Source organism: Equus caballus, chromosome 16 (genome assembly GCF_041296265.1).
Source record: "Equus caballus isolate H_3958 breed thoroughbred chromosome 16, TB-T2T, whole genome shotgun sequence".
In the NCBI taxonomy this organism is placed as follows: Eukaryota; Metazoa; Chordata; class Mammalia; order Perissodactyla; family Equidae; genus Equus; species Equus caballus.
In genome coordinates, this window is record NC_091699.1 from 28,871,658 (window position 1) to 29,015,836 (window position 144,179).

General features: G+C 42.4%; 1 protein-coding gene across 3 annotated transcripts; it reads left to right on the forward strand.

The window, feature by feature from the left end:
• The first annotated feature begins 3,515 nt into the window (after positions 1 to 3,515).
• SHQ1 (SHQ1, H/ACA ribonucleoprotein assembly factor) lies at positions 3,516 to 112,345 on the forward strand. 3 transcript variants are annotated; one of them, XM_070238608.1, is made up of 12 exons: positions 3,516 to 3,660; positions 9,771 to 10,153; positions 21,342 to 21,406; positions 22,830 to 22,952; positions 23,680 to 23,840; positions 31,808 to 31,920; positions 38,831 to 38,958; positions 48,668 to 48,822; positions 50,638 to 50,691; positions 52,815 to 52,938; positions 69,499 to 69,619; positions 111,522 to 112,345. In XM_070238608.1, the coding sequence occupies exons 2-12, from the start codon at positions 10,011 to 10,013 to the stop codon at positions 112,105 to 112,107; spliced, it is 1,773 nt and encodes a 590-aa protein (XP_070094709.1). In that variant the 5' UTR covers positions 3,516 to 3,660; positions 9,771 to 10,010; the 3' UTR covers positions 112,108 to 112,345. The 3 variants fall into 3 exon arrangements, with proteins under 3 accessions (XP_070094709.1, XP_001493794.1, XP_070094710.1); XM_001493744.5 differs by having other exon boundaries at positions 3,534 to 3,660; positions 9,820 to 10,153; XM_070238609.1 differs by lacking the exon at positions 3,516 to 3,660 and having other exon boundaries at positions 9,879 to 10,712.
• The last annotated feature ends 31,834 nt before the right edge of the window (positions 112,346 to 144,179 follow it).

A 144,179-nucleotide genomic window follows, 5' to 3' on the forward strand; every position in this document is an offset into this window, starting at 1 on the left:
ATGGTGCCTGGGCTGGGATGGCAGCTAGGGCTGACCGCACGGCCTCTCCACATGGCTAGGCTGGGCTTCCCCACAGGCTGGTTGTGTCAGGGTGCTTGGATTTCTTACACCGTGGCTGGTTTCCCTCCGAGCACCCGTTCCAAAAGTCGGAGTGGTAGAGGCAAGGACTTTTAGGACGAGGCCTTCAGAAGTCACATGGTGTCACCTCTGCTGCATTCTGTTGCCTCCACAGGGCCAACCCAGGTTCACTGTGAGAAGGGACCACAGAAGGGTGTGATTATTGGGAGTAGTGGCTCACTGTGTGTGGAGGGAGGCATCTTTAGAAACTGGCTATCACAACTGTTAATCCTTCTGTGTTTTATTTTCATAACTAAAGTCTAAATTATTTGAAGTGAGGAATAATTTCTTTCACCTTTTAGTGTCTCCACTCTCTCATTCTCTCTTCCCGGAGCAAAAAGAACAGAAACACCTTTTTTTTTTTTTTTTTTTTTTGGTGAGGAAGATTGTCACTGAGCTAACATCTGTGCCAATCTTCCTCTATTTTGTGTGTGGGATGTTGCCACAGCATGGCTTGATGAGCGCTATGTAGGTCTATGCCCAGGATCTGAACCCACCAGCCCTGAGCCACTGAAGTGGAGAGCATGAACTTAACCACTACACCACTGGGCTGGCCCCCAGAAACATGTGTTTTATGGACACTGGACTAAAGACAGGATAAGCCCAATCCTGGCTGTGTCACTTACAAGCCATGGGACTTGAAAAACCACTCAACCTCTCTAAGTCCAAGTTTCTTTATCTCTAAATTAGAGGTGGTGGTGGTGGTAATATAAGAGGTTTTTCCTCATAGAGCTGATATGGGAATGAAATAATGACATTGTTTTCACATCACTTGGAAAAATGGCCAGTATATAGTAAGCAACCAATAAATACCAGCTATGATTGTTGATTAAATTTATACCATTATCTTATGGTAATTTTTTCTGGGCAGTGTTGCCCAGAGGAAAAGGGAAAAACCCAAGCATTATTTTCCAGAATGAAAAAAAATTCTACAGATCACGATAATGGAGGCAACCAGCTCCACAGTGCCCATTCAGGCTCTGTTGCACAGGCTGGAGACTTCTGATGCCATGAAGACCTAAGTTTACATTTTCTTGTTTCTTCACGTCTTATCTAAAGAGAGAAACATCTAATTGGCTATGAATTATGCTTTTTTTTTTTAAAAAAATCACAATTAAAAGGCAGTTAAATACTGAAATGACCACGAAAAACAAGTGTAAATAGATAAAACCCACAAGGAAAAAAATTAATATGAAACAAAGAAAATGTTGATGTAGGAAAAGAGTATAAGTAAACTGAAGGATGAATGAACTCTTAATAGAGGATACGCAAAAAACCAGAGTCCAGAATGGAGCAAAGCAAAAGGAGAAGATTGGAAGAAGGATCCAAAGCTATGTCTTGGTTATGTACAACTGACAATAACATGCAGTAATTACTACCTGCATTTTAAACACTTGGGTATCTCGTTGAAAGAATTTATCCTTGGGGCTGCCCCATGACCGAGTTGTTGAGTTCTCGCACTCTGCTTCGGTAGCCCGGGGTTTTGCCGGTTCAGATCCCAGGCATGGACATGGCACCGCTCATCAAGCCACACTGAAGCAGCATCCCACATGCCACAACTAGAAGGACCCACAACTAATATATGCAGCTACGTACTGGGGTGCTTTGGGGAGAAGAAGGGAAAATTTAAAAAAAAAGAGAATTTATCCTTGTTTAGGGAAAAAGTGACTAATGTGAACTCTTCTGGGGAAACAGTATAAAACAATCTAGTCATGCTATTTTATAGAGAAGTGCCTGTAATGAGTGCACAATACATATAATCAACAGAAATTGTTTCAAATTGCAGGGGACCTATTTTTCTCCTACTTGTAGCTCATAGTTTTGTTGAGTGTTTTTTTTTCCCCCACAAGAATTGTTTTCTTTTTGGTGGCTGCAATAATCAAAAGGCATTCAGGAAGATAGAGAGCCCTGGCAATGGGTTACGGGTTTTAAAAATACAGGCAAAATCATTGCTTTAAGACCCCTTGGTAAAGAAATGCCCAGAAATGACACTGCAGAGAAATCAAGAAGGAGGTTGTAGGGTTAATTTTGGGAACTGCAATATTGAGAAGAAGATGAACATTCCAATCTATTTGGAAAGGTAGAGTGATGGCATTTTAGATTGGGGCTCCTAGAAACAGACTCTAAGAAGGACAATTGAGTGCAGATGGTTTTGGGGGCATGCTCTTGGGAGATAGACTTGTAAGAAAAGGAAGTGGAACTGGACAGTGGCCCACAATGCAATCGCAACCAAGATATATGCCAGTTCTACAGGTTGCTCTGGAGCTGGGGCGGCTTTCAGAGTTATCCCATTTTGAGGCAGAGAGCCAGACTTTGCATCCTGCAGTAGCCTTCTGGAGGGGGCAACTTTGGACAAGGCACTTTTCTGTGGTCACGGGCAATGCCCTGTGAGGGACACCACTGTGAGCCATCAGCAGTCTATATTCCCAGCATCCAAGGGTGGTCCAGGTCTTCTGATTGTTTTCTAGTCATCCACAGAATCTCTTCTTTATTGAAATATTACACACAGTAAGGGCACAAATCTTAAATATACAGCTCTAGGAATTTTTACATATGTATATACGGATGTAATTCCCACCCAAATCAAGATATAGACTAAATTTTCAGCACCCAGCAGGCTTTTTCACGCCCCCTCTCAGTCGATAACTATGCCCACGAAGGTAATCGCTATGCTCACATCTATGACCATAGATTAGTTTGCCTTCATATAAATGGAAACATCTAGCATGGACTCTTGGATCTGGCTGTTTTGACTTAACATGCCTATGCGATTCATGCATGTTGTGTACAGCATTAGTTCATTCTTTCTCATTGCTGTGTAGCAATATTGAGTGAATATACTGCAATTTGTCTCTTGTACTCTTGATGGGCACTTGAATTGTATCCAGTTTGGGCTATTATGAATAATGCCTCTATGAACATTCTTGTACATGTCTCTGGATGGAAGGTTACCACTCATTTTCTGTTATATATCAGAGACAGGAATTGCAGGCTGTTAGGGCATACATATGTTTAGCTTTAGTAGATACTGCCAAAAAGTTATTTAAGGTGGTGGTACCCATTTACAATCCCATCATATTCTTTGATGACAAAAGAGGTGCATCTAAGTGACTGCTGCACAAGAGACTAAAGACATGTTCGCCCTGAGTCAAGGAAAAGATTAGTCAGGTTAAAAGAAACTAGATGTGACACTAAAAGTGACATAAAAACTTAAATCATATATTTTCCATAGATATTGTAGACACTGAAGTAATTTTGCAAGAGCATAAAGAATGTTAAGGGATTCCTCAAGATGTGGCTATAGGTCAGGTGCCCGGGACCTATGCTTCTGTTCCTTAGAAACAGAGACTGAGACAAGGATTTGGACCCACGTGATTTATTGAGAGGGCATCTCAGGAGAAATCTGTAAGGGAGGAAGTGAAGGAGGCAGAAACAGGAAGAGCTGAGCAAGGATGTGGGTTCGGGGAAAATCGAGCCTTGGCCTGATCCTATAAGGAACTCTGGAGCATAAGCCACACTGGAGTCGTCTGTCCCTTTAAGGAGGTATGTACCTGCTGTCAGTCCTCATGGTTGCGGGCCTGGTGGGGTGTGATGGTGTGGTAATTGCTTCCTGGAATCTCCCATCAGTCTAGAGCAGTTGTTCTCAACTGTGGGCAGTCTCGTCCCCTAGGAGACATTTGGCAAGGTCTGGAGATATTTGTGGTTGTCACCACAGCAGAGCTGGAACTGGCTCTGAGAAATTACAGGGCAGAAATGCTGCTACACATCTTACAATGCACTGAATAGCCCCCCGCAACAAAGAATTATCTCGCCCCAAATACCTGAGGTGGAGAAACCCTGGGCAAGTGCAATTCTTTAGAGAAGGGGTCAGGGGCAAGCCATTAACAGCACTTGCTGTTAGTGACTGATGGGTTCCCTGGTTCCCTAAAGGGTATCTGGGCAGGGCATCAAAACAGAACCTTCTGGGGGCCGGCCCCGTGGCCGAGTAGTTAAGTTCACAGGCCCCGATGGGCGGCCTAGGGTTTCACCAGTTCAGATCCTGGGTGCAGACATGGCACTGCTTGAGGCGTCCCACATAGCACAACGAGAAGGACCTACAACTATGTACTGGGGGGCTTCGGGGAGAAGAAGAAGGAAAAAATAAAGAAGATCAGCAACACATGTTAGCTCAGGTGCCAAACTTTAAAAAAATCCCAAAAAGCCCCAGAACCTTCTGCAGATGTCTTTTAGATACATGACGTTAAACAATGAAGGGAGCTCAGCATGCTGGTTGGTGAGCATTCCCATGTTATCTGCATTTCATCTCCTGGGATGGGACTAGCATTTTGAAATATATGTTGCTAAGCCCTTAGCCACACACTGCACAAAAGTGTTTTCAAAAAACTTACTGGAGTCAACTGTAGCCAGTTCAGATTTTCTTCAGACATTTACTGAGCTTGTATAAAATTGGAATTGGACTGAAGCCTACCTAAAGTACCCATTACTGTGATCTGTTATTGCCAACGCTGCGCTCTTGAACAACTGTAACTTGAATGGGCTGAAGGTTTGGGGCAAGGATCAATAACACTTGTGCTTAACTGTAAAAGGGTTTAAAAAACACCAGTGTCAGACTCGCCGTCTGCTCTGTCTATATCCTGCTGTCACAAAACTGTCCCTTAAACTTTTTTTACAATCCAGTATTTATCTGTGAGTTATCCATGAATTCATCCAAGCCCTCTTAGAAGCAGTTTATAACGTGGAATTGCAAAACTCAGGATATCTAGTCCCGTCGTATTGACTATTGTTATATGAAAGGATAATATTTTTCAAACTTCAAAATGTATCTAGTTTCTATTCTAAATTTCGTATCTTTTTTTTTTTTAAGGATTTCTTCCTTCCTTCCTTTCTTTTTTTGAGGAAGATTAGCCTTGAGCTAACATCTGCTGCCAATCCTCCTCTTTTTGCTGAGGAAGACTGGCCCTGAGCTAACATCGGTGCCCATCTTCTTCTACTTTATATGTGGGACACCTACACAGCATGGTGTGCCAAGTGGTGCCATGTCCGCACCTGGGATCCGAACTGGCAGACCCTGGGCCACCGAAGCGGAACGTGCACACTTAACTGCTGCACCACTGGGCCGGTCCCTAACTTTTGTATTTTTATTCTTGTTTTGTGATCTATGTTTATTATTCTGCTATTGGTTTCATTTTTTTCCTCTCTCAAAGGGAATCATAACCTTATTTCATTTTATTTTATTTACTTTTATTTTGAGGAAGATTAGCTCTGAGCTAACATCTGCTGCCAATCTTCCTCTGTTTGCTGAGGAAGACTGGCCCTGAGCTCACATCCGTGCCCACCTTCCTCTGCTTTATACGTGGGATGCCTACCACAGCATGGCTTGCCAAGCAGCGCCATGTCCGCACCGGGATCCGAACCAGCGAACCCTGGGCCACCGAAGCGGAATGTGCGCACTTAACTGCTGCGCCCTGGGCTGGCCCCCTATTTATTTCTTAAGAGATACAATACTAACACTGAGAAATAAGAAGGGTACAATTATGTTACAATATTCTTGACAAAAAAGTAGTCAATGGAAATATTATAATACTATGTTAGGTGGAAAAAAGTGAAAATATAGAGTATGATGCCACTTTTGTTTAAAAATCTTTCTATACTTTTATGAATAGAATAAAACTCTGAAAAGATGTATACCAAAATAGTAACAATTGTTAAGGTGTAGTCTGCAAGTTCTGTGTAAGATCCCACCACTTCCCCAAAATGGCTCAGAGAATGAACTAGAGTTATAAACAGCTTATTCAGGAAGCTATTTCCAACTGAGGTTAAAATTCTATTCTCTGAGTTAACATTGTCTTACTCACCTATACGCATGCCACCTTCTGGAAACAAGGAGCATTTCACCATTTAAAGACTAACAATAGAACTTTGTGATAAGGCTGAAATTGGAATTGTTTATAGAAAACATTTTTTAAATTTAACATTTAATTTTGAAACTTGTGGATCACAATCAAATTTGTTAGACCAAAAGAGGGCTGATTTAATATCAGAGATGGCAAGTCATATACTTGTCCTCAATAAATTGGCCATGGAAAAAACTATTTTTAAAATAGTGAAAAGCTATCCAAAAGTAAGCCTTAAGGAAATGGAAAAACAAATAAAAGAAATCCAACAACTTAGAATGCTCAAAAAATGATGAACAATTTCATTCCTGTTTGTTTTCCCTCTAAAGCAGAGTTAACATGAAATGCTGAAATAATGTATTTATTTTAAAGCAATGTCTATATCTAGAAACATGAACTCAACTGGATCTATGAATCACTATTGATATGTCTAAAAAAGTACCCAAGAAAAATAATAAGGCTGCAGATTGACATTTACAGTGTGATAATGTACCCATGCATACCAAAACATAAAGTAACAGGGTACCTAGAAATGTATGTAGAAACATAAAAAGGCCTGCAAGGGTAGCTAGACGGATCACCTTTGGGGAAGCAGAAGAGAGGACCAACGTTGGACAGTAGTCAAGGGAACTTTATCTTGACTATTTTTTTTTTTTTTGAGGAAGATTAGCCCTGAGCTAATATTCGCCACCAATCCTTGTTTTTTGCTGAGGAAGATTGGCCCTGAGCTAACATCCGTGCCCATCTTCCTCTGTTTTATATGTGGGATGACTGCCACAGAATGGCTTGAAAAGCAGTGTGTAGGTCTGCACCCGGGATCTGAACCAGCGAACCCTGGGCTGGTGAAGCAGAGCATGCGAATTTAACTGCTATGCCACTGGGTTGGCCCCTTGACTATTTTTTTTTTTTGAGGAATTTTAGCCCTGAGCTAACTGCTGCCAATCCTCCTCTTTTTGCTGAGGAAGCCCGGCCCTGAGCTAACATCCGTGCCCATCTTCCTCTACTTTATATGTGGGATGCCTATCACAGCATGGCGTGCCAAGCGGTGTCATGTCGGCACCTGGGATCCGAACGGGCTAACCCAGGCAGCCAAAGCAGAACTTGCGAACTTAACTGCTGTGCCACGGGGCCGGCCCCGTTGACTATTTTTTAAAAAAGAGAATGAACTTAAAACTTGTGTAATTTACCACAAATTAGAAAGGCAAAAGTATTTTTATAGAAATTTACTTTTGTAGAAATACAAAAGTAAAATGAACTATAGCTTGCAAATAAAACAACAACAAAGACCTGCTATATAGTTGCAATTATCAGTGTCTTGTGATACAGCAGATGCAATGTATATTTCTTATAAACAATAGTGGCAAGGAACCCTATAGTCTGTTTATCTGTGTTGTAATCCTATGTGTGTGTGTGTTTGCCAAACACAGAATAAAATATCTAGGAAGTGCACAGCCCTGCTTTGTAAACTGCTTTCTTTCTTTTTTTTTGAGGAAGATTAGCCCTGAGCTAACTGCTGCCAATCCTCCTCTTTTTGCTGAGGAAGGCTGGCCCTGAACTAACATCCATGCCCACATTCCTCCACTTTATATGTAGGATGCCTGCCACAGCATGGCTTGACAAGCGGTGCATAGGTTCCCACCTGGGATCCAAACCAGTGAACCCGGGCTGCTGATCGGAACGTGCAAACTTAACCACTGTGCCACCGGGCCAGCCCCTGTAAACTGCTTTCAATTAGAGTCTCCTCGTGGATAGCCCAGCTTCAGCCTCAGTTAATTCTCTCGCATTAATAATTTAAAAATATTAATGCTTGTGACCTACAGGAATGAGGTCCCATGGTAGATGTAAAGACTCTTTCTAGAGAAGCTAATTTGGAATGATCCAGCCAAAGGCCTATCTCCAGGGACTTTTTGAGGCTTAACTAATTCCAAGTTTGCATCAATTCCTTTTCAACATAGAGTGCCTGCTATTTGTAAGGCTCAGTGTGGTCTAAAGCAGGGAGGCTTGACCTTAGAAGGTGAAACAAGTTGGGTAGGTGGCAATATTAGGAGTCAGCTCTGTAGTATTTGAGGGGCTGTGCCCAGGAATCAGTCTCATTTGGGTTTCAATTCCCATTGCACCATTCACTAGCTGTGTAATCCTGTGCAAACCATGGGGATATATAATGCCTACTTTATAGAGCTGTCAGGAGGGGAAAAGGAGATCATTATAAAGGATTTGGTGCAGTGCTGGCACATAATAAGTACTCAGTTAATCCCTCTGCTACCCAAGGACTGGATGAATGTGTAAAGAATACTCTTCATGGAGTCGGCCAGTGGCACAGCAGTGAAGTTCGCACGTTCCGCTTCAGTGGCCCAGGGTTCGTCGGTTCAGATCCCAGGTGCGGACATGGCACTGATTGGCAACTCATGCTGTGGTAGGCATCCCACATAGAAAGTAGAGGAAGATGGGCATGGATGTTAGCTCAGGGCCAGTCTTCCTCAGCCAAAAAGAGGAGGATTGGCAGCAGATGTTGGCTCAGGGCTAATCTTCCTCAAAAAAAAAAAAAGTACTCTTCAAATTGTTTTACACATAACCTCTTAATTTGTCTTTATCAAAACTCTTAGGTTTAAGCAGAGTGGTTTTTACTTTGACATTTTTATTTTATTTGCTCCTGTTCGTATGTTTTTCTGAGTCCTAATTAATTTTCAAGACTCATAAAAAATTGGAGGTTGAAAAGGTTTTTGAGGTTATCTGGTTCACTGTCCCAGGAGATGATTTTCACCCCCTTTCCGGTGAGATTTTAAAACCAGGAAGTAAATACTATTTCTTGGGCTATTCTAGTTACTGGTGAAATAACAGGAAGTAAAGTGAGAGGGAAGGAAGGCCAAGGGAATATGTATGGGATGAGGGAGACTGGTGAGAGACGCAGTGGGAAAGTATGAGGAGCACACACTAAGGAGGGGAAATGCAAGGAAGAGAAGGAAAAGAGACAAAAAAAAAAAAAAGAAAGAAAGAAAGAAAGAAAAAGGACCTTGAACAAGTGCAAGAAGAGTGAGAAAAGGGAAAGAGGGGAAAGTAGAGAGGGACCCCAATTGGTCACTGGAGGCACCAACAGGAGTTTGAGTCACACGTTCTGGGTTCTGATAATTGTAAAATGCACGAGTATAGGACATATTGCTTAAGCCCTCCGACTCACGTTCTTTGGAGTTTATAGTGCAGATTAAATGAGATTAGCGGGATGGACGCTCTGTAAACAAGAGAACTCTATTCAAATAATTAGGAAGGGGAGAGAAAGTGGCAGAAAAACAGAGGGAGGGGGATGAAGAGGGGGAGTGGGGGGAAAGGGATGGGAGAGAAATCGGGGGAGAAAGGCAGAGAGGGAGAAAGGGAAATTGTTGAAAATGCAGGCGAGAACTAAGGAAACCGCAGCAACGATGCTCCTGTGGCTTCTGTGGCGACTGCTCCAGCACATCTAGCGTTGACAACTTGCCAGATACGTTGTTAGAGCTTTACATGCATAATTTCATGTTTTCCGCTCAACATCTCTACGGGGCTAGGCTCTAGTATTATTCTCACTTTATAGAAGAGATATCTGAAGCATAGAGAGGTTTTGTAACTTTCCCAAGGCAGCTGAGAAGTGGCCAAGAAGGGATCAAACGCAGGTCTATCTGCAAAGCCAATGCTTGTTAAAACCATCTCTAAGAACCTTGAAAGAGGCTTGGTGGGTCTAAGCTGGGCTCTTGTCCGGGTGCTTCCAAATTATGCCCTCTTCAATTTCAGCGCACCAAGCCTTACTCGCCACGCCCTTTCTCCATCTCGCCACTAACAGCGTCCCGTCTCCTTGGAGATCGGCGTGGGGCGGGACTTCCTCTCTCACGCAGGAGCAATTCCGTCTTGAGCCGGAAGCGCCGAGACTAACAGTGCGGCTACCAGCGCGTGGGGAGCTCTTGGAGGGTTTGAGTGGCGGGTCTGCCGCGGCAGTGAGAGTGACAGACCTGGGCACCTGAGTCTGGCGCGGCGATGCTGACCCCGGCGTTCGACCTCAGCCAGGACCCCGACTTCCTGACTGTCGCCATCCGCGTGCCCTACGCCCGGGTCTCCGAGTTCGACGTCTACTTCGAGGGGGTCGACTTCAAGTTCTACGCCAAACCGTACTTTCTCAGGCGAGTTCCCGGTGTCTAGCCGAGGGAAGAACGTCTTTTGGGGATTCATTCATTCATTCATTAGATACCTGCTTATCGAGGGAGGATGACAAAGCGAGGGGCATGTCTAGATTTCACGACTGCCTTTTCCCAAGATCTTTCGGTGCTGAGGAAGTGCCCTCTCCCAGGCGTGCGCTCCAGATGCTGCACAAGTTCATTCCCTTCTTAAATCCCCACGTTAAAGAGATTTCGGAGCCTCTTGCAAACCATGTCATCTTCCTTTTTTGTTCTTTCTTTTCCTTGCCTCGGGACAGCGCGCGCTACCCGGTCCATTTGACTTTTCTCAGTCCACGTTCTGTTTATCGACCTGTTGGCTGACCGCTACCCGGTGAAATTCTCGCCTTCCTTGCCCGCTTGACACCAAAGTAGCCTCGTTCTCCTACCTCCTCGTCGTCTGCTACTTCTCTGTTTGATTTTGCCCCTTAATTGTGGTTGTCGTCCCCCACGTCTCAGTGAGGGGCCTTCAGCACTTGTCTGCCTGCGTTTTCTCCCTGCAGAACCTTAAGAACAGTGGTAACAGGTAACAGTTACTTCTCACCTTCCAGGTGGGGAGCAAACAATGCATTAAGTGCTTTATGTGCATTATCTCATTTAATCTTGACAGTGATCCTTGGAGGTAGGCATTATCATTAGCCCCACAATTCGTCCTAAACATTGTCAGTCCCTTGGCCCCTCCCCTTTCCTAAGAGGGAAAATCCATTCTCCTAATCTTTCCCATTCAAATGTAGCTCCAGCCTACCTTTCCTGCCTGGTATTTTCCTGATACAAACCTTCCTCTTAAGTCAAGCTGATTCCTTCACTGGGCCTGAACTAGTTTCGCTCATATTTCTATTAGGACTAACTTAATTCACCTACTTGAATATACTGCACTTCGCTGTTTCCTTACTCATTTATTCGTTTGATTTGTTTATCAAGGTAATGGTATACACCAGGCTCTGTTGTTGTTACTGGGGCTGTAATGGTGCCTCATGTAGTTTACATTTTAGTGGGGAGAGAAAAATAATAAACAAATACACATATAACTACAAATTGTGGTAAGTGCTCTAAAAGGAAATAAAGTCTGCTGATAGAGAATAAGAGAGCCTGTGTTAATCTAAAATGGCCAGGGAAAGCCTTTCTGAAGAGGTCATATTTAAGTCAAGACATGAAGAATGGGAAGATGATGATGGTGGGAGCAAACACTGACTTTTTACTCCAGCTTAGTGCTTCATGTGGATTATCTCATTTGATTTTAGCAAATCCTACAAAGTATGTTCTGTTATTTACTCATGTTACAGATAATGGATCAGAGGCTCAGAGAAAACTTGTTAAATGAGACAGCATTGTAAGATAAAATAAATACAATAAAATTAAAATTTCAAAGTAAAAACCACTGTGCATAAGTCTGGGAGTGTTGATGAAGGCAGAATCCGAGGTTATGTGTGAAAGAATTTAAAGAGTTCTCTTCACTCAGGTTCATCCATTCCTTGGGTAGCAGAGGCTTGGGAGCTGGGCACACCTGGGTCTCTGCACACTTACAGTTCTGTGACTTTGGGCAAGTTGTTCAGTCTCAGTTTCCTAGTCTGTAAAGTGGGACTAATATTAGTGATTTTAAAGAGTTGATGTGAGGATTGAGATGATGCATGCGTAGTCCTTATTACCATGCCTGGTAATTAACCATGTGTTCAATAAACAGTAGGTGTTAATATTTGTTAAGGGCCTGCTGTTCCCGTTGTCTGTTGCTGCAAAAACAATCAAACTTAATGGTGTAAACTCACAATCATTGAACTCCCTATCCTGGTTTCTACATGTCAGGAGTTTGGAAAGGGCTTGGCTGGGCTTGACGTCTTTCATTCAGTTGTGATCACGTGATGGCTGGACCTGGAACAACAAGGGCCTAAGCAGCTGGGGCTGGTGGGGTGAGAGGCGGAGGGCACCTCTCTTTGTGTAGTTTCAGGACCTCCCTGTGTGGTCTTTGTGTGGTCTAGTTTTGATTCCTTTGGGGAGTCGGACCACTAACGGGGTAGCTTGAAGATTTCAAGAGGGAGTATTCCCAGTGAGCAAGGCAGAATCCATGTCACCTGTATGTGACCTAACCTCAGAAATCACAGTGTCACTTCTGCTTTATTGTGTTGGTTAAAACAGTTCAGTTCTTAATTCAGTTTTAAGCGGAGGGGACATAGACCCCACTGTTGGGAGGAGTCATGTGAGATGGGTCATGTTTGAAAATGCAGTTTGCTTCAGTACATCAAAGACTGATAAAGCCTCGCCCCTCCTTGAGCAACTGAGAGTCCAGCAGGGGAGCAACAAATATGACTTCACTGTTGCACAGTAAGAATTGAGCTCTGTACTTATAAAGAGTTTAGGAGAAGGGAGTTGATACAACAGCTTACATCTTCTGAGTGCTTACCAATACTGTACCAGCCACTGAGCTCTTTGTATTATCATTTCCTTCTCACAGTAACCCTGGGATAGATCCTGTTATTTTTCCCTTTTTACAGATGAGGAATCTGAGCCTTGAAGTTAATTAACTTGTACAAGGAAAGTTACAAAGCTGGTAAATGGCAGAGCCATGTAATCAGTTCAGATCCTGATAGTAAAGTTAGTGTTTGTAACCATTATAATAAGCTTGATTTATCCATAAACTGACTCTTTATACTGGGCCCAGAAGGGATCTTGGTTTGGAAAATGCATTGTAGTTCCAGGAAACATTGGGATCCAAGGTGACTAGGGTGTGAAGCCCTGGGCCTTTTGGGGTCTGCCAAATTTATCATTGTTATTATTATTATTACTGTTAGAGTAGGAAGCAAGGGAGAGGGGATTATGAGAGGAAATGAGACTCATGAGGCTCAGATTGTAAGTCTGGAACGGAATGGTGCTGGCCTGATGTGCCACACTGATGAATTTAAATTATCTAGTCGGTGTCGGGCAGCCATAGAAGCTTTTTCAAATGGAAAAGTGGTAGACTTCAGTTTTAGAAAGTTCTTTTGGGGCCTCAGTGGAAGGCTGACCGAACCCAGGGTAAAGCTGGAAACAGGGAAATCAGTTCATTTCCTTTAGGCTGAAAGAGGGGAAATCCCCATATAGTAATAATGAGATTTGAGAAAAACACTTTTGCTTTCTACTATTTTTTAAGTATTAATTTGTCCAATATAAACAATTGGTTTTGTTTTTTTATTGTTTTCCAGTTTTTGTTTGTTTGTTTCTTTTTTTTTTGGAAGCCAATTAGTCTACCTTTATTGAGCTCCTGCTGCATCAGGCATCAGGTCTATGAATGACCCTCATTCGTTAGGAAGGGGAAAGTACTATAACACGTGATAACTAATAGTTGCTGTGGCTTTTCTTTTTAAGTCTCTGTTTTATTGGTGACTGGGGGTATTCAAACAGAAAGATGAGTCATCTCTGATTTCTTTCTTCTTAGCTGGGGAAGAAATCTACTTGTTTAGTTTATAAAGTGCTAAAGAAATGCTCAGGGATTTCCATTTAAAATGGTTGATAGAGGAGTTTCTTCCAAGATGGCGCCGTGAGTAGTCCTCTTTGTCTCTCGCCCTTCGAGTCTACAATTATTTGGACACTTATCGCTTGACAAAGGATATCCAGACAGCATCTCAGGACGTCTGAGACACCCACGCGACTATACATCGGAAGGCGGACGGACTTTCCTCCGGGAGGATGTGGAAATAGGTGAAAACTCTCCGACCCCGACGGGCAGCCTAGTACCCGCAAGCGGCTTTCTTCCAACGGACGCCCCCAGAGGATCCACACACATCTAGGGCAGGAGCGAGAACACAACAGAGGAGCGACGGTGGAAACAGGTGACCAGAACCCTACTTAAACCCCCCGCAATTACTCCTAAACGCAGAGGGAAACTTTGGAGTTGCACACCTGAGCCCGCGGGGAGAGTCTCTCCCCGCCATTGGCGGGGAGACCCGGCCTGGTGCTCGGGGCGCCCGGAGGGTCCCAGAGAGAGACACGGTGGGCACGGAGATCTCCCAGCTGCCGTTGCCCGCCCCGTGGGACTAGGGATTGCCGGAGATCTCGGAGAGGACCGGGGCGGGGGATCTTTCAAAGGCGGGTCCGGCGACCCGGTGGGGAAGCGCCGGAGCTCCGCCAGGCAGCAGACAAAACTCTCTGTCTGCCGGTAGCAGAGGGGCCACGCTGAGCATTCAGAGCTCCCGGCAGAGGCCCGGACAGAAGCCCAGAGGGCGGGGCGACCCCCAGCTGCCGTTGCCCGCCCCGTGGGACTAGGGATTGCCGGAGATCTCGGAGAGGACCGGGGCGGGGGAATTTTCAAAGGCCGGATCGGCGACCCGGAGGGGAAGTGCCGGAGCTCCCCCAGGCAGCAGACAAAACTCTCTGTCTGTCGGTAGCAGAGGGGCCACGCTGAGCACTCAGGGCTCCCGGCAGAAGCCCGGACAGAAGCCCAGAGGGCGGGGCGACCCCCAGCTGCCGTTGCCCGCCCCGTGGGACTAGGGATTGCCGGAGATCTCGGAGAGGACCGGGGCGGGGGAACTTTCAAAGGCGGGTCCGGCGATCCGGTGGAGAAGCGCCGGAGCTCCGCCCGGGCAGCAGACAAAACTCTCTGTCTGCCGGTAGCAGAGGGGCCACGCTGAGCATTCAGAGCTCCCGGCAGAGGCCCGGAGAGAAGCCCAGAGGGCGGGGCGACCCCCAGCTGCCGTTGCCCGCCCCGTGGGACTAGGGATTGCCGGAGATCTCGGAGAGGACCGGGGAGGGGGATCTTTCAAAGGCGGGTCCGGCGACCCGGTGGGGAAGCGCCGGAGCTCCGCCAGGCAGCAGACAAAACTCTCTGTCTGCCGGTAGCAGAGGGGCCACGCTGAGCATTCAGAGCTCCCGGCAGAGGCCCGGACAGAAGCCCAGAGGGCGGGGCGACCCCCAGCTGCCGTTGCCCGCCCCGTGGGACTAGGGATTGCCGGAGATCTCGGAGAGGACCGGGGCGGGGGAATTTTCAAAGGCCGGATCGGCGACCCGGAGGGGAAGTGCCGGAGCTCCCCCAGGCAGCAGACAAATCTCTCTGTCTGTCGGTAGCAGAGGGGCCACGCTGAGCACTCAGGGCTCCCGGCAGAAGCCCGGACAGAAGCCCAGAGGGCGGGGCGACCCCCAGCTGCCGTTGCCCGCCCCGTGGGACTAGGGATTGCCGGAGATCTCGGAGAGGACCGGGGCGGGGGAACTTTCAAAGGCGGATCCGGCGATCCGGTGGAGAAGCGCCGGAGCTCCGCCCGGGCAGCAGACAAAACTCTCTGTCTGCCGGTAGCAGAGGGGCCACGCTGAGCATTCAGAGCTCCCGGCAGAGGCCCGGAGAGAAGCCCAGAGGGCGGGGCGACCCCCAGCTGCCGTTGCCCACCAGGTGAGGCTAGGGATTGCCGGAGATCTCGGAGAGGACTGGGGCTGGAGAGAGTTCCAGAGACCCAGCTTAGTAGCCTAGGGGGAAACCCTACAGGCTCACAGAAGCCTTAGGGAAAGCCTCTGCACAGCACCAGTAGAAGGCACCCAGCCGCCAGCCACAAGGCTGGAAGACCCCAGGGCAAAAGCAGCATAGCTAGGTGTACTAACCACAGACTGTAGAAGATGCCAATAGCTCTCCTGCGACCCATAGAGGACAAGTGAGATTTGGTGGGTGCCGACAGCAACCGAGCGACAAATAAAAGTGATCCCACCCCTGGCCGCTGGAAAAGCCCATAACACCGTTGCAGACCCCAGGGAGAGAGCGCATCTAGGTGGGCAACAACAGTAGGCACCTGCAGTCTGAAGCCCCCCGTGACGGCCCCCACGGCAGAGGAGGGAATCCAAAGGGCCACTGTGGCTACGAAGAGGGGCCCAGGCCCAGTTAGCAACTACGGACAGGGTTCCTGGTTGGTGAAGTATAAACAGCTGCTCCCCCCACCGCAGCAGCTGAAACAAGTGAAAGGAGCAACTAAACTCTATCTCCATGCGGAGGCACAAATCAACATCATCAAGCAATATGAAAAAATACATCAAATCTCCAGAACAGAAAGAAAGTAACAAATACACAGAAAACAATCCCAAAGAAAATGAGATATATAACCTAAATGATGATGACTTCAAAACAGCCATCATTAAAATACTCACTGAGTTAAGAGAGAATTCTGACCGACAACTCAACGAGTTCAGGAGCTATGTCACAAAAGAGTTTGATACGATAAAGAAGAACCAAACAGAAATACTGGAAATGAAGAACACAATAGAGGAGATTAAGAAAAATCTAGATGCTCTGAACAGTAGGGCCGATAATATGGAGGAAAGAATTAGCAATTTGGAAGATGGCAATATAGAATTGTTGCAGGCAGAGGAGGAGAGAGAAGCAAGACTTAAAAGAAATGAAGAAACTCTCCGAGAATTATCAGACACAATTAGGAGATGCAACGTAAGGATTATAGGTATACCAGAGGGAGAAGAGAAGGAGAAAGGGGCAGAAAGCCTATTCAAAGAAATAATGGCTGAGAACTTCCCAAATCTGGTGAGGGAGATGGATCTTCAGGTGACAGAAGCCAATAGATCTCCAAACTTTATCAATGCAAGAAGACCAACTCCACGGCATATAGTAGTGAAGCTAGCAAAAGTCAACGACAAGGAGAAAATATTAAGGACAGCCAGGCAAAAGAAACTAACCTACAAAGGAACCCCCATCAGGCTATCAGCAGATTTCTCAGCAGAAACTTTACAGGCTAGAAGAGAGTGGAATGATATATTCAATAATCTGAAGGACAAAAACCTACAGCCGAGAATTCTCTACCCAGCGAAAATATCCTTCAAATACGATGGAGAAATAAAAACTTTCCCAGATAAACAAAAATTAAGGGAGTTCATTGCCACAAAACCTCCTCTTCAGGAAATCCTCAGGAAAACCCTCATTCCTGAAAAATCCAAAAAAGGAAAGGGACTACAAAACCAAGAGCAGAGGAGATAAGTAGAAGGACAACAACAGAGAGTAGCAGCTCTACATCAGAACAGATTAAACCATGGAACGAGAAACAAAGGAAACTGAAGAAAACCGGAAAACAAGACACAAAATGGTAGTGGTAGGCCACCACGTCTCAATAATCACTCTAAATGTAAACGGATTGAACTCCCCAATCAAAAGACACAGAGTGGCAGGATGGATCAAAGAACAAGATCCAACAATATGCTGCCTCCAGGAAACACACCTCAGCCCCAAAGACAAACACAGACTCAGAGTGAAGGGATGGAGAACAATACTCCAAGCTAATAATGAACAAAAGAAAGCAGGTGTCGCTATACTAATATCAGACAAGGTAGATTTCAAAGCAAAACAGATAAAGAAAGACAAAGAGGGACAGTATATAATGATAAAAGGGACTCTCCACCAAGAAGACATAACACTTATAAATATATACGCACCCAACACAGGAGCACCAAAATTTGTAAAGCAACTCTTAATAGAACTAAAAGAAGACATCAACAACAATACAATAATAGTAGGGGACCTCAACACACCATTAACACCAATGGACAGAACATCCAGACAGAAAATCAACAAGGAAATAATAGAATTAAATGAAAAATTAGACCAGATGGACTTAATAGATATATATAGAACACTTCATCCAAAAACAGCAGGTTACACATTCTTCTCAAGTGCACATGGAACATTCTCAAGGATTGACCATATTTTGGGAACCAAAGCAAACATCAATAAATACAAGAGAGTTGAAATAATATCAAGCATCTTTTCTGATCATAACGCTATTAAACTAGAAATCAACTACAAGAAAAAAGCAGAGAAAGGTGCAAAAATGTGGAGACTAAACAACACGCTTCTCAACAAACAATGGATCATTGAAGAAATTAAAGAAGAAATCAAATATTATCTGGAGACAAATGAAAATGAGAACACGACATACCAAATCATTTGGGATGCAGCAAAAGCAGTCCTAAGAGGGAAATTCATCGCAATACAGGCTCACCTCACTAAACAAGAAAAAGCTCACGTAAGCAACCTCAAACGACACCTAACAGAACTAGAAAAAGAAGAACAAACAAGGCCCAGAGTCAGTAGAAGGAGGGAAATAATAAAAATAAGAGCAGAAATAAACGATATTGAAACAAAAAAGACAATAGAAAGGATCAATGAAACAAAGAGTTGGTTCTTCGAAAGAATTAACAAAATTGACAAACCCCTAGCCAGACTCACCAAGAAAAGAAGAGAGAAATCGCAAATTAATAAAATCAGGAATGACAGAGGAGAAATCACAACAGATACCAATGAAATACAAGAGATCATAAGAGAATACTATGAAAAACTATATGCCAACAAATTGAACAACCTGGAAGAAATGGACAAATTCCTAGACTCCTACAATCTCCCCAAACTGAATCAGGAAGAAATGGAGAATCTGAATAGACCAATCACAAGTAAGGAAATAGAAACGGTAATCAAAAACCTCCCCAAAAACAAGAGTCCAGGACCAGACGGCTTCTCTGGAGAATTCTACCAAACATTCAAAGAAGACTTAATACCTATTCTCCTCAAACTGTTCCAGAAAATTGAGAAAGATGGAGAACTCCCTAACACATTCTATGAAGCCAACATCACTCTGATCCCCAAACCTGACAAGGACAACACAAAGAAGGAGAACTACAGGCCGATATCACTGATGAACATAGATGCAAAAATCCTCAACAAAATTTTGGCAAACCGATTACAGCAATACATCAAAAAGATTATACACCATGATCAAGTGGGATTTATACCAGGGACACAGGGATGGTTCAACATCCGCAAGTCAATCAACGTGATACACTACATTAACAAAATGAAAACCAAAAACCACATGATCATCTCAATAGATGCAGAGAAAGCATTCGACAAGATCCAACACCCATTTATGATAAAAACCCTCAGTAAAATGGGTATAGAAGGAAAGTACCTTAACATAATAAAGGCCATATATGATAGACCCACAGCCAACATCATACTCAATGGACAAAAGCTGAAAGCCATCCCTCTGAGGACAGGAACAAGACAAGGGTGCCCACTTTCACCACTCCTATTCAACATAGTTCTGGAGGTGCTGGCCAGAGCAATTCGGCAGGAAAAAGAAATAAAAGGAATCCAAATAGGTAACGAAGAAGTAAAACTCTCGTTGTTTGCAGACGACATGATCTTATACATAGAAAACCCCAAAGAATCCACAGAAAAACTATTAGAAATAATCAACAACTACAGCAAAGTAGCAGGGTATAAAATTAACGTGCATAAATCAGTAGCATTTCTATACACTAACAATAAACTAACAGAAAAAGAACTCAAGAACTCTATCCCATTCACAATAGCAACGAAAAGAATAAAATACCTTGGGATAAACTTAACCAAGGAAGTGAAGGATCTATACAATGAAAACTACAAGACTCTCTTGAAAGAAATAGGCGATGACATAAAGAGATGGAAAGACATCCCTTGCACATGGATCGGAAGAATAAACATAGTTAAAATGTCCATACTACCTAAAGCAATCTACAGATTCAATGCTATCCCAATCAGAATCCCAAGAACATTCTTCACAGAAATTGAACAAACAATCCTAAAATTCATATGGGGCAACAAAAGACCGCGAATTGCTAAAGCAATCCTGAGCAAGAAAAACAAAGCCGGCGGAATCACAATCCCCGATTTCAAAACATACTACAAAGCTACAGTGATCAAAACAGCATGGTACTGGTACAAAAACAGGTCCACAGATCAATGGAACAGAATTGAAAGCCCAGAGATAAAACCACACATCTATGGACAGCTAATCTTCGACAAAGGAGCAGAGGGCCTACAATGGAGAAAAGAAAGTCTCTTCAACAAATGGTGCTGGGAAAACTGGACAGCCACATGCAAAAGATTGAAAATTGACCATTCTTTTTCTCCACACACCAAAATAAACTCAAAATGGATCAAAGACCTAAAGATTAGGCCTGAGACAATAAGTCTTTTGGAAGAGAATATAGGCAGTACACTCTTTGACATCAGTTTCAAAAGAATCTTTTCGGACACTGTAACTCCTCAGTTGAGGGAAACAATAGAAAGAATAAACAAATGGGACTTCATCAGACTAAAGAGCTTCTTCAAGGCAAGGGAAAACAGGATTGAAACAAAAAAACAGCTCACTAATTGGGAAAAAATATTTACAAGCCACTTATCCGACAAAGGGTTAATCTCCATAATATACAAAGAACTCACACTGCTTAACAACAAAAAAACAAACAACCCGATCAAAAAATGGGCAGAGGACATGAACAGACATTTCTCAAAAGAAGATATAAATATGGCCAATAGACACATGAAAAGATGTTCATCATCGCTAATCATCAGGGAAATGCAAATCAAAACTACACTAAGATATCACCTTACCCCCGTTAGATTGGCAAAAACATCCAAAACCAAGAACGACAAATGTTGGAGGGGTTGTGGAGAAAGAGGAACCCTCATACACTGTTGGTGGGAATGCAAACTGGTACAGCCACTATGGAAAACAGTATGGAGATTTCTCAAAAAGTTAAAAATAGAAATACCCTATGACCCAGCCATCCCATTACTGGGTATCTATCCTAAGAACCTGATATCAGATATCTCAAGAGTCCGTTGCACCCCTATGTTCATTGCAGCATTATTTACAATAGCCAAGACGTGGAACCAGCCTACATGCCCAGAAACTAATGATTGGATAAAGAAGATGTGGTATATATACACAATGGAATACTACTCAGCCATAAAAAAAGACGAAATTGGCCCATTCACAACAATGTGGATGGACCTCGAGGGTATTATGTTAAGCGAAATAAGTCAGTCAGAGAAAGACGAACTCTATATGACTCCACTCATAGGTGGAAATTAGTATATTGAGAAGGAGATCTGATTGGTGGTTACCAGGGAAAAGGGGGGGTGGGGGGAGGGTACGGAGGGGGAAGTGGTGTACCCACAACATGACTAACAAAAATGTACAACTGAAATCTCACAAGGTTGTAATCTATCATAACATTAATAAAAAAATAAAATAAAAAAAAAAAAAAAAAAAAAAAAAATAAAATGGTTGATAGATTTCAATGGTAAATGTTGACCTCCTTGATAATTACTTATGCTCCTTTGTAATTAAGGACTTCATGAGACCTTATATTAAATCTGCAGATTAACCCTTCCTGGAAGAATTGTAGAAAATGGAAGTGAGCAGGGGTCCTATGATGCTGATAAAGGTATTGCCTTTGGGATTTTTGTTAGTTTTTTCTTTGGATTCTTCCTGTTGGACTAACTACAGAAACATCCTTCAGGATGCCACGGTGACCTGTAGATGTTTTGCTAGTGCAATCTGTCTCTGTCAGTCTTTATTGTTTCTTAATGTCCACTGCCTGTTATTGATAGATTTAGTAACCATTACAGTTTCTAAAAATTCTTTAAAATGTTTCACAGTATTCTTCAGAGTAAAGTTAAATTAGTTAAATACCATGGTTCTATTTTCTAGTAGTTTTGTTTCCTGCTTCCCCTACATTTAGTAAGTGTTTAAAAGTAAAAAAAAATGTGTAAGACGATAAAAGATGTGGATGATTTTAGCTGTGAATCAAATCTTTCTTGTACAGTTTTCATACTTAAAATTTAATAACATGTAGGTGAGAGAGAAACTGTCCATAGGTGACATTTGAAGGCTGGTTGAATTTTCTTCTCATGATTAATAAGCCCTTCATTTCAGCTACCCATGAAACCATTTATTTCCCCTTCATAGAAGCCACTGGGTTTCCCTTTGTCACTGGATCTGGAATAAGAATACTTTGTGCACTTTTGTGTAATTTATTCAGTGAATATTTATTGATCTTAGTGAACTAGCGTAAGGGAGGAAAAATGGGATGAAAGAGTTAAATGACAGAGTTTTAACCTATAACACAATATATTTAATGTGATAATGAAGTGTAATGAAACTGCCTTCCTAGATAGTAAATCTTCTTTTAATTGCAGATAAGTTGCATGTTGAAACAAAGTTATTAAACTTTAAAAGTACACGGGGGTTTAGGAAGGTTGTATATATGGAGATAGTTGGCTTGAGATGTATTTTATGTATTAGAATACAGTTCAGTACACTAAAGTGTTCTAAAACGTGAGAGGAGTAAGTAATGTACTAAGTTCATAGGAGAGCCTGGATGAAGTGGGTAAACCCACTGAAGGAAAGAAATACAGAGGTGGAATTTGAGTCCGCCTGAGACTTTACAATATATCTCTTGAGATATCAAAGAATTTTATTAAGCTGTAATTGCTTTAATTAAGACTTGGTGTATTTTTGAAGCTACTGCTATTCTCCATTGGATTAGATATCCTGATTTTCCCCCACCTAGTCCAAAAATAAATTTTATAAGTAGCTACTGGTTAACTAAGTTATGACCTTCTCAGGCCATTGAGTTTTAGAAATTTTGACTTGGACTTTTAATAGGATCAATAGGTGCAGGTGATACTGCGTAAGACTAAAGCATTCTGCAGTTTTAACGGATTAATTTCTTAGAGAGGTGACAGCTGAATCAGTGGAGCTCTAGGAAATAGAATTATATTTTACCAAAATATATATATTTCTTAGATATATTTGTGAAGTCTTCGAATATTTTCATCTAAGCATAAAATAAATTTATCTTTAAGGTATTTTTACCATTCGATTGCCCAAAGAAACTCCTGGCCAGCATTTTGAGGGGCTGAACATGTTAACTGCTCTTCTGGCGCCAAGAAAATCCAGGACTGCAAAACCACTTGTGGAAGAAATAGGTATGTGTCTTAGAATTGGGAGGAAATAAAGATGGAATATCTGGATTGCTGTGTGTTTCTAGGGGAAAGGACATAAAGCAAATAGGAGAAAATACTTCAGATGACAAGATAAGGAGGTCATGTAAAAACATGTGAAAATAGCTTATTTGGTGACATGTAATTTAAAGACATAAAGAACTCTATTGAACCAGTGGGTCAGTCTCTTTTTTGGACCAACTGAAACAGCATCTCTGTTTTTGGCAAAATATTGGCCTCTTGAGCTAACATCAGACATGTACAGTTCAATAAGTTACATAAAGTGACCGCCACCTAGGTCAAGAAGTGGAGCATTTCCAGTACCCTGCGGTGCTGCTCTGTCTCCTCCTGCTTACTTCTCCCCTCCTCCTCTCCAGGGTAACACTTCCCTCAGTTTTGCCTCTTTTCGAACTGTATATATAATTCGTACAGTTGTGTTCTTTTTTGTCTGGCTTCTTTCACCTAACATTTTTGTGAGATTTATCCATATATAGCTGAGGTCCGTTTGCTTTCATTGCACTTATTTATACATCCTACTATTGACGGACCTTTGGGTTGGTTCCATTTTTGGCTATTAAGACTAGCAGGGCTGTGCATATTCTTATGGCTGTCTTTGGTGCACGTGAGCAGGCGTTTTTCCCTATACTTTTTCTTCCCCAGGTTGTACCTAGGAAATCCAATATTTCAGCAAATTAATATTTAACACATTTAGGTGCTTCTGAGGTTCCTGAGGAGGGAGTAGAAGATGACGAGGATGAGTTTGACTGGGAAATTGAGCAGGTCCCCTATGAAGAGGCGTCCGAAAGAGCTTTGAACCCACAGTGCCACTATGGATTTGGGAATTTGCGGTCAGGAGTGTTTCAGCGGTTACAGGTATGCTCTCTCGAAAAGACCGTGCTATAGGGTGCTACCGTCTGGATGCCTTAACTTCAGTTCTGCTCATACTTGGAGGTTTTTGTGAAGACGGTAGCCGGTGACGTATTTGGAGCACAAAGCGCAGCCCCTTGCATGGAGCCGTTACACAGATGTTCGCTCTGTTCCATGGTGTTGGCTGTTCTGCCCGCTCTTACTGTGCTTATGGTTGTAAGATGTCTTGTCACTTTCTTTTTTTCTCCACTTTGTTCAGTATTCTAGACATGAGGTTTCAATAGTACAAAATGGAGCCTCTTTCTCCTCTTACTTCCTGGAAAGCTTTATGTTTTATACTTCTGAAAAATGAAAGTCATGTACTTATGGCGTGATGTCTCTTCTGTTTTCTATCTATTAATGAGACAGAATGTTCCCGATGAGAATGAGTTTGTGTCTTTTGACCAAGTTGTTTTTTTCTTGGTGTACAGTAGGCACTTTTCTCTCTTTTCTCTTCCTCAGGGTTGAATGTAACCTCTTGTTAAAACGCGTTCATTTGTCCATTAGGCTAAAAAGGAATGACATCACTCTTTCTCAAACAATGTAAGAAATTCTACTTTATTTTAGGCTATATAGGGAGATTGAAATGAATGAAATGGAGAAGAGAGATTTTGGGTTATTTTGTACTTACGTTGTTTTATAGGAAATGCATCCCTGGAATGTTAAATGATGAAAGGGTTTGTGAACCACTAACTTGAGGTCTTAATGTTTTTTTTTAAATGAAACAGCAATGAGTGGTTTTTATTTTTGCTTCATTCCCGTCTGGGTAGAGGACGTTAAACCCATTCAGAATGTGGTTTATTATAGTAAGACATACTGGAATCTTCTAAGGAAAGGTAAAGGACCTAAGTTTTAGTCCTACTCTACCTCTGTTTGGATTTGGGATGCAAGGCCAATTATTTGACCACAAACCAGTTTTGTCTCCTTTTTGTAAAATAGGGATAAATTTGCTCACCTTCTTTATAAGGCCATCAAGAAAATTTAAGGAGATGCTACGTTATGAAAACTCTTTGAAAAAGAATAAGATGCTAGAAAGACCTCTGCCCTTAAATATGTAGAATGCCCTCGAGACTCCTTAAAGGGAGGAAAATTGGGATTTACTTAAGAGCACATAACGCTGATGAGATCCTTCCTTCAAACCTTATATGCTTCTCCGCTGAATTGTGGTCTCCGCGTGTTCTCTCTCCCTGCCCACATTCTCTGCTCATCTCTGAGGCGGTGAGAACAGAGTCAGTTTTGTCTACAGCAGAAGCTACAGTGAATGGAGCTCAGTAGTTTGGCCGAGAGCAGGTTGTGGTCAGTCTGTTTTGGGTTTGCCCGTCTCAAGCACTACATGAATGGTAGTAAGTACAGATTGTACATTCAGGGTGAAAGTGCCTCCTCAGGCCGGGGAACTTGGTTTCTTGGTTCCTGCTGCTGTTGAGGGAAGGTCCTTTCAAGGGGTTTCTGCCCGGTGTGAGAAGACGCAGGAATGCCATAACATGAGCCCGGGCCAAGTCCCTGTTAGGTCGGGAGTTCTTGTATCTATTGAAAATGTTCACTAAGTAAGTAACTTAGGTTGATTTAGGAAAGAGGTTATATTCTTTATATCTTTTCCAGTGTCTTAAGGAGTGTATCCAATCTCTAGATACGTATTACGCAGCTTAAAGAAGAAAACATTACCAGCATAGTTGGAGCCCTGTGTGTCCCTTCCTGAGGGCATCCCTCTATTTTCCCCTCGGAAATGAACCACTGAATTGAATATTTATTATGTATTTCTGAGCATTTAGCTTGATGCTAAAATCTAAAATCATTAAATTGTTCTTCAAATTTTGATTGAGTGAACATTGCTATTCTAAACAATTTGAATGCCTATTTTCCTCAATGTAGGAAAAAAAAGCTGTGCAAGTGAGGAAACTCTAAGGGGTAATGTCAATAGTAATACAATAGTAGTACAGGTTTATTAACCCATGTGTGCACTATTGGGATCACAGAGTTCTGAAACTAACAGCTTTTTAATGTTTAGCTTGGTGGCAAAGCTGATCTGATGTGAGTCTTTTAGTAGTTATTTTTTTTTTTATCCCACTTAGTGTGCATTTTCAGAAATTTTGCTGAAATAGTTACATATTTCAATATGGGGTGCTGCCCCAGACTTCTCATATGGGGTTAAATAAAATATGGTAGGTATGTGTACCATAGTACTTTTCTAAACTCTTCAAAGAGTCTGAATCCTGAAGCTCTCCCCTCTGCAGGGTATTTGGGTAACAGAATGGACCTCTAGTTTCTGGGCAGCAACTGCTAACAGCTATTGAGTGTGTCCCTGTGCCAGGCGCTGTGCTGGGCTCTTGTGTGTATCGGCTCCATATTAACCATTCCATCATGACATCATTGCTGGTAGATGTGCACATTTTACCAGTGGACAAACCAATGGACGTATATAGTCTTTAAAGATTATTGTGTTTTCTTACATGAATTAAATTTGAGGACTGTGGTGTCATTCGTGACAATTAGGAAATACCAGAACTTTCAAAAATCATATGTGAACCAAGGATGCCAAGAACTAAAGGACACTCTCTTTGGAGTATTAAGGTAGATGTGTTTTATGAGAGAGTGCCACAAAAATCTTACGTAATGCTATTACTTGCAGAGTTCTCTTGCATTTATAACTGCGCTATTTGTGACATTCATACGACGTGCTTAGAAACTGAGTGATCCTGTAGGATTAACAATATGACCCTTTTTCTACTAGTAAATCAGCCAAAAGAAACTGAAACGATTACTGCATAAATAAGAGCTTTAAGAAACTTCACCATTTTCTCAAATAATGTTTTCTCACAAGTTTAGAGTTTCTCTAGTTCTGCCTTTGGATGAGAAAATAGTCATAAAGTTTTGTTGACTACTCATATTTTACTAGTATTTTTACGGTCTCTTTTTTTCCCTCTTAAATGAAAAATAGCTTTATTTTCCCTTATGATAAAAGCAAAATATATTCGTTATAAAAATATAATATAACAAAGAAAGGAAAACATCATCCATAGTTCTAGTATCCAGATATCTTCTCTTAATTGAATGATTTAACCATTTGTGGGGGGGGGGGGGGGCACTAGTCATTCATTTTTTCCCCCTTCCAAGCATTTACATAGGGTTTGCTTGTGAACTTCTGTACTTTATAATGAGAAGAAAATAAACATATTTTTTGTTGAAACAAATTCCCTTTCAATATCCCACACCCTATACACACACACACACACACACACACACACACGCACGCATGCACACACACACCCACCCATATCCCTTCTTTTTTTCCTTTCTGAAATTGCTGCCAGCCACCAGGGCACCTTTGGAAAACTGCCCTGGCTGCTCAAAGTCAGGGCTTCACAACAAGCTTCTGGCAGCGGCGGCTGCCAGCAGCAACAATCCTAGAGGCTGTGGGCGCCAACCCAGCAAGCTCCCGGGACCACTGCTGCCAGCAGCCGCAGGCCTCTGGCTTGCTGGCCTCTCCTTCCCTCAGCTGCACTGGGGACCTGAGGCTGTTGTTTCCAGGAGACCTGCTGGCCAGATGTGCACACAGTTCTTCGTTTTCCTTGGCTAGTCTCTGCCTTAACACTGCCGAAATGTACATAAGCCTGATTTCAATCCTACAGGACCTTTTCTTGGCAATGCCCATCTTTAAATAGCTCTGATAACAGCGGCCTCGTAATGCTCTTTTTTAAAAAAGAGAATCGCTTTTTTCCTGCTGTAGTGTAACATTTCTCATCCTCTTTTCTTCCTCCCCTTTGGTTGAATGATGCCTTAGACAAATTTCTCTACTTTGCTTTTTAGTTTGTTCCAGTTTCTCTTGAGGGTTCAGTTTGAACAGGGCCACTGTGTGTGATTGTGCTGAGGGCGAGCCTGTGTGGGGCTTGTACTGCTTTGCACAGTCACGTTCTGCGGGGTACAGACGCATAGCTGTATGTGGAGGCCTGAGTCTGGAGGCAAGGGGGCAGAGGAGAAGGGAGGATGACTGCCTTCCGACCATTTAGTTCTCGTTCCCATGAACGTGTCTTTGTGTTTATTGCTGGAGCTTCAGCACCCAGAACAGTGTCTAGCCCAGAGCAGGCCCTCAGGCACTACTCGCTGAATGAATGATTTAATACTGAACATGGGCACAGTGCTGGGGGTACAGTAAGGAAGAAGATGGTCTAGACCCCTGCCCTCATGGAATGTTCTAGTGGAGAGAGAGACAGTCATCATGTAAACCACAAACAAATAAGATAATTTCAGATAGTGACAAGTGAAGGAAAAGGATGGGGCGCTGTGAGAGACTGAGGGGTCCTCCTTTGGCTGGGATGCCCAGAGAAGGCCACTTTGAGGACGTGACATTTGCACCAAGTCCTGAAAGATGAGAAGGGTACTGTACATGAAAAGGCTCAGGCACAGTGGTTAAGTGCGCATGTTCCACTTCGGCGGTCCGGGGTTCGCCGGTTCAGATCCCAGATGCAGACCTACACACCCCTTATCAAGCCATGCTGTGGCAGGCGTCCCACATATAAAGTACAGGGAGATGGTCACGGATGTTAGCTCCGGGCCAGTCTTGCTCAGCAAAAAGAGGAGGATTGGCAGCAGATGTTAGCTCAGGACTGATCTTCCTCAAAAAAAAAAAAAAAGAAAAATTTAAAAGAAAAAGAAAAGGCTCAGAGTTCCAGAGGTCTTGTGTGTGGCTCGGGTGTATTTGAGCCAGAAGGGGCAGGTAGGAGGTGAGGTTGAAGCAGGAAATGGGCTAGATGATACAGAGCTTTGAGCTGTGCAAGAGTCTGGGTTTCTTCTCAGTGTGGTTAGTGTTTTGAAATGCCTGTGGTTGCTTCAGTCCATTATCCTCTGAAATGTAGAATTATCTACCATGATTCACTGATTATATGACTTTATATCTGGTCCACATGAAATAATGAAGTGGGGCATTTTAATCCCTGTTGTTGTTTTTTTTCCCCAGTTTTTTTTTTTTCTTATTGCTGCCAGCAAGTGAGGAAACTGAAGGGGAGGGATGATATGTATGCTCAGTAGGAAGTCAGCCTTTGAGGAACAGGGAACAGCAGTGGAATAGGGACAGAGAGAAAGGAAACCAACGTTATTGAATGTGTCAAGCCCTGTACTTGATGCCTTTACTTGTATTATTTCATTTAATCTTCACAACAGCCTGTAGTCGACGGAATGATGTGCCCCCGCAAGATGTCCACAGGCTAATCCCTGGAACATGTGAATATGTTACATTACATGGCAAAAGGGACTTGGCAGATGTGATGAAAGATCTCGTGCAGGGGCCATTATCCTGGCTTATCCAGATGGGCCCTGTCTAATCACCAGATCCTTATAAGAGGGAGGAAAGAGTGTCAAAGAGGAAAGGAGAAAGCCGTGCGATGATGGAGGCCCATGGGGGAGAGGCTTCGTGATGGGGCGGTGGGCCAAGGAGTGAGGACAGCCGGCTTCTAGGATAGAAAAGGCAAAGAAACAGAATCTCCCCAGAACCTCCGGAAAGGGACCAGCCCTGCCTTCACCTTCGTTTTAGCCTGGTGAGACTGGCGTTGGACTTCTGACCTCCAGAGCTGTAAGAGAATAAATTTGTGTTGCGTGAAGCCACTGTTTATAGTAATTTATTATGGCAGCAAGAGAACTAATACCCAGCCCTATGATGGCATTGTCACTTGTTTTACAGTCAGGAGGCTGAGGGTGGTCAGAGAGGTTGTTCAGGTAGACTGGAGCTGGCTTTTAAGTTCAGGCTTGTCTAACTCCAAAGTCACGTTTTTTCTACTTCATCAGCGTGCTTTCAGAAGTGTGTGTGTGAGAGAGAGAAAGAGGGGGCGGGCAGGGAACTCCTTGGAGCTAGGAGGAGGAAAGAGGGTGTGTGCCTCAGGGTGCTGGGGAGAGGGACGTGGGGTCCAGGGGCAGGACACGGCTCTCCAGGCATCCATCTAGCTGAGGTCAGTCCTGCAGCTCCAGTACAGCTCCTCTCCTCCAGGGTCTGCATCAATGGCCTTGCTCAGCTCTGCGGCTGGAGCAGCTCATTTGAGGCAGGTGAGGAAGTGGGGAAGCGAGGAAGAGCCCAGGTTGCACTGCTGGGGAAAGAGATGCTTCTGGTGGAGTGAGCTGGAAGTCTGAAAGTATTTTCCCATGGAAACATTGCTGAGCGCTTGTTAAACTCTTTGTATGGAGAGTGTTCTATTTCAAGTTTATTGTCAAGTGGATAAACTTGTGGGTTGCCCCGAGAATCTAATTACTATTTATAATAGTATTTCTATAAGAAAATACATCTATGTCTCCCAAAAGTAAATTGTAAAAGAACTTTTGGAATGCAAAGTTTTATAAGTTTGGGGGCAGCCAGTCATCTGATTTTTGCCCAGAATGTTTGTACTTACAAGTATTAAGATGTTCTGGATATGACTTCCAGAAAGTTCCCTGGGCCCTTTCATTGTTTTAGAATGTGCTTAGATTCAATGTTGTTGATATTATTTGACCTAAACGGATTGTGGTAGGGGTGAAAGAATTTTTTCTTTTAATGCAGCAATTTTGATTGTGTGGGGAGGCTGTGTCGTCATCTCTTCCTGGCTAGTTCAGCCTCGCTCATTGCCTTGTAATGATTTTGCATTACAGCTGTCGACTTTAGGCCTGATTACTAGGCACTAACCTGTCTTTCCATTTACAAATTTTTAACAGTTTATGTCCACAACTCTCTGCCAAGTTCTTTCCCATGATTTCTTTTCAGCTAATATTCTTTAAGCTTCTTCCAGTTTCCATACTTCTCGCTTGGGGTTGGTAGTAGGAGTAGGGGGGAGGGGTTGAAGAAAGTGAAAAAGATATAGTTCTGGGAATATTTTGCACTGTAAAAGATTTCTTTGCTTCATAATTCCAATCAAGAGAAAAAAGACCATGTGGTATCCTAGGCAGTTTCCCTAAGATATCTGTTTTTTTGCAGGATTTGGCTTGGGAAACGTGCTACATAACAGTGTATATATATATCTAGGTGAAGATGATTATAGTGAAGTTGAATATTAATTAGGATTAGATTTTCAAATTTTCAAATGGAAAGGCATATACATCACAGTTGCCTTAAAAATTCAAAGATCTGCTCATAAAGTAGAATGTCCACAGTTTTGTGCATAAGTGTTGTATGGTCATCCTTATTTGAGACCAGCTGAGCGAGACCATAGGATGAAACAAAAGCACTGTGTGGATTTCTGATAGTCAAACCATTCACCTGTAAAAAATGATTAAAGAAGACAATTTAGGTGATACAAACAAACTTTATTTAACACTTGATGAAGTGGACAGTCTCCATTTGGAGAACTGCAGAATGGGGCAGAAGGCGGAAGCTTTTATAGGATGAGGAATAAAGAAAAACGAAGAGACAACTGGAAAATATCTGGCTGGGGCCGCTTAGTCAACCTTGTTTGGAGTGAGAAGGAACAAGGAAGTAAATGTGGAGCCCAGAGTTGACATTTGGGGCTTGGGGGTTGGCTGACTGGATAGCCTGCATTCCGGTCAAGCAGAGCATTCACAGCGAGACGGAAGTTATCTAAGTGTTGGCAGGAGCAGCTCCATCTTGGGTCCTGAAGTTTATTCCAACATGCCTTTAATAACTTTCAAATCTCTAGCAGTAGATAGGGAGTGAGTAGAGAATTATGTTTCTGTTTGCTTGCAGGGGTTTATTCTGGTTTTTTTTTATGTTAAACTTTTTATAGGCTTAGTATATGTTAATCAGTGTGTTGTAAGGATTAAATGGGAGAATTTATGTGAAAGGTTCCTGCAGGGCCTGGCAAGTAGTAGTTGTTTAACAAACACTTGCAGGCTCTGAATCTAAGTGTCACAGGTGGCACCATGGCTTACTGATCAACCAGATTCTTCCTGTGTGTCGGCATTTTGTGCAAAATTAGGTTTTTCAGTTCTAAAACAATTATTCTTTCTTTTCTGGGTGTCCTTAGGATGAACTGAGTGATGTTATTGATATTAAGGATCCAGATTTCACTCCTGCCACTGAACGAAGGCGGAAACGCCTGGCTGCTGAGCTGGCCAAATTTGATCCTGACCATTATCTGTGAGTACTGAGTTTTTTGAGGATTACATAGCTTACTTGACATTTATTTAAAATTTTTTGAGTGTCTTTTTAACTATGCTAGGCCTGTGCTTTGTGGATTCTAGAAATCGGTGATGGCTCAAGACCTTAATTGACATTTGACTGAACCTACAACTGTTACACCTCTGTGATCTTTGTCAGATGTTGCTTCTTAGCAGTTCACTACAGCAAGAGTACTCTTCTAATACACTTCTTTGAGTTTTTCTCTCCAGGCATAAAAATAGAACGCTGAATGCCTGAGAATATTTACAGTTCTTTTAAGTAGACTTGTTATGATTAAGGGTCTTGAAGAATTTGAATCTGCATATAACTGCATTTCTTGGCTGATCCACAGATTTCCTAATACTTTCATCCACCAGCGCCTGTAATCAAGGATCTATTTCAAATTAACAAATAATTATTCTTTGTGGTCGGGTATAAATAAAATCTAATTTTAAGTTTTGCTCTATTTCCCACCTGCATTAATGTGTCTTTAGCCATAAAGCATCTCTAGTAGGCTTATATTTGCCTAGGGAACTTATCTAATTAAGGATAGGTAAATAATCACTAGAGGGGAGATTGTGATGTGTCTCATTGGCCAGGATAACAGTACTTCTTCCAAGGAAGTGATTGTCATCTGGCCTGTGTGGGCTCCCCTAGGATGTGTGTCGATGTTGATGGAGACCTCAATTATTATTCTTCCCAAGCTCTGGGCCAACAATTTCCAAACTGTTATATATGCAGCTATAATCATCATATTCCCTTATATTTGTATAGTGCTTTCAGCTTATCAAGTGCTCTCATGTGATTATGTAATTCACTTTTCACAACAGCTGACGAAAAGAGGTTAAGGGACTTGCCCAAGGTCACACCACTACTAAGTGGCTTGGCCAGGGCTTGAGAAGAGTCTTTCCATTTGTCATTTTGTATTTCCTTTTCATGTCGACTATTTCAGTTGAACTGCTGTTGCTCTTTTGATTAACATTCTATCTCCTGTGACACAGTGGGAGACTAATTGGAATGGCAGAAATATATCTTGTGATGTGCAGATGCATTGAGTGATGTGTAGTGATAAATGGTCGGACTGTTCTGCATCCTAAGGGAAACGGGGTAAGAGCAGGGTGTGTTATGTTTGCGGGACAGCTGAGAGATTCAGCTCCGTTTACTTTGCCCTTTCTAATTACCTTTCTCTCTCCAATTATGGTTTTAAAGGTCCACTGAAGAGTAATTTGAAGAAACCTATTTAAAATCATGCTGAATATTTAAAGTGGAAATTTCACTGTCAGCAAATTTCTTGGGCAAGCATGAAAACAGAATGAACTTTACAAGACTGAAATTTCAAGAGGGAGGGAGCTTAATTAGAAGAACTGTCCTATCTCTTCTCTTCTAAAACTAGAAGAATAACTATATGGCCTGAGAGAATTAGGAAATTGGAATTTCTAGTTAGCAGTGTGGTATTATAAGCAGCCCTTATTTTCCTCCAGCTTCTGTGTTGCTTATCCGGAAGCTCATTTTCTTTAATAGTATGCATGAAATGTTCTTTCCATTTCTCAAGGAAGAGGTCCTCGTCCATGAGTGGTTTAAATTTAGTCATGGGCAAGTTGGAGAGTGGGAGCCATGAGGTACAGGTTCTTTGTGACTTTTCTGGCAGCAATAAGACTGGCTAACTGCAATTTTTGTGTTATTTATTACTCATTATTCATACTAGCCGTCTGACTCATGCAAATGTGTTAATATTAAATGAAGTGCAAGTAAAATACTTTTAAATTTTTATTAAAATTTTTTTAGCTCAGTGCTTTTTTTGTTGTTCTTAATGGTTAATACAGTGGAAGAAAAGATTTACTTTAAATTCTTATCTACCATGCAGATAATACATTGCGTGTGTTATAATTTATATATGTAAATGTAATAGATGTGTAATACATAATATGTATTACATTAGTGTAATATATGACATTTTCGAGTTGTTTGACTTGTCCTTACAAGTCACAATGTCTTCTCATTTTGTCAGATGTTTTGGGAGCTTAAGGAAAACAAATTTTAATTTCACTCTAAACTTTTGTTTTTTTTTAAAGATTGCACCTGAGCTAACAAACTGTTGCCAATCTTTTTTTTTTTTCCCTGCTTTTTCTCTCCCACTCCTCCCAGTACATAGTTGTATATTTCAGTTGGGGGTGCTTCTAGTTGTGGCACATGGGATGCTGCCTCAGCGTGGCCTGTTGAGTGGTGTCATGTCCATGCCCAGGATCCAAATGGGCGAAACCCTGGGCCACCGCAGCAGAGCATGCGAACTTAACCACTCGGCCATGGGGCTGGCCCCTTAATTTCACTCCAGAACTGAACACAGTGAGGTAAATTGATTGTATAGAAAAATTTATACTTTTCAAAGGCACATATAAATGACTTTGGGTTATTATTGTTTTAAAAGTCCTTTGTTGTAAAATCTGGGTGCCAGTGTGTGATCTCCCTCCCACCCCACCCCCTGCCCAAATTTTGTAACTCATCAGAATGCTGGGCATATAGATGACCCATAAACATTTATTTTTTTTGGTTATCCATTCCTTGCCATTTATAATTCTTTTTGGGCGTTATTTTTACAGTAAAGTATGTTGAAGGCGTCTTGAAACATTCTTTAATAGTCTTTCCTCTTTTGCTTATTACAGCCAAGTGTTCATATTTCTCTTGCCGAGAGTGGTTTTTTGCCCTTCCCAGGCAAATTGTTTTATAATTGTTGGCATATTTTTTACTTCAACAATTCATAAAATCTTACCTATTTCCTTCTTTGGAAAATAAAAGAATTTAGTCAACAGTCAAAATATCTGACAGATAAGAAAAGGGACAAAAATGATCATAAAGCATTTGGGTGCCATTTTAAATGGAATTTACAGGGCTAGGAATTTATTAAAGAAGATGGTATACTGACCAGGCACTTGGATTTGTTGAGATCTCAAAACCACAGGTAGTAATTACGAGGCTGAGAAGAGGGTCACCTGCTTCCAGGGGGCTCTCTGCTCACAGTGGCGAGCTTGGGGCGAAGCAGTAGCATAACATTTCACTGATTCCTTCTTTCATGTCTGCACTTGCTTGTTCGAGAAATACCTGTTTGAATGACCTCCATGCCAGGCAGTGTTGCAGGCAGCAAGGAGAGTGTGGTCAGGCCACCCAGGGAGCTGCACTCCTGGGGCTTGCCTTCTAGCGGGGAAGTAGACAGTATTTCGACTGTGATAAGTGCTGAGAAGAAAAGCCAGGCTTAGGGTTTAGAGAGCGACTAGGCATCTCACTGCCTCCTCTATTTCAACATGTTCAAAATGGAACTCATCATTTTACCTGTAAAGTCTTCCTGAATTTTCTACTTGGTGCAGTGCCCCATGTTTCACCCCCATCATCCAGGTTAGAAACCTGGGATTCCTCTTTGCCTTCTTTCCTATCCCACACTTTCAGTCAATCCTGAAGTTGTGCCTATGCTCTTTGCGGTTTCCTTCACTCCGGTCAGTTCCCGGTCCTTGTCTGTGTCTGGCTCATTGCAGCGGTCTCCTAACTGGGCGTCTCTCACTCCAGCCTGGACTTCTGCAGATCCATCAGCTGTAAGACCACCAGTATGACGACTTATGTGCCGAACGTGAAAATCTGCTTAACCCCTTCCTGGGTTCTTTGCTTAAAGTATAAGCTCTTAACGCCTTAGCATGATACAGAAAGTTCTCTGTGATCTGGACCCTGCCTGCCTCTGGAACATCTCTTTTCCCACTCCCTGCCCAAGTTTTATTGCAGCAGTAATGACTGCATTTCCCCACCTTCCCACACCGCTTCTCACACACTTTTACTCAGGGTATCCTTTGCTGGCCCTTTTCTCCCCTGTCCCACCTTGCCTGAAGAACTTTTACTTATCCTTTAGGCCTGGGCTCAGTTGTCACCCGCTGGCACCCTCCCTTCCAGACTGGTGGAGAAAGTGCTCCTGGGGTAGCTCATCTTGTTTTTGCCACATTGTTTTATGACATTCTGTGTTTGTCTCTGTGGTTCCCATTAAATTGTGGGTCGTGAAGGGCAGGGAGTGAGTCCTACCGATCTTTCTCTCCCTGATGCTGCATGTAGAGGGCACCCAGTGGATGCTTGTTGAATTAATGGCATTTAAAAACTTGACAGTAATTCATTCCGAAAGTAGAACATCAGTCAACCTCAGATCCTGTTTACAAAACTCTTAAATCACGGACAGTGTAAAGAATAACCCATAACAGTTTAGATTTACTGGGACTGTATTAGTGATTTTACTCAAAATAATCACTTAAACATTTTGACTTTTTTTGGGGGGGCCTGGAGGTGGTAGAGACATCGTTTGACAAAGGCATTTTTTTCTCATCATTTTTCTCCTTGGGGAAAAACCCAGCATCTTTTCAGATGAGCTCTTTATCTTCTACCCTTGACTTAAATGTCCTCAGTGCTCCAGTTCCAACACCCTTTTCTCTCACTCGGCGAGTTCTCGCTGGGTGATTCTGTCCTCTTCTTTGGCCTTAGTAACTGTTTAAATGCTCATGACTCCCATGTGTCTCTCTTGAGCCTCAGATTTGTATACCTAACAGCCTATTGAACAGGTCCCTGTATGTCCTACAGGACACCTCAAACTCAGTGTGTTCCAAGCAGAAGTCATTACCTTTTCGCTCAGGTCTGTTAGCGTCCCATGTTCCTGTCTCAACAAGGAGTACACTTGTCCACTGAATTCTTGAGGCCAGAATCCTGAGCATCAGCCTTGACTCCTGGCTCCCTCAAGCCTTCCATCCCGAGAATTCCACCTTCTGACTATAGGTCAGACCGGTGCACTTTGCTCCACGTCTACTGCCACTAACCTCTTCTCGGCCATCGTTATTTCCGTTCCTGCGGGCTTGTTCCTTTAAGCCATTTTGCAAACGGCAGTGAGAGTGATGTTCTAAAACACACTGATGTCAGTCCTCTCTGTAAAAGCTTTTAAGTGTTAGTTGTTCTTAGGGATAAAAATCTACAAGATTTTTTAACATGGCTTACAGGCTTGTCACCACAACATATTATTTTCAGCTGTTTTCAACTTGTTTTTTTAAACGTGACTTCTTTTTTCCTAGTCTTTGCTAACTTTTCTTTCAGCCCAGAATACTCTCTCCCACCCCTCTTAATCTAGTTAATTGTTAATTATCACTTAGCTGTTGGCTTAGATATTCCCTCCAGGGACCTCGCCTGTCATCGCATTTTGTGCAGACTCTTGTACTGTTATGTCATAGCACTTACACTGTATTGTAATTGTTTGAGTCTCCCATGAGACTCTGAGGGCCAGGCCTGCCTGTGTCTTGTCAGCAGCGTAACCCCAGTGCCCAACATAGAGCTTGGAACCTGGCACAAAGTCAGTCCTTTTTGTTGGCTTATTTAGCATTTTAGCCATTTACTCTTATTCCTTAACCTTTTTGAAATTCATTTCCTGTAAAAAGTTCACATCCTGATTTGTGGGTGAAAGTCTGTAGTAGAGCCTCAATTCCAAAGAGTTTTGCTTCACTTTCAAGAGAGAGAATTAGCTAATAAGAGACTCTTGGCGGGATTAGTTTATAAAACATCTTCTTTATCCTAGTCTTATATGCCTTGTGCACTAGACAAAAATTGATATTGAGAATTACTATTTCAAGATAATTGCTATTCTGTTTTGTCCAATATGTACTTTATTTCCTCAAGTATAAAAATAGAATGTTTATATTGGTTAATAGCTTGGATTCCAGAGTAAGATTTAAGTGAGTCCAAATCTTGACCATACTTCTTACTGGTTCTCTGACCTTGGCCATCATTTACAACTTTTCCAACCTTCAGTTTCCACCCCATTCCACTCCCGTGTAAAGTGGGAGTGTAAATAGTAGCCCCTGCCCATGGAGATGGTGTGCGGATTCAAGGAAATAATGGACAAAAAGCATTTAGTGTTGTGCTTGGCACATACAAAGCATCACTAAGTTATCAGTGATACTTCTAATTTTAAGAAGACTTGAGTATCTCTGTTGAAAGAAAGAAGTATTTGAGGTCATAAAACTATCAGCTAGAAAATCCAACTTATCAAAACAACCAGTTCCTTGAGTTTCTAATTAACTGAAATATGAATGAATTTGTCATCATGAGTTATACGTTTTGTCATTCTTTTCCCAAGAATAGCGATTTCCAACTTTGAGCGCAAGATAGCATACTTTCTGAATGTGTCCTCTAATTTCTGAATGAGTGTCCTCCAGAGTATACTTTGAGTGTAACAGTTACTTTTCAAGTTAAAACTGAGAAAGTAAAGTACAGGAAAATTAGTTTTCTGTTCTCGACAAAGGTTGCTTTTATCTTTTTTCAGTAGTTTTAAATGAAGGAACTATTAAGATTAGCATAGCTAAATAAAATGCATCTTGGAAGAAGATGAGTGCATATGCTCAAAAGTGATGGATGTGTGTGTGGAGCTTCTTTGTGGATATGCAATATCCTGAATTTCCTATTTGTGTGTTTATTTTTCTTTCCTAGAGTTAAAAGATTCTTTCCTTTATTGTAACCTTACCAAAATCTGTGGTACTTAGAAACCTAGCACAAGTGCTAGGCTTAGTCTGTGTGTGTCCAGATTTGCTTCATCCCTCACCACTGCAGCACAAGGAGGGGACTTTGCGGTGGGACGGGTCTTCTCCGTACCTTCTGTCTAAAGAGGTCGGAAACGTCACATCCCTTTTGTCAGATGCTCACTTTTTGTTTTATGGGGATTAGTAACCACAAAAAAAGTAAATATAGTGCTCAGTCTTTCCTTGAAACGTGCTTTGAATTAACAATCTATAGTTCTAGTGCAAGTGTGATGAGTTAAGATTTTAAAAAATGAAAACCAGCGCAATTCTATGTAACAAGCCCATTCAACATTTTTTTTTTTTTCCAGTGCTGACTTTTTTGAAGATGAGGCAGTTGAACAGATTTTGAAGTATAATCCTTGGTGGACTGATATCTATTCAAAAATGACAGCCTCTTTGGGAAAGAGTCAGGAGCAAGAAAATCATGCTGCGTTAGGTAAGAACCTCAAAATTAGGCTCATTTGTTTACCACCTTCCCTGTTATTAAGCACACAATTGTAATTGACTAGTAGAGTGCAGATCTTATTCTGGTTTGCTGATTTTCGAAATGGGGCCTTCACCCTGGACTGGAAAATGCTGCTCAATAATTAGACTTATTTTTCTTGGATAATTCTTTTGAAGTATGTTTTTCTTTTGAATCATTGGGGTCCTTTTAAAATTTTTATTTAAGTAAATTTAGGGACATTAACACACAGGACATTTTTAGTTGTTGAATAATCTGTTTGAGGGATCTGAATATTCCTCTGTGGTCAGGGCATTTGAGTATTAGTAATGGTGGGAAAAAAGACCCAGTTTTCATTCCCTTTGTTGAATGAATTTGATATGCCTGCCCTAATTTTTTCACAAGTGCTTTTAAGTGGGAATAGTTATCCTCATTATCTGTACCTTACAGAGAGCAGGTGGACCAATTTTTACCAATGAAAGCCGAGCTGGGGGGTTTTACGAGCCACAGGAGATGGCTGTATCATGTTTAACATTAGGCCAAATGTTATCCACAGAGTCCTTTCTTTAGATGGTCGTTTTATTACCACCTTCTCTAAGTTGGAGGTTGTTATAGTAAGTCTGTAAATTAGAGTTATAACAGTTTCAGATAGATCAAAAATAGAAGGCCCATGTTTTCTGTCACATTGATTTGGCTTTTATTTATATATTAAAAATAAAATTTTAGTGTTAAAATGAAAGCGTATATCTGCACATACACCTACATACATTAAACGGAATGTAGGACCTCCCAAAGTCCTCTTCCTGAAAGTAATCACTGTTAACAATTTTGGGGTATTTTTTTTTTTTCTGCTGAGGAAGATTCACTCTGAGCTAACATCTGTTGCCAGTCTTTCTCTTTTTTTGTTTGAGGAAGACTAGTCCTCAGCTAACATCTGTGTCCATCTTCCTCCACTTTGTATGTGGGTTGCCACCGCAGCATGGCTGACAAGTGGTGTGGGTCCATGCCCGAGATCTGAACCTGTGAACCCAGGCTGCCAAAGTGGAGCACACTGAACTTAACCACTACACCGCGGGGCTGGCCCCCAATTTTGGAGTATTTTTAATGCATATACTCACATCTAAATATTTGCTTTAAGAAATTTATACACATAGACTCATAAATACACTCTCTTCTTACCTTGCTTTCTCTTGATTGTAGTATATGTTGTACATCTTCCATATCAGCACTTGCGGTTCTATGTGAATGCCAGCTTAGTATTCTCTTGTCTATTTGTATCATGATTGATGAATGTTTTGGCTGTTCACTACTGATGGACATTTGGGTTGTTTATAGTTTTCTGCAGTGGCCTTCTCTGATCACTCACTCTCAAGTAGCTGTAAGTCTCTATTGCATCACAGTGTTTTGATTCTCTGCATAGCAATGCAATAGCTTGTTATTTGCTCTCTTTCCAGTATCTAGCATAGTGCCTGTTATATAATAGGTACTCAATAAATATTTATAGAATAAATATTGCAGTAAATATATATATATATTTTTAAAGATTGGCACCTGAGCTAACATCTGTTGCCAATCTTTTTTTGTTTTTAATTGGTTTTTCTCCCCAAATCACCCCAGTACATAGTTGTATATTTTAGTTGTGGGTCCTTCTAGTTGTGGCATGTGGGACACCACCTCAACATGACCTGATGAGTGGTGCCATGTCCGCTCGCAGGATCCGAACCGGCGAAACCCTGGGCCGCCGAAGCAGCACGCAAACTTAACCACTCGGCCATGGGGCCGGCCCCTGCAGTAAATATTTTTGTAGTTAGGTTTTGTTAGAGTTTTGGTGGTTTCTACCAGATTCAAAAATTGCTACTGTAATCTTTTTGAATTGACTGTACTTGCACAACAGAAACTTGTTTATAAATAGTGACTCTTGTTACATTGTTTTCAACAAATCCTTGGGTTTGTGTTTGTATTTGATTTAAGTTTAAGGGTCTTTCAGAGACTTCCCGCATTATTCAGACAAATTTTCAGGTATAGGATGGTTAATACAATTTAGACAGTCGTCTGTATATGCCATGTACTTCTGCTGAGAAGGCTTGCTCAGACTTCACTCGTCAAGGCTGTCTACTGGATGGAATCTGTTTCCCCAGGTTTAGTGCAGTGTTTTAGTGAGGTGGTGTGGGAGGAAATTGGTGGTTGCGTAGTTGAGTTTTCTGTCCACAAGGGTGAGCTAGTTGCCCTAAAAATCAGGAGAAGGCGTTACCTTTGATTTAAATTCTAGCTTGCTCTAGTTTGATCAGTTGTAGCTTGTTCTAGGTCCTGTTTTCTGTGGGAGCCATGATTTGAGTTAGTAATCTATGTATAATTTTAACAGAAGATTAACTAGTTCTTCCCTTTAACCACTGGCATTCCTGACCCTTCGCCTTCATCTGGTCCGTGGCATATATCCAGACTGGCGCTTCAGGAACAATCATAGTCTACGGAGCTAGTATGGTGACTCATTCTAAAAATCATCTCTAAAAATAGCAAGGACGTATGATCTAAGGTAGCAGAACTTGAGTTCCGTATTGTGCAGAAAGTCTCTCTTCTAAATGCGCCAAGTGTAGGGTTAAGTATAGGAGATAAGGTAAATGTGGGGCTCGGGGTTTAACACCTTCCTCCCCTGCAGGCTAGCTGTGTGATCTTCCACCTTCTCTGGGTTGCCGTGGAAATCCTATACCTACCTCGAAGAGTTGTCATGAGGATTGAATGAGATGATGTCCTTAAAATCCTTAGCATATTGTTAACGTTGGGAATTATTGTTATAGAGTGAAATTAGTGGCTGGAGAGCCAGGAATTGAATGGCTTCTCTGTGAAGTTACAATTTTTGTACATTTACAAGGCTTTAAGGGGAAGTTCTCTGTTAATGAAATGTTTCATTTTCTTTTTGTTCAAATATGTGAGACACTCAGCATTGGAGGAATAAGTTGAAGTGTGTGGGCCCAGGATAAAATATGAGAGAAAAGAATCAACCTTAAAGATCTCGGCCTACTCAAGGAGCGTGCTGCCGCTGTGGTTTTCCCTCTTCCTCTCTGTTTTTTGCCTCCCATGCCTTCTTCCTCCCTGTGTCATGGGAGGGGGGTGTTGCCTCTTTAATGCTCCCTCATCAGGCACTGCCAGGCAGATGTGACAGTGCAGGTGAGGGGGCACCTTTGGTTCATCCTTCTCATAAAATATTAAGCTGGATTGTTCTCAGTTCCAGATAAGCTTAAGTGGCAAACTTTGCTCTCTGTCTTTGTCTTGGTTATGATTCTTGTTATTTTCATCGTAGCCCTGAGTTACAACACGGAGACTTTTATGAACATCTTCAGTTTTGTAGTGATCCGGATCCTCCTCCCCAAGGGCTTGTAAATGGAAATGTTAAATGCTGTGCTCCCACTGAGCTCTGGTTTCGTGAGGATGGACTTGCCACATTTCCCATGTTGTCTTTCAGTGGTTAATCTCAGCCCAGGAATCTTGGCACATGATTGCTTGTTATGACACCACATAACATTTGTAGTCAGTGAACTTCCTCGCAGGGACATCCTGTTTGGCATCAGTGAGCTCTTCAGTGTCTGTAGAGCTCACTGTCAGTGTCAGCTTTGAAGGTTGTAGCACCGCAGGGCTACCCATTTAGGCCGAGGGTCTGAATGCAGCACATTTTCTTCTGGTTTCCTTGATCTGTTTCCAGAAAGTGTAGTGGACAGATTTGTATTCCTCTGAGAGGAGACAGATCATGGATGATTTAGTTGTTGACCCACAGAAGACGAGGACGTTTGGGAGCGGGATGTAGACAGAAGGGAAGACTTAAAAGTGAGAAAACCAGAAAATCTTCTAAGTGAAGTGCAGAGGTCGCTTTCCCTTTTGATGGGAGCCCCTTTGCAGGCCTTAAACTTATTAATGGGGTTTTTCATGTTGGGAGGTGGTCGTGGGCCATTTGCTTTGATGCTAGGGCACCAGTTTCTTCCCCAAACCAATCGAGCTTTCAGCTGGCTTTTGTCTGACTGCAGATTATTTATAGAAGTATAATTAACCAAAATGTTGTGAACTGTATAGCAAAGCTGCTTTGTAGTATAGCTAAGTCATACAAACGCTTGACAAATGTTACTCGTGGTGGCAATCATCCAAGTATTGTTGGCACTGCGTCTGTAGTTATTTCCAGTGCTGCCGCTCAGGCAGACCTGATTGTGCGCAAACCTCCCCAGTTCCCCTTGGCGTGATATGATTTATAGCTCTAATAAAAAAGGCCTTTGGGAGCTCAGACTTTTGTTTTCTCTAGTGATTTCCTGGTTTGTTGTTATTGTTATTTATCATCTCTGGTTTCTTTGCTGGAATTTCTGAACTTAAAGACGTCTGTGTATTATTAATGAACTGCTTAGGCAAAATGGAAATGTAAAAACACTCAGAAAAAGGCGGTGGTGTTTTAAGGAAAGGCTAGGGGCACCTAGCATCTAAGAATTCAGAGGAGTGTCTTCAAGTAGGCTTTTTCTATGCGCACAGTTGTGGAAAGTGACCTCTGCTATGTGGAAGCACACACTGTGGTAGTGTAACGTCAGAACCGACAGCTCCCAGGTCAGCCGTTACAAATCATCAAACAGATACAGGTGCGATTACTTAAGAATGAAGGCATAAACATGTAGATGCGTTGATGTGTTGCTAAACGGTTGTGAGCACGCTTACCTGGTGATTCAGAATTATGTGAAAGCAGGGGTCTTTATTAGTCATCTAGGACGTAAACGTTTTTCTCTAGTGAGATAATATCATCGTGAACACCTGGCCTTTTCCTGTTAGCTAAATTAATGAATGTCTCAAAAACTATACCTGAGGGAATACTATCTCAAACCTTCTTGCTAAATACTAGGGGTCTTAAAATACTTTTTCAGGAATACTTTCTTCATACAGTGAGTACGTTCCTTCTTAGTTTCCTTAGATCAGATCACTTTATGTGGACTGAGAGCTCCTGTTTAAAGTAAGGGATCTTCATATGAGCCCTTTAATGAAACAGTCAACAGCTAGTTTGTCTGTCTTATTTTGTTTTTAAATGTCAGTCTTTAAAGAGTGCTTCACCTGATGTCTGTCTGCCCGCATTGTTTAAAAATATACACTTTTTTTACATTGCTGGCTGACAAATTAAGTAAATGCATTCTCATAGTTATTTGTTGTTTATGTAAGCAATGCTTGTGCACATACATTTCTTTTTTCTTATATATTTTAAACATAGAAATTTCTAACAGGGTTGAAAAAAATTATATAAATTATTTCACAATCTGATTTTTGTTTGCTAAGTGTATTTTAATGAGTAAAGGAGTATTTCTTCTAGTAATTTCAAATGAGTGTGTGTTTAAGATTTTTTTTTCCCTAGAGGATAGCTGGTAAAACTGCTGGAAGAAAGGCTTAAAACAAAAAGAAGCCATATTAAACTTAAAGCTCCTAAGAGAGGACAAACATGAGTTTGAAAAACTACAGTCATGCATCACTTAATGATGGGGATACGTTCTGAGAAATATGTCGTTAGGCGATTGCGTCCTTGTGTGAATAATATGAAGTGTACTTACACAACCCTAGATGCTATAGCCTACTGCACACCCAGGCTGTATGGTACTCATCTTCTGGGACCACTGTTGTATGTGCCGTCTTTTGTTGACCAAAATGTTGTTTTGCGGTATTTGACTGTATATGTGAAAAGAGGCCATCGTCTGTGAGTAATCACAACCTCTTCCTTCTGGCTTTTGTCCAGTCGTGATGAGCAGAAGGGCAGTCTTGTTGAGCAGAAACAGAAAGGGACTGGGTAGCTAGCTATCAAGAAGATGTCTGGAAATATTAATAAGGCAGTTTAATAATTTTTGGTCTCCGAAGGGTGTCAGAGACAGCCAAGTGTCTTTTCTTAGCCCCTCTTCCCTAAGAGGCTTCCTGAGTTAGAGCTGGGCACATAACCACTAGCTAAGGACTACATTTCTTTTCCTTCCTTGTCGTTGAGTGCGGTCATGTGACTGAGTCCTGGCTGATGGGAAGTCAGCGAAAGTGCTGTGTGCACTTTCTGGATCAAGTCTTTAGAAAGAAGGTGCTTGCCATCCTCTTCTTATTCTGCTTTCCCATTGGTTAGAAAATGGTAAAAACCTGGAACAGCTGTCTTGGACCAGTAGATGGAAGTTATATGATAGAGAGGCTGATGCCCCCTTAGTCCTGGATCATTCACTCAGGTTGGTAGCGTGAGAGAAAAACTTTCGTCATATTTAGCCTACTGAATTTTGGGGTCTCTTTGTTAACAGCAGTTTAGCCTGTCTTTACCTAAATATAATGGACAATTCTAAAACCTGGAGAAAAAGACTTTAAAGTTATTTCGACATTACTTTGATATGAAGCACCAGAACGAGAAGCTGGATGCTCCTCTTTACTGGGTTTAAAACCTTTTTAAGTGAATTTGAAAGTGATTGTGTGATAGGGCATAGAAGGGAAATTAAGGATGACTGTGCAAGGTAAGAGATTGACAACACTTTTATTTAGAGGTGACGGTGTATCTAGATGTTCAAGTTTTTTTTTTTTTTTTTAAAGATTTTATTTTTTCCTTTTTCTCCCCAAAGCCCCCCGGTACACAGTTGTATATTCTTTGTTGTGGGTCCTTCTAGTTGTGGCATGTGGGACACCGCCTCAGTGTGGTTTGATGAGCAATGTCATGTCCGCGCCCAGGATTCGAACCAACGAAACACTGGGCTGCCTGCAGCGGAGCGCGCGAACTTAACTGCTCGGCCACGGGGCCAGCCCCCTAGATGTTCAAGTTTTTAAATAATTGCTCTGAGACAAGTGGTAGGCCATGTTTTACTTAATAACTAGGAGCTGAGCACATCTATGTTATTAGTTGTTATGTTACCCTTTCTGTAAATCTTGCTGTAAGACAAGATGTATTTTACTTCGTATGTAGAGTAAGAAGGAACTGATAATGCTCATGTTTTGTTAATGTGAGAAGATAGATACTTTGTGATAGCTTGCCTAAATTGTAGGCATCAAAGGAAACTTAAAAGTAACCACAATCTCATCCTTACTTGCCTTATCAATGTAGACATAATTTTTTTTAATCATTAGCATTTATTAAGTATTTTAGTTTACTTTTTTAAAACTTTTTATTATTTTATTGAGGTCACATCGGTTTATAACACTGTGTAAATTTCAGGTGTACATCATCATATTTCGGCTTCTGTATAGACTGCATCCTGTTCACCACCAAAAGTCTAGTTTCCATCCGCCACTGTACAAATGAACCCCTTTACCTCTTAGTTTGCTTTTTTCCAGTCTGGGTAGCCAATATTTGATAAGGTGGGTGAAATGTAAAAAGAAATAGCTTTTTCTCTTCTATCAAGAAGCATTTAAGAATGGAAATGGGAAAAGAAATTTTGCAAGCGACAAAAACTGAAAAGCCTTTGAAGTAATTTTTAGCAAGAAAAGTAATAGATCTATTTGACAAAGTTGGTGGTTCAATCCAGTGGGAAAGAGGGATTACTGAACAAACTGTGCTGGCACAATTAACTCTTCATGTGGAATTAACTGAAATCTTAAAACGTGAAAAAGTAACTTCCAGATGGAATAAAGACTTAAATTTTAAAAAGGAAACTACCTCTTAAAGCAAAGCTGAGAGACTTCATGTACACCTCGGGGGTTGGGGAAACCTTTTGAAGGCTGTAAGTCTAGAATCTGTTAAAAAAAGTTAAAAAGAGATGGACGTATTTGGCTACACAAAAAATAATTTAATGGCCAAAGATTCCATAAACGAAGTCAATAGATATGCTGTAGATTTGGAGACGTGACTAGGGTTCATGTCTATGATAGACGGTGAGTTCTCAATTTGACAAGACAAGCCATCCAGTGGAAAAAATTGGGTAAAACACATTCAAATGCATAATTCACAGGAGAGCAAAGCCAAATTGCCAATCGACCTATGAAATAATGCTCAGAGTTTGGCAGTTAGAGAAACACTATCTGAAGTCACAATAGTATGTCAGTGTATTAGTTTTCTCTTGCTGCATAACAAGTTGCCACCAATTAGAAATGGACTTCTGGTTTGCCTCCGTTTTCCATGGGTCAGGAGTCAGGCATGGCTTAGTTGAATCCTCTGCTCAGGGTCTTGGCAAGGCTGTAGACAAATATGACCATCTTTTTTTTTTTTTTTTCTTTTAGTAGATGTTGGCAGCTATGTTCTCAGGGTCCTCTTCCAAGCTCACGTGATGCTTGGCAGAATTCCGTTCCTGTGGCTGTAGAACTGAGTCCCCAGAGGCTTGCTGTGGGCTGGGGGCCACTCTCAGATCTCAGAGGCCCCCAGAGTTCCCTGCAACACAGCCGTCTCATGGCATGGCATCTTCTTTATTCAAAAACCAGCAGGCCAGTCTCTGGCTCCAGTCTGCTAATAGTGAAGCATAATCATGACAGTGACTGTCCCATCACCTTTGTCACATTCTTCTGGATAGAAGCAAGTCAGGTTCTGCCCACACTCACATGATGTGACTCAGTGGGGTCATTTAGGATTCTTCCTACCATACTCACTTGATATCCATTAAACTGGAAACTGTTAAAGAAAGCTATTACATTTATTGCAGGAAGGGTGCGAGAGAGATGTGTAGGAAAGGGAGCTTCTATCCATGACTGTTGGAAAGGAGAGTTACAGCCTTTAAATAAAGTATCTTTTAAGAATAGATCTACTTTTTGACCCAGTAAATGTGCTTGTGGGAATCTATTTTATGGAAACAGAAGATCCAGTATCCCAGGACATATGACAGCGACGTTTATTTCAGTGTTATTAGCTGTGGCAGAAAACTGGAAGCAAAGTGTATGCCCATCAGTAGGGGGAGTGATTGGATAGAGCATGGCACACCATGGAATATTCTGCTCCTTTACAAAAATTAGCTAGTGCCAACGGATGTGGAGAGATTTGCCAGAATATTGTTGAGTGAGACAGGCTAGGTGGAGAAAAATGATGTAATTCTTTGCGGGTGAAAAGGTGTAAGCTCCCTTGTCTATATGTTTGCGTGTCTGTACGTGTTTACATGGTTGTAGAGAAAAACATGAAAGATATATATACTAGATCGTTAATGTGGGGGAGACTATTACTGAAGATGGAGAGACGGTGCCAAGGAAAAGAAGAAAAGGAAAAATAGACTGTTGAAAAGAAACATCTTCTCCCCACAAGTCTAATATGTGTGATATAGTCACATTTGTCTATTTATGTAAAACTTTGTTTCTATGTGTAAGGAATAATAAATACTGTACCTTTAAAATTGATTAACATATGAGAATATTTCCATTTCTTTGTATATACTTTCAAAATGGATAATGAATATAGAGTGTTTTATTTAGCTGTTATATGTTTTCTGTTGTCAAAATGTGTTATCTTAATTTTAAAGTCAATAACTCTGGCATTAGATCCGTTGAATACAGAACAGTGTCGCAAACAAATGGGGAGGGGGGTGTGGAAATAAGGCATAGATATTGTCTAGACATTTCTCCTTTATTTAGTCCTACTGGGGTTTGAGCAAATGCATAGCCCTCAATAAAACTGTGAAGCCTAGCTAAAAATTTGTTTCTATATCCAGAGTTAAATAACTTTTATTTCAGTTTCTGTAATTAAAGTTCTAATTTTGAGAAATCTTCCACGTTGAGGGTTTTAGAAAACTGAACGGAACATCTAATTTTTGAATGCATTTTCTTCCAGTGTCTTTTTCTGAGGAAGAGAAATATCAGCTGCGAAAGTTTGTCAATAAATCTTACCTGCTGGACAAGAGAGCCCATCGTCAAGTGTACTACAGTTTGATTGATATCCTGCTGGCGTATTGCTACGAAACTCGCGTCACGGAAGGAGAGAAGAATGTGAGTGCTCATGTGTCTGTGCCCGTTGGCCTTGACAACTGTACTAAGTAGACTGTATTGAGGCATCAGCCTCCAGTTGTGATGAGTGATTTAGGGGATGCTCTGGGCAGAGGAGCACTGTGTGTTGGTGGTGGGTACCAGCATGAAAGCATAATGCTCACTTGGTCTTTTTGTCTTCTCTCTTGGCATTCGTCTCTACCAAATAGCAGAGCGGGGAAATAAAGCTTTGGAGTAGAGGAAAGGATATCCTAACTCTCGTCTCTTTCAGGAGATGAATTGACCAAATAAGAACTATTGCCACGTGACGCTTGGCATTGGCAAGGGGTGAACTGTACCGTACCCATTTATATTCTTTCTCTGAGCTGTCAATTAGGAGATGCAAGACATAGTATTTCACAAAAAAAGGAATCTTAGCATTTATCTGCAGGTATCCCCCAATTTATATAGTATGTGTACTTCTGAAAAATTGTATATAAATCTGATTTTTAAAAACTGGAAGCATATCTTTTTTGCTGCATAATGAAATTGTATTGTAAAAGTCCTTTTGTAAAGTACATTATTTCTTAAACGATTTTTTTTAATAATGTAGACTCTATTCTATCTTCTTAAACCACATTTGATTTTGTAAATGAAGAACTAAACTTCTTTCTCACCTACATCACTGATCATATGTAGAGAAAAGGCTGGAAAACCAAAAGAAAATTTTTCCAGTTACTGTGCCCCTGCAAGCTGTTTATAATTGTCCTTGCTCAGGGGGTTGTTTTTGAGCTGAGCATGTGCTTTCCTTTTTTTAAATTACACAAATAATTCATAGCATTGTAAAAGAAAATACACACATGAAGAAAATAATTAAAATTTCCTATAATCTCAATCATCAGAAGTAGCCACCGTTACAAGGTGATGTATGCCTTCTAGTCTTCTTTCGTTGTGCACATGTATGTATGTATGTGTATTTACATTGGTCCTAATGTATGCTAGTATTTAATCTGCTTTTCTCACTCATCATCATAGCATTAGCATAGTATTAGGATTAGAATTTGATATGTGCCAAGTTTTTTGTTGTTATGATTCTGAAAATTTCAAAGGTGACTCTTGAGATTTGCATTTGCCTCTGAAATGAATATTAATGAATGTATCAAGGGCATAATATAACTGGAAATCATTTGTGTTTCCACTCATCTTTTAAGGATAATATAATTGGGGAAAATGTTTTCTTTGACAACAAAGTGCTTTATATTATTGCTTGAGAAGATGAGTGAGAGTGTTTAGTTATGCTTGATAAAATTTACCGTTTTTGATTCCTGCATTCACATATTTGAAGTCATGAAGTCTTGCAACTTCAAGACCTTCTCTAGAATGTACTTATTTTCACAAGCATTCTCTGAAAGGCCAAATTCTTGAGCAGCTTTTTAAGTGCCAGAGACAGCATTTCAACATTATCTTTGAGTCCTTTGGTAGATTATTTATAGAATGTTTGGAAGCCTTGTAACTTAGTTGAGAAGGACAGAAATTGAGCAAGCATTGCTTTGCTTTAATTTTTAGTTTCAAAGTCCCTGCTTATTTGCTCTTGTGCTCTGGTATTCTTATCGGTGGAAAAGCTTTACTTTCTAAAATCCCAAAGAAAGGAGACAGAAACCTGCCTTTGATAGCCTCTGCACCAGTGAAGCAGTGATTTTTCTACAGTCATAGACACTTCTTAGTTCTTATATATGTCATACTGCTCAGATACTAGGTGAATAAATGCATATATTTGCTTTGTTTTTGAATGACTTTGCCTCTAATGTGACAGTACACTTTTCTCCAAAACAAATAAAGGTTGAATCTGCATGGAATATCAGAAAACTGAGTCCCACACTGTGCTGGTTTGAGGTATGATTTTCAGTTGCAATTGTTTAGATTTTGTTTGTTTGTTCAGAAAGTTATTTTTCTGTTGTCATTAGTTTATTTTGGGTAATTCAAGCAATTCCTTGGCTTTTTAGAAGTGGAAGCTTTATCATACAAGGTTTTCCCCCCATCTTTTTAATAAAATTCTGATTCCATTTGTTACTCTTACTCTCATCATGGTATACTAATGAAGCCAGGGAGAGTATTTTGGAAGTTGGACAAGTGAGAACACGCTTTGGAGAAAGAATGGGGACATGGTTTGTTGGGGGAGGATGTGGGGTGGAGTTTGAGGCATGTTTGTAAGTTGGCATATATTGAGGTCCAGAGCTCAAAGGTGGGGAGCAAATGTAGGTGATACTACCTACCACTGGCTGCCACACACTCACCACCAGGGACTGTGGTAAGCGTTTTATAGGTATTCTCTCAACTGTTCCCTTCAGTAAGTCCGTGAGATAAGTATTATTGGTATTTTACAGATGAGGAAACTTAGATAGCTTAAATAATTTATCCTAGGTCCTACAATGAGTATGGTTAGACAACTCTTCTATTTTAGTAATGATTGTTTTTATATATTTTCTAGAAAATAGTTGTGTAGGTCTTACCAAAATTATCCAAGAATGGTATCTGCAAATTTCCTAGTTTCAAACAAGCTCTTATGTATCAAAACAGTAATTAAAAGTAGAAGCTTTAAAAAAAGTGTTGATTTAAACGACTGATAATTGCATCATCAATTAAGGCAGCTAGTTTTTTTTTTAGTCTGAATCCTAAATACAGTACATTTTAAGTTGTAAAAGTAAGATTGTTTTATGGCATCACTTTTTCCAATAATAGATTAGATGTTAACAGGAAGTGAAACACAAGTTTATCAGAGAATCTTGCTGCTCCAAGAATGGTCCATGAACCAACAGCTTGACCAGCATCCTTGGCTGGGAGCTTGTTAGAAAGATAGAACCTCAGTCCAGACCCACTGAATCAGAATCTGTAGCAAGATGTCCAGGGATTCGTATGCATATTAAAGATGGAAAAGCACTTCTCTCTAGACTTCATTTGGGGTCTACATAGTGCCACGATCAGCATGTAATGGAGAAACTGGTTTTTGTAATAATTGCGTTAGGTACTAATGTTGAAAACAAAGTACTTGGTGACTAGATAATTTCGTAGTTCAGTTGTTAAAATCAACATGAATAAACTCACCTATTTATGGTTTTATTTTCAAGTTTTTGTTGTTTTTGAGATATCTTAGAATGACCAGCCTTATTAATAGGTATGTCAAATTTTTATGAGTATTTAGTTTTTGTAAAAGTTCCTAGTTCTTTTTAGCTATACACTATTTTTGTCAGATAGTCAATATTCTTAGAGCTCTCATTCATTAAGGATTAATATACATGGAAATGATGCTGCTCCTTTAGTTTTAATTTTATATTTTAGGTTTTATATGTGGGTTACTGTTTTTTATCAAAACCCAATTAAACAATTCTGTAGAAAATCGCCTTTGTCTGGTGTTTTGAGTAAGTATTAAATTGGCAATGCTATCAGTTTGCAGTGCTATTCAAGATAAAACACTTGTTTTCCAGAAATCATTAGTTTTCTCTTTGATAAGTGAAAGCAAATTACTGAATACCATATATCACTCTTTCCCAAAGCAAAAGAAAAAAAAAAAAAGGAAGAGGGAGACTGGAAACACGCTTCACTAAAGAGTTCTACATCTTTCATCGACACTGTCTTGAATGGTCCCCAAAGACGAACACATGAAACGTATATCATTTAGAAATGTCTTTCATGTGCATCTGTATTTTGTTAGTGCCATGTGTTTTAGATTCATATTTGTGATTCTTAAAAGAGTTTTTAAACTTTCCTGCTACATATGTGATTTTTAAGGAGCATCTCTGATATGTTGATAAAGTATGAGAAATTACAAATATGATGATTAAATATTTTATTGTAAGGTGGACAAAAAGAGCCTCATTTCATGCTTTGATATTTCTCTTCTACTTGGCGTCATGATGATCCAAACTTAGAGTTGTTAATTGGTAACAGTTTCATATTTAGTTGTGTGCTTGTGTTTGTGTAATATGGAAATCATTACTTATTTAAATGCTCCTTCACAGACTTGGACTAATGTTCATGAAGTCCTGGTGTCTTTTGGAAGAAGGGTTTTGTGCTATCCACTTTATCGCCATTTCAAGCTGGTGATGAAGGCCCACAGAGACACTGTAAAGATACTGCAACTAGGTAAGATATTGTTGTGCCTACAGATTTAAGAGTGAAAAGTTAGAAGTTTTGAGTCTGTGAGGATGTAATCATGATTTCTGCTTTTTTTCTGACCATAAATAAGTAATGGAAATCATCCAATCCAACCACTTTTCCTCCCAGGTATATAGAGTCACAGTCCCTCTCTAGAGCTGCGTAATCGTGCAGAGAGGTGTGCTGCTCTTTTCTGAGAGGAGTGGGGAGGCTACATGGAGAAGGTACACACCGTATTCCAAACCGTTTTGTATGATTGTAGATTGCATCATTCAGTATTTCTTGGATGCCTGTAAATTTCTAGGCACCATTCTAGGATTGTGGGTATAATAATAAATAAGATAAATTCCCTGCTCCTGTGAAGTTTGCAGTTTTGCCAAGGTGATAGATGATAAATAGGTAAGCACTTCCAAGATCGAGCCAAAGCGCTCTGCTGGGGCAAGTACAGAGATCACTGGGGGCGTGAAGCCTTGGCTCGGGCGGTCAGGACAGGCTTTCCAAAGAAAAGCGCAGCTGCTCTCAGGACCTTTGACTGTTGCTGAATCCAACCTGAAAAGACAAATATTTGCTGGTTTTAAGGATGTGGAAAATTCTAAGCTCTGAAACAAATTCCAAAGTTCCTCTAACAGCATCATTGGATTAAGTATATAATTTCCAAGGTAATGACTTTGAAGGGGGCAACGTCCATTTGTATGTATCAGTTCTGGGACATTTATTTAAAAGTCACTTTCCATACTTTATGGTCATTTCTTATAGTCATCTGTGGAGAGCCTTGTCATCCTTTTGTCCTTAGATGAAAGTGTTTCTGGGGACTTAGTTTTCAGACTTCTGGATAAGAATGGGAAAGAAAGGAAGTTCTACTTCCCTTTACATCCAGGTGACTTCATTGGCTTAAAGGGAAGAATCACGTCTCTAGTGTTCTCTCCCTCCTAGAGGTGTACTAGGTTTCTCTTTGACTTCTTTATAACCTATAGTCCTCTTACCCTGGGGGAAAAAGTCCTGTTTGAAGTAGATTCTTTTGAAGTAGACAGTAATTGTAAAAATGAATCATAGTTAAATGAAAGATACTTTTTTATACATCCAGTTGGTTGAGACCAGCTGTATTTTCTATTGAAGGATTGTTGATTATAGGATAGCAGAGCTACTACCTTTAAGGAATCTGTCTTCTTTAATTTAGCAGTGGGAAACAAGCTCCTTTATTTGTTTGCATGTTATTTCTTCTTTCCATCCAAGATATTTCTTGCATTGCAAAAATTACCTTGAAAAATCAATGTGTTATAAATGACTGATAGTTGAACTTGAGTCACATGTCACAATTAATTTCTTGTTTAAGTCAGGCTAGATTATCTGTGCATTATTCATAGATTTAAACAGTGAGAATGCAGTTTGCGATTATGCTGCTACATCATGGCTTCCAGATGGAAAAGTGGCCAAACCCCCATGTGCGAGTGCACGCACATACACAGTATTACTTGTTACTGTTTATTCTGGGAAGTAATCTAGTTCTCTAGATTTTTATTTGAAAAGTAATCAGTTCTGTGATTGCATAACCAAAAATAAATTTGATTGTCTGGACTGACACTGTAATCAATTACTCAAACAGTTTTAGGAGGTCAGAATTGAAACTTAGACTTAACTTTTCCTCATTATCAATCTGACAAATGTAGTGTTATCAGCTGTGTCGTGATAGCAACAGAAAACCTGAGGTAACACACTGGAGACCTCTCTGCTGAAAACCAATCGGAACCCTCTTTGACCACACACAGTGTGTTCTTTGGCCAATTTGGTTTTTGGCTAGTTAGTGCTGAGCAGAGAGCTGGAGTGTCTAGAGTTCACGCCATAAGCTGTGGGCATGACGAGCTCTGGATGGGGATTGTAACCTGTGTGTGTAAGGTGGATGGCACAGGGGTGCCATTATTGCCATGGAAGAGTCTGAATTGTTTGGACACCCCATAATTTAAGTGGGAATAGCTCTGGTTTGGCATTTAATGTTTTCCAAGAATGAATTCATGCCTACTAATAATTCAAAATGAGTGAGCTTCCAAAACCAAGGTAGGAAGGCTTCAGCATCTGCAGAATATTTCATTATACCTGATTGACTAACATCGGAGTCTTTAAAGAACCATGAATTTTCTTTATCTGACTTCATCGTAGCCTTTACTAGGATTCTTTACCAGGCCTTTGGCTATTTTCAATTTTGTATTCCTTCTCCCGTCTCTTTCCTACCTCCAAAGGCTGTACACTTCTCTCTCACTGTTGCAATATGTCTAACCCAAATTCCTTTAAGGGCAGAAAACCTGCTTTGTCCTTTAAGTACTATTTTAGTGCTTACCACAGGGCCTTGCACGTGGCGGTGCTCTCCCGGAATCAGTAATCGTGGGGCACATGATCATCCCCTTTTTTCCTCTGTTCCTGTCTCTTCGGTAAATTTCACTTCCTCTTCCTTGTTCCATTCTTTGGGAAGAGTGGGAAGAATCCTTCGTGGAAGCATCACTTAGCTGCTGTTACTCATTGAAAATAAATGAAAAAAGGAATCAAGGGAACAGCTTTTCTAATATGTCTTCAGAAACTTTATTCTATTTGGAAGTGACTTTATTCTATTTGATTATACATTGTTTGTACAATTTACTGTTTGTGCTAACATCTACATTTCGTTAATCTTTATAAGGCATTGCTTGCTCTTTTTCCATACTATTGTACAACTATTGAACATATAGTGTAACTATTACATTGAAAGGGCTGGACATCTTGGGCTCGAAGGGAAACAACTTAATTTTTTCTCCCAGTTCTCTCCTCGACCTCATTCTTTCTTTTATTGTTTCTGGGTGGAATATATATCCTGTAAATGTCATATCACACACACATATCCTGTAATATATAATAAATATTCTGTAGCTTTTTCTATCACTTTAGATTATAAGAAGAGTCTCATTTCAGTACTTGAAATGTCCCCTTTGAACTTGATTAAAAAAATAAAGCATTCTTTCCCCAGCTTGGGCCTGCCTCAGGTCGGGAAACCAGCAGTGGGGAGGGGGCCCCTTCCCTGTTGCAGGACGTCCCGCCTGCTTCCAGAGCAGGCCCTCGCTCAGCCACCATAGGCTGCTCCTTCCTGCTTCTCTATGGGGGCTTTCCTCAGATAGGGGTCAGGCACTAGTCTTTGTATCCCACAGTCTCCAGGAGCCTCGCTTAAAACCTCCTTTCTCTTGGTTTAAGGTGACAGGAAAGCACCTCCTCCCCTCCCCCATGGAGGGAGGTAGAAACCCCACAGGAGTCCAACAACTGATTCAAAGAAATTTTCTAGACCTCTGTACTCTTCAACTCCTGGAGATGAGTGTTGGTCTAGGGGATCACACATCAGTTTTCTGTTAGTCTCTCTGGAAGTTGAGCATCTCTTTTTAAAATATGTGAATGCTGATATCTATTTTGTCTTTGTGGGCCTCACTGGAAATGAGTCAGAAAGCATCCCATCTTAATATGCTAGCACGGTTGTAATAACCACAGCTGCCGCATTAACCACTTTCTGTGCGACAGCAGGAGGCTCAGTTCTTTAGATACCTTATCTGATGTCATCCATACTGTAATCCTGAGAGGCAGGGATTACTGTCCCCATTTCGCAGATAGAAGACAGGCTCAAAGGAGTGCACTCACTTGCATTGGGTCACACACCCAGTGGTTGGTAGAGCCTGGATTTGACGCCAGATCTCTCTGACTCAAAGTCTGTGCCCTTTGAAGTGTTCAAATAGTTATAAATGAAATTGTATGAAGCCTGGGATTTACTTGAAAATAATCCAGAGTGGGTTGGGGGAAGGTGGGCAGGGTGCAGGGGAGACAGGCTTGGCCACGAGCTGGTACTTGCTGAAGCTTGGTGATGAGAATGTGGGAGTTCACTGGCCTATTGTCTCTTTTTGTACATGTTGTGATTTTCCTTTATAAAAAGTTTTTTAAAGTCTGGACTCTTAACCACTGTACATCTGTGGCTCAAATTCACATTTATTCGCCGTTTTGTGGAAAACATTGTAATTTTTGTTCAGACAGTTGTATAAAAATATTTTGACTAATAAAAAGACTCATTTAAAATTACTTTTTTGTTTTGTTTTTAAGTCTCACAGAAACCCACCTTTCTATAAACATTTGAAGTCTGGTGACTAGTGGCTACTTGGCAGGCTGTAACCCAGCAAACAGCCTTCAGATTATTGTTACCAACTAAGAGCTGGCTTTATTTCATATAATTAATAGCCCTTACATAGCAGTCATTACTGGGCTCAATAATCAATTTTTCAGAAATGACTGCTTTATCCTCTTCTGTAGATAGATATAGTAACATGATCAATGTGAAAGTAAAGAGCCATGGCACAGGCTCAGGGCAGATCTTTTTCTTTAAGAAAAATGATAGTTCAGGAAATTGAGCTATGGCAAGTATATTGTGTGAGCTCTGAGTTCTGATGCAACCTTTAAGATGGATTTGTTTTTGGCATTTGAATTCTATTTAGTCCAAAGTCAGTTTAGCAAATGCTTCATTTTATTGAATTGTAAAGGAGATTACTCCAAATTGAAAAGTAAAAGATGAAATCACTAGCATTTTCCAATGTTGACATTTATCTATATTTAATTTTTATGAGTTTCCAACTATGGACATTTTAAAGAATTGTTAGGCCTTTTAATTTTACTCCTTAAGTCCATCATGTCAAACTTTTTTGAGAGTTATTCAACAAGTGTTTGTTGAGCACTTGGTTTGTCAAGGTGCGGAGCTGGCTCTGGAGGTGCTGCAGTGAACAGGAGGGGGTCAACTCATGCCCTTGGGGAGCTCGAAATAATGGGGGGCAGGGAATTAAACAACTACCAGGTTTTAAAAAAAATTGCATTTGTAGTAAGTAGCTCAAAGGAGAAATATAGTGGGTGAAAATATAAAGGCATAGAAACTGACTTACGTTTAAGTCATTTCAGACGTGTAACCCCCTCTTACGTAGGGGAGCCTCTGCCTTATTTCACTTCCAGTTCTCAGCTTCTACTGCAATTTCCTGTCGCTCTAAAGAACTTGTTAATTGTTTGATGAGTTCAATTATTAGTTTATTCATTCCACAGGTATTTTGTCAGTACCTACTAAAAAGCTATTTATTATGCACAAAGCACCCTGTAGATATAAATGTAAAGACCGGTAAGATGCATTAGCCTTGGATACTGTACTTGGGGAGCATGTGTGCTAGCGGGGAGCTAAGATGTCCATCAATAGCATAAAATACGTAGTAGACAATGGTAAGTACCTTACCTGAAATTCGGACTAAGTCGCTCAGGTAGGGAGAGGTGATGTTTCACTGGGGGCCAGAGACAGCCTCATGGAGGACGTGGGATTTGCCGTGGGATTTGCAGGATGAGTAGTATTTGGACACAGAAGGATGGAGGGAAGTGTTCTAAATATTCGGAGTGAACACCACGAAGAAGTTCATGGAATACCGTAGTCTCATTAATGAAAATTTTGAGTTGATACGCTATCTGGTTCTGAGATTTGCCCGACAGCCTCTAAAACTAGTTGGTAGTTCCTTTCCAGTCTGAGTTAACTGGTCCAGAATGAATTTCTCTGTTTCTTTAATATTATCACTTAATTCCTTGCTCCCCACTCAGGAGGTGATAATTCTTATTTTCAGTTTTCTTCCTCGTTCTAAATTGTCCTTGAACTTTTTATTTCCTAGTCAATTCCCCATGGCGATTAAATGTTTATAAGAATGGAATAATCATAGTGCTTTCAGCAAATTTAAATAGCATGGGATTCAAATCAAATATTGAAGTACTGTTAGTATCTGCTTTGGCTGATCCCTCATGTCCCAACTAACCCAGTAAAGGAGGGGCTTTGGAGCCCTGGAGCGCGTGGGCTGCAGCTGGGATGTGTGAAGGGAGAGTAGGACTCTGCCGTGCAGTCCTGACTCGGCCAGTCCTCAGCCTCAGCCTCCCTAGATTCTCCGGCCACGCGGCAAAGCAAATTCCTTTTACTCGTCTCTTCCTCAGGCCCGAATCTCTTTTCCCAGTCTCTTAAATTGGCACATTCTACCTATTTATATTATTTGTCCTCAGAGCATTTGTGGGTTTCTACATGCACTTCTGTATAGAAGGATATTGTATATGAACATAAACTTTAGTAAAAGGAAAGAAAATCAAATTCCGATCATCTCCACAGAATCCCCTTTTCCTCGATAATCCTGTTAATCATTAAATATTGTTAGTCACTAAAATTTTTTTAGATTGCTTTCTGGGTTACATTTCTATAAAACATTCTTTGTTCTCTTAAAGTGCTCTGTAGGGGGCAGCATTTCCTGTATGGTTTACAAATAATAAATTGCCTTTTAATTGCCACAGTGATTCAGAGATTATGGTTCTTCTGCTGCAAAAAAATCACTTAAAATATCTTAGTGTTCTGTGGAATTTGAATTATATCATTCTGCTTTCCTCAAAATCAGCTCATTTCTTACATATATATGTGTGTGTGTATATATGTGTATACCAATTTAAATCTACATTATATTTCCTGTGCTGTAAGTTTTGTGAATTTCTGCAGTTTCTGAGCTGAGCAATGTAGAAAACCCAGGAGGTTAGTTGCATGGTTTGATATGATGGCTTTAAAAAAAGCTTCTATAGTTAGTGCCTCTTTTAATAAATTTTAAGTCAGTTTTGAGTTTGCTTTTTGTTGATATGAATTTGTAAGGAAGTAACTGTAAGTCTACTTTCTTTAGGTAAGAGGATAGAGGCAGAAAATTGTATATATTTAAGACAAATTTGGGAGAACAAAGAGCAAACATTTTGTTTGACCCTGATGAATGAAGGTCCTGTGGCACAGTCATATTGAGACCTAGATGAAGTAAATTGAACAATACTTTATATGTTACCTGGAGAACATGCAAGAGTTGTATTTATGCAATGCAGAGTTCCTTTAAGTAGTAAGTTAATACTGAAAAATACCAAGTGGCAGACATTTATTCAACAGACATAAATCAGATCCCTTCTCTGTACAAGGCAGAACCAGCGAAGAGTTATAAGGATATATGTGACTTGGTCTTAGCTCTTAGGGAGTTTATGATGTGACAGCGATGATAAGACAATAGGTAAGATGCAAAAGTTGAGTACTTGCAACGGAGATTATGTGGCCTGCAAAGCCAAAATCTTTATTTTCTGCCTCTTTATGGAAAAAATTTGCATACCCTTGTTTTAGGTTTATATTCAGGGTTGGAGGGGAGCCCATCTGGAGAAGTCTTTGGCTAGCTTTCATCCCAAATAGTGGCCAGTGTTGAAGGGGATCGTTTCAGCTGTTTCCCTCCGTCCCCCACAGGATGAGATGTAGCCTGTCGAGTTGGTTCCCACTAGAGGAGGTCCCTCAACATTAGAAGCAAACTGGCCAAGTGGGTGAATGAATGAGGATGAGTTTCAGAAAATCGGGAGTAATGAGGCCTGTGTGAATTGGAGATGTACAGTGCCCCATCTATAGCCAATTTTTGCCATGTGGATATGTAGTATTGCTGGTTTGGGAGACTTATAAAGAAGTGGAAAGCAATGATCTTAAATATAAAATTTTTCAAAAGTTTAAATATGAACAATAAAGTAAAGATTTTAAATAATGCTATAAGAGCCTTGGTATGTCTGAGAGCCCTTCAGCCTCTGTGCGCCATCCGTTTTGATTTCGACTCTGTGGCAAGCCAAGTGCCAGCCTGTCTTTCTTAGACCCTCTTAGACCTGCCAGTTTCCAGCTGCAGTGAGGGCCTGCACCAGGTCTCTGCTCCTTCAATCCCGGCTTGAGACTGAGTCTTAACCCTGTGTGGGTTCCCAGATTAGGGTGGGGAAGGAGCTAGGAGATATCCGGCATTCTGTAAGTAGCTGTGACCAGAAACCTTAAAACCAGAACAGATCCCTCACTTCTCTTTCTGCTTACTTTGTTTTGTTGCTCTTGTCAGCCAGAGCCTGGTTGGGGTGGCGGGGATGAGTCATAGGATTGTGGTACCACACCCCCTCTGACTCCTAGGGTGCTTTTAAGTATGGCTGAGGGGAGGGGCTTGACAAGAAGACGCAAACAGTATAGGCCTAATGAGGCAGGTGTAGTGGTAGTTGTTACTTAAAGAAGGTGTAGGAATTGGAACAGAAGAAGTGGAGGAAGGTATGCCCTGAGAAAGTAGAAGGTAAAGAAATCAGAGAGAGGAAAATGAGAGTTCTGTGTCTAAGAAATGGCGAATATTCTAGTTTGTCTTGAGGCTTGTGATGTGAAGGGGAATTGTAGGAAAAAGGTGGGAATGGTGTGTTGGGGATCGTGGAGAGCCTGCACTGGCTTGATAAAGAGACTGGGTCTTGCCCAGTGAGGGACCACTGGAGAGTTTGTTGTTAGGGTCTGTGATGGGCTCATGATGTCAGATTCATCTGGCAGTAACACTGAGGATAGGGTTATTGAAGAGTGTGAGATTAATGGCACTGAGAAGAGAGGAGACCTCTATTCTTGCCTGAAGACAAGTAGTTTGCAAATAGGTAATATGGTCTGAACTGGAGCGCCAGCAGTGGTGTGGAGGAGAAAGGAATCCAAGGGCAGAGGCTTCACAGTTAGTGGGGTAGGAGCTGGTAAGGCTGTCCCAGGGTCTTGATCCACATGACCTGTTGTCCTCCTTCCCTTGTCATCTGTAAAGTGCTTTTGTGTTCATTGTCTCATTTAATTCCCACAGCAGTTCTGAAGAATTTCCCCCTCACTTTACACACGTGAAAACAGATTCAGAAGAAGTACCAAATAGCTAAGACATGGCACCAAGAGCAAGCAGGTTCTGGGCCACACAACTGTTCCGCAGTGAGATAGTTTAAATTGTTACCATTTTTACTTTGTAGAGTAGTTAGCTAAGAATTGCACAAGATTATTTATGCGTAACTTTTAAATGGTCTTTCCTTATTAGCCTTTTAGAATTTGGGACTAGAAGTCTAAGATCTTAATTTCATAATCAAATTTTCATCTGTTTAATATAAATTAAAGTTCCATGTAGTTATAGATATCTAATCATTTTTACTCAATTATATTTACTGTATATTGATGAAAATGTAAAGAAGTATAACTCAGTTCTACTAGTATACAAAGCATTTAGCAGTAAGCACACACCCTCACCGTAATACCGTGAGGATAGCAAAAGGGTTGGGTTTCTTTCCTTCTGTCTTGACATATTGATCAGTATTTCACATCGCCTAGAGGGACTCGTAAGTCTGGTTGGACTGGGTTTGTTTTTCCTTTTATGAGCCATTTGAGGAATCCAGTTGTCTTTTTTTCTCTACATTTCTTCTTTCTGACTTCATGCACAGTTTTAGTTTTACCATTCAAAACTAAGCTAATTAAAAAAAAAAGTCAGAAATTTTAATATTAAGTAACATTTACTGGGAAAATGAAGTATAATAGTCTTAATTAAAGCAACAACGAAAAGAACTTATTTTAAATTGAGCTACTAGGCATTGGGATACATGCTGTATTCATAAGGTGGAATAGTTCAAATAAAATCTTACCTACAGAATTATGAAGTTTTACATGCTTATGGATTTTTTTAAAATCCAGGGTTAGATTGCAGCTGTCTCAAGAGGTTTTTTCCAGGCATGTTCAGCTTCTTAAACTTCCTACTTCTGTACTTACTGAATAGATGGGATTTTTTTTTTTACATTCTGCCTTGAACTTGGACGCCTTACTCTTAACTGTCTAAAGAAATTGAAAGTAGTCATGCTACCGTTAGGTAATGTTGGTGACGTCCAGCCGTGTATTTCTAAACTGACACAACCACTGTTTTGACAGGTGACTGAAGGAGGAAGGTAGAGTTAATGTTAAGGCTGTCCCTCCAAACCAGCGAATCTAGCCGGGATTCTTAGAAAAGGCAAAAAGCAGCCTTGGGTTAAATTCATTCTTGGAACTTTTGATGGTGTAATGATGTAAGAAAGTTGGCATAGCTACATTCTTTTCTCGTCAGTGAATAGATATGACAAGGGAAGGCCCAAACAAATTGTATACTCCACATTTGTCATGGCACAGTAACTTAAACCTGCGGATCATGAAGCTGTCGTAACTAGTACATGTTAACTGAGCAATTGGACCAGGTGTTTTTAAAGTTAGCTTGTATGTGCTCCAGACTACATTAACAACCGGCCTGTATTAAACAGGATCATACAATTTGCGAGACATTGTTCTAGACCAGGGAAGAAAGATGAAAAGCCGTGTCCCTTCCTGTCAAGGTGTTTGCCACACAAGGTGATAAATACTGACACTGTGTTTATTGCATACTGCCTGGGAGGCAGATGTACTTATTTTCAAATCCTGACTGTTCCTTCCTAGTAGTGATCTTGGCCAACTCTTTCGTATATCCTTGAGCAACCTCAGTTTTCTCACTTATGAAATGAGCAAGAAAGTACCTAACTAGTGGGTTAAATGATGGAAAGTACTCAGTGCAGAGCAAGTGGGTAGCTACTACCTAAATAGAAGGGTGTCCAGGCATTATAAAGGAGCCTAAATCAGCTTGTGGGGGGAGTTAGAACCCATTTCCTAGAAGAAGTAATGCCCAGTTTGAGACTTGATGGTGAATTAGGGTTGCACTGGGAGTTGTGCATTCCAGGCAAAGGGAGCGTCTACAAAGTATATGTTTGCTTTATGTTAATTTTGTTTGTGGCTGTAAGATAATATATGTAATTTTTGTAACAAAGAATTTTGAGAAACTGATATAGGACTGTAAATTTGTGCTCAAAATAGTAACTCTTATTGCTTCAAGTGTGTGTTTTTTATTATAACTCAGAAATGTAAGTGCTGGGGCCGGCCCCATGGCCGAGTGTTAAGTTCATGCTCTCTGCTTCAGCGGCCCAGGGTTTCACCAGTTTGGATCCCGGGTGCAGACATGGCACCGCTCCTCAAGCCATGGTGAGGCAGTGTCCCGCATAGCACAACCAGAAGGACCTGCAACTAGAATATACAACTATGTATTAGGGGTCGGGGGGCTTTGAGGAGGAGAAGGGGAAAAAAAAATACCAAAGAAAATGAAGATTGGCCACAGATGTTAGCTCAGGTGCCAATCTTTAAAAAAAAGAAATGTAAGTGCTTAAATTTGAGGAATTTGAGGGTAAAAAAACAATGAAATGGATTGAGAAGGTTTCCTAAAACTAAATTTAATGTATGTTTGTGTTAATTCCTAGAGGCTTGACTTTCTGCTCCTTCGTAACAGGGCCCAGTGTAAACGCAAATTACCACACTTTGATTCTCTTAACTTTGATTAATTTGACACAATTCTTTTGTCATCTCTTTTTATGGTCAAATGATCTATGAAAATTAAAGTTAAAAATAATTCATAAATTATCCCTCCTGATAATATGATCTCATCAGAATCCCTGGATTCTAGGCAGATATCTACTAAATTATGCGTTTTAAGATGATAGCAATGTTGGCTTTTATTTTGAAATGATTTCGCAAATAAAGACTAAACAATGCTTTCCTTCAGGTGTTTTGAATAACCACGTCTTTTTCCTTTATTCTTTTTGGCTGCTTGTCTTGTGTAGCCCAAAACTTTAAACGGCAGGACCAGATACCCAGAAAACTACAGCCTTATAGCAGCTATAATGTACCACTTGAAAAGAAATTTAGCTCTTACTATATAGAGTTAGCAGTTTATATTATTTTTGCTGTGCTGGCTTTTAGCCAGCCAAAACATCCACTATCCTGATAATCTCCTAGAACGGGAGCCATTTCTTAAGTGCCTCCAACCATGAGCTAGTCTGTCAGTGAGAGATTATTGCCAAACCTGGTCTGCTAATGGGAAGATTTCAAATAGCCAATGGATTCTAATTTAGAACAGCTCAATCTTGTCTCTTTTTAAAGATATATTAACCTGAGAAGCCACATCTGTTCAGAACAGGAAAGCACATGGTTCTTAGTTTACCTTCTCTTTAAAGGAGAGCTGGAGAATGAGTAGCCAGAGAATGTGTTAAATACTATTTACTGCCCACCTGCTTGTTACTGTTATCTTTATTTACTTTATGTTGTCATTATGCTTCTCTGTGTTGTCATTAGACAGTCATTTTCCCTGAAGTAAAACCTTCATGGCACTTGTCATTTATAATACCAGGATCCTGGTTTTAAACTGCCTTTGTGAGTGAACAAGATCTTGTTTCCATTAGCCCTTCTTCAATGGATAGAGTTGGCTTAAGCAAGTACCAAGTGGATCATAGAGAATCCCTAGCTCTTTGGGGATCTCACATCCTGGAGAGGCCTGTTAGTGTGTTGTTGTGGTGAAAATAGTTACCGTGGTTACTGTGCAAGGTCCCTTCTTTTTCCTGCTTTGGACCAGGCAGTGAACTGGCTGAAAATGGTCACCTTCCTGCAGTGCCTTTGAGCAGAAATAATTCCCTTGGATTTAGGCCTGAGCAGTTTTTTATGCCCGTATGATGTTTGACGAGCCTATGACTGGATGCAGCTCCACAGGAGCCAGGTACTTGGAGTCCCCAAAGGTTTCTGGCCACTGACCGTGTGACAGCCTGGAAGAGGGCCAGTTTTTTCCTTTGCCGATAGCTGTTCGATAAGTGGTGGACAACCTGAGAGAAAGAGAAGTCAGTACAAAGCAGACTTAAAGAAGAAAGAACTGCATGGCCTCATGAGTCTCTGCGCTCTGATGCCGGAATCATCTGTGGTGATTTAGTGGGAACCAAAGCGATGAAGCATGACCTTGGGGAACAATATACATTGTTGGGGGGAGGATGGTTTTAATGTACTTTTTGTTCTAAATTGTCAACTGCCAGTAGCTCAGTTCTCTTTTACCGTATCTGTCCCTTAGCATACTGTGAAAATAGTTTGAAAAAGGCTTACAGTGAAAACGCAGCTTTTGAAAAGTACATAACTTTCCCTTTCAAAACTGCCTGGCATGTGGTTTTCTAAAGTTACCTGATCTGAATGTTGATTCTCAGTTGTTCAAAAATACAATTTAAAGAAAATTTAAATACGACTTTTAAAATGTTAACATTCTTTGTCAATATTTCAAGGTTTGGCTGTGTAGTTGAGGATGTCTAATTTTTGGTTAAACAAATAAATGTTGTTTGTGGAGAATTTTGAAAATAGGGGAAAGTGCAAAGAAGAGTAAATGTGCAATCCCTAGTGTACAACAGTGCCGGGCACACGGCAGGCATTCACGTATTTGTCCAGAGAATGTAGTGACAAATACTATTAATATCATTTGGGTATATTTATGTTTAGGGGTTTTGTGTGTGTATGTATATGTCTTTTTTTTTTAAGAAACATGCAAATACAATGTAACTTTAAAATTTTAAAGAATTGATTATTTTTGATGTTATGTTCTTTTATTATCATTCACTCGTGATAACCAGAAGATTTGAATTTGCCTGTGGCCCTTAGCAAGGGAGCAACCTCACTTTAGGCATGTCTGCTACATGAAGCTGTATAATTTCATTAGGAAATGGTTGCCCTGGATTCTCATTAAATATGTGACCTTAATTCCACACCCGTCTTCATAAAAATCTGCGAGTGGGGTCTTTTATCCCTACTGCCTACACCTGCGTGTGGACCCTCTCACCTCAGTCCTGTCTGATTGTGTGCATCGCCTCCTCTTTGACACAGACTTCCACCAAACTCCCCAGTTTACAGCCCATTTCCCGACTTGCACCAGCTGCTCCAGCCAAATGATCTTCTCCTCTCGTTCCCTGAATCCACTCCATTTTTAGGCCCACCTCTGCTCCTTTTCACGCTGTCCTCCAAGCTGGCATACCTACCCCTTTTTCTTCACTTTTCTTTACTCACTGAGTTATTTGCTGTGAGGCCCAGCTCCAAATCCTGCATCTTCTATTAACCTGCTTATATTAGTAAGCTTCAGGATCTTGAGAGGCACTATTCTGGGATGCCTCACTGTAGCAGCTTGTACACATTTCAAGTGAAAAGTTTTTTTTGATAAGACCTATGGTTGACTTTTAAAACTTTAAATTGGGGGCTGGTCATGTGGCATAGTGGTTAAGTTTACGCACTCTGCTTCAGCAGCCTGGGGTTCACCCATATGGATCCTGAGCGTGGACCTACATACCACTCAAGACATGCTGAGGTGGCATCCCACACAAAAGACCTAGAAGGACTTATAACTAGAATGTACAACTATGTACTGGGGCTTTGGGGAGAAAAAAAGAGAGAGAGGAAGATTGGCAACAGATGTTAGCTCAGGGCCACACTTCCTCACCCAAAAAAAAGCATACATTTAAAGAAAAAAAACTTTTTAAGTCGGTAATTATCACGAAACTTAACTCCCTTCCTCCCCCCCACCCCAAAAGAGAGAGAAAGCAAGAAATTGGCATACACTCTGACATTTTCTTCTCTGTGGCAATTCAAACTGTTCAAAACATTCTTATAGTTTAGTTAGTTCGCCTGTGATATTTTTCTGTTTGGATAACATGGCTACCTTGGTTTCATCACTTCTGTGAGTTTTGATTTTATTTCCTCCTCCTGTCATCAAACTCTGCCTTCAACATTACCTGCCTTGTAGCTTAAATAGGCCTGTGCCGGGGGAATTCACACTGGTCATTTGATGTAGTAAGCCTAGGCCACTGCGGTAAGTCACAGCTCTGACCTTGGCTAAACCAAATGCAGTCTTAGGTCTTTTAAGCAGTTTTCTTAACCAATCGACCAGCAGAGCTTTTGTTGACATTCTTCCTATCTGCATATGAGAAAGCCACATAAATAGTTTAAATTTTTGAAAAAGGCATGGCCCCTACTTTGAACTTACTACCTACTTAACTCTTGAGTAATAAAAATGTGATATAGACTGAATGGGCCAAGAACATATGGGTAGCATGCACAGTGGATAGCTTCTGGAGTCAGTAAGATCAGAATTTGGATTCTGGGCCCCTAACTCAGTGGTACTGTGAGTATCTTACCATACTTGAGCCTCAGTTTCTCCTTCTGTGAAATGAGCAGGGGAAGTTATGGAGAGGATCAGCTGAGCTTCCTTTCCACTTCTTTCCTTTGAAGGATTTAGTCAAGAGCTCTGACAACTAGGGAGGTCGGCCCAGGCTTCCTGAAGCATGAAAACTTGAGCTAGGCCTTGAAGGTAGGCTCGATTCCATTAGGTCAAGGGGAGAAGAAAAGGCACTCCAGCTGTGGGGAACTAGTTGTGCAAAAGACCATGGGCAAGTCTGTAGAGCCTTGAAAGCATGTGCAGGGACGGGCCCCCATGAAAGCAGTGCGTAAGAAAATGTGTGTCAGAGGGCTAGAGGGGAGAGCCTGGAATGCGAGAGACGAGGAAGAAGATCTTGTAACCTAGGCGTGAGGTGATGAGCGTTTGAGTGAGGATCTGTGGTCAGGGCATGGTGCAGAAACAGCAGCCACAAGGGGCATTTCCAAGGACGAATCATCAGGGCTTGGTATGTGAGGCTATGGGATGAAAAAAATTGCAAGGGTTTAAGTGGATGATTACTGTGTCATTCATTTATTCATTCTTCAAATACTTAAATTGAAAATCGGCTGCTGCAAGCTTCTGTTTAAGTATTGGGGATTAACCACTAAATAAAACAGAGTCCCTGCTCTTTTGAAGCTTACTTTCTAGTGTTAATTGTGTTAAAAATTTAGTGGCAGCAATTTGGGCATCTTGAGATGTCATTATCCAGCTCATGATTCTTTTATCATATCTAAAGTCAAGTGGGAAATGGCGATGAGAGCACATCCAGTATCTTCGTGAAATCAATCTACAGTATTTTCATGTTTCAGGACTTTAAAGACAAGCACGAAACGGTTAGTGAAAATGCTGTATTTTGCAGATCAAAGGAAGTGGTACTACCATAGATTTAGTAATTTGCCACATAGTTAATAAATTTGAGGGACTGTGAAGTTTGGAACACCTAGGGAATTGCTGTTGACTTGTGAAAGCTTCGTTTTGTAGGCTTTGGTTGGGATTAAACTTAGGTTCATTTAACAACCAGGAGAAAGTGGTTAGATTGAACAAGACTTCAGTACTCGATGGCTTTTTTCCCGCAAGGGATTTTGTCAGCATATTTTTGAAGTAGTGCTATGATATTTTAGTTTTCAGTCTGAGTTTTCAATTCTTTAAGGTGCAAAAATTTAAGTTAGTACTAGGTAATTCCTTGACGAAAAATGTTGACATAAGAAATAAATTGAGAATTGAAAACTAAAATATAGTTTTCCCTGGTATTTTGAAAGCTCGAATTAGAAGAACATTATCTAATTAAAGTAATGATTCATTTAAATATTCATTTAGTTAGGATAACTCCCCTCTCTTTTGTTTAATGTACCTATTTGTGTTTCATAGTGTTTTTATGGTAACTACAATTAATCAGCTATAAAAATAGAGTATAAGGACTATTCATAATTCTTACAGAAAGAAAGAAAGAGGTTTGGACCTTATAGTACTGATAAAATTTCATGCAATGAAGGAATATTAAAAGTATTCTTAAAAACAGGGTTAAGACTCTGAACTGCTGTTAATATATTACCTCTCAGTATCTGAATGCCTCAGTTTAAAAAAATCAGATGTTTTTTATTAAGGATGATTTGACTTTTTATGTTTCCTTCAGGTGAAAGTGCAGTTTTAAAGTGTCTACTGGATATTCACAAAATTTTTCAGGAAAACGACCCAGCTTACATTCTAAACGATCTCTACATCTCAGACTACTGTGTGTGGATTCAGAAAGCCAAGTAAGTTTTGAGTTATTTACGAATTTTATGTGCTCCCATTTCTGCAACACTTACTTCCCAAGAAGGAAGAAAATGAAATAACCTGGGGGGTAAGTTTTAATGAAAGAGAAACCCTGTATAGCTACCAGACACTTGAGGAAGTGACTGGACCAACATGAGGAGTGGGTGAATTTGCTTAGGGAGGAGGTGCAGGTGGTAAAAAGTAAATTCTACCGGAAAAAACTGGTGCAGCCAGGAAAATAAGGGTTAAAACAGACAATTGTGAGTATTCATCGTTGTGCTGTTGACTGTTCAAAGTGGAATCTCAAGACTGGGTATCCGAACTTGTGTCCATAGTTAACTTACAGTGGGGTGTGAGTGGGTGAGTGTGTGTGTGCGCGTGTGTGTGCACGTGCGGGAACATGTGTAACATCATAGGACACAAACCTAATCAGTTCTAATCACAATGAGAGCTGTATTCAGTGGCTAACCACTGGCTTGCAGAATTCATTATGCAGAGTTAAAAAATACAGCTTCAGAGCCTAACAACATGATTCTTGGTAACACATGCATCTAAAGGTCTGAACACTCACAAATGGGCTCCTTGCACTTGGTTTGTGAAAGTTTTAAAAAGTGTTTACCCTTGCCTCTCTCAAGGAACCATATTAAGTTTAAAAATATAGTGAATTTTCATTTGTGAAGGGGTTCTATAGACCTGATTCTTATCAGACATGCCCAAATTATCCATTTCAGCAGCAGGAGACTATTAATTGAGGACATACACAGAGAGCTCTTGATTGGAATGATTCTTAGGTGCTGTAGAAAATGATGGCACAATATCATTCGTGACATAGAAGAAAAATATCATTCATGACTTAAAAGAAAATACTTGTGATATTTTTACTACGACTGTGATGATTGGTAAATGAATGCTTTAGTATGGCTTTAGTGCCTGTTTTGAGTGAGCCATTCTATAGAATTTATTTTTGGTTTCTGTTCATGGGGAAGCAATTGTTGCAGAGTGAAATAAGGAAAAAAACCCTTGAGGCTATCCCTTTTGTAAGGAAAATGCTTAGGGACTGCTCAGGATAATGCCTAATAACCGACTGCAGGTGGTTTCAGCGTTTGTGTTGGAAATCGAGATCTTGCCAGATGGAAGATTGCATCTTTAACCCCTGAGGTCATAATGGCATGTCATCACTTCATTTGATCCTCCTGCTAATTGAGCTTATCAAATACCCTGCTGCCATTGCCTGTTGTTTTCATAATAAAATTAAATTGAAATAGTCTATTTGTGTGAGCTTAGGTTTTTCTTTTTTTTTTCAGGGTGAGAATTTTATAAGCATGTAATGAGCATGGAGGTTTGTGCTAGGATCCCATTTCTATGAGCTCTTCCTTTCTCTATTTGTGGCATTCCTGATTAACTAGAGAGAAGATCGCATTTCATTAAAGCAGAAGGGTGTATGCCCTCAAGTTGGTGTGGGGATTATTAGACCTTTTTTCTCCTAAAAGAATTTTTTCCCCTTGGTTTTAATTTGCAGGAAATGAAATGAAATTCTTAGGTTCCTAATAATTGTTATGATAATAGTAATTTTTTAAAAGGAAGGGATAATGTTTAGGAAGTGAGATAGGAGAGAGAAACCCATAGGAACTCTTCCGATTACCTTGGAAAAATTTATTCAACTTTACCTATTTAAACATGACTCTTCTTTCTCTAACTAGGCTGTGTTGTTTTCACTTAGTGTGTTAAATTTTAATTCTAGTCTAGCCCAGCTATTTTTTTTCTTCCCCTTTAAAATAAAACATTTGTTCATTTATCTCATTTTTATTCACTTTTCTAATTTCATCCTTAATTTTTCAAGTACAAAATGATTGAGCTTTCCAGTATCATCTTTGCTGTGAACTTTCTTGGCTCCGAATTAATTCTACTGCATCGTATGTCCATGGTTTTCTTAACTAATTTCTTCCTCACCCTTCACCTTCTGGTTTCTTTCCCATATAGTTTTTTTTTTTTTTTAATTTTTTTTTTTTCCTTTTTATCCCCAATGCCCCCCAGTACATAGTTGTATATTCTTCGTTGTGGGTCCTTCTAGTTGTGGCATGTGGGACGCTGCCTCAGCATGGTTTCATGAGCAGTGCCATGTCCGCGCCCAGGATTCAAACCAACGAAACACTGGGCCGCCTGCAGTGGAGCGCGTGAACTTAACCACTCGGCCATGGGGCCAGCCCCACCATATAGTATTATTAGTGAAATCTAGCACCTTACTTTTACATTTTAAAATAGTTCTATATTTTTCTTAGTCTCTGTTTGATGTTTTTGATTATAGACATACCTCGGAGATATCATGGGTTTGGTTCCAGACCACCGCAGTAAAGCAAATATTGCAATAAAGCAAGTCACATGGATGTTTTGGTTTCCCAGTGCATATAAAAGTTATGTTTACACTATGCTGTAGTCTATTAAGTGTGCGATAGCATTATGTCTAAAAAAACAATGTACATACTTTAATCTAAAAACACTTTATTGCTAAAAAGTGCTAATCATCATCTGAGCCTTCAGCGAGTCGTAATCGTTTTGCTGGTGGAGGGTCTAGTAAAAAACACAGTATCTGCAAAGTGCAATAAAGTGCAGCACAATAAAACAAGGTATGCATATATAATAATGAAATATGTAGAATTTTATTGAAATACCAGACAAGTGCTAAATTCTGACTAGCACAAAGGACAGCATTCCATTTTTACAGTCAGACATTTACTTTGGCAAAAACTTACTGGAATGTGGGTAGCAAAGTCATTCTTATATTTAACGAATGAAGTTAGGGCAACAGTTCTCATAGGTTTTGCTTTAATACTAGGTAGTTATTTTTCCTTGTGATATCTCTGTCTTGTAGAGCATATTTGCAGATCTTAAAAACTGAAGCTCCTGGGGGCCGACCCCATGGCCAAGTGGTTAAAGTTCCATGTGCTCTGCTTCAGCGGCCCAGGTTTGCAGATTCGGACCCCGGGTATAGACTTACTCCACTCATCAGCCACGCTGTGGAGGCATCCCACATACAAAAAATAAAGGAGGATTGGCATGTATGTTAGCCCAGGGCAGACCTTTCTCAGCAAAAACAAAAAAAAACAGGGGCTAGCCTGGTGGCGTAGTGGTTAAGTTTGCACACTCCACTTCAGTGGCCCTGAGTTCGCGGGTTTGGATCCTGGGTGTGGATGTACACACTGCTCATCAAGCCATGCTGTGGCAGCATCCCACATAGAAGAACTAGAAGGACTTACAGCTAGGATATACAACTATGTACTGGGGTTTTGGGGAGGAAAAAAAAAGAGAAAGATTGGCAATAGATGTTAGTTCAGGGCCAGCCTTCAAAAAATCTTAAAAAAAAAAAAAAAAACCCAAGAAAACAAACAAACAAAAAAGCTGAAGCTCCTGTATTCTTATTCTGAGTTGCAGACTCTGCCAATTATTTTTCTGGAAAGGAACACTCCCTGCCATCCTTCTCTGTGAGCTTGCTTGGAAGTTTCTAGTGTGGTGGCCACTGCAGAAAATGCTCCCTGCGTGGCGGCATGAGGAAGTGATTTGCTTGGGGTCATATAGATTAAGAGATAGGTCTGTGATAGTCTCAGGTCTTCTGGGTCCAGATTTCATATCTTTTCAGATATGCCACCTAGACAACCAGTTGTCTTTACCGATGGTACGTGAGGGGAAAAAAAACACAAAAAAGCGCTACCTTTAGAGAGCTTTTCTAATAGGAAGAGGAATGATTGAATCATTTATCTTCCTCCTGGATGTCCCCATAGCGCTTGGTTTAGAGATCGTTTGGGCACATCTCGTGCCTGCCTCATGTTGTAGTAGTTTTGGTGCACATCCCCTTCCTACTCTAAAGTTTTAATGTCTGTGTGAATGAGCGCTTCTCTATCTGGGCCCATCACGGTCCTCTGTGAGCCCAGTAAATTTTCGTTGAACTGAATGGTACCTAGTAGAGCCAATTAAAGGACATTTCTCATTGTTTAAAAAAAATTCTAGCACTTTATAAACTGTGAGTTGGCTCTGACTTATTTTAATTCAAGCTTTCAGCTGCATTCAGTTTTGAGATTTCGCCCTTCCCTGGTTTCTGTCCTGGTGGGCTCCACTCGTCAGTAGCAGTGATAGTTCTGACCCTTAAAAGTTTAGCAGTTTACACCCTTTTATAGAAGCTGGGATGGAAAAGAATGAACTGTAAAATATGTTCCAGCTCTTCTGCTCATTGGCCATAAAACCTTAGCGAGTCACCTCATCACTTCATCTAATATAGCCAGTATTAGTATTTTAATATTTCCTCTAGTTATTTTCCAGTGTATTTTTAAACCAGTGGAAATAATACTGCACCTATCATTTTGTAACTTGTTTTATACTTATCATAGTACCCCATAAATCATTTCCTTTATGACATAATATCCATAGCATAGTATTTTTAAAAAATAACTTAATTTGTTCCTCATTAGAAAAGGCGTATATGCCCACTGAAGGAAATTTGATACTGTGTGGTTTTAATGCGTGGTGTATTTTGAAATGACAAGGAATCAAGTAGGGAATTATTATGTTTTTGCTACATGGAAAAATTTTGGTGGTTTCATTTTTTTGAAAAATGAAATTAAAATTTCAAATCCCGGCTATCTTCAGTACAGGTCTGAGCTTGTCAGAAAGATTTTAAATCACACTTTTTCTCTCTCGTGTAGTTTTTTAAGGTAAGTAGTTCTGGGGGAAAAGAAAAAAAAAGTCTTTGAAACGCAGAACCTTTTTACACTGAACTCATGAATAATTTACTCTAATACTTTTGGTGCATTTATTTTCTTCACTGCTTTTTAACATACTTTCCCCCACAAATGAAATCTTATCTTTTGACCTTTTAGACGCTAGTGTGGAAAGTTTGTCGAGGGAAACAGCTCCATCGCTGAATAATTCTCTCTCATTTGATAAATCCTCGATCTCAGTTTTCTCAGTTGTGAAAGAACGTAAGCCATTTCAGCAGAGAAACCTTAAAATTTTAGAAAACTTAAGACCTTATCCCTGCTTCCTATTGCTTTAGTTCCTTCCTCCGTGTGTGAGCTTTGGTAGGGGTAGGGTTATGCCCCTGAGAACAGCATAGATCTCTTCCTGTTGGCTCTCTCTTGTTCCTGGTTTATCTGCCAAAAGCTGTGGGAGTGGGGGTAACTCATGCAGAAGTAAAACATGAGCAGTGAATGGAAAAGCAGAATTATATGTTTTTTCACCTGCTAATTATGGAGCCTTGCTCTGTGGCAGGTGCTGAGGTAGGTGACGGGGGTACTCTGGTGGACGGGAGACATGCGCTCCTGAAGCTGATCTTCTAGCGGGAAGTCCACATGTAGCCTCATAGTGGCCACAGTGAGGGGTATGGGTGCTGCGGAAGCACCTAGGAGCCCACATGTCTAGGCTTGAGCTACAGGAAACGGCTTCCCGAAGGAAGAGTTGAAGCTGAGAGCTGAAAGATCAGTAAGAATTGGTCAGGTGCAGGTGGGGAAGCAGGGGGCGAAGGGTGTTTCAGACAATAGGGACAGAAGAATATGGCCCTTTTGAAGAGCTCAAAAGCTCAGGATGGATGGATCATAGTACAGGAATGAGAGGAAATAAATGAGGCCAGAGAGTTCATGTAGAGCCTTGGCCACGTAAAGAGGTTTGGACTTTGTTCTGGAAGAGTTTGGAGCAACTGAAGAGTTTAAGCTATGGAGGGTCTTGTGAGAAGCATGATAAGATTTAGAATCTGGGGAGATTCAGGTCACATTGTGGGGAATGAATTAGAGTGGGAGAGTGCTCAGTCTCCAGATTGAAAGGTTAGTTAGGAGGCAGGGTGATCCAGGCGAAACGCAGTTGTAGCCTGAGTCACGGTGGGGAAGAAGTCGAGTGGTCAGATTTGTGAGGTGGATGAGACAGGACTTAGCAATTGATCGGATGTCGGGGAGAGCGAGAAAGGAGAATAGTCAAAGATGAGATCCAGATTTTGACCTGGCCAGTTAACTGGGCTGCTAGAGGTACATTTGCTGCTATTAAATAATATTGGAGAGGGTGTAGGTTGGAAGAGAAACGAGAGAGAGGGAAGATGAGGAGTTCAGATTTAGAAATGTTGATCCGAAGTCTGTAAGGAATACTCATAAAGAAATAGGAACATTTGGATCACAGCTGGAAAAGATGTATGGAGAAGAGTTTGGACAAAGAAGGGACATGAATTAATAGCAAAACATAAAAAACGGTATCTGGTTGCATAGTACTCTTACACATATGAATATAATAATAATCAGGAGTGGATGCATTCCAGGCTGGGAAAAATAACATCATGCGGAGGAGCAGACAAGTAAAACATGTAAGCAACATGGTGAGCAGATTTCCTGGTTGTAGCTGTGGGGGATTGGAAGGGCAAGAACGGATGGGAGGCTTTTTGCATTTGGATCACAGTTTTATCTATCCTTGTAGAATCTTTTTATTGAAGAAGAGAGTCTACAGTTGGCTTGGGGTCATGATGTTTTAGTAACAGGGCCAGATATGAAACCCTTGTTTCTCCCTTCTGTGTGCTGGAGACTGTGTCAGTTTTCTTGACTTAGAAACCAGTTGGTTACATAAGAGAAACCCACTCAGATTTTTATAGTAAAATTGAGGGCTTTCTTAGAGGCTGCAGGTTATTTTCTGGAACCCCAGTGCTGGGCGTACAGCCGGGCCCCATGAGCTCAAGTCATGAAGTGAGGCAGTCAGCTTACTCTCTGGTGACACGTGATCTCTCACATTGCTTCTTTCTGCAAGTCGCTGCCACTCTTCTCTTTGATGCACTTGGAGGAGAATGACCATCCCACAGCTCTGAGTTTATATGTCCCTAGTTTCGGTAGAGATGGACTAGAGTCCCTTGTTGGTAATTCCAAGGGAAGGAGAATGTGGTTGCCGTAGCATGGGTCAGTGTCTTTTCCTGGTCCAGTTGCCTTGGTCACAGTGGGCTGGGGGTAGGGCTACCCCCTAAGTATACACTTGGCCCCAAGGCACCCTTTGTTACTAGTCAGTGGCATTTTTCAGAGAAGGGTGCATGCGAGTCACCCTTAAGGGTCCTTAAGAGGACGCTGCTGTAACTCCACTGCGCCATTCTGAGCCACAACTGAGGGAGAGATGTGACACCCACCAGCACCATGTCACTGATGTTCATAATAAAAATACAGTACTGGAGGTGATTTTGGTGGTCTGTTAAATTCAGTCCTACCAAGTGACAATCAGACACTCAGGTGGTTTTACTTTTGTATGGGAATTTACTCCTCTGACAGATGGTAAAATGTTAACTGTTACATTAGCTGCTAATGATTAGCATATAGAAATTTCAAGAAACAATTGTGTGTAATTTCAAGCAAGTTAAACCTACCTTGAATTGAAATCATTCTTGGTAAGGTGCTCATTCTAGCATGTCAAGTTGCTCTTTAGTTTTACTGTTTATTTTTAATTAAATCCACAAATTCATCCTGGATGGGAGTGGGTTTTATCTCCATAAGAGAAGATTAGTACATGCCAATATCCATTCACTTGTCTCCCTTCAGTGTGGTTTCATATAGAAAGGATTTACTTAATGGTTCTTTTCCTTATCACCAGTGGTTCAGCAGTGCCCACTGGGGACCGTTGCTCTTCATTAGACTTCTCTTACAAGAAATGTGCCAATAAATCATAGGATTACGAATGTTCCTACAGATTTCAGAGTGAAATAACCCTGTGTAAAGATATGAATGCTCCCTGTGACTGTGTATTGAGAAATCAGCAAAACTATATATCTGAGTGTTGTAAAGTTTTGTGGGGGGTTTTTTGTTGTTCTTTTTTGCTTGTTTTGTTTTCTTTGTTTGTAATTTCTATCCATTTTTTTTTTTTTGGAGGAAGATTAGCCCTGAGCTAACATCCGTGCCCATCTTCCTCTGTTTTATGTGGGACACCTGCCACAGCATGGCTTGACAAGCAGTGCATAGGTCCACACCTGGGATCCAAACTGGCAAACCCCAGGCCGCCAAAGTGGCATGTGCAAAATTAACTGCTGCGCCACTGGGCTGGCCCCCTATCCTACTGTTTTTTTTTTTTAAATGATCTTTTTTTTTTAATTATTATTTTTTTTCCTTTTTCTCCCCAAAGCCCCCTGGTACATAGTTGTGTATTCTTCGCTGTGGGTCCTTCCAGCCGTGGCATGTGGAACGCTGCCCCAGCGTGGCTCGATGAGCAGTGCCATGTCCGCGCCCAGGATCCGAACCAACGAAACACTGGGCCGCCTGCAGCGGAGCTCGAGAACCCAACCACTCGGCCACGGGGCCAGCCCCTATCCTACTGTTTTTTTTAAAGTAAACTTTTTATTTTAGAACAGTTTTAGATTTACAGAAAAATTGTGAAGATGGTACAGAGAGTTCCCAGATACTCTGCACTCAGTTTCCCCTGTTATTAACATCTCACGTTGGGATGGTATGTTTCTCACAATGAACCATTACTGATACTTTATTATTAACTAAAGTCCATAGTTGATTTAGGTTTTCCTGGTTTTTACCTAATGTCCTTTTTCTATTCCAGGATACCACGTTTTGTTTTGTTTTTACTAAGAACTGGAACTTAAGTCAGTAATGCTCAATTTCCAGAACATTTTCATTATCCAAGAGCTTAAATGCTATTGAAAGATAATGAAATATTTTTGATATATTAAGATACCAGAAGGGCTTAATACATACGAACGTTGTAGTCATGGTGAATCCAGACCTTGAAAAAGATAGGTTTGGCATTTTTTAGAAATTTGGAAACCATTCATTTATCATTTTTACTTCTGCATGTACTGTGGGCATCATGATTATGATGTGTTAATAAAAATAGAGAAAGTTTCTAAAAATAAAGTGGGCAAAAGCTTTTTATTTTCATATTAATTTTCTTAAGGTGGAGGAGGTTAGAGGAGAAAAGTGTGAATAGGAGTTCTTGTAAAAAAGATGGAAATTCTCGGAGGTGCATAGGCAGCTCTCAGACTGGAAAGCGCCCTGCATTTGTGGGTCCACGGAGGCTGCGTGTGTCAAGTCCATTTTAGAGCTGTGCCTGGTGGCTTTGTTTTGTCTCTGTCCTTAACTCGGTTTGGTCCTGGATACTTGGCTCTGGCCTTCTCAAATCCTGGCTTTTGGCTTGCTGGAGACATGGTTTTTTACAGTGTGTAATTAGCTACTGTGTGAGCAGATTGGTATTTTCCTTCCCCCCCTTGTCCTTCTGTAGTTTTGCACATCAGAGGTCTTTGGAGGGTTCTCTTGGAGCAGACCCGCAGGATCAAGTGAGTTCAGGTGGCGATTGATTTAGTCAGGATCTGTAAACCCGTATTCTCTCCTTTACAGAGAATTTTCACAGGGCTTGGATTGTCTTCACATCTCATTCAGAGAAGAGGCTTACGTTGATTAATGTGGTGTACGTGTGGTTATCGTACTCAGAAAGTACTCTGTTTAAGGAGGGCTTTGTCAAGAGCATCCTTTGAATAGAGTCACAAGAAAGCGTTTTTAAAAAACTGACAACTTCAAGTACAATTTCCTCCTTCTTCTGCCTACTATGACTGAAACCCAATCCTTGTTATAACATAATTATCTCAGCCAAAGCCAGCAGGGAGTCGCTCCCTTAATGTAAGGGGTGTGAAGTCCCCTAAATAAATAGAGGATTAATTACATTTGCAGTGTGTTGTGAAGGTGATGAGATTGATTGTGATCATTTGACTTGTTCCATTTCCTGCTCTGACTACTCTCCTGAAGAAATAGAAGCTGGGAAAATAATAAATAGAGCTGTGGAGTGTGTTGTTGCACCTGGGGTGGGACAGCGTTGGGAAAGGGCCTCCTTGAGCCAGAGTCCCAGATTCTAAGTGATATATTTATTTTAGATAATTTTTATCATTGATTATTCGCTTACTCTTCTCCATTTAAGCAGCTTTCCAGGAAATAGTTTGTATTTCAAATACAATACAATAGTTTGTATTTCAAAAAATATCGATATTCTGAGTGTTGAGAGAATTTGACAGATTGTATTTTACATGGATGGATATCAGCACATTTCTGATCTCATTTTAGGTGTTTTCACCTAGTGCAGCCTTTTGGAAGGTTTAAACAAAAGACAATGTTAGCCGTTAGATGTTTGTGTTGTGTTTTCCTCATAGAAGCCTTGTGCTTTTGTTAAACTTCAAATGATAAATCACTGCTTTCAAAAAGCACATCATGTTTTCTACTTTTATTTTATGTTTGTCTTATCTCCTTTTCCTGGAGAGTTGTATAATACTGTGAAATTGTGATTTCAACTTCTCCAGATCGTTTATTGCAGTGGCCTCTGGGGTGAGCTGCGCTTACCCCAGGGAGCACACGAAACGATCTTTTTGGAGTCCAGGAAGACTAGAATAGACCTGTCTATGTTTATTTTTTAAAAAAGAAATTAAGCTTCACTAGCATTTAATATATGGATTGATGGCAAAAATTATGTTTTGTGGGTACGAAACATTTTTTAGTAATGGGACACTTGATCAGAAGTTTAGAGGAACAGCCATGCTCATTTCCAAAGAGAAGCACATACATTTATTTTCCAAGCCTGAATTATGGCAGAAGAACGATGATCTCCTCTAGAAATTGGAGTTGGGGTTCAGGGACTCTAGTCAGTCTCTGCCAGTTGCTTTAACTTAGTTGAAGACGTAGAAACTCAGCTGCCAGAGCTTGAGATTTTCTGTCAGGTGTGCAGTGTTCACTCCCTGCTCTAGTTTTCTGTCCCGTTTGCCTAGGGCAGAGAAAGAGGCCAAACTTCTGAAGGCAGAGCCTTTGTCATGATGGCAGCATGTATTTCCTGGGCACAAACAACTTGGCCTTATTTAGTCTCTGCTTTTGGGATTTTTATGTGTTAACTTAAAATATTAAAGAATAAAAAGCGGCTGTCATTTTGAGGAAAAAAAGAATGAAATTTGAAGTGGGCGATCACATGTCTAGGACTAGAGTCTAGTGTAGGTTTAATCTCAACATGTATGATTCCGTGATTTCATTGTAAATTGCTGACCCAGTGGAAAAGGGCCCAAAGAAATCTGGACTATGAATGTCCTAAAGGGCAAAGGTCTTATTCAACTCTTCTAGGACCTTCAATGTATGTCCTACTCTTCATATTCTACTCCCAAAACAAGGATATGTGCACTTACCTACACAGATGTTATGTATTCAGACAAATGACAGAGGAAATGTAACTTTCTGTGAATACTTAGGTGTGAGAAAGTCAAAACGGGTTGGAGGAGTACAAGGGAGAAGGACAGAGAGAGAGTAGTATGTGGATGTTTGGATCACTAGCATGTCACCTACATACTGATGAGCAATGTTGGCCCCGAGTGTGGTGTTGGGACTGCCGTGCAGCTTGTCCGAGGAGTCAGGCTCAAGAACTGACCATCGCAGGATCTGCACCCATGTGCTGTCCCCATGTCTAGAGACAGAAAGTATGAGCTGATGGAGAAGGAAGAAGATACTCCAGCCTTCAATTCTAGGGCATTTCCCAGGTCATCGCCAAATTATGCACCTGAGCAGGAGGCAGATGGAGTGGTCTGCTGTGTGACTGAAGGATGTCATGAATAGCCATTCAGTTGAATCCTGTTTCCCATAGGGAGGTGCCTGTGAGTAACAGAGCTTCTTAGATCAAACCACGTTTATCTGAAATATTTATAATTGTATACTAATTACTACTAATTTATTATTAAAATATTAAAGATAGTTATAAATATTTCTGTTTCTTATGGTTCTTTTGTTTAAATGGGCTTAGAGTCTGATTGAATCAAAAATTTATTGAGCACCTGCTATGGCCTGCACTGTACTCAGTGCTGGAGAGGAGACCAAGGTCAAGATTTCTGCATCAAGGACCCACTCTCTAGGAGGGTTAACGAGGCTGTACTGTCATGAAAAACCATAACTGGAAAACTAAATGGAAAAAGTAGCATATATAAAACTATGTGCTGTAGTGGCTTAATCATATTAAGAGATGCATATTCACAGAACAAAAATCCTAGAAGGAAGCACGTTAATGTTGATAAAAGTTGTCTCTGGTTTGTAAATTCATGGGCAGCTTTTCTATTTTATACTTACTTTTTTGTAGGTTTTACAGTGAACATGTATTTTATTTTTTTCCCCAGCTACACATTTTAAGAAATTACAAGGATGATATAAATGCTTGTTGTAATGTTTTTTCCTTAAGGGTAACAGAATATTACAGAACTGAATAAAGTAAAAAGTGTGATGACTCAAGGCCCAACTAAATAAATAAATGAATGAAAAAAGACAGCCCTTATGCCCTGAATGAAATGAAATAAAAATAATAATTAGATAATCCGTCAGTGCTTGTTTGAGATTTCTCACATATGAACTTAGCAGTTAAGTCAAGTAGTAATTTAACATTCTTTTCAGATGTGGAGTTTCATTGTTTGGGTGCACCATTTTATTATTTATATAAAATTACAAAACAGGAAAAAAAGACACTATACCAGTAGAAGTCTGCTGTGCGTGTGTTCTCAGTTTTACAGCAACACACCGAGCAATGGAATATACCTCTAATAGCGTGGTGTATTTGCCCTTCGTCTAGTTGAGCTGTTGTTAGTCTTGTGATAGATGAGACCCCACTTTACATCGCAGATTTATAATTACGTGGTGTGCTTTAAATGACAGAGAGAAATGTGAAAAGTCATATCTGCTCTGACGATCTTGTTTTCTCCAGACTCTCTCTTGCCCTGTAACCCCAAGCCACATACACACCCAGAGTTGTTCTTTGGGGACGTCAATTTGGTACCTTTCTAGAACCCAAAGACACTTTGTTTGAGCGACGAATAAAATCCCTTCTCACATCTAGTATTAAGTATCCTTGTGTCATTCCAGGTAAGCTTGCCATCCTATTTAGATTTCATTTTTATCCTTAGAACATCCTAATGCTTCAGGAAAATAAGGGTTTAGTTCCTATTGGAAGAAATTGACTTCGTTTTCAACTTTATGTTTAAAATTACAGTTGTCAGCGTATGTCCTGTATACTTGTTTTAATGAACACAACAGTTAAAAGGATTCCACTTAAGCTGTGTAAGCTAAAGCCATCTGACTAAAACTATTGGCAAAGGATCTCTGCTCTATTAAATACTGGATTAATTATAAAAACCAAGCCCTCAAATCAGGAAGTTGTGAAGCTTGTATTCTGAACACAGCAGCACTGCACACACTTAGTTTCAGAAGCTGTATTATAATTTGTGATTTCAGATGGAAATTTGAAATCTAAAATGTTCACAAGGTAAATCCTGGGCTTATCTTACCTTTTTATCAGAAAGATCCAGTCTTGCTCCAGGTTTGTGTGAAAGCATTTTTTTTTTTTTGAACAAAAGCTGCACAGATCTTTCTCTCATCTGTGTAGGACAATGTAACATGTTTCTCTTGATCCTCCTTTTTCACAGATCACCTGCCCTCTAAGATGTGCTCTCCCCTTGAGGCTTGGGAGTGAGAAGTGATGACACACATCTACTTTGTTTCACGTCTTTTGGGGGCTTGTTATCCGAAGTGATGGTGATGGTGGTTTTTAAGTTGTGTCTGCTCTAGGCTTGCGTGTCTGTTCATCCATCCATTCATTCAGCACATAGTTTTAAGTTCGTATTGTGTGCACCATTCTGTGCCAAGGTTCTGAGCCTACAATGGGGATCAAGAACCAGACCTGGCCCCTGCCCTCATGGAGGTTACGGCCTAAGGGAGGAGAGATGTTAATCAAATAATCACATACACAAAAAGTAAAATGAAAACCTTGGAAAGTACTGCGAAGGAAAAGATTCCTGCTGCTCTGAAAGCACGTGATAGCTGCCCTAGTCTGGTGGGGGGTCAGAGGAGGGGGACAGTATGTGAGGGACGCTTCCCGGCGAGATGTTTGCTTTGAGTACTGAAGGACGCGTCGTAGTTGACTTGCGAGAGGTGGCGGGCTTCAGGAAGATGCAGAGGTCCTATGGCAGGAGGGAATTTTGTATGTGTTCAAGAAATTGAGAGAAAATAGGGTGTTCAGCTCGGGTGGCTGAAACCTAAAGAAAGGGTCTATGTGTGGGAGGTGGGGTGAGGAGGGGTCAAGGTGAGGCTGGGGATTTAGGCAAGGCCCAGGCCGTACAGTGCCTCCTAAGTAGTGTTAACAATTTTTATGTTTCTCCTAAGAGCAGTGGGAAGGCAGAGAAGGATTGAGCATATGATGGGAGAAGATCACTGGGGTTGTGCGAACTGTGTATTAGGCCAGTTAGAAAGGTCTTTGTGAGGGATGAATGTAGCCTGACCAGGGAAGTAGGATCTAGGAACTAAGATGGATTTGCGGGGAGAGGAAGGGGGCGATCCGGCATCAGCCTGGGTTTGTGGTTTGCAAGCTGAATGAATGATGAGACCTAATTTAGGAAAAGTAATTCTCAGGCTGTGGGCTTTTGTTATAGAAGCTCTTCTGTTTACACAGCTTAGCCTCTTTTTGGGTAATCTGTACTTTATTTCATAATTCTCGGTAATGGCTAGTTTTCTTTCCTTGCTGGTTACTGTTTCCTTTATTATTTAAAGGAACTTTTGGGCTCAGTTATCTATTGAAGTTTATCTTTTGTCTGCCTTTTTTGGTATGTTTATAGCATTTAATTATTTTCTTAAAATATTTTCTTATGAAATATATACAAGAATACATAACATATGTATGTACAGTTTAAAGAAGAATAATAAACTGAACATGCATGCACCTACCGCCAATCGTAAGAAGTGGAATATTGCCAGCTTCCTAGAGGCTCCCTATGGGACCGGTGCCAATCATATTCCCCCCCTCCCTCTGGTAACTGCGCCTCTGAATTTTTGTGTTTCAAAATTTGAAATTTGTGTTTCAAAACCTTGTTTTTCCTTATAGTTTGACTATGTTTGTACCCCAAGTTTAGTTTTAGTTTTGCCTGCTTCTGAACTTTGTGTAAATGGAATCATACTCGATGCCTTCTTCTATTACTTGCTTCTTTCATGTAATGTTTTTTTCCTTTTTTTAGATTTATTCACGATGATCACAGAGGTGTAGCTTGTTTTTTGTCCATGCTGTGTACTATCCCATTGTCTGAATATACAGTCGTGTGTAGAGTAACAACAGGGACACGTTCTGAGAAATGCATCATTAGTTGATTTCGTTGTTGTGTGAACATCCTAGAGTGCACTTACACAAACCTAGTTGGCACAGCCTACCACACACCTAGGCTATGTGGTATTAGCCTTATGGGACCACCGTTATACCTGCGGCCCTTTGTTGACTGAAACGTCATGTGGTGTGTGACTGTATTGCAGTTGATCTATTGTTTCGTAGATTGTATTCTTGATGAATGGTTTCCAGTTTGCATTATTGGGAAAATACTGCTCTGAGCATCTTTGTTCATGCTTCGTGGTGCACTCGTGCAACTTTTTGAGTAAGCTCTATGTCTAGGAATGGAATTGTTGGGGTTGAGGGGATGGTTGCAGGTTAGATTTCACTGGGTAATACCAAAGTGTTTTCCAAAGTGGTCGTATCAATTTATTTTAACTTATACTCCCACCAGTAGTGTATGAGGATTTCCCTGGTTCAGCCTTCATGCCAACACTTGTATTGTTCAGATTTTAAGATCTGACAATCTGCAAGGGTATGAAAGAGTTTCTTTCGTAATTTTCATTTTTGTTTTCCTGATAACTAATGAAGCTGAGCGTCTTTCCATGTATTTATGAGCCATTTGTGTTCCCTCTTCTGTGAAATGTCTGTCTGTTGCATTGCCTATTTTTCATTAGGGCTATCTTTTTATTTTTGATTTTTAGGATTCTTCTGGTATTCTGGATACTAGGACTTTATTGGTTAAATATGTTTCAAACATTTTCTCCCAGTTTGTAGTTTATCTTTCAGTCTCCTTGTAGTGTCTTCATGAGCAGAAGTTTTTAATTTTAATGTTGTAGAATTTATCAATATGTTCTTTTGTGGGTATGCTTTTTGTTTCTTATGTAAGAAAGTTTTTATGATTTGAATGTCATAAAGATATTCTCATATAGCATCTTCTAAAATTTTTATGATTTTGCATTTGGCATCTAAGTCTTTAGTCCACGTGGAAGTGATTTTTGGGTAATTGATGAGATAGGGATCCAGTTTCATTTTTGCCACATGGATAGCTTTATCCCAGCTTCATTTATTAAGTGGTCCGTCCTCTCCTCATGCATCCTGCGGTGCTCGCTCTGTCGTACATCAAGTTTACGTATACACGGATCTGTTTCTGAGTTGTCTTTTGGGTTCCACTGATTGACTTGTCTATCATATGCCAGTACCATGCATTCTTAATTACTGTGGCTTTATATCTTAGAATCAGCTTGTCAAGTTCCATGAAAACCATTTTGATTGGAATTGCTTTGAATCTGTTAAGTTTGGGGAGACTAAAACATTTAGTCTCTTTCCAATAACATTGTATGATTCTCTAAGTTTTCTTTAATGTCTTTCAATAAAATGCTGTAATATTTTCCTTAAAAACTTTGTACATGTTTTATTAGATTTATTGATTTATATTTTGTGTTGCATTGTAAGTGATATTTTTTAAAAAATTATTTTCAAACTGCTTGTTGAAGGTATATAGAAATGTTAATTCATTTTTTAATATTGATTTTTGTATGCAGCTACTTTGCTAAACTCTATTATTAACTCTTATGTATAAATTCTCTCCAGTTTTCTATACAGGCAATAGCAGTGCAAATGACAGTTTGATTTCTCCTTTTCCAGCCTTTATTTCTTTTTTTCTTTTTCTTTATTCTTCTTCATCTTATTCTACTGGCTAGACCCTCCAGTACAAGGCTGAAATGGTGGTAATGTACTTCCCTATCTTGTTCTTTATCTTTATGAAAATGCTTCAAACAGTTCATTAAATACAATGTTTGCTGCAGACTTTTGTAGATAGCCTTTATCAAATTAAGAAAAGTTCTTAATATTCTTAGTTTACAAAGAGTTTTTGATCCCAAGTGATCATTGAATTTTATTGCGTATTTTCCCTCATCTTTTGCGATGATCTTAAAGCTTTTCTCTTTTAATCTGTTAATGTAATAAATGGCGTTTATAAAATTTCTAACTTAATTTAGGCCTTGCCTTCCTGGGATAAACCCATCTTGATTATGATGTATTAGTTAAATATGATGCTGGATTTGGTTTGCTAACTGTGTCTGTATTGCGCATATTGAGAAAGAGAGAGAGAGAGGAAGGGAATGGGAGGAAGGGAGCCGAGGAAGCTTGGCCCATAATTCTCCATTCCTGTCCTGTCCTTTTTCAGATTTTCCAAAGTTATGTTAATCTGATAAAATGAGTTTGGGGAGTGTTGCCTTTTTTGTTCTCTGAAATAGTTTATGTAAGATGGAAATCATCTCTTCCTCAAGGAAAATTCACCCAAAAAAGCCATCTTGACTTTTTTCTTTCTGAGGAGATTTTTTAATTATTCATCCAGATTTTCCAATTGTTATAGGACTCTTCTGGTTCTCTCTTTTTCCTTGAGTCAGTTTTGATAGTTTATTTTTTTCTAGAAGTTTGTCCATTTCATCTAAATTTTAAAAACTTTCTGGCATAAAATTGTTCTTCTTTCTTCTTATCTGTGTTCTTCTCTACAGCATCTATAATTGTCTTATTGTACATTTCTAGTATTTATGCTTTCTCTTTTTTGGTTTTTTGATTAATCTTGCAGGAGAGTATATTTGATTCATTTATCAAAGAACCAATATTTTGCCCTCTTGATCCTCTCTATTTTTGTTTGTCTTCTATTTCATTACTTTTTACTTTTATCTAATTATTATTCCTTTATTTGGGGGAGTTTGTTATGCTATTTTTTCCCGACTTCTTATGTAGATGCTTAGCTCATCAACTGAGTCTTCTTCCTTTAAGACTATACATTTTCCTACAAGTACCTGCTTTGTATACGTGTCACAGGTTTTGAAATGTGCTGAGTTTTCATTATTATTCCATTCTAAATATTTTCTGATTTTACTCTTGAAATGTTTAGAAGTATGTTTCTCCTTTCCAAGTGTTTGGTTTTTTCTAGTGATATCTTTGTTATTGATTTCTAACTCGATTGCATTTCTGTCAGAGAATTATACCATTCTTTTGAAATTTGTTGAGATTAATTTTATGCCTAGCATGCAGTCGTTTTCATAAATTTTAAAGCTTGACAGTAATGCGTACTCTCTAATTGTTAGCTGCTGTGTTCTATGTCTGTCCAGTGGATGAAACTTGTCAGTTGGGCTGTTTAAGTGTTTTATATCCTTACTGATTTATTTTGTCTGTTTCATCTGTCAAGTTTTGGATTGAAAGAGGTGTGTGAAAATCTACTATGTTGGTGATCTTGTCGTTTATTCTTGTAGATCAGAGTCAATTTGTACTTTGTTTTGAGGCATGTTACTCAATATTAGTTCATAATTGTGGTATCTCCTGGGCAAATTGAAATGTTTATTATGTAGTGACCTTCTTTATCACTGATAGTGCTTTTTTGCTTGAGTCTGTTTGGTCTGATATTGATAGGGAGATCCCAGCTCTCTTTTGGTTAGTATTTGTCTGGCATACTTGCTTTCTGACCTTGAAGGAGTTAGTTTTTGTGAACCTTGTTTCAATAAACTTTTGGTGACTGGCTTTAAATTCAAAGATAATTACTAAATTTTTTATTTTTTGTATGTAAAAAATATACTCGGAACGTATGATATAAAGCTGTGATGAATCAGTATTTTGGGAACCAGTGGTGACTTTAGTTGTTTTGGGGCTTTTTGGCCTTATTGTTGAGAAGCTTGACGTGTCACCTGGGTTCCCTGATTCAAGTGTGCCTGTCCTTGACTCCCTACTCCACACTGAATCAGTCACCAAGTGCCCGTAATTCTTCCTGTACAATCTCTTTCTTTTAAATTCCTCTTTTTGGTCTCACTGGCTTTCCTTTAATTCAGGGCTCTATTTTCTCATTCCTCCAGAGTGTCCTCTGGCCACCAGAGCCTCACTCCTCCTTTGTTTTCCCTACAGTGACTCCAGTCTGGTCATTCTGAAATGCCCCTTTGATATGGCTGTCCTGCTCAGAGGTCCTCGATGACCCCGCTTGCACACGTGAGCAAAGCCTGACTGCCTGTGCTGGGGTCAAGACCCTCGGCACCCTCCCTCTCCTCGTTTGTGCTTCATCTCTCCCTCCTGCTGACTGGGCACCCTCCCGCTTTCCTGCCTTCTCCAAATGTACCATAAACGTACTCAGCTTTTCATTACTTCTGTGTGTTCATTTTCTCTACCAGAAATGTTACATTTGCCTGAAGCTTTCTCTAACGACCCCAACAAAGTCACTTCTCCATTGTAAGGCTTGAAGCTCACACTGACACCACTTTTGTGGGTTCTGATTGTCTGTAATTCAGTCATAGCATTGAAGTGTCTGGCCAGGTCTTCTCCTTTGCAGGCCTTTGTTTTTTGGATCAATTTCCTCTGCACTGTCAGGACCATGTGATTGCTTGGCCCTGTCATGAGCAACTCCAGTGCCTGGCAATTCGCTAATCCAGGAGGAGCCTGTTTTGCTCTGAAAATCTTTCCCCCTTTTTTGCTTAGGTTGCTTAAAAGTTCTGTTTTAAATTGGACTGAAATCTTCTTTATATTAATTTTAATTCTGAACCCATATAGAATGAGTCTGTTCTCTCTTCAAATGTCTGTCTTCGACGATCTGGAGGATTGCTATTATATCCCTCTAAGTCTTCCAGATCAACCCATCTGCCTTTAACTTATTCTTCCAGGTCCAAAATTTCCAACTCTCTGCCCTTCCTGGCCTCTTTTTAGGCAAACTGTACTTTGTCAGTGCCCTCCCCCCCCCCCCCTTTTTGGTTGGTCCCTTTTTAAGGTATCCTCCAGGTTAAACAACTTTCCAGCTTTGTCCGGAAAGTGGAGAGGAGCTGTCGCTTTGTTCCTTGAACATTACTGTGTTCGTGTAGTCTAGGAGCTCATCTACTTGTCCTTGGAAACCTCACCACACTATTTATTCTTAATTTGCTGTTAGCTATAACTCTTACCATTTTTGTCTCATACGTTGTTGCTTAACTGTAATTCCTCTTCTCCATTAGCTGCTGAAGAACTTGGCACTTGTCCTTGTTCAGTTGCACCTTGTTGGAGTCAGTTTATCCCATCCGCCTGTTTTAATTCTTTTGGGAGTGGAATCTGTCATCCCAGTTTCCTGATCTTTCCCCTTTTACAAGGCTGTTGTAAACTTGACTCCTGAAATCCAATCAGTGATCATTTTGGAGCACTTTCTGTGTGCTAAGCACAAGGTGAGGCACTGGGGAATTGAAGAGGAATTAGATAAGGCTTGTGCCTTTACGAAATTAGAGTGAAAGTTCTGTTTTTGCCTAAAATAGTGAGTAAACTGATAAGGTCAAATGTGAGTCCAGTCAGCTTTATAATCATATACCCCATTTTCTGTATTTGCCCATAAAGAAGTCCAGGAGATTGTCATATGTCTTCTTAAAACCCAGGCACAATCTTTGCACGGGGCTCCCAGACTTAGGCCAATCTAAGGGATGGCATCAGTTTTCATGAACCCATGCCAGCTCCTGGGGGTCACCACTTCTTTTCTTAACTGCCTACAGTTCATGGATTGTGACTTCACTACGGCTTCATCACTTCCTTCTTCGCCTTTTTGAAGGTTAAGCAAGATGAATTTGCCTCTTTCCTGTCTTCTGTAAGGATGCTGGTGGCTAGAAACATTGCTCTGATTCCTTCTCCAGTTATTTTTTCAGTGATCAGCAACTTGCCTTTTCTATTAGTATTAATCTGTTACAGTTTTTGTCGTTCATAATAATAGCTATAATTTTATGATACTTTCTGGGCATTTGTCTCTTTTCTTTATCAATTTTCAGTTGATTGAATAAACTGGCAGCCCTTGGTCAAACTGTGAGAGAAGCAAACCCCTTCTTGGAGCTTCAGAGATATAGTCTGGCTCAAGCCAGGCCCTGATCCTTCTGTCATCTTAAGGTGTGGTCCACAAAGCCAAGTCCTGCTTTTGATTTGAGAAGATTGAGGTCAGAAAGTTGTCCCTTGCTGTTAGGAATGTAGAGAGACCATAGAGTATCATAGTTAAGAATGTGGGAGCCAGTTGGCTGGCTTTAGATTTCTATTCTGTCTGTATGACCTTGAACTAGTCATTTAAACTCTGTGCTTCAGCTAGCTGTAAAATGGGGAGAATTAGGAAAATTAGATGAGCTAACACATCCAATATGTTTAGGGCATGTTAACACAGAATAAGTAGTTAATTTGTTTGCCAACAAGAGAGTGCCATTGATGCAATGGTTGCTTAACAATAACGTTGGCCGACTCAGGCAATCAGTCCATAATAACAGTAGCTTGCTGCATGCCAGGCATGGTGCTCAGTGCTTTACAGTTATCATCTCTCTTCATCGCACAGGTTCCATAAGACTTTGGATTCTGTCCCCATGTTATTATAGCCCCAGGATACACATACGGAAGCTGAGGCTCTGAGAGATGAAGTAACCCAGGCCTGTGTGTCTTCAGAGCCTGGGCTCTTAACCACCTTTCTGTGGTCAGTCAGTCCCCTGTCGTCTTCCAGAGTGTGTGACACCCTCCCTCCCCATTAACACTGCACACTCTATTGATGAAATCCCAGCGTGGTTTCTATTATTGAGCACTTAGTCTAGTTTGGGAGCTAAGATATGCAGATGGCAGAATTAGAGGCTGTGGCGTGAACCTCCGCCTCATTGCCAGTGATACAGTCATAAAAAAGAGAGTGATTCGGGGAAGGGGAACTTGGGGTCATCTACAAGGCTTGGTGGACTAGGAGTCCTGAACCGGGAACCAAAGGTGGGTGGGATCTGACCAGGCACAGAAGGAAAGGAGGGAGGTGTGCTAGGCAGGGGCACAACTTGAGGCAAATCCCTGGGTGTGGGGGCAGTGATAAACCGGTCACCCACTAGTGTAGCAGGTATGTGCTGAGGTATATAGAATATGTTAGAGAATTGGGGAGATGAATCTAAGTCTGCAGAATGTAAGGATTGCAAGCTAGTGGCTCTTGGATCACATTTGGCGCTCAGTGAGTTTTTAAAAACTTTGAGTTGGTTGTCAGCACTTAAAAATTGGAAGACTTTATGTAAAAGTCTGGATTTACAGCTGCTCTTGAAATAACGGAAGTTCTGGCAGTTGCTGGGCCCACATCCCCACATGGTAACAATTGGCTAGAGCTGAGGCCAGCTGTCTCCATTATGTGGGACAAGTGCTCTCCATTCTGCCACAGACCCCCACCCCCTCCACCAGACTCCATCTGCATGGCTGGTGAGGGCAGCAGAGTTGCTGACCTTGTCTAATGGATGAGGACGCTGATTCTGGATCAGAGGATCCTGTACTTTCTTCCTGCCAAACTGCAATCTCCATACAGGCAGAAGCTGTGCTTGGCTTGTGTACTGCTGTGCTGCCAGAGCTAGCAAAATGCCCAGCAGATCTTGGGCACTCAATAACTGTGGCACCTGGACGGCAGCAGTGACCACATTAGAGTGGAATCAATTTTGGAAACCCTGCAGGCCTCTAGAATGCTTAGGAGAAAACAGACTGATGAGGCACGCACCGATCGACCTGATGGCTCATTTTGTTCCCTGTTTTTAAAGCAAACTGTGGATGATCATTAAGCAGTGAATAGGCTGCTTATAAAGTAGAGAACCATCTTTATGTGTGCCAAGGAAAAACCCGCTGGTCCTGCGTTGCTCTGTTTCCAGCTCCATCCCTGAACACACAATGACGCTGTTGTTTTCTTCTTTGGACCATGTTAAGCAATAGGAATAGACAATGCATAAGTCAGGCTTATGGCACATACTATTTGCCGCACTCAGTAGGACAACAGCTTGATAAAGATCGCAACCAGAGCTCCAGGCTCTGTGTGGTTTAGCAAAAACCTGTAAAACCTAGTTGCTTTTAACTAGGGATATGGCCTTTCTTCCTGGCTGCTGATGGCTGCTCTCCACCCTGGTTAGCCTGTGTTCTTGTTTTGTTTATTTCTTCGTTTCCCTTTCTTCCGCACTCATATTCCTCAGGGTGCCGTCTGAATGCGCCTTGCCATGGGGAGCACTAGGAAAGAAGAAAGTCAAACCCCCTCTCCCCTCGGGCTCCGGCTCTGGAGAATCAAAGCCGAGCAGAGGCAGCTCTTCTCTGCCTGCAGCAGGGTCAGCGATTCATGTAATGTTTTCCCGTCAGCTTCTCTCTGCTGATTTCTTGTGTTTTTGAGTCGGGGAATGAAGAGCTGTGTCGCTGCTGCCGCCTTTTTAAGCAGGTGCAACCTGCAGCTGCGATCAAAGCCGAGCTCCGGGTTCCCACAGACAGCACTCCCTGCTTTTTTGTCAACTGCTTATTGTGGGGCTGGATTTGTCTCTGTGAGGCAAGGTGGCTCCAAGAAAAAACCCAGCCTGATGTCCCGACAAGGAATGAAAGGAGAAAAGCACTTAGATCTCTCGCCCCGTGCAGGAAGCATTTTGATAACATCATTTGAGTCAAACCATAATTAGGCTTTTGCATCCAGTTCTTGTAGGAACATGACATGCTATTCAGCCAACAGGTTTGGTTCTAACAGTCACCTAACTGGGGCTTAAGTTGTACTCTGTATTTCTATATTTAGTCAAATAATATCTTTGAGCCGCTTTTTCATTCTTATGTTTAGTAATCAGTAATTTTCATAGATGGTAATTTGGGTCTGATTGGACATTTGGGCAACACTTCAGTTCTAATTATAGAAGAGTCTTTGCCTGTGTGTTTGATGATAAGTGAACAGAGGATTTTAAAGAGATGTCCAGCAAACTAGCTGAGTCCTAATTTTTGAAAGTCTTAGTCACTACCTTAAAATATAGAATAAAGTGTAGTTCCCATCCTGATAAAACTGTCCTAGGAGACTTAATTTATGTAAATGCTTTGTCAAGGATTGGAGCCCACAACATGGGAAAGATTCTTCAGTGGTTCTGCTGGCAAATGTCATCTTCCAGCGTCTTGTTTGATCTAGTTCATAAACTCTCTGATTACCCAGATGGTGTTGCTGCTTCAGTGTGAGCCAGCACATAGTGGGTCTGCATGTCAGAAGCTCTGGCCTTCGCCAGGATTAACCCTCTGGCATTAGGCAAATGTTTGCCCCTGAGCACTGGGGACAATGGAGAGTCACAGTACCTGCTTGGCCCATGTGGCTGAGGAAGGGATCAGACGGGCTCGTGCATATGAAAGCAATTCGAAAGCCCTCCAGTCTGATGCCAGTGTGGGATATTAGTACTTGAGGTTGTGGTTAGTCCTGTGGTCTTAGCTATGTCTAGGCCTCAGCTTTGTCACAGAAAATTACGGCTTTAGATTAGATCTGTGTGGTCCAATTTTGTATTCATAGCCACACGAGGCTATTTTAATTTAAATTAATTAAAATTAAAGATTCAGTTCCTCAGTCACACTGATGACATTTCAAGTACTCAATAGCCACATGTGCCAGCGGCTACCGTATTGGATAGCACAGATATAGAGTGTTTCCATCATTGTCTAGAGCTCTGCTGGACGACCCTGGACTCAATTATCTATCAGGTTTCTTCCAATCTGAGATTGTGTAGACTTCGACAAAGTGGGTTTCACAGTCCTTAAAGGAGAATTAATTGCACCTTTGACGCCCCCACCCCCCACGCCTTTGCCGTCACTCATATCAGGGGCTTGGATGTGCTACAGTGTTTTACTCCTTGTTTCCCTGGTGGCTGAGCATGAGGCCTTCCTATGGCATCTTTTACAATCAGTTTCTTAGAAGAGATAACTTAGTTGTAGAATGATACATTCTTGAGTCCTCAAATAGTCTTATCGAGTTTATATTTATAATATGAAATAATAATTCTCTTTTACTAAACTTCTGCGTCTTCCTTTTCAGAAACAAAGTAACTTGTTGTCATTTTCTGTGAACATGGGACAGCATAGGTTGGTATCAGGCTCAGGGGGATAGAAGGTGCAAGTCGGAGTTGTGCAGGCGTGGATACATGATCTGGAGATTAGAAATAGCCGTGTGGGAATTGATGTCAGGATGGCTTTTAGGACTGGGAGCAGGGCGTGGATGTGAGTGTCGTACTAAGGTTAATAGACTGGAGATTGAAGCTAGGAAGAAATGAAATAGGTAAAAAGCCAGAATAAAGCGAGGTCCCATAGTTCAGGCTATTCAAATATATTTGATCTCTTTTGTTACCTTTCAGTGAGGCCTTCCCGAAGCACTCATAAAAAATTGACCCCCGCACCCCTAGCACTCCCGGGCACCTTTTCAGCTTTGTCTTTTCCCATAGCGCTTATACCATCTGGCGCACAATATATTTTGCCTAGGTTTTGTTTATTGTCCATCTTTTCTGCACAAAAGAATAAGCTCCATGAGCACGAGGATTCTGATCAGTTGTGTTCAGTGCTTGGGGCACATAGTACTTTCAGTAAATATTTATTGAATGAATGAGTGAAAAATGCAGATCTGCTGCATTGTTTTAGTGAGATCTGGAGCTATCAGGGGTTACTTGTAGGAGGCTGGTGGCATAGATGGAGGTAAGGAAGTAATGGGAGGAGGTCCAGCGGGGTAGGCGAGGGGTGGGGTCTGAATGGACAGAGAAGGGGTCTGGGGCAGGCATCTGGACCCTGGCCTCAGGAGAAGTCCCTATAGAAGTTGAAGATTTTGCAGAAGAAAGGAGCTAACAAGCAGAAACCTCGGCTTTGCAGAGTCAGGGTTGAGAGAGAAAACATTTCCGAGAATGAGCCTCAGGATAAAGCTGACTTAGAAGAAAAGTCAAGGAGATAATTCCTGATCCAAAGAACCACAAGCGGGGCTCCCTGCACCTTTTTACCCGGAGCCATGATTGTTGAGTCAATGCGGGCCGGAGGGTCATATTCGTGCTCTGGTGGTAGACCCTGGGGCAGAGTCAGGCTGCCCTTTATAGGATGTGTGAAGTGATGGCAAATGCTTAGCCTTCCAAGCTGACCTCACACCACTCCCATCCCTCCTCGGTGTTTGATCAGATGGAGAGGCAGCAAAGTGTAAGGCGATGATAATCGTCACTTCGACACAGTTGCAACTGTCTGGAGCAGTGCTTCTCAAACTTCATTGTACACACGAATCCCCTGGGGAGCAGATTCTGATCAGAGACCTGTGGTAGGGCCTGGGATTCTGCAGTCTAACAAGTTCTGGAATGCTGCTGCTGCTCCTGGTCCAGGGGTTACGCTTTAAGTAGCAAGGCTTTATTAAGGAGAGAAACTGAGTATTAGTCATTGATACAAATTGCCTTTATTAAAAATAAAATTTCCCCTGAATAGGCTAGGGACTGTCATTTAAGGATGTTCTGATAGACAGATGCTTTTCACTCTAATTCCGTAGTTTTTGAGAGAGCATGAGCAAGTGTTAAGAAAATCAGTTTTCCCCAATTTTGATTTTCTGTAGTTGAACACTTGTCAGCACTGTTGTCAAGGGGCTTTCAATTCCAAGGCTTCCTAAAACAGTCTTTGAATACTCCAAGCCTTAGCACACTCCATTCCCTACATGTGAGAGGTGGTTGTGCCCAGTAGAGTGTGGTATGTATGTGCTGAGCCACTGATCGAGCTGGTCCTATTAAGAGCCAGGATTGGGTTAGGAGAAGTTTGTTCTTGTGCAGAGAAGCTGGCAGCTTGACTCTGAAGGCTCACCTAGCTTTTATAAAAATTACTGTCCTGGAAGATTTAGTGGGGGAAGAAAAGGAGGACCTGAAACCGTGGCCATCTTGGAATTTGTATTCTGATAGTCAAGGTCTCTTGTAGATAGATGATCTTATGTGCATCTCCCCTTCCTGCCATATTCCAAGACAGAATATTTCGTCCTTGTGGATGGACTGCAGTCAGCCTGTCCTGCAGTCCGAGGATATAGCCAGGGACCTCATGGTGCTGTTGGCTTCATACTGTGATTCCATCCGTGGTTCCCATCACTAAAACCTTCTCGCTTTTCTCCCCTGGACAGCTCCTCTTGGTCTGTAAGAAGTTTCGGTTTAGGTTACCCTTTTTATAGGAAACCTTCTCTGCCCTCTCCACCTCCTCCCTACCTTCCAAACCTGAAATGGCTGCCTCTCCTCTGTGGTCTCATACCTAATACCGAATTACAGTTGATTCTCATTGTTCTTGGTAGTTACGTTCTGTAAAGTTGCTGCAAACGCAGAATTAGCAAACCCTCAACCCTCGCTCCTAGGGGAAACACTGGGTTAGTTTCTGCGATCCTCTGCTCACAGCATTTTCATCAACCGACCAATACCTATCCCGTTTCACCAGTGTTTCTGTTTAAAAACGCCTTATTGAATGTATATGGTTGGTTCATTAACAGCTTTATAACTCAAACCCGAACAAAGCTTATCTAACACAGTATTTTCTCCATGAGACACATTCTAGCCTTTGTGCCCTTGAGACTAGGCAATTTAGCATTAAGCTTGGGCGCTGTTTTAAACAGCAAAATCATTAATAGAAAGCCCCAAAACACAAAAAATATGGCACTAAATTGACCATGACAAGGACACTTTTTTCAGTGTGAGAACTGAAACAAGAGGCAGAGTGTCATTTTGTCAAACCTCATCTGACTACGTGTGCTTTGAGTACCTGAAATTTTTCACTGTTATGGGTGTGTCTGTTAATGACCACCAAAACACTGAGGTGTATTGATTTTGAGGCTACTAGTAAATTTTTGCAAGTAGGCAAGTTCATAAATATGGAATTGGTGAATAATGAGGATTGACTGTACTGTATAGGCAGACTAAACATTGGTATACAGACCAGCACAGTAGGGGCAGAAAAGAAGAAATAAATGTCTGTCGTCTCTCAAAGCATTTGATATTTGAAATTTCAAGAAAAGCATGGAAGTAGTCAACCTGGGCAGGATTAGGACTTTGATGGACTTCTTCCCCTCATTTTAAGTTCCAGAATGGTTTTCCTGTCGAATTGTTTGTGGGAGGATGCTGTCTCCTCGGTGCCCAGGCTCCCAGACCCCTGAGCTGGACGTGCCTGAGACGCCCTGTGCCCACCCTTCTCATAAACCGACTTCATGCTGGTATGACGGCCTGTTCCTTGCCCACTACAGACTGAGATAATCCGATCTTCACAGACCATGTTTTGTATTCACCGTTATATACACCAAACCTGGCACATAGTAGGTGGTCAATAAATATTTGTCAAAAGACTGACCTTGGGCCTGGACAGTTGAGCTGAAAAATTGCAGCTCAGTCTAATTGCTTCTGGTCCTGGTCCACAGCCCCTTGTCCACGATTCTGAGATCCAGAGAATTCTAAAAGCAAAAGTACTTTCAGGGCAAATGGTAGCAAAACCGGACTGACTTGAACTTCTTTGGTGACCTGAGGCTATTTACGATCTTTATTTATCCCATTTGGAATGACTAACCATATATTTTGCTGTAGAAATATTAGTGTGTTTGATTATAGGTTGCTGCTGGAGGTATTATGTAGTATATAGTAATATATAGTATAATAGTATAGATCCAGAAATATCTTTCTGAAATGAAAAAAACAAAAAAACAAAAAGAAAGAAAAAAAATTTGGAATTTTGAAACTCATCTCGGTCCAAGGGTTTCATTGTTGACCTGTAGTAGAATTTAGGGGTTTTCTGTAGAAATTTTATTTGAGGAGATTGACAGTTTATTTAGAAGTGAATTAGCTAGAGACATAAATGGTTATGGTCTCTGACTGATGAGAGGAAGATTAAGTGACACAATCTGATGGCATAACTCCTGAGGGGACAACATGTAGACTGAAGTGCCAGGGTAAGTTTGAAGAGTGCTGAGAATAGTTCTTTTTGTGAAAAGGAAGCTTAAATAATGAAAATGAAAGAGTTGATTAATCTTAAGACTTTATCATAAATATAAAAGATATTTAAGTCTTTATCCATGCATGTATCAGCAGGTACATGGTGGAGTGTGTTAGCAAAAGAGATCCCTTGAATTTCAGAATTTACTTGAAAATTCTGACCATAATATCCAAATCAACTGCCATTTCATAGAGAAATGTGTTGGTAAAACATACTCTCCTGTTAAAAAAAAAAAGTGTCAAAATAGAAACAAGAATCCCAAGTGACTGAGGTCAACCCCAGACTTTTCTCCCCATCCAGTTCCCTTACAGCACTAATAATGATAATGAAGGAAGCACCCGGAAACTTGATCTAGTTGTCTTTTCCCTCCTGGGGGAAGGGTTTCTTTTGCTATTGTGTACATTTTAATTGGGATTGCAGATATGGAATGGGGTCTTAAAATTTTTTATGCTTATGTTTTAAAAACTATCTGTTTTGAGAAAGTAAGCTTTACTCGATAGTACACAGATTAGATAAAATTGCTCACTTTGAGTGAAATATTCATACAAGTGGTGTAAAGACTCCTTGGGGCTTATTTTCAGGTTTTTGGTAGATGAGATGAAGGATTAGAGGCTTGGAAACAGTATTAAAAGAAGAAATAATAGAAATTCTTATTTTATACTTAGTTCAGAAAGTACTAGGTTTGTTCTGTTGATCAGATGTCCTGGGGGTAGGGGAAGGCCTTTCAAAATGATATTTGAGGTGACCCACCGACAGTGTTTTACCCAGTACCTCGGGAGTAACCTCCACAGCAGCCAGCTCTGAACTTCTGCAAAGAAGAACTTTCTGTATATAGTATGCACATTCTGAAAGAGATGACTAATACATCTTTCTCTAGGCTTATTTTGAGATTCTTTTTGTGTTTCGCGGAACGTGCCATGCCTTTTAAAAAGAAGTTTGAGATGAGGAGTGTTGTGTTAGAAGTCCTGACAGTTTACCCAGAGGAAATCAGAGCTGTCCCTGTGATCTCGTCCCCCTTTTAGGACACCTCCTCCTCTCTTGCTCTGTCCCCTTTTCCAGAGCAAATGTTCAGAAGCATGAGACTTCTTTTCCAGGATTCCTGTATGTTGGTTTATTTTTAAAGCTAATTTTTGTTGAACTATGCACAGATTATAAGTATACAAATAATGAATTCTGATAAAGTGAAACACCCAAATCAAGAATCGAGCCTTAGAGGCTCCCCAGAAGCCCCCTCGTGCGCTCTCAGTCCCAACCCCCGGCCCCTGTAACCGCTCTCCTGGCTTCTGTCACCATCCGTTAGTTTGCCTGTTTTAGAACTTTGTATAACTGAAATAATACGGTGCGTGCTCTTTTGTGTGCAGCTTCATTCATTCATCTTTATTTTTGTGAGGATTCGAACTCAATGTCAATTCCCAAAGTTTTCTTTGGGGCATCTTTGAAAAAATCTGGCAGATTGGCCTGAGAGCGTTCAATCCGGAAAAGGAGCACTGGGAGTAACGAATGACGTAGGAGTAACGCAGCTACGTGATGAAGTTGGGGAACAGGGGAGGTTGGCTGTGAGTGGGTTAGAGGTGGGCGGATTTCCGGAGCTCTGTCCTCTCTGCCTTGGGTGACCAGTCCCCAGACTCCCCGCCATCAGGGCTCCCTGCCAGGGCACAGCCCTCCTGGGTCCAACAAGGAACAGACCCTGTGGATCTGCCTTTAGGAAGGATGTGAATGCTGAATGCCGCAGCTTCTGGGTGTGGCTCCCTCACAGAAGAGGGACAAATTAAAGAGCCGCCCTGATTATGTCAGTGAGCTATATTGATTGGCACAGCGTGCAGTTGTTTTCTGTAAGAATATAGGCGGATACAGCAGGCCTGCCCCCGGAGATGGCCACTTAGTGTTGTGACTGGCTCTTGCGAGGAGCTGTCTGCCCCGTAACTGTGTTGTATCATCTTGTCCCTGTTTTCTCCCTAGGAAAGCAAAGGTTCCGACTTTCTTCAGAGAGCATCTTAACCACAGTTCAGAGTGAGTGGGAAGAGGCAGAGCTTATGTGATCTATCAGACATTTAATAGTTCTAGAAAACCCAAACCAGTGAGTGGGCAGTGCAGTGCTGTTGTTCATCTTGTAGAACAGGATTGTCATTAAGAAACCACAGAATGGTTCTGGTTTAAGTGATTCATGCCATTGCATTATGCACTTAAGGAGACATTTCATTGTGCATCATACCAGTGAGTGGAGAAATATTCTGAATTTTCAAAGTCTTTGACTCCCATCATAATTTGGAGAGCTGCATGCTTCAGCCTGTGCATGTGGTAAACATACCAGCACTTAAGTATTTTCCTGTCAGGATTGTGAAAGCAACCTAGTGCACAAACTTCGTATTTTGTAACCAAGGAAAAATTTAACATTTAGAACAAGCATACAACGAAATAAACACATAAATCACTTGACCCAGTCTTTCTTTCTCAGAATATGCCAGGAAATTGGAAGCAGTCATTTTCATTCTGCTTTCAAGATGGGAAAGAGGAGACAAAAAGGATATATTTGAAAATTTAGCCAGAACTTCCCCTTCTTTAGACCTCAAAACTATCCTGGTATGCCACGTTTGTAATCGTAAGTCTTGTTGTAAAGTTGGAGAGTGAGGGGCTGTGTCCCAGCTGGTGGTCCATGGCACCACAGATGGGTTTCAGGGGAATGGAGTTAGTGGGCCCCTCAGCCTTCAGGATGGCAGGTAGGATGTGGGCCAGCCCACTCACTTCACCCCTTATGCCATGCCAAGCAAATACCGTTTTCTGTGTGTCCCATGACATGAAACAGCTTGGGAAGCATTGCTTTAAATAGACTCTTCTTGCAAGACTTTCTGAGGTGGCGTTTTAGTTGAGTGCTGAATGCGTAGGAACCAGCATGGGAAGACTTGGGGGAAGAATGTTCCAGAAAGAGGGAACAATAAATGCAAAGGCTTTGAGGTAAGAGCGCATTATTGTGTCCTCAGGACAGAGAGAGGGTAGAGAGTTGAGCCAGAACACAGTGTCCTGGACACGAATGGTGGGTGGCCCGCTGAGAGGTGGACAAGGGCCCAAGGGCCAGATCTTATGGGGCCTCGTCCTCAGTGGGGAGTTTGGATTTCATTGTGAGTGTTCTGGGAAGCCGTTGCAGATTTTTAAATGGCGACATCATGATCATAAGATAGAAGTGTAAAACCATAGCATTTTAGACGCAGAGGGGAAACAGTCTGATCCCTTCTCTGCAGTTTATTATGTAAAGGAAACTTTCCCAGGCCTTGCTGTTGTTGATATTTTTGGTGGCGTCATTTTTTCATTTGTAAAATCAAGAACTTGTATGAGATGCCTCCTAATTTCTGTTCAGCTCTGAAAATTTTGATCCTTGTGTGGTCCTAGGGCTGCTGTAATAAATGACCACAATACTAGATGGCTTAAAAAACAGAAGTTTATTCTCTCAACAGTTCTGGAGGCCAGAAGTCCAAAATCAAGGTGTCAGCAGGGTTGCTTCCTTCTGGAGGCTTGAGGGAGAGTCTGTTCCATGCCTCTCTCCTGGCTTCCAGTGATTGCCAGCAGTCCTTGCTGCTCCTTGGCTTGTAGGCACATCACTCCAGTCTCTGCCACCATCATCACATGGACTTCTCTGTCTCTGCCTCCCGTGTCTTCACATGGTGTTCTTATGAGGACACCACTCCCCCTTGTGTCATTGGATTTAGTGCCCTCCTTAAACTAGTATGACCTCATCTTGACTTGATTACATCTGCAAAGACCCTGTTTCCAACTGAAGTCACATTGACAGGTTCTGGGGGTTAGGACTTGAACATGTCTTTGTGGGGGACATATTTCAACCCACAGCGTCTTTCTTCTGCCACCACCTCAGTGGTAATGCCTTCTCCATCTTGTTGATTGACTTCCACTTAGTTTCATGGAATCTAAACAGTCCTTTCATCTGAACAGTTAATAGGTCAAAATACTACACTTCTATCATTAAACAACACTGAATGCCCTTTCACACAGATGAAATGTAGAAATATTGTCAGAGTTGTTCAGGTCTGACATACCCAAAATGTTGTGCTTCATGGAATAATTTTAGAGAAGAAAATGGATTGAAAAGATCTATCTTTCTCAGCCTTGGACCCATAGTTTCTGTTTTCCCATATCCTTTTCTATCCTACAAAGGTTTTTTGGGGTGTGTGTGGGTGTTTTTTAATGTAACCAGCTATTTGGTTTCATTGAAATTATTTATTCCTTGCCTTGTACCAGAAGTTATTTAAAGCACTTCTCTGTGTGTGTGTGTACATGTATGCGTAAAACAAGATGGCAGGTGTAATTAAAGGTGGGGGTAAAAGAAGAAAAAATAAGACAGCAACAGCATGAAAAGGGAGGCAAGAAGGAGCTCCAGGTACATTCCATCATGTCAGGTGGGTCACAGATTTGAATTTCCCAGTAGTCAGTATGGAAAGGGAGACCTTTGGGTTGCAAAATTCCAAGGGTTTCATGGGGCCCGTTTTGAAATAGGCTCTGAACACCAGCTTTGGAAATTACAGTGAAGCACATTTCAGCAAAAGCAGTTCTGCTGGGGTGTCGGGGGGAGTAGAAGGAAATGTGGCAAATTTATGAGATTCACATTTTCATCTCTGCTAATTTGATTCGATCTAGCATAAATGCAAAATAATTTCAAGAACAGGATGGGGTGCATTTCTTTCAAACAGTTCTTTCTGAACATTGTGCCTTTCTTAACCTATTCATCACCCTCACCCTTCCACTTCTCAGATAGATGTCAGTGATGAAGCAAATGATAGCCTCTCCGGATTTGGATAAACCTTCGTTCACCTGCTAGAAGCATGCTCTTCGGCGTGTAGGATTGCCACTGCAATTTTTTTTTTTTTTTACATAAAGTCACTTACTTTGCTCTATAAATGTTTCTATCTAGTACAGTCACCTATATTTGTCATGCAGGGGGTCCTTATTTCTGAATATTCATTATTCAGGTTTCTGCACTTAGAAAGTTACAAAGAGAAGAAATGGTAGTCAGAACACAAAAATATTCACTAATGATGAAACCACTTGATAAATTTAGCCCCATTCTAGCATATCATTTCCTCATTGCATCTTCCCCACCCATCCTGCCAGTATTCTTGTTGTTTGATGTCTTGCTGATTGTTGATATTGTACAGTGCAAATACATTGCAAATTGAGTTAAAAAATCAAGGATTTCACGAAATCAGTGGAAGTAATATAGGAGCTGTGCTTGAACCACAGGCAGAAACACTGACAGTGAGGCTTGAAAGTGTGGGATTAGTTAACAGTTGAAGAAGCCCCTACAATAGTAGTAAAATTAGTGGAAAGTTTTTATTTTGAATATCAAAGAGCTGATTGGAATCACATGATTGAGAGGCCCCTGAGGAAACTTGACGATGCCCTTGATGATTATTTGTAAAAATTACTCTATAATTTGCTGAAGAAGACCAACCTGAAGTGATGAATGTCATATAGTGCTATAATTTTGTTAGAACAATTTCAAATACGATTAATAATTGGTTCATTCTTTGTTCATTTGAGAATTAGTAAATAGTTGTAATTATAAACTATGTATTAACATTGTCAAATGTTTTATAAACTTATTTGTGTAGTTTGGAAGTTTTAAGGTGAAATCTTAACTTTTTATCACTATTTACTATTAAATTTTGGCCTCTGTTTTATGCGGATTTACTTTAAGTGACTTTGTTTGGTTTTAATTATCCTCCATTTATGAGCATCTCCATTCTCTGTTTCCGCTGTGGGGGGTGTGCTGTGTTGGAGAGAGTCCCCTCAAAATTCATGTGAAGGAGTCAACCCTGCTGACACCGTGATTTTGGATTTCTAGCCTCTAGAACTGTGACAGAATGTATTTGTGATGTTTTAAGCCACCAGTTTGTGGTAGTAATGGCAGCCCAAGGAAACTAATACAGATTTTGATACTGTGAGTGGGGTGCTGTTGTAATAAATACCTAAAAATGTGGGAATGGCTTTGGAATTGGGTAATGGGTAGAGGCTTGAAGAGTCTTGGAGTTCATGATGGAAAAATCCCAGATTGCCTTTAAGGAGACTTTCGGTAGAAATGTGGATGTTACAGGCAGTTCTAGTGAGGGCTCAGAAAGAAGTGAGGAGAGCTCCAGAGAAATCTTCTTTTGTCTTAGAAAAAATATATATCATCACAGACTGAATGGTGCTCGAAGTTGGAATGTTAAAGATGCTACCAGTGAGGTCTTAGATGGAAAAGAGGAACATGTTACTGGAAACGGAAGGAAAGTTGAGGAAAGCTTGTTACAAAGTGGCAGAGAACTTGGCTGAACAATGTTCTGCCATTCAGAAAGTAGAATTTAAAAGTGATGAACTTGGCCATTCAGCTGAGGAGATTTCTAAACAAAGTATGGAAAGTACAGCCTGGTTTCTCCTTGTTGCTTATGGTAGAATGCAAGAAGGAAAAGATAAATTGAGGAAGTAATGGTTAAACAAAAAGGAACCAGCATTTATGATTTGGAAAATTCTCAGCCTGTCCAGATAGAGTGCTCTGGAAATAGGGCTAAGGGTGTGGCTGGACAACTTTTGGCTAAAGAGATTAAGCCTGTGACTTATGGATCTAGTCAACCATCTCAGCACAAGTCAGGAATAGAGGTGGGGTCATCCAGAAAGGACTGTGGAGGACTCTCGTGTGTAATGGTGTGGATCTCCTCGACATCCACGGAAGACCAACAAGGTTTTTGAGAATGTTATACCAGCAGAAACACGGCCACCCTAAACTGGAAAGGGCAGGGATGGGAGGAGATGAAGGAAGAATAACTCTGGGGTAGAAACACGGATGCAGATGCCAGAGTGAGTGGAGCTTCCACCCTGCTGGGCCCCGAGGACAGAGCGTCAAGCCACAGAGCCTTATTTTCAGGCCTCAGAAACTAATGGAATTTGACTTGCTGCGCTGTGAACTTGCTTTGGACTGGCAACTTCTTTATCTTTTCCACTTTCTGCCTTTTGAAATGAGAATGTATACTCTATGTCTGTCCCACCATTATCTTTTGGAAACAGATAACTTGTGTTTTAGTTTCACAGGTTTGTGGACAGAAAGGGATTTTACCCTAGGATGGAGCATACCCAGGGTTTCTCCTAGCCTTGATTTAGAAGAGATTTTGGACCTAGAGTTGATGTTGGAATGGGCTGAGGCTGCTGGGGTTGGTGAGATGAGGTGCATGTAGATTGCATGTGAGATGAGCATGAATTTGGGTGGCTAAAAGACAGTGCTGGGTTGGATAGTGTCACCCCAAAATTCTTGTCCTTCCCAGAACCTCAGAATATGACCTTATTTGGAAATAGGGTTGTTGTGGATGTGATGGTTAAGATGAGGTCATCCTGGAGTAGGATGGCCCCTTAATCCAATGTCACTGGTGTCCTTTTAAGGAGAGGAGAAGAGAGAGATACATACTGAGGGAAGACGGCCCTATGAAGAAACAGAGAGAACGCCATGTGATGACATAGGCAAAGTTTAGAGTGATACATGCACAGGCCAAGAAATACCAAGGATTGCCATTCACACCAGGAGCTAAGAGAAAAGCATGGAACAGATTCTCCCCTCAGAGCCCTCAGAAGGAGCCAACCCTGTCAACACCTCAACTTTAGACTTCTGGCCTTCAGAACTGAGAGAGAATAAATTTCTGCTGTTTACGCCACCAGTTTGTGGTAGTTTGCTGTGGCAGCCCTGGAAACTAATACAGGGAGTTGTCAGAAAACCATTCTACTGATCCGTGGACTACATGTTATTTTTCATAGCCCAGGGCTGCGATGGTATTAAGTCAAGTTGGAAATAGGGTGAAAAGTTATTTCATTGGCCCAAACTCAGTATGGCTTAAATAACTCTTGCAATATTTTCTGTATTAAATTAGTAGTTTCTTGTTTAAAGTGATCGATTGTTTCTGTTAATAACTGGGCTGGAGATGGTTTTCACTATCACACAATAACGGCAGACAGCTCTGTGTTCATTTGTGCATCAACTGGTATTTGTTTTTCATGGCAACTTTCGGAGAAGAGTTTCATTAGCAGCTCCTACTGAGAACTAATGCATTACCTTTTAGATCAGGATCCATAAATGTTCTGAAGTTTGGAACTGGTTTTTTTTCAATAGGGAGGAATTATGATTATATGTCATTATCATCAATGCCCTTTAACAAGAAAGTTGATGGACTGTTTGTTCCCAGATAGAAGCTGAGACTGTGTGTCTGTGTGCTGCATCCTTTGAAATTAAAAGGCAAGTCAGTGTCTTCCATTGTCCAGCATGAAGCGTTTCTTGAATTGCCTCACTAGAGTCCTGTCCTACATTATCAGTTGCTGGCTCTTGTGTCAGTATGTCATGCCTGGCAAGTTAGCAGGTTTTGGCAGAGGAAATGAAACCTGGTCAGTTACTACGAGATTTATAGTAGACCTGCTATTGCAGGAAGTGGTGAAAAGTTGATTGATAGCTTGAGACAAAACTCTACAGCAAGAAACAGGATGTGTGCTTTCTATTTATACCCAGTTTTCTTTTTCCTACATTTCAGGGCTCCTTTGGCACTTTGTTTTGGCTGTTTCATAAGGCCATTGATGCCTTTTTTTTTTTGCGCCTAAACTCAGTCACCAAATATAAAATAACTGAGTAACTTGTGTGTGAGCTCAGACGTGGTGAAGGCAGGCACTTTGCGCTATTCCCGTTACTCTTTCATGGTGGTTGTATTTCCTGTAACTTGTCAGAGAGCAGTCTTTAATTAAAAAAAAAAAAAAATCCTCCAAATAGAATATTATTTCACATATACAATCAGAAAGAAACTTTTTAAAAAAGTCACATGGTGGGATTACATTTCCAAAAACTTTCTAAGAAAAACCTGTTTTGAGTATAATTTTATTAAAATATGGCATTAGTATGATATGCTTGTCATGTCTCTCTTAAATGCTGAATCTTCTCACTCTTTAATAAGCACATTCTTAACAGGTAGGTGTTCTTCATTTAGATATAAAATATATACTATAAGTACATCTAGTAACTCAGCATGAATGTGCATTGAGTGGTATCAGAATGTACCTGGTTTTTGTAAGCATTCTGGTTAACTAATAATGTCACCTGACAAGGCTTTTTGACGTGAACTAGCCTGGTCTGTTTTGAGTGTGACAGTGAAAAACCACTGGCTACATTAAATGAGGTGCTTTCTGAAATGGAAAAGCCATTACAGAGTTGGATTCTAGAATTTACAAGGAGTGGCAGACTTCGACCCAACTCTAATTGTCCCAGCGGTTGAAGAAACAAAAAGGCTACTCTTTCATAGCTTAATTTTTTTCTCCAAAGGAATAATTTCCTTTTTTGCAAACAGTCACTTCTAAGTTATCTGTGTAAAATAATTGAATAGAAACAAAGCCAACTTTCATTCCTTGGGCTGTTAGGGCACCTCCTGCACTGTGATACTTTGAAATTTTTAATCACTTTTTATCCTAGCATTCTTTAGGGGGGAGTTCGGAATGCTGCTTCTATGAAGTTTCTATTCAGAACTTCAGTATTAATTTAGGAAACTAGCCAGCTTGAGGTAATAAGAGTGGGATAATAAAAAATAGAGATGAATCAGCATGGTAAAGAATCAAAAATGAACATGTAATTCATTTTTACACATCTCACATAAATGGGTCACTTTAAACATAATGTAGCGCTAACAGTGAGACGAACTTTCCCCCGAAGGATGAAACTTCACGTCAGCTGGTAGCAGGTGCGAGTCCCTGTTTGGGTCACATGGCTCATCCTTGCCACTTTCTTGTCAATTAGAGTTGACTTTTTAGTCCCACTGTGCTTTCTGAAAAGAGCCAGGATTATGGTGAGGGGCTTTGAAGTTCCAAATTTATACTGTTAAAAACGACAGATAGAATATTTTTATAGTAGACAATAACAAAGACCCAGATAGTTTTAACTTGAGAATTGACTTATCTACTGTATTCACTAATATTCACAAAAATACCTCAGTTTTTTCCCTCCTACTCCAAACCTCTGTCGTTAAAGCTTAGATGTATGCTTCATTTAAGATTGCCAAACTAAAGGTATCAATCGTAGCTTCTTTGGAGAATTCTGGGCCTTCTGCAAGTCAGAGCTCGCTCATTTGGAAGATGCCGAGTCGAGCTCAAATTGGGAAGGAGTGAAGAACGTGGTCTGAAGAACTGAAACTTTTCGGAGCCTGGATACTCATGGGAGGCCCTCTGGTGGAGCAGGAATTGCGCTAGAGCTCTGAGGCCTGGGCTGCCAGTCTTGGCTGCCCCTTGCTAGCGGGGTGAACTTCAGCAGGTTTCCTAACCCCTCCAGGCTTCTGTTTCATCATCTGTAATGTGGGGATAAAAAGGAAGCTGATTCGCAGGGTTGTTGGTAGGAGTAAGTGCAATGACGAGGACCACCATCCTTCACATATTTGTCATGGCTATTAAAAATATGAGATATATGGTCACTGAAGTAAAAGCTTTTATTTTAAATGTTTTATTTCTAATATTATAATTTAATAAGAGACATTGTCTTCTCTCCCAGGTTCCTTGCTCTTTATCTCTGAAAGCTGTGTGTCATTATCCAGAGGGGACCTCCTTCAGTGAGAAAGATGGCAGTGAACTAGTTGCTAGGCTGACAGGGCCTTGGGGCAGAGATGTTTTAAACTGGTCCACTAGTTCTGACTGAATCCTTTGTCACTGGTCGTCAAGGTTTCAAAATATATGGTGGACATTATCTACAACTGTCTTGGACAAGGATGTAAATTATATTGCAACCATCTTATTCCATGCTTTTAAAGATGTCTCACGCTGATCAGAGCTCACCCAGAGTTTGGGCCCTTTGGTGAATCATTAAGTGACTCCAGCTGATCTCACCTTCATTTTCCCCTTTGCCCTAGCCACCTTTCCTTTTCTAAGCTCTGGAAATTCCAGCACTGAAACTCAGGCTTTTCCTCGCCTAAGAGAAAGTCGCCCATCCGTGCTGGCTGTTGCCCTCGTCCCATTCTCCCCCGCTGTGCCTGCCACCCACCCTCGGACACTGACTGCAGTGGAGCGTCTGGTCCTGATCACACCTGTGGAGGCGCAGCTGTGGGGAGGGGCGCCCATGCACAGTCACTCCTCTAAATATTTTGAGACGAAAGGGCCTGAGATACATCTAGGCACTTAGATGAAAATTATCTTTGTTCGGTAGTTGCCGTTGCACTGTCCATTCACTTTGGCTCTCTTGAAATGAAGCCTCATTTCCCCAATATTATGGAATGGACTACACTTTTACAAATGAATTTATGTTGTGAACTCACCCTCATCCAGATTGTCTCAAGACACTAAATTGTTGTGTACACTCATTTAATCTTTGGAGTTAGGCAAACAGAAGCCATGTCAGCATGCTTACCGTTTTCACTCATTGCCACCTTTCTTCAGTTGTCACCTCAGATTTTCCTCTGTAGAATAGTAAAGGGATAGTTTTTGGAGAACTGCGGTATGCTTTATGTTGCTTCAAAAACAAAACAACTAAATGCATCCAAGTTAATGAAAAAGTTTATTCAACATAATATTATAAATTTAGAAAAATATCCTCCGATATTCCATGAAACGGTTTTCTGATAAAAATAAAAAGCACTCCATGCTGCTCTCTAACATTGCTTTTTTTGGGGCACATTTAAAAATCCTGAATAGGTGTTCCATTTACATAGGTTTAACCAGGAACAATATGCGATGGAAACTCTCCCTCGCACCCTCACCGTCCAGCTTTCCAGTTCCCACCACACCCTTCTATGTAAGTTAGTGTTTTCTCTAGCTTTCCAGAGTGTATTGATAGATAGACAAGCAAATACAAATATATGTTTTTATTTCTTTCCTTTTTTTAACATTATAGGTACATATGGCATGCCTTTGATGTCATTAAACAGTGTATCTGGGTCAGCTCATGGAGAGCTTCATTCCCTATGCAGCTATAGACTGTTCCTTTATATGGATCTGCCATAATGTGTTTACCCAGTCCCATATTGATGGGCATGTGGTTGTTTCCCATTTGGGGTATTAAAAATAATGCCACAGTAACTAACCTTGGGCCTGTGTCATGTGGCATGTGTGTTTAACTTCCAGATGTGGTATTGCTGGGTCAGGGCTGTGTACATTTTCAATTCGAAAGCTATTGCCAAGTTCTCCTTCATAGGGGTTGTACCTGTGTAATCGCTCACCAGCGGGGTAGGAAGGTGCCATTTCCCCCACAGCCTTGCTAGCAGCATTATCAAATGTTTGCATTTTTGCCAATCTAATAAATGAAAAATATATCTCAGTATGACTTTAATTTTTACTTCTCTTATTTGACTGAACATCTTTTCTTATATTTAAGAGGCATTTGTATTTCCTTTTGTGAGAATTGTCTGCTTATGTCTTTTGCCCATTTTTCTGATGGATTCTTGTAATTATTTTTTTATTTTTTATTTTTTTCTTGGTGAGGAAGATTGGCCTTGAGCTAACATCTGTTGCCAATCTTCCTCTTTTTGCTTGAGGAAGATTGTCCCAAACTAACATCTGTGCCAATCTTCCTTTATTTTGTGCCACAACATGGCTTGATGAGTGGTGTGTAGGTCTGCACCCAGGATCCTAACCCGTGAACACTGGGCCACTGAAGCAGAGTGTGCAAACTTAACCACTACACCACTGGACCAGCCTGTGTTGTATCTATTTTTAAGAATGCTGTTAGGAGAATTAGACCTTGCTTTTTCTCAATTTTGTTTTAGCCTTTTGACTTTGCTTATGATGGTTGCTTTGTGCTATAGTAGTTGTTGATTTTTTACTAGTTGAATTTATTAATCTTTGCTTTTGTGGCTTCTGGATTTCGAGTCATAGTTAGAAAGGCCTTCCTCATTCTGGGGTCATAAAGGAAATATCCTACATTTCCTTGTAATATTTTACTAGCTTCATTTTTTTACAATTATATCTTTGATCTGTTTTGGGATTTCTCCTAGTGTATCATGTGAAGTATGGATCCAACTTTATTGTGTTATTTCTTTATGCTTTGTACCCAGTTGTCCCCAGGCCAGTTAATGAATAGTCCTAATATTTCTTCTTAAAATGGTTTTCAAGGTCCAAAAAGTTGGCAGCTCTTGCAGAAGCCTTAAAGGAAGTCTCCGTGACCAAGGCCCAGCTGGGGCTGGAACTGGAAGAGCTGGAAGCAGCAGCGCGTCTTGTCCAGGAGGAGGAAACTGCATTAAAAGCGGCCCATTCTGCTTCCAGGCAGCAGACACCTTGCTCCAGTTCTGAGGCAAGTGATTCGGAGGAATCAGACAGCAGCACATCGTCGGAGGCCGAAGACTCGGATTCGGAACACGAGGAACTCAAAGATAGCACATCTGAGACACTAACTTGCTTGCAGGGTCCCTTTCTTGAGGAAAGCAGTGCCCTGCTAATGGATGACGGTGGGCTGTGCAGAAATGCAGCCAGCCTGGGGTCTGATGCTGGTCAGGGGAAGCCACTTGCCTCCTCCCGGGCTCTCGGGGGTCCTGGGCCTCTGATAGAGGAGCTTGGAGAACAGCTCAAGGCTACAGTTCAGATGACTGAAACCGAGGGCTCCGCTGCCGCGACCACAGCAGCATGCAGGCCCAACACGACCGGCAGACGCCAAACGACTGACTCTGATGCAGGCCCGACACGACCGGCAGACGCCAAATGACTGACTGATGCAGGCCCGACACGACCGGCAGACGCCAAACGACTGACTCTGAGTGGTTTGATTCATTGTCGAGAATTATCTCAGATCTGGTTTTATGTGCTGAATTAGAATTCTTCACTTTCACTTTGTACTTTTTCTTAGTACATACAGCATGTTTTTTCAATGAGCTAATGTTGATACTTGTTGTTTTCCCTGTTAACAACTTTAAAAATAAAGTTCTAAAGTATTTTTTACCAAATGTAATTAATATTTGAAGATGAAAATAATAGTTCTGCCAGAACCTCTGGAACGTAGAGACCATTACTATTTTTAATAGCTTTACCGAGGTATACTTGACATACAGTAAACTGGATATTTAACGTGTGCAATGTGACATATATTTATACCAAATGGAACCATGGCTTCAATCAAGATGACGTTTCCCCATCATCCCCGAGTGTTCTCGTGCTCCTTTGTTACCCTTCTCCGACCCCCACCCCCCATGCCACCCACCCCCCTATTCCCCAGGTGAGCATTGATCTGCTCTCTGTCACAATATGTTCATTCGTTTGTATTCCTAGAATTTAATATAAATTGAATCATGTAATATGTACTCTTTTTTTTATCAGGCTTATTTCACTCAGGGTAATTATTTTGAGATTCACTGATGTAGCATGTGTTGAGAGGGTTTTCTGTTTTTGGCTTTTTCCGTATGTGGGTAGGATTTCAGTGAATAGATGTGTCCATTCACCTACTGACGGACATTTTGGTTGCTTCCAGTTTTGGGCTGTTGCAAACAAAGCTGTCCTGAAGGTTTGTGTGCAAGTATTTGTGTGGATAATATGCTTTTAATTCTCTTAGGTAAATATCTAGGCGTGGAATGAGTGAGCTATATGGTAGGTATGTGTTCAACAGTTTAAGAAACTGCCAAACTGTTTTCCAAAGTGGCTGTACCGTTTTACATTCCCACTGGTAGTGTAGGACAGTTCTAGTTCTTTCACATTCTTGTCATCACTTGGTATGGTCAGTTTTTAAAATTTTTACCATTTTAATTGGTATGCAGTGGTATCTCATTGTGGTTTTAATTTGCATTTTTTAAGACGTGTAATGTTGAGCATCTTTTCATATGCTTTGTCATCCACATATCTTTGGTGAAGTGTCTGATCAAATCTCTTGCCAATTTTTTTTAAGCCGGATTATTTTCTTAGTTTTGAGTTTTGAGAGTTCTTTATAAATTCTAGGTACAAGCCCTCATTATTAGTTGTCTTTGCATGCCTTGTAATCTTTGGATGCCAAACATTGTGAATTTTCCCTTGTCGGCTGCTGGATGTGTATTTGTATAAATAGCCTTTAGCTTTGTTTCAGGATATAGTTGAGTTGGGCAGTAGTTTGATCCTTGTGGGTCTTGCTTTCATAATGTGTTAGGTCTGGAACAGACCTCAGTCTAGGATGAACTGTTTGCCAGTACTAAGGAAAGGTTTTTCCATGTCCCGTGAATTGTGAGTTTTCCAGTCCAGCTGACAGAAGTAGGCACCTGTGTGAGTGCTGAGCGCTGTTCCCTCGAATCCTTTCAGGTGGTTTTTCCCCGGCCTCACTCACACGTGCTCATCCGTAAGTATCCCTTGACTGTAGAGCGGAACCCTTTCCAGATATCTGGGGTTCTCTGCAGCTCCCTCCTCCCTGGTACTCTGTCCTGCAAACTCTAGCTGCCTTGATCGCCCTAAGCCTCTGGCTCTGTCTCCTGAACTCTGGAGTCCACTAGATTCTGCCTGGGTCGTCCCTCCCTGTGCAGCCTGGACAGTCTTTCAGGGCAGAAGGTGAGGCACTCATGGGGCCCACCATGTTTTCCATCCCTCAGGATCACTGTCTGTCATTGCCTGATGTCCAGTGTCTTGAAAACTGTTGTTTCATGTATTGCTTCTGTTTTTCTTTTTTGGGTATGTCAGGTGGGAGAGTAAATCTGGTTCCTATTACCCTATCTTGATTGGAAGCATAAGTCTCCATTAATATTTTAAATGTGAATTTTCCCACTCAAGTATATGCTCCTAGGAAGCAGGGTCTGTGTCGTGTCTTTTTACCACTGAATCCTCAGTGCCCATATTCTCAGCGCTCCATAAATATTTGTTGAATGAATGAACAAGTGAAATAAACCAATTTGCTTTGGGGAGGAAATGAAATGAAATCTGATATGTATTAATCTCAATAGCATTTTGGTTTCAAGAAAGGGTACGATCCATTTTACTCTGGGTTCATATAGGTTGCGAGAATTTGTATTTCCAATAGAAATTCCAGTTTGTATTAACAGGATAGTTGGGGTGACTGTGCCCTTTAACACGCATGTTAACTCCTGAACACTCTAACAGCTTTGTCAGAATGTGTTCCAGACTTTTCTCAGGCGCCCTGGAGAGCTTCAAATCCCTGTGACCATGGAAAATGCATTTCTCCTCCACAGCACATGACCTGGAGCCAATGTGAAAATGCATTATCCGTTACTCCCTTCATTCACTTCTACTAACGTCAAGTTGAGCAAATCGACTCTTGTCTAAAAGTTTAAAGCCATGGAAGTTCTTCTTTCCATCAACTTCTGTTCTGACTTAGGCATCTTAACAGGATCTACTTCGGTGAGACTTGTCTTGGGTGGAAATACCTGTTACTCTCTTCCTCAAAGAAGGAGCAGACGTGATCCTTCCTGGACACCCTCACAGCTCAGGAGCTCATTAAACAACCCTCATGAGTATTAAGGATGACGGGAGTGAGCACTTTTAGACCGTGATTCTGCAGCATTTCTCTCACCCTCCCTCTGTTCGCAGAGGGTTAAAGCTTTGTTAGATTGCATTACTCTGTCTTTGTTTAAGATGGGTTAAGAACACGACACCACGTCTGTAACCCAAAGCACATCCAAAGGTGCTGCCTTTTGTTTTTTAAGCTAGACAACCTGCCAGGCAACTCTAGGGATCTCCTGTCACCACGTGAGTTTCCCAAGAACCCTGGGTGATGGGAGAACAAAAAAAAAGTTGGGGAAAGAACAGGGAGGAGACCTCAGGGACTGCCTAGTTGCAGTTCGGTGGGAAGAAGCCAGTTTGGGGTTGATGAGACGAGGAGTGGAGTTCCAGAGCCACAGCGCTGGTGTGACCAGCCCACAAGGGGGTGGGCCACCCTCCGAACCTCTCCCTTCGTCTCGAACATGGGAATAGATCTACTTTTCTGGCTTATCTTACAGGATTATGAGTCTGTATGTCCAAAACACCTTATAAGCTGGAAAGTATTAGACCAGCATAGGGGTTTATTATTAGTGTCTGACTTCCCAGAGCTGAACAGAGCTCTGTCAGCTACCTGACAACAGGTCGCTGGGGGAGCCGGCTCTGTGAGAATGAGTCAGCCCTGTTAATGGCTTCAGAGGCAGGCCAGAGGTAAAAGTCTACACAGTTCAGCAGATTAGATAGAAATGTTAATTCTATCAATGAATCACAGCACGGCCTCATCCTCCAGATTTGCATTATCATTGACCTATTTTTCCATGTTCTGTCTCTCCTCTCCCATTATCCTTGAAGAATAATGCGGGGCCTTGCTGTGGGCATGATGGGTTTTAGGTGCCAGTAACTATGCTGATATCATCTTTCACTGGCTCAGGATTAATTTACAAATGAGACAGGGCTGCTCTCTCCCACATTCTAAACTGGTGGGGCAGCTAGGGGGCGGTTTTCACACCTGCTAGAGAAAAATCCACTTGGGGTGTGTGGATCAAATTCTGTTACCAAGAACTGGGGGGAGGAGAGAGGGAGAGACTCAAGTTTTCTCAGTTGTAAGACTTTATAAAATTATTCTGAATCAGAGGGGCTCCTGTATAACTATGTTGTTATAAAGAGATTTTTATTATTTTATGTAACTAGAAATTGACTCATATAGTCAATGGTGACAAAACAGACACCCCTAAAAGAAATAGGAATGAGTTAGAGGAGGAAGACTAGGCAACTCTTAAGCTGCCCCTCTATTAAAAATATACCAAGACTTCAGAATGTATTAATTATAAAATCTTTAAAGATGCAAAAATCCCTTTATATATTTCGATCTGTCATGTAATGTCATTGCACGTCAGGTAAATGGAAGTTAAGCTTCATAAACGCAAATCTCTGAGACTGACTGGTCAGGCGTCTCCATTAAAGTAAATCAAAGGTTGCAAATGTTTCCTTAACATCATTCCATCTAAATCCCTGATGGAATTTTCATTGTGATCTGCTCCCCTTCCCGCCCCTTTTCCGACCATGTTATATATGGTTTCAATCCATACCAAATGAAGGACGCATTGATTAGACTTGATTTAAGGCAGCAAGTGATAAATGCAGCTGGAAATTGATTCATGCCTCTCAAGTGACTGGGGCACAGCCATCCACCGTTGACACAACTCTTGTCTCAAGGCTGGAAAAAACAAACAAGGAAACACCTGTCAAACAGATAAATGACTTTGCTGTTTGGAGCTTTCTGTGGAGGCCATTTGTTTCCTAGATAAGGAAGACTGCTCTCAAAATTCATGAGAAGATAAGCTGGAGGAAGAGGATGAATGTGGAATTGGCGGCTAAACACTTGGAAAAAACAAACAGAAAGGATTCACCTCTGGGAAGAATCTTGCTACGTGGATCTGCTCTCCTTTCGCCTCAAAGGTGCTGGAAGTGGCGACTTGGCCCCGCGAGTCTCAGTCCTAGCCGGACCGTGTGCTGAAGGCCCTGTCTCCGGGATTCCAAGGGTTGGAGTGGAACGCTGCCGTCTTTTATTTCCAGGGCGACATTCCCCTACTGCTCTCCTTGGAGGGAGCATCCAGGGGAAGACGCAGCAGGAACAGCTGAGGGACTTGAGAGCCCGGCTGACAGTCGTCTGGCCTGAAGTATTGCGAGTTCAGCAGTTTGGCCACCAGCCCAGAAGCCCCCCGAAAACAATACCCCTCTTGCAACCCAGGGCCTCTGGTGGATTCTCGCCCACAGTACATAAATATTTCCTGTATTTATGTCTCCTGGACATGCTCTCTGCGTTCCCACCTCGACATGTCTGTCTGCTCATGCACTCCTTTCTCTTATCCTATTCGTTAGCACAGGTTTACTTTTCACCTGTCCTTCAAGGCCCCATTCAGATGATGCCTCCTCCAGAAGGTCCCCCTGCATTCTTCCTGGCTGGAAATAATGTCCCTCCTCTGAACTCCCACTGAATCAGGGCCAGGTCCTGCTGGAAGAGCCTTGAATCCAAGGAAAGCCAAAGGGATTGGAGAGGGGAAGAGAGATTCCTATCAGGCTGTCCCCAAGAGCGGTGGGTTCCAGAGCTCTGTATTCAGACTTCTGTAAAATTAGAATAAAACAAGAAAACCAGGCGGGGTGCAGAGGGCTGCTGACATGAGGCTGCCACTGTTGAGTTGTGCAGGTAGCCAGTGTTCTCCTGAAACCATGCTTCCATAAAAGCATGTTCACATCAACAAAACATTTCAGGTAAGTCAGTCCTCTAAACTGATAACATTTCACTTCAAGAAAACCTCTCACCTGAGGGTCAGAGTTGCCTTTTTGGTGTCTCTATTTGCAGTCTTTTTTCTTGTATACGGATACAGATATATACCCACATAATTTTTTTAAACAAAATTAGAATCACGTACCACATAAATTTTAGATCCCTTTTTCTTTCTCAACATGAGGTCATGAATATTGTCCCATGTCACTGAATAACCCCTCAAAATAGGACTTGTCACAGCTGCCCCGATGTAGTCTTCCTGCCATGGAAGAAACCGCTCTCAAACGTAAACGGGACTCATCGCAACTGTGCTGTGTACAGTGTGGATGCCAAGCCCGGGCGCCTGCACTCTAGGCGCTTCCTCAGCTGCACTGCTGCAGCCTGGTATGTCTGCAAGACAGAATACCCTTGAATTAGAGAAGAGACACGACTTTTCTAACGGCCGTCACTTGTTGAGCTGCTGCCTTATGCCAGGGCTGTGCTAGGCTTGTCTTGTCCTAAGCATGTCGAGCAAGGACTGTCTCCACTTAGTCCCTCTAAAGCCCGGCCCCCACCAATGGAGGAGGCTTCAGGTATGTTGTGACCGTGTAGTTCTGTTCTCAGCTGACTGGACTGGAGTTGACCCAAGGGCAGGCTGTGAGGTCTGCTGGCCTGGAAAGCTTTACTAAAGCAGGGGTTCTTGACTCTGGCAGCACACTTGGACCATCTGAGAAACTTTAAAGAAATTCTGCTACCCAGCCTCCTCTGCAGACAATGGAATCAGAGTCTCTGGGGGTGTCTAAATGGGCAAAGGCTGGGGTGATCGGATTCGTGCTGTCGGAAATCTGAATTGGGAAATGCAGAGAGCATCTGACCCCTGGCAGCAGACGCTCAGGGTGAGAGATGCATTGAGAAAAGTCACGAAGTGGATCCAGAGTTGGTCTTGCAAACTCAGCTAGGAAGGAGAAATATGAGTTAGAACGATCTATGTAGTGGAGCAAAGATACAGAGAAGAGACACCAGCTGGTCATGGAAAAGAGAGTGGCTGGGTGCAGAAAGATGCAGGCACATGGAGTTGTTAAGTCACATTACTCTCTGAAGTGAAGATTCAGACATTTCTGCCCTGAGGTCCCAAGAGCAGCGTTGGATCCCTCCACCACCGTTTCATCAATCCCAGTTCTATTAGGCCTGTGTCTCTGCTTATTCTCGGAGTTCAGAGGGCATCCATTTCCCTTATTGCTGATCAATCAGAGGCCTTTCTTATAAGTAACAGGAAAACAGACATAACTGCTTCAAACAGTAAAGAGGGTTTATTCATGAATGAAGAAGTCCAGCGGTAGAATGGATTTCAGGAGAGGCTTAATCCAGCCACTCAACAGTGTGACCAAAAGCCCTGTTTCTTGTGGTTTCTCTGCCCTGTCATCCTCAATGTTGACTTCATCCCAATTTGGACACCTCTCACATCCCAAGGTGGCTGCCAGCAGCCCCTGCAACTACCTATTTTCTTGTTAACATCAGTCAGAAAAGAGATTATCTGTGTTCCAGCAAATGTCTTCAGATTCACTCTAATTGGTCAGTTCAGGAAAACTCTGAATCATTCACGGTTGGCCAATGAAATGAAATCTGCTGGTTGGCTTTGTCTCACTCATGACGCCACTCCCGGAGCTGGGGATAGCTGTGGGGGTGCTTAGCTCAGCTCTCCATCCAGGAGAGAACCTGCTGGGGAGTGTGCTGAGCTGACAGCTCCCTCTGCCATACTTTCACTTTGTGATCCACCGCAGCGTTCAGTCCCAGGCCACACTCTCTCCAGGCTGCTCCCAGCCACTGCCTGGCACAGCTAGGTGCAAGAGCTGGGCCATTCCTGCCCAGCAGGGTACCCCTCTCACAGGCAGTCTTTGCTCTGGACTCCCCATGGCCCTCCGGGACTGCGTGTCCGGCCACATGGGGCTCTGCCTCCCTCATGTGTCCGTCCTGCTTGTGCCTGAGGCCCTCCCCTCCCACTCCTGTTTCCTCTGCTCTGTATCCCCCACAGAGGTTACACTGCTAATTCTGGCTTGGCTTCTGTATCCCACACAGAGGTTACACTTCTAATTCTGGCTTAGACCCACCTGACGCACCCTGGTTATCAAACTACCCTGAGTGAGCCTCTGATTTTCACAAAGGCACTCAGCTCCAACATACTTTGCCCTACAAATGCCTGAGGGGTAGAGACTCTCTCCATCAAACAGAAGACCAGGGATCCAGTCTAACTTGCCTGATCTCACCCACACAGCAGGGACAGCCCTGGATTCCAAACCTAATCCTGCCCTCTTTGCAGCCCAGGCTCATTATCAACATTAGGTGCTGTCCCTTGTAGAGCAGGGAAAGGTGGCCTGAGCCACTCAAGGTCACCTGGCTTCTTGGGGCGGGGGAGGGGTGGGGGGGGTGGGGAGGAAAGAGTGAATCCCAGCGGGTGTCCACTCCAGTGGGCTTTTCTTGAATCACTCACCCTTGGGGGCAGGGACGGGGGCTGTCGATGGATGGGCTGAGACTGTCACTGTCTGGCCTACTGCGCTGACTGCAGGACCCGCTACCACGTCGAACATGGAGACCTGACAGGTGACCCGTCAACGTGGATGACATCCTTTGCGCATAACTCATCTGGCACGGTGTTTCAAAAGAAAGAGCAAAGACAGACTGTTCGAGAGGGCCGGGAAGCCCGAAGGGCGGCAGCAGGCAGGCGGCCCACCACCTAGGGTGGGACCGCGTGGCCCCGGCTCCCCCGGGGCTGGGCGTGGGTGGGAGCGCCCGCGTTTCGCGCGCCGCCCATCAATGAGGATGCCTGTTCTCCGCTAGGCGCGCCCACCCCCTCTAATCCGCCGCATTGTCCACTGACGTGTCTAATGATGTGTCTTACAACCACAGCACTGCCCCCACAGCGGCCGGGCCCTTCTGGCGGAATGAGGAGGCTGATTGCTCCATCTGTTCCTTGGGCGCCGGCGGGCGGCGGGCGAGGGCGCGCGGGAGGGGCTGCGCGACTGCGCGTGCGCGCGGGAGGGGGCGGGGCGGGATGGCTGCCGTGCGCAGGTGCCTGGAGAAAGGGGATCCCAGTGGCAGGTGCAGATGCCAAACTCGCCGCGGCGGAGTCTATGTTTAATTACAGTCGACTAGGGAGGCTGTTTTACTTAAGATTTATAGGAGGCAGGTTCACATGGAGTTCTGAGCCGAGCTGGAGAAAGTAGCAGCCTGGAAGCCGCTGGGAAGGGGAGACACGCTCAGATTTTCCTGATGGGGCAAAAGAATCACCTGGAACACGGGGAGGCTTTAATAAAGAGTCAGAGCGCCAGCTCCTAGCCCCCGCCCTCCAAGTCGACTAACTTGGCGCGAAGCAGATGCCTAAATCACAAACATACTTCGTTCCCCTCCCAGTGACCCTGTGTGTGGAGACCTGCCTCGAGGAGCCTGGAGAGGATGGCACAGAGAAGACGATCAAAAAAAGGCTCTCCTGGGAACCAAATGCCAGTATCAGTTTTACAGTTTGCAAAATGCTTCTTGTACGTTACCTCGTTTTCAACAAGGGCGGGCAGGGGTGGGCCCATTTGAAAGGGAGGAGGCAAAAGGCGCTCAGGTTTTCCCGGGGTGAGCACGCGCTGCCGCGGGAGCGAGGACTCAGTCAGTGGGAGTCCCGGAAGATGGCCCAAAGAAAGGATGAACAGGAGATGGTTAAGGAGAGGGAGTTGGGGTGGAGGGATGTGACTGGTGGGGAAACCAAATTGCTCTGATGGCGGGGACAGAGAGGGGAAGCGCTAGCCGGCTACTGGACTGGGAAGCAACCAGTGGAAAGTCACATCTGCTTGTGGGCCCAGACTCAGCTTTGTCCTACATTAAAAAAGAGAGAGAAAGAAAACCCAGTATCCACGATAACAGAAAAGCAATTGAATATTTATTGTAGTCCCTGGTGAATTTCATTGTAAAGCGCAGCAATATTGTAAAATCCTCTCTGTTCCTCTCTTTCTCTTACTGTCGTGCTATCACTTCATCATAGCCACTGCCCCCAAAGAGTCACCTTCCCCCCTCCAAACTTCCCTAACTCTCTCCTAGACTCTGTCCTCACAGGTTTCCTTCTTTTCTCTCTCCTTCCCCCTTTCTGTGGCTATCATTTTGATCCCACAGTCCCCATCTTCCTGTCCAATACAAATTCTGCTCGCCATATGCCTCCTTCCACCTTAGCTGGTTTGGGGCAGGAGTCGACAAACTAGAACTCTCGTTGGCCAGATCCGTCCCACCACCTGGTTTTGTACAGCCTGCAAGCTGAGGATGTTTTTTTAAAAATATTTTTAAATGATTGAAAAGAACATGTGGAGATTTGTCTTCTCTCTTGTTCCATAAGTGTGTGTATAATAACCGTGAGTTTGCCTCTTAGCTCACAAAGCCTAAACTATTTTACCCTTTGGCCCTTTGCAGGAAACGTTTGCTGCCCTCTGGTTTAGGAGAAGTGGGATATGGATACCTATCCAGTAGCATTTTGGGTACTTGGCCCCAGGCCTCTGGGGTTTTCCATGCCCTCCTGGGGGAGTCCCTGAGGGGTGAGAGAGATGAGGCTCCTGCATGCCAGTCTGGGAGGGCAATCTATGAGAAGGGGACGGAGGCTGCTTTGGAAGGAAACCCATGGGCAGTTGTCACGGGCCAGCCAGGCCGTACTTGTTTTTCCAGGATGGGGAGTGACTTACATCCATCTGATCATTCCTGAAGCTGGGCATGGTGGACTTCTGCATCAGGATTCTCTTTCCAAAAGCTGTGGCCCTTTTGTGATCCTGTGGTAACAGAAGATGTTGGAGACCAGCCCAGTGTGCAGTAACCTGGGAGGTTTCATGGTCCAGAGACGGGTAGCACAGCAGGTCAAGCCCATCTCAGTGGATTACTTTTGACCAAGAAGTAAATAGCCTATCAGAAATGCCTTCCCAGAGTGTGTAACGTATATAACCTTATAAAACTGTCTTCTCCTGTGGTATATATACATAATGAAATACTCCTCAGCCAGAAGAAACAATGAAATCCGGCCATTTGTGACAACACGGATAGACCTTGAGGGTATTATGCTGAGTGAAATAAGTCAGAGGGAGAAAGTCAAATACCATATGAGTTCACTCATAAGTAGAAGATAAAAACAACAAATAAACACACAGCAACAGAGATTGGATTGGAGGTTACCATATGGGAAGGGGGGAGTGGGGAGGAAAAAAGGGGGGATTAGGCACATGTGTGTGGTGATGGACTATAATTAGTTTCTGGGTGGTGAACATGATGTAATCTACACAGAATTGGAAATGTATTACGATGTACATCTGAAAGTTATATAATGTTATAATCCAATGTTACTACAATAAAAAATAAAAATTGAAAAAAAAGAGACTTGTCTCCTCCTCCTTTGGGGTTTCTTTCCATATACCGTGAACGCCTCTGTTGTCTTGTACCTTGGGAGGCTTCCTCTTGTCTTCTTTTTTGAGCATTTTCAAAAAGCTTGGCATCCTAAGCGTCTTTCCATAATCACCTAAGCACCAGTAGTGGACGTGACTTTTTGTCCTCTCGGGCATTCCTGTCCGCCTCTATAATAATACTACTCAGTCCCTGTCTATCTGAAGGGCTGAGACTACACTCTAATCCCACACAGGGGTGGACCTGTGGCCCAGGTCTGGCCAAGCAGAGTATCCTGTTCTTCTGGCCACAGTGATTGGTTCAGGGATGGGCAGATGTCTCAAGCCCGGCCAATGAAATTTCTCCTCAGAACTTTGGCCAGAGCTATTAGAAATGATGCTTTTTCTTCCTGCACTGGTAAACTAGAAGGAAGGTGTTTTTGAGCTGCTGCTGATTATCCTTGTAACCACGTGGGGAAAACCTTCCTGGAAAAGGAATCTCATATATAAGATAACAGAGGTGGAGGGAAGGAAGGAGGAAGAGAGAGAGAGAGAGTTCTGACAGCATCATCTGGGACTCAGTATCCAGCCATCCCTGAAGCTAGTTCCACCCTGGACCTTTCAGTTACCCAAGCCAGTAAACAGCATTTTCTTTTTTTTGTTTTGCCCCTTAAGCTGACCTGGGAAGAGTTCTGCTACTTGCATTTAATCACATCCTGACCAACATATGGGTTTTACCAAGTATCTTGGCACATTGGATTCCTCCCCTTGGTACCCACAGCCCTTGTCACGTAACTCGCAGTGCCCTCCCATTCTCACTCGGGACTTAGAGTGACTTGCTTTGGCTACTGAGGTGTTTGCACGTGTGATGCTGGCACCGCAGGGCTTGTCCTCTCTCTTGCAGCCCTTCTGTCACCGTATGAACAAGCCTAGTGTAGCCTGTGGGATGATGAGAGATACATGGAGCCCAGATGAGCTGTCCTAGCCGAGGCCCCCTAGACCCACAGTCCAAGCTGCTCCAGGAGCTGACTGTGGCCACGTGAATGTGCCCATGTGAGGCCAGCTGAAGAACCACCCAGCCGAGGCCAGCCCAGATTGCGAGCCCACAGAATTGTGAGCGGAATAAATGATGGATGTTTTAAAGCACTAAGTTTTGGGGTGGTTTGTTGGGTAGCAAAGCTGATGCACAGGCAGAAGGTGGAAAAGGTGTTATGAAAGGCACTGAAGGAGGGCAGATTACCAATTTATGGTTCTTTTAATAGCTGAGGAAAACAAAGGAGAAATTTTTGGAAATTTTGCCTGAGCTTAAACCAATCACACCTCTAGACTGAGACACTTACTGAATTCTGAGTGGAGCCACCTGGTAGGGACCCTACTGAGAAATCTATACCTGGCTCTGCCACTCGACAGTCATTCTGGGCAGCGGTCACCGCAGACATCACAGCCTGCACATGTTTGTCTTTAGAGGACAGGGTCAGAGACACATGTGACAATGTAGAATTCCTCTTAGTTATGTCCTAAAGCTGTGATGGTGAGAGTCCAAAGGTGGGTGGCAGCATATTGGACATCCTCTCTGTTCATAATGCTCACAGCAACCATGTTTCTCTTCTATAGGCCTGGCTTACTACACTTCAGTAAGTCTCTCTGACTTAGTCCACTTTTATTCTTTTATTAGGGCTGGTTTGCTAGATGTAACTGACCATTCCTCCTTATATGAGATTGTTCGTATCAAACATTAAAATGCTCCCACCAATAATGGTGACAGCTCGCCTTCACTGAACACTGCCCTAGCACCAGGCTCTGGACAAAGGGCTTTACAGGCCCGATCTCCTCTAGTCCTCACTGCAACCCAGGGAGCTGGGGGCTGTCAACCCCTTCCTACCTAGGAGGAAACTGAGTCCTCTGCCCAAACACACAAAGTTATCAAATGTTGGTGTTAGCAACTGAACTTGTTTAGGAGACTGAGAATGTGGGCTAGAGAAACGAGGAGGCTTCAGGAAGGACTCACATCACCTGCTTTGAAAGCAGATCAGGGTTTACCACCTACTAGATCTGTGACCTTGAGCATCTTACTAACCTTCCTTGGGCCTCAATTTCTTCATCTGTAGAATGGAGGTGTTAATTTCACCTTTAAAGGTGGTTGGGAGAGAGAATTAAATGAGAAATATAAAGCTCCTAGCACAGTGCTAGGCCCACAGTTGGAGCACAATCCCTTTTACTTTTTCTTCCACCAGAGGAGACTAGATCATGTTGGTTTCCAGTGATTCCATCCAATGGGATTTAAACTCCATGAGAATTTGGGGCTTTAGTTATTTTGTTTATGCTGTGCCCCTTGCACCTGAACAGTGGCTGGCTCATCATAGGCACTTAATACATGTTTCTTGAATTGAGTTCTGTATTTCTGTGAGTCTGTGATTCGGTGAGATGTGACTAGCAGTGGTTTCCTAAGGGCTGGTTGGGACTAGGACGTTGGGGGATCCAGGAGCAAAGCTTTGCAAGGAGTTGGGGGAGAGATCCACTCTCATCTCACTCCACAGCCCCCCGGAAGCCAGGCTGAGTAGCTTGCAGTGTTGTTAAGGATGCATCCTCGGCCACCCAGCCTAGGAGAGCAGTTTGGGAGTAGCTGGAGATGCTGGATGAGGATCCAAAAAGCAGTCAGCAGACACAGCTTCTCCCTCGCCTCTCTCTTCTTTCTCCCAAGCTTGTCCTGGCCTCTGCCTGGGGGTCCCCACCCGTCTGCACAGTGGCCAGACTCAGAAAGAATCCTTTTTGGATGCCAAGTATCAGCAGGACTCTCTGAGGGTGTGAATTATTCATTGACAAACTCAGCACCCATCTGTCTCCAGTCGGTGCTGCTAGCACCTCCCTGGGCCCAGAAGCTGCCCAGGGCACCTCCAACCCAGGCCTGCCTGTGGTTTCCTCATAATGAAGACGCGGCTGCCCTGAGCCTTTTGCCTTAATTGGAGAGATGATGGGCCGAACAAGAGGCTCTAAAGTGTGTATTTGAAATCAATTTGCTCCTTGAAGTGGCATGAAAACAAAAATCTACAGGATGCCGGCTGTGAGGGATTTCCCTGCACCGCTCCCTCAGCCTCCGCTAATGACCGGTGGCTAATGGCCTCCTGGCACCTTTCATCCTGAAGAGGCTGGTAGAAGCGGCGATGAGGCAGAAGTGGCTTCTGGGGAAGAAGGGCCTTTCAGAGATGGCTTCACCCACAGGGCACAGCCTCTGAGAATCAGGGTGAGAAGATAGGGGTGGCCGTGATAGGTTGCATGTTCACGGTGGCCACCCGGGGAGGACACTCCACGGCCCCCCAGGGGGGAGGCAGTAAGATTTCAGAGATTTAAAAAGGAGGTTAAGTTACCTATGAACCCAAGCAGCTTCCTAAAATCTCTGGAGGAAATAGGTGTGGTAGCAAATCTGTAGGACAAGAGGCCAGAGGAAGGCATATATATAGGCTCCTGGTTATGAAGTCTCTTAATTCTAAGGGCCAAAATGGCCATTTTCCTACATTCAAATAATAAACCAGGAATGGCCAGTGACTGACTTTCAAATCAGTATCTCCAGGGGAAGAAATATAGGGGCTCCCTCAGAGGAGGGTGCATACCCTAGTAAAGAGTTTCCCAAGAATTAATAGCTGTGATTATTGCCATATAGCAGGCCATGTTAAGATGTTCATTTGCCCTAATTACTCTTACTTTTAGAAATTCATTCTACATTATATATTATATCAAACATTATAATGCACCCATATCACATGTATGTATATATGTATATATTATATATACCACATATATTATATATTATAATGTACCCATGTCATCATATGTATATATGTAGATATATATAATTTATATTTTAAAGAAATTTTACAGTTTTGCTTTTGCGCTTACTTGGCTATGAATAGTAACTCATTTAATTTACTCTTGACTCTGCTTTCTAAGCAATCATCATGCATTCTCAGGAGTTCTTGCAAAACAAGGTAACCAAGTCACCAATTGTTTTCAGATGTAATAAAATCATTATGAAAAGTGAACTTGACAATGAACAAAGTGGACCTAATGTTTGTAGACATTTAATTAAACATTTATTCATTGTGATTTTACATATTTTTCTTTAAATATCTCAAGCCGATCCATTTGATATTTTCCTGGTCTCCAGCACGTTGGTGAGACCCGGAATGTGGCGTGTGTTTGTGCGCATGTGTGTGTCGGGGGCGGGGGCGTCGATGGGGAGCCTGGAGGAGGCGCTCTCAGGGTCTCCGGGCTTCCAGAGTCTGATTTCTCGCGGGTCCTATTGGCTGTTTCTCTTGATTGGCATTTGTGCGTAGGTGACGAGGCCTGCCACTCTTGTTCGGATCACCTCCAGCTGGGGAAAACTTGGGGCGGTACCAAACCTAGTAAGAAAGAAACCCAGTGCCAACCATGGGTATCACCCTCACGGCACAAGAGTCGAGGACTAAAGAGGGAAGGCTCAGTGCCCTCCCCTGCCATGGGGTCTCGCAGGGGGTTTTGTTCGTGCACTCAGCAAAGGAGGAGTGGGGGAGCTGTGTCTGTGCCCAGCCTGCAGCGGAGGGAGGGGAGGAACAGATGGGACCTGAGCTTTGTCACCGTCACCTGATCAGTGGCCTCCTTTCCATTAACACTTTACATCTTGGCACTCAACAGCAGTGAGCATTCAACGCCACTGTGGGGTTGACCCGGTTCTGAGTGTCAGGGGGCCTCAGAGACTTGCGCCCGTGGGTCTCAGTGAGCCCAGCTGGCTGTTTGAGGAAAGAGGCGTGGGAGGAATGAGGAAGGACCCGCGCTGAAAGAGCGCCTTCCCATCGTCGGGCCTGGCGGTCCTGCTTGGTGTTTGCTTCCTAACTTTCTGCCTCAAACAATCGAGTGTACTTTCTCAGCTGAGGCAGTGGAAGCTCCAGAGAGCGGAAACATCTACCCGAAGTCACACAGCTAGGAAGGGGCCGAGGAGGGATTTGAACTCAGAGCAGTCACACTCAAGCCCCACACTGTTTTGTCCACACCCTGCTCGCTCCCTGAATTCCTAGGAATGTTCCGACACTCAAGAGCATGTTGGTGGAATTTCTGGTATGCCTGAAAAATAGATTAGTTGTCCCTTCCAGGTAAGCTGTTCCTTCCCCAAAGCAGCGAAGCAAGAAGCGGTGGATGTGCGGATGACTGCCGGTGGCCTCTCCGTAGGGCAAAGGGGCCCAGCAGTGGAGTCAGGTGGGGGCTGAAGTCCAGCCCGTGTGTCACCTGCCTCTCAGGACCCTGGTGTGGGACTTCGTCAGAGCAGAGAGGGTTGCTTGCTGAGTCCTGCACCCCTGAGACCACATCCACCCCAACAGCTGCCTCTTAAGAAAGTGCATAAAGGCACTGCTGGGGTTTGGGCTTTCCTGGAAGGAGACCCAGAGACAAGTACCGGAGTGCAAGTCTTTTGTCTGGGAGGTCGTCCCAGGAAGTGCTGGTGGGGAGTAGGGGAGTCAGACAGAGAAGGGGCGCACTGTCCAGGTGGCGATCGACCTGGTTATCATTGTGGACAACCAGAGCCCACCCCCCTGGGGAGCTCTGGGGGAATGGAGAGGACATTCCCCTGAGTTGTCCTCTTCCCAGTGCCCAGGCCATCACTCAGGGCACCTTCGGGGGCTCCTCTGCTTCCCTGCGCACAGGCTGTGGGCTCCTGGGTGACAGGGAGCCCTCCTGCAGGGCCACTGTTGTTCCTGACCAGCTGCCCTGGTTGCAGGGGTGTGCGGAGGGCATCTGGGCAGGGTGGGGACAGCGTCTGCCAGGCACCCTCTAGGCAAGCCTGACGCCATGTCCAGCACTTCTGTCCTGCTGGATCTGATGGGCTCCAGTGATTGTCTAGGTCCTACTGCCTGTTCATCAACTGCAGAATGAATGTAGGCATTCCCCGTGGCGTTGTCTTCCCACGGTCTAAATTGGGATCGCTTCTGGAAAAAACCCACTGCTGCTAAAACAACGTTGTGACTTGAAGCCTGCCAACTTTATAATCAATTGCCGTCTCCTTTGGCCTTTCTTCGTTCTCTGCCTCCTCTTCCTCCTCTCTGCCTTCGGAAGCCAATAAGGAAATCCAGGCTTCCAGGCTTCCTGTTTTCACCCTATAGACCTCCGCGGGGCTGCCAGCAGGAATGGGAGGGATGCCCGGGAACTGCGCAGAGCTTAGGAGCGAGGCGCAGACGGGGCACAGGCTTGGAGGGGGCTCCTGGCAAAGCTGTGTTTGTCACACCAACCACCACTTTCTCTTCCGTTGTTTATTTACTGGGGGTGGCCGATGGAAATTACGAGGAAGCTGAAACCACCCTTGGCTTCGCCCCCAACAAAACTGAATTCTTGCTTCTGCCGAATCCCCAAACCTCAGAGCTCGCAGCACCCCCTCAAAGCTCTCTCCGGACCACCTGGTTCTGCGGTTTTGCTTGTTCTCAGGCTGGATCGCCACCCCAGGAAGAACCGAAGCAGGAGTTTGGCAGAAGTGTAAAGAGTTGATTCAAATCAGAAACCCCCAAATGCAAAATTGTGACTATTTTAGTTTCTGTTTCCTCCAGCTCTGTTGCTGTTTTCACTGGAGGTTTCTGATTCTGCTTCGCAGTTACCCTTTCCGATGTTTGCCTAGAACAGAAAGAGCGCCTAGAGAGGGGACAGCTGAACCCTGTGGCTTCGTTGGGCACCACCGATCTAATGAGGTGTAAACCCCACGGATGCCGCTTGGGGCCGCCGACACAGTCATTTATATCACTTGGTGCGACTAGAGGAGGCCCGCCATCATCCGGGGGTGTCTCGTCACAATCAGTCACAGTCCTAATCAGACCACCTTCCCCCTGAGTTTGTGCTGGGATGCTGCTCAACAGCCCAAATATAGGAGTGAGAGATGGTTCGGACGAGGTGAGGCACATTCCTCCCACTTGCCTGGGAGGCGGAGAGGTCTCAGATGGCCCCATGACCGGTTAGCCTGTCCTCACGTGAGCTTCCTGGAACCCGGATGCCTCAGCCAGGCTTTTGGCCAGAACGGGGCACAACGAGAACCCCCAAGCGCGGAGACTCTGGGTCCTGCAAAGAGCCCTGGCCCCAGAAGCCAAGAGAGCTGCAGCGCCTCCATCACACACCCTCTCTGTTTCAGGCTCTGCACAGGCCCCGGGTCTCCAGTGACCTGCAAAACGGACCCACCCCTACTCCCGGGAGGTTATATTCCAGTCAGAGAGCCAGACTTTCAACAACTAACTACGCCATGAAGTAGGTACCAAGGTTGTAAGAAGCGCCAAGAGGGGGGCCTGCAGAAGGGCTGCCTTTCTGGAGAGTTCTGGGGGGATCGGACCTAGTCTGGGGGGCTTGGGAAAATTCCCTTGAGGAGATGACTTAAGCGGAGATCTTGGGACAGGTACAAATAGAGGAGGGGGCGGGTTGTGACTGCAGACAAAGGAAGCAGCTGTGGTGGCCTGGAGACGAGGAGGAGCTTGTCACAGGAGGGCAGCGTGACCCGATGGGGCTGGGGGCAGAGGGAGGGGTTGATTTTGGTGGCCCCGTTGAAGACTTAGAATTACCGAAAAAAAGTATCCAAAACTTGGAAATATGGCAAAAAGGGAGACTATAGATTCTTGCAGTGGCGGACTAGAGCATTATGTACCAGGCGCACCCAAGGGGGACTTAATTCTCTGTCGGGTAGTACCTTGGTTCGATTTTGCTGTTTGCTGGTTGGGCCTGATCTCTATGAAGTTACGTGTACGTCTCTAGCTAGCTGTCCTCCTGCAGAGAAGCCAGGGGTTTCTGCCTGGTAGAGAAGATCACCGCAAAGATTATTGCTTTATCACCCCGCAGGACGTCAGTCAGTTTTGTTTCTAAGTTAAAAAATGAGCAAATAAATTAAAACTTACCTCTGTCCATCTTTCCTGAGGGACTGTGTAAGCCCGTCATCAGATGCTTTTTGAACCAGCTTTGCCGTACCACCGGTTCTCTCGTTAATGAGTTAAATAAGTGATGCATATTTAGTCTATGTCAGTATGAGTTGGGTTTTCAGAAATCACTGTCTCAAAGAGATACCTGCACCCCCATGTTCACTGCAGCATTATTTACAACAGCCAAGACATAGAAACAGCCTAAGTGTCCACCGACCCACGAATGGATAAAGAAGATGTGGTATGTCTATATACACTAGAGTATTTTACAGCCATCAAAAAGCAAGAAATCCTCTCGTTTGTGACAACATGGTTGGACCTTGAGGGCATTAGGCTAAGTGAAATAATTCTAACAGAGAAAGACAAATACTGTATGATCTCACTTATATGTAGAAATCTAAAAGAACCAAACTCACAGAAAGAGAACAGATTGGTGGTTGCCAGGGGTGGGGGTTGGAAGGTGGGGGAAATGAGTGGAGGTGGTGAAAAGGTACCAACTTCCTGGTGTTAGATATATAAGTTCTTGGGATGTGATGTATGGTGTGGTGACTATAGTTAATAATACTGTATTGTACTTTTGAAAGCGGCTAAGAGAGTAGACCTTAAAAGTTCTCATCACAAGAAAGAAAATGTGTTAACTGTGTGAGGTGATGGATGTTAACTAAACTTATTGTGGTGATCATTTCACAATATATACAAATAACAAATCATTATATTGTACGCCTTAAACTAATACCGTGTTATATGTCAATTATATTGCAATAAAACTGGAAAAAAAAGAGTTTGGTATTTATCTTTTGAGCATTATTCTTTGATAGAACTTTCTCCTAAATGTGATGAGAAACTGTGGAGGGTTTTAAGCAGACAATTGCCACAATCAAATTTGTGGACGCAATGTTAATGTTCTGAGAAAATTAAGAGACCCAGGTTCCTATTTTAACCATCAAATGCGGGGCTTTCCCTCTTGGGACAAATAACTGGCTTGGTTGAGGACCATCTGTTGTTATCATCAAGCATAGGTTTATTATAGGGTCTTTTGACAAACAGGAGAATCTAATCATTGCAGTGTCCATTTTGTTAAGATTTAAAGCAGCGGATAATAATTTATTATAATGGGATTCAAACTAATGAACTCCACTTACAATTAAAATGTTTTAGAAAGCTTTCTTTTCTCCTGAGTCTCCCCAGGAGGCCCAGCTCCGACAAAAGCGGAACCACTCTGCCACTGGGCAGATTGCTCCTCGACTGTGTCAAGTGTCAGAAGACTGGGCATCTCTTTAAAGTGCTTAAAAAAAGCGGGGGGCGGGAATACCAGCATCCATTTCCATAAATTATTGAATATAAATTTAAAATCATCTACATGGAGAAGTGTTGAAATTGCACATGCTAATTGGCGAGTCAGGGAAGCCGTGTTGGGACTGCAGAGAGCAAACCAGTAATTGTGGTTCTGGAGTCTTTGCTGGTCAGAATGAGGGGACATGCAAGTGGGGGTGGCCACACAGATCCAAATGGGGTCTCGGGTAAGAAAGTCACCAGGAACCTTACCTACGTTATCTCCTTTAATCCTAAGGGCTCTCTTAGGGGGGGACCCTTCTGGCCTTGCCTCCAGCAGGTAACCAAGGCTCTGAGAGGCTGAGTGACTTGCCAGAGGTCACGTGGCTAGCAGGTGGCTGAGATGACTTTTGAATCTAGGTGTTATAGATTCAGCGAGCCAATGTGCCTTCCTGTGATTTGCAAACATTCTTCATGTCAGTTGTCATTTTCTCAGTGTTTATACTCCAGTAAAGATATGGTATACAATGGAACATAGCCATAAAAAAAAAAAGGCAAAATCGTGCCCTTTGCGACAACACTGATGGACCTTGAGGGTATTACGCTAAGCAAAACAGGTCAGGCAGAGAAAGACAAACACGGTATGATTTCACTCATCTGTGGAAGATAAACAACCACATGGATAAAGAGAACGGATTAGTGCTTACCAGAGGGAAGGGAGGAGGGGGGAAGGCGAAAGGGGTTAAAGGAGCACATGTGTATGGTGACGGATAAATCTAGACTATTGGTGATGAATACAATGCAGTCTATAAAGAAACCGAAATATAATAATGTACACCTGAAATTTACATGATGTTATAAGCCAATATGACCTCGATAGAATAATTTTTTTAAAAAATCATTTAAACTGAGATAGTAGAAAGAACATGACAACCCTCACCCTGCAGAATTAACACTCAGCTTTAGGCAATTGGTAGATAATTGAATTGGGAAATTATGGTTCCTCCTTCCCTCCCTCCCTGCCTGCATTCCTTCCTTTCTCTCATAGGTATGTGTCCTTCAAGTTTTTGCTCGAACATCATCTACTCGGTAAAACCTCTCATGGCGATCCCACTTACAATTGCAACCTGCGTGAGCCCTGAATACTCTCATCTGTCACTCCATTCTATTTTTTCTTTTTATCCCTCAAGGATTTATCTTCTAACATACTATATAATTTCTTTATTATCTTTATTATTTATTGTTTGTCTTCCTCAATAGAATTTAAATATCAAGAAGGCAAGGGTCTTTATTTTGTCTGCTGGTGTATTTCAAGTGCTTAGAATAACACCTGGAATGTAGTAGGTGCTTAATAAATATTGCATGAATGAATGAAAGAATACCTATTATATAGCCGTTTGTAGTTCAATGGAAACCAACAAGGAAAGCAAATGAGTATTATTGTGAACACCCATGTCCTAAGTGTTTGCATATATTCTCCTTTTTTTTTTAAAGATTGGCACCTGAGCTAACAACCGTTGCCAATCTTTTCTTTTTTCCTGCTTTTCTCTCCCCAAATCCCCCCAGCATATAGTTGTATATTTTAGTTGTGAGTCCTTCTAATTGTGGCATGTGGGATGCCGCCTCAACACGGCCTGATGAGCGGTGCCATGTCAGCACCCAGGATCCAAACCTGCAAAACCCTGGGCTGCCGAAGCGGAGCTCGTGAACTTAACCACTTGGCCATGGGGCTGGCCCCTATATTCTCTTCTTAAATTCTCATAATATAGCAACTGTTATTATCACCATTTTACAGACGAGGAAACTGAGGCCGAGAAAAGAGGAATAATTTGCCCAAAGTTGGAAGCTAATACTTTTTAAATCAATGTTGTTGAGGTGTAAATTTCATGTAATGAAATACATCCACCTTCAACGTACAGTTGACAAGTGGAGACACCCGTGCAACTATCGCCCAAGCAAGGTGTGGAACGTTTCCATCACCCCAACACTTCTCTTGTGCCACTTTGCAGTCGGTCCCCTCCAGTCCCTGCCAACCCCTAATGTTTTCTGTCCTTATATGTTTGCCTTTTCTAGAATGTGATATAAAATGGGATTATACGGCAGGTACTCATTTATGCCTGGCTCTTTTGCTTAGCATAATTGTTGCAGATTTGTCCATGTTGCTGCATGTATCAACAGTTCATTCACTTCTGGTGCTGAGTAGTATTCTATTAAATGGTTATATCACAATTTCTTTATCCATTTTCCCATTGGTGGACATTTGGGTTGTTTTGGCTGTTAGAAATAAAGCTGCTCTGAATGTGCGTGTACAAGTTCCGTGTGGACATATGTCTTCATTTCTCTTGGGTAGATACCTAGGAGTGGAATTGCCGCACTGTATGGTCACTCATTGTTTAACTTTAGGAGAAATGGCCAGTTTCTTCTAGTGTTTGTACCATTCCCACCAGCAGTAGCTGAGAGTTCCCGTGGTTCCACATCCTCACTAACCTTCTCTATGGCCAGTCTTTTAACTTTCGGCATTGAAGTGGGTGTCCAGCGTTATCTCATTGTGGCTTACCTTTTCGTTTCCAAATGACTAATGGCGTTGAACACTTTTCATGTGTATATTGGCCAATAGTATATCTTCTTTGGTGCAATGTTTGTTCAAATCTTTTGCCCGTTTTTATTTGGATTGTTTGCCTTATTATCATTGAGATTAAAGAATTCTTTCTACAACTAATTTCTTTTGTCAGAAATGTGTAATGTGAATATTGTTTTCCCAGCATGTGGCTTGCCCAGTATTTCCTTGACGGAGTCTCAGAACCATTTTTGAACCAAGGACTGTCTGCCCTTCATTCCGTCCCATTTGCCCAAGTAAGGTCCATCTCGAGGAATACCCCCTTCTGGGGGTAAGCAAATAATCATGAAAAATAACCAAAATACCCAGAGGAAAAACAAAATCCTGGCCTGTGTTTGTTTGGAGGGTTCAGAAACAAATTACCCTAATGCAAGGCTGAGGGAGGCGGAGAGGGAGTTAATCACTAACCCAGGCTCAGTGTTACTTTAATTAAGCATAATAAGAATAATGAAATTATGTACCTCTTAGGATTTATGGCTTAGCTATTTGCATGGCACCGAGAGGATTTCAGGAACAAATATCAACGATGGAATCCCAGGGACTTTTCCAGTCTCGCTGGGTTGTCCTTTTGCAACCCACGGGGGTGCTGTGATGGGGGACAGCAGCGGCACAGGGTGGGGGAGTCAGGAGCCCTGGGCGTGTCCTTGGGGCAGGTGCTCTGCTCCCTGGGCTCCAGTCTCCTCAAATGGGGAGGATTTGATGCAGCAGTGTGCCAGTGAGTGCTTAATGCTTAATAAATGCCTCTCCAAAAAACCCCAAAAAGTATGTGTATATGTATATGCATATGTCGCACATATATATACATTTTACTAATATTAGTGATGTATAGTACACAATTGGAAAATAATAAAGCGTACAATACTCTGTTATACATTCCTACATAGCCAATTGACTTTTCACAAAATGCTTTTGTTGATTTTTGCCCAACTCTCATATCATTATCCAACCAAGAGTTGCAACTGATGAGTGAATGTGGTTCTGGCGTAAATGTTGGTTATTTTTGCTTACATTAAAGAGGAAGATGAAAGCGAAACGATGAAGATGTATATTGGGATGTTGTGCTCTCATGAATGGCATGAATGACCTCTTTGCTGAATTGGATAAAGTGTTTGAATACTGGAAGAATATTTCCTATTTTCTTGGTTTTTGCACTATTCACAATATAACAACTGTCTATATGATGCACTTAATTATTGACATTTTCTCCATCACTTTCTTAAGTCGAGACAATCAACAAAACAATAGATCAAGCTCTGATTTGTAGTGTTTGCAATGTTTGGTGTAAATACACCTGCCTTGACCTATTTTTTTTTTAAAAGATTTTATTTTTCCTTTTTCTCCCCAAAGTCCCCTGGTACATAGTTGTGTATTTTTACTTGTTGGTCTTTCCAGTTGTGGTGTGTGGGACGCTGCCTCAGCATGGCCTGATGAGCAGTGCCATGTCCGCGCCCAGGATCCGAACCAGCGAAACCCTGGGCTGCCGAAGCGGAGCGCGTGAACTTAACCACTCAGCCATGGAGCCGGCCCCCACCTTGACCTATTTTAAGCTCCCCTTGTGACACCATTGAATGTGGATTTGGGAAGAGATGTACAGTTGTACGCCATTATGTGGTTTACCCACTGTACAGATACAGTAGATATAAATGACCTCAAAAGCACAGATAATAGTAAAATGTAGTAAAATACTTAGGAAGGGGTGGTTATAAGTATCTATTCCCTTTATTTTTAATACAATTTATTTGATAAAAGTTTATATAATTTAATTTCTAATAATCACTGTGTTTAATAACCAGCCTGGAAAATTCTCGAAAATGTTACACTCAGCTCTCGGGAGTGTGTGAGCCACTCGCAGCACACCCCTGATTTGACGAGATCCAACCCAGCGTCCACTGTCAGGTGGGGTTTCCAAGAAGGGCCTGTGCCCCAGACTTTCCAGAGTCCCTGTCTCTCCCAGCCAGGGCCAGACCTGCTTCCTCTCTGAGACGGGCAGTTGTGCAGCAGTGTCTTAGTCGTCTGGGGCCGCCATAACAAAATACCACACACTGGGGGGCTTAAACAACAGACAGTTATTTTCTCACCATTCTGGAGGCTGCACGTCTGAGATCAAGGTGCCAGCAGCCCTGGTTTCTGGTGAGGCCTCTCCTGCTGGCTTGCAGACAGCTGCTTTCTTGCTGTGTCCTCACATATCCTTTTCTCTGTGCACCACACTCCTGGTGTCTCTTCCTCTTCTTATAAGGACGCCAGTCCTATTAGATCAGGACCCTACCCTTATGACCTCATTGAACCTTAAGCACCTCTTTAAAGGCCCTCTCTCCAAACCCAGTCCCCCTAGGAGCCGGGGCTTCAATATATGAATTTGGGGGGACACAATTCAGTCCATCACAAGTGGTGTGGTGTTTCTGCTCTGCTGGGGGAGAGAAATAGAAACAGAGAGGTGACGAGGCGGTACTTCGTGCCGGAGGCAGGGCTTGGGGTCCTTTCCTGGGGTCTCCAGAGTGTGGTCAAGGCCAGAGGCTGGCCAGGCAGGGAGAGAAGGGAGAAGGGAAAAAGTGTAAAGACTGGGATCCTGCAGGGCTGAGAGCCCAAGCCCAGGGGGAGACGGGACAGTGCCCTCGGCTCTCACACCCCTGCTGCGGCCGGGACACTCGCCACGGAGCAGTGTCACCCTCAATGGGCAGTGGAGCACAGAAGTCAAGGCCATGGGCACAGAGCCAGGCGTCCTGGGCTTCTAGTCCCAGCTGCGCTATTTACTAGCCGGGTGACATTAGGCAAGCTACTGACCCTCTCTGTACCAATATTGCCATCTAAAGAATGCAAATAATGCCAGTACCTTCCTCAAGGTTTGCTATGAGAATGAGATGAAAAAAAACCCCCATATATTTATAATTAGCATATAGGCAGCTATAAGTGCCTGGCACGTTGTAAGTGATATGTCAGCGTCAGCTCCTGTGGCTGCAATTGCAGCCCCTGTCCCCTCTCTCAGGTGTGTGTCTTTGAGAGGATGGACCCCTGTCTCCTCTGTCTGTGAACCCCCAGCCCCCAGCACCATATCTGGCACTTAATAGATGTCCAATAAGTGTGTTGAATTACAAATAAATACCAAGGGGTACATAAATGATTAAACCGCCAGCAAACAAGAGCATTTGTTCATATATGGAATCATCCAATTATTTAATCATTGATTCATTTAACAAACAATCTGTAACAGCTTTATTGAAATATAATTCACATAGCATACAAGTCACCCATCTCAAGTATACAATTCAGGGGTTTTTAGTGTATTCATAGAGTTGTGAAACGATCACCACAATCAGTTTTAGGAGATTTCATCACCCAAATCCCAATACCCAATACCCACTAGCAGTCATTCTCCATTTCCCCCCAAATCTCCCAGTCCTAGGCAATCACTGGTCTACTGCCTGTTTCTATAGATCTGCCTCTTTTAGACATTTCGTATAAGTACGATCATACAATATGTGTTTTTTTGTGACTGGCTTCTCTCAATTAGCATAATGTTTTTAAGGATCATCCATATCATAGCATGTATCAGTACCCAAATAATTTTTAAACATCTGCTGAACAGTGTGAAATGAATCAGACAGAGAACCTGTTATGAAAATCTTATAGTCTAGAAAACACATGTTCACATAAAGAACTGCACACACTTGTTCATAGCAGCTTATTCACAATAACCCAAAACTAGAAACAGTCCATCAACTATGAATGGTGAAACAGACTGTAGTATATCCATGCAGGAGAATACTATGCAGCAATATAAAGGGAACAAAATATTCATACACAACGTGGATGAATTTCAAAATTATTATGCTAAGTGCAAGAAGTCAAACACAAAAGACAAAAGATACTGTATGATTCCATTTATGTGAAATTCTAGAAAAGACAAAACTATAGTGACGCAAAGCCGATCAGCGGTTCCCTGGGGCTGGGGGTCGTGGGAGGAGCTCAACCGCAAAGGGGCTTCCAGCTGCTGTGTATTTTGATCGTGGTTGTGATTACACCAAGGTATAGAATGACCAAAATTCACCAAACTCTATACTTAAAATGGATGAGTTTTATTGTACTTCAATAAAAAGTCAAAATGCATAATCTGTAAGCTACTATTTATTAACTGGTACTTAATAAGGGCCAAATGCCACTAGAACTTTACAGTATTATCTCTTTTAATTCTCACATTAACTGAATAGGGTGGATGCCAATGGCTATAGAGTGAACTGTGTTCCCTGCAAAATTCGTATATTGGAGCCCTAACCCCCGATGTGATGGTATTTGGAGATGGGGCCTGTGGGAGGTAATGAGGGTTCAATTAGGTCATTAGAGTGGGGCCCTCGTGATGAGATTAGTGCCCTTGAAAGAAGAGGAAGAAAGAGGAGATCTTTCCCTCTCTCCATGTGCACACACAGAGGAAAGGCCATGTGTGGACACAGCTAGAAGGTGTTCGTCTGCAAGCCAAGGAGAGAGCTCTCACCAGAACTCGACCCTGCTCACACTCTCGTCTCCGACTTCCAGCCCCTGGAACCGTGAGAAAATAAATGTCTGTTGTTTAAGCCACGCAGTCTGTGGTATTCTGTTACGACAGCCCGAGCTGACTAAGACACTATCATAACCCCATTTTACAGCAGGGGAAATTGAGGCATGGAGAAGTTGCTCTTTGGTCGAGCATATCTGGAATCTATTCAGAGTTCTGGTACCTATTCCCTAATTTCCCTGAGGAACCCCCTCTCTCTCCACTGTCAGCAAGTGTGCTTAGGAGGTGGTTCCATCCCCAGCTCAGACTTAGAGCTTATGACCTGGCCCAAGCCAATCAGCTCATCATGATCCTCTGACCCTAAGGATTGGCTCAGGGCTGGGCAGTGACCCCATTAGAGCCACTGAAACATAACACAATTTCTACTGGGACTGCTAGCACCAAGGCACTTTACTGATTCACAGGAACTGGGAGGATGTGGGGCAGGAGCTGTGGCAGCCATGTCGTTTCCATGAGGGGAAAACCAATCTAGAATGGACCCAATAGTCTGGAATTAGAGCTGTAAGAGATGGAGAGGGAGAAAACAGATTTGAGCCCCCTGATCAAACCAGACCTGAAGCTAGTATATCCCTGGATTCTGTAGTTATACTGCCAGTAAGTTCTCTTTTTTGCTTATTCCAAAGATGAGTATTTAAAGTCACACAGCTAACATGTGCACAAGGAGCACAGGTCAAAGTCCCATTCAAACCCAGGTCCAATTCCACTGTGCCCACTCTTTTAGCTGTTTAACTCTAGAGAGGAAGAGAAGAAAGAGGGATGTGGCATAAAGGGATGGCAACATTGGAAGATTCTGCAGCTTTGGGAAACTAGAGCAAGGACTTGGCATCAGTTCCATGTGTCTCTGAAACCTGCCTCTGCCACTCTGAGCTGTGTCTGTGACAGATTACCCAATTCCTTGTAGTCTCAGTTCCTCCCTCTGTAAAATGGGGGAGAACGATGCATCCACTCCTGAGAACTCTCATGAGGTTTGAGCAAGGTCATGAAGAAACAAATACTCAGCTCAGCATCTAGGAAATGCTCCAAACCAGGAACTTTTGTTATTGACTGAAATCCTGTTATTGACTGTGAAGCCCCAGACCACCCACTGGTGTCTGATTATACTGCAAGTGTTTTACCTTGTTTTGTGTTATTTTTATTGAAGGGAATTAAAATCTTTGAACTGTTGTAATGATTTTAGTAAGACCAGGCTCTTCCTCATGGAAGTTTAGAATGAAAAGGCTGCAAGGGTCCAAGGGCGATATTGTCCATGTCTTCCCTGCCCAATGTTAGTTCCTCCCGGAACACTTACTAATGATCTGTCCTGCTCTGAAAAACCCAATGCAACTTAAGCAGCAATTCTGGAGCAAAAGCACAGAGATGCTTGGCATCTTCCATGGAGCCTCATCAGCCAGAGAGAAGGAGGATCGCAATGCAGAGTCAGAGCGCCTTCCATCCAAACACCCACCTCCAGGGGGAGCCCCCAGAAAGAGCAGGGCCTGCTCCCCACCCTCCACCCCTACCTCGTGCACACGGAGGAGGAGAGGCTGCGGTGGACAGATCCCCTTCAGCTCTGCCAGCCGGCCCTACCTCTCTCGGGGGCCCGTGAAGTCGGGTGTCAGGGTGTTTGTCCTGTGGAGTCCCCGGGGTCCCGAGCAGCATGCCACAGTCCTCTTCAGCCATGGCTGCCCCCGCAGGAATGCTGGGGGAGGCTCGATGTTAGTCCTGCACCTGGCTTTGCATCCTGCCTCGGCCACTGTGAGGTTTTGTGACAAGTTAATTCGTTGCTCTAAGCCCTGACGTTCTCATTTGCCAGATGGGAAGAACGCTGTCGCCGACTTCAGGAGTCCGGGTAACTATGCAGTGAGGCCTCTGGCCTCACGGTTTCTCTCCCTCAGCCTCGTCCACTTTCCTTCCTTCTTTGCTCCCTCTGCTCAAAGGATGCTCCCCAGACCAGCAGCAGCAGCAGCCGCAGGGAGGAGCTTCCTGGGGGCGGAGGGAGAGAGGGAAGCTTTACTGAATCCCAAACCCTGGGGCTGGAGCCCGCCGCTGGGTTGAGCAAGCCCTCTGGGGATTCCGATGCCCTCGAGTGTGGAAGAATGGTCCTCCCTAAATCTCTTGAGTCCTCATCTCCACTTGGCAGTTACACGACCAAGAAGGTCTTTCCTGGCTTCCAGGCCACAGTCCTTTTCTTTGTTCTGCCCACTCAGCACATCTGAAAATTTAAATTTTTAAAAAATACTCACCACGCTTTTAATTATTTCTTATTTTAATATTTGCTGAACAAATAAGTGTCTGCAGTAATTTATGAAAACAATATCTTCCTGTTATGGTTAACAGTGTACACGCTGAGACTAGACCCCAGGGGGCAAATCCTGGCCCTCCCGTCTAGTTGCTGTGTGACCTCCATCACCTCTCTGTGCCTTCACGTTCTCAGTGGGAACTGAGGTTAATCACAATACATAGGCACAGGATGTTGGAAGGATTAAATTAGTTAATCCGTGTAAAGGGCTTTGCTGGGGACAGGGCACATTTTTGCAACTAAGTGCAGCCAGCCCTGCACTAAGCATTTCACATACTCTCGTCTGTTCCTGCTTGCCCATTTCACAGACAAGAACACCGAGGCTCAGAGAGTTAAGTAGCTTGCTCAAAGGCCTCACACGGCAAGGAAATAGTCAAGCTGGGACTGAGACCCTTGGTTCTAAAGCCCAGCTATGCTGTCTCCTTTCCGGCAGATAACACGCTCACAGGAATATTCCCCACATCCAGGTAAAAGCTTGCCCTTTGCAACTGCGCCGTTGCCCGTGTTCTCAGACTGATCCACGGGCCGAGAGTCAGGTTCACTTTATGAAAAATACAAAAAAAAGGAAAAGGCAGGTTTTGTCAGCCTTTCTAGCCCGCCTGTGGGAACGGGGCCCAGTGACTGGAATTAGTCTGACTTGTGTCTCGTTTCCCCGGATCGAGGTTTGGCAGGGTCTTCCTGTCTTTATGCGGCTGGATGGGAATTACAGACGAACGAGTGTGAGGCAGTGAGGCTCACGGCAGAGCCTGGGCTGCCTTCGGAGCCGGCCTCCCCTGGAGCCCGTTGACCCTGAGATCCGCTGCCTGGGAGGTGCGTGTCAGGGTGTGTGTTTTAAAGAGTGATTTTCATCAGGGACACGGCACCTGCCTTTCACCCTCAGCGCCGTGGACCCTGGAAGGCCAAACCACCAGCGATTTATTTCAGTGTGCCGACACTAGAGAGGAGAGTGTCTCAAGGTCAGGCCATCCCCAGGAGAGGACGAAGGCCTGACAAGATCATGACCAGAAGATATTTGTCTTGCGATTCGGTTATCACAGGCCCCACGGCCTCAGAGACTCGGTCCCACCTGTGGCAGCGTTCCTGGGAAGCCGACACCAGCCAGCAAAGTGAATGGTGTGAAGGGCTGTCGCTCCCTGGATGCCCGCTGCACACTGGGCCCTTTGCAGGCCACGCCTCTGACCCTCACAACTCATCTGCCCTCGCCACGGCTACTTTCCAGAAGGGGAAACTGAGGCATGAGAGGCAAAGTGACCTGCTCCAGCTCCCACAGCTGTTAGTAAGTGGGGGATTTTTAACCCAGGTCCATCGGGCTCCCGAGTTAATGCCAAGCGATTCTTCGACAACAAGAAATAGAAGCGTCCAGCGGACGGGATCTCTGTAGCTCCCTGTGAGGAAGAAATGCAGCCAGAAGTTGCAAACTGTGGACTATAGTCTAATCTTGCCTGCAAAGTTGTTTGGTTTGGCCTGAGGACTGTTTTTAAAAAATGTTTGAATTCGTTGCCAACTTTTAAAAATAGGGAGTTTTCATATAGAATGCAGATTTCTGGCTTCTCTTTGGAAACCAGAAGATCTGGGAACAATCAGCTCCAGCTGAGGACAGCTGCCCACTTTAGAGGGATCAGAGCCCTCCGGAGCGCCGCGGCCCTCTCCCAGCCCGGGGCCTGCTCATTCACCCTAAGGAAATGAGGCGACCCCAAGGCTGCCGGGGGGCCTGGATCCAGCCAAGGGAGGTTCCTGGGCACGGATGTGTGAGAGTACCAGCCTTTCAGATCTCAGTGTGGTAGTTTGGGGTGGGGTGGGGGGCTGCCCTAGCAAGGTACCACAGACCGGGTGGCTTAAGCAACAGAAATTTATTTACTCACAGTTCTGGAGGCGAGTTGTTACTCACAGTTGTCGGCAGGGTTGGTTTCTTCTGAGGTCTCTGCCTGACTTGCAGACGGCAGCCTTCTCCCTGTGTCTTCCTGTGGCCTTCCCTCTGTGTGTGCCTGTCCTAATCACTTCTTCTAAGGACACCAGTCAGACTGAATTAGGACCCACCCTAATGACCTCATGTTAACTTGATTTCCTCTTTAAAACCCTCCCTGCAAATAGGGTTAGGACTTACATGATTTCGGGAGGGGACACAGTTCAGCCCATGACGGTCAGGCATCGATGGCTCCCCGTTGGGGCAGACCCAGTTTTGTAGAGTATGAAGATCATACAATGTTGGACGCCTTCTTGATCAAAAAAAAATATATCACTACGAATGTAAAATGAGGAGCAGGGAGCAGAGTTATTGGTGCCCAGCCCGTGTCCCCCAGGCCCTGGCGCTTCAGTGGGCTCCAGCCACGTCCGCTGTCAGGACCTCCAGCTTTCCCCAAAGCCTCGTGCCCACCAAGAGAGCTGGCGACATAACTCCCACCACCACCCCCAGAAACCCTTGGCCAGTGACTCCTTAGCCCCTGGGGGGGACCACTCTGAGGTTTGGATGCTACCCTGTGCCTTAAGCATGTGGTTATTTTCTGTCCTGCTGTTGCTTTGACATCTGGGGCCTTGCTGACCCTGGAGAAAACGCCCCTCCTAGGATTAGCCAACTCCTAGAGATAGTAAAAAAACTCTCCCTGGAGTGTATCTT

Bases quoted from the DNA above. Each gene is read 5' to 3' on its own strand.
- SHQ1 (XM_070238608.1), top strand. From the start codon at position 10,011: ATGCTGACCCCGGCGTTCGACCTCAGCCAGGACCCCGACTTCCTGACT. The intron at 50,692-52,814 runs GTATGATTTTCA...GCTCCTTCACAG, and splicing joins CCACACTGTGCTGGTTTGAG to ACTTGGACTAATGTTCATGA. The intron at 69,620-111,521 runs GTAAGTTTTGAG...ATGGTTTTCAAG, and splicing joins GTGTGGATTCAGAAAGCCAA to GTCCAAAAAGTTGGCAGCTC.